The sequence below is a fragment of the Phyllobates terribilis genome, unplaced genomic scaffold (assembly GCF_046119375.1).
Source record: "Phyllobates terribilis strain yellow unplaced genomic scaffold, ASM4611937v1 Scaffold_5__5_contigs__length_657084704, whole genome shotgun sequence".
NCBI lineage: Eukaryota > Metazoa > Chordata > Amphibia > Anura > Dendrobatidae > Phyllobates > Phyllobates terribilis.
Genome location: NW_027362765.1, coordinates 226,133,632 through 226,277,810, shown reverse-complemented (window position 1 = coordinate 226,277,810; position 144,179 = coordinate 226,133,632). Strand labels below are relative to the sequence as shown.

General features: G+C 46.4%; 1 protein-coding gene across 1 annotated transcript; it reads right to left on the bottom strand.

Moving 5' to 3' along the window:
* Positions 1-31,461: 31,461 nt before the first annotated feature.
* Positions 31,462-133,599, bottom strand: LOC141271531 (BPI fold-containing family B member 6-like). Its single transcript, XM_073681586.1, has 14 exons — positions 133,472-133,599; positions 119,748-119,852; positions 116,925-117,071; positions 116,656-116,719; positions 97,311-97,371; positions 97,030-97,121; positions 95,875-96,051; positions 89,221-89,274; positions 85,806-85,967; positions 56,914-56,981; positions 34,876-34,918; positions 33,459-33,522; positions 33,165-33,247; positions 31,462-31,868 (listed from the first exon to the last, which is right to left on the bottom strand). The coding sequence occupies exons 1-14, from the start codon at positions 133,597-133,599 to the stop codon at positions 31,830-31,832; spliced, it is 1,287 nt and encodes a 428-aa protein (XP_073537687.1). The 3' UTR covers positions 31,462-31,829.
* Positions 133,600-144,179: the final 10,580 nt, after the last annotated feature.

The window sequence follows — 144,179 nt, the reverse complement described above, 5'->3', positions numbered from 1 at the left end:
AAAACAGAGGAGCCAGAGGTGTAATTGGAGCAACTTTAAAATCTGTAGTAGTGAGAATGTGGACAGAGCAGGAGAAATTGCCGTCCGCACAGCAGGGGAACAGCTGACGTTACTGAACCCCAATAACACGGCAGCAAGTGTTGACTGTGCAGATGGCACTTCCGAGCACCAACTGGCGGTGTTGGAGCTCAGGGATAATACTGAAAACAGAGGAGCCAGAGGTGTAATTGGAGCAACTTTAAAATCTGTAGTAGTTAGAATGTGGACAGAGCAGGAGAAATTGCCGTCCGCACAGCAGGGGAACAGCTGACGTTACTGAACCCCAATAACACGGCAGCAAGTGTTGACTGTGCAGACGGCACTTCTGAGCGCTAACTGGCGGTGTTGGAGCTCAGGGATAATACTGAAAACAGAGGAGCCAGAGGTGTAATTGGAACAACTTTAAAATCTGTAGTAGTGAGAATGTGAACAGAGCAGGAGAAATTGCCGTCCGCACAGCAGGGGAACAGCTGACGTTACTGAACCCCAATAACACGGCAGCAAGTGTTGACTGTGCAGACGTCACTTCCGAGCGTCAACTGGCGGTGTTGGAGCTCAGGGATAATACTGAAAACAGAGGAGCCAGAGGTGTAATTGGAGCAACTTTAAAATCTGTAGTAGTGAGAATGTGGACAGAGCAGGAGAAATTGCCGTCCGCACAGCAGGGGAACAGCTGACGTTACTGAACCCCAATAACACGGCAGCAAGTGTTGACTGTGTAGACGGCACTTCCGAGCGCCAACTGGCGGTGTTGGAGCTCAGGGATAATACTGAAAACAGAGGAGCCACAGGTGTAATTGGAGCAACTTTAAAATCTGTAGTAGTGAGAATGTGGACAGAGCAGGAGAAATTGCCATCCGCACAGCAGGGGAACAGCTGACGTTACTAAACCCCAATAACACGGCAGCAAGTGTTGACTGTGCAGACGGCACTTCCGAGCACCAACTGGCGGTGTTGGAGCTCAGGGATAATACTGATAACAGAGGAGCCAGAGGTGTAATTGGAGCAACTTTAAAATCTGTAGTAGTGAGAATGTGGACAGAGCAGGAGAAATTGCTGTCCGCACACCAGGGGAACAGCTGACGTTACTGAACCCCAATAACACGGCAGCAAGTGTTGACTGTGCAGACGGCACTTCCGAGCGCCAACTGGCGGTGTTGGAGCTCAGGGATAATACTGAAAACAGAGGAGCCACAGGTGTAATTGGAGCAACTTTAAAATCTGTAGTAGTGAGAATGTGGACAGAGCAGGAGAAATTGCCGTCCGCACAGCAGGGGAACAGCTGACGTTACTGAACCCCAATAACACGGCAGCAAGTGTTGACTGTGCAGACGGCACTTCCGAGCACCAACTGGCGGTGTTGGAGCTCAGGGATAATACTGAAAACAGAGGAGCCAGAGATGTAATTGGAGCAACTTTAAAATCTGTAGTAGTGAGAATGTGGACAGAGCAGGAGAAATTGCCGTCCGCACAGCAGGGGAACAGCTGACGTTACTGAACCCCAATAACACGGCAGCAAGTGTTGACTGTGCAGATGGCACTTCCGAGCACCAACTGGCGGTGTTGGAGCTCAGGGATAATACTGAAAACAGAGGAGGCAGAGGTGTAATTGGAGCAACTTTAAAATCTGTAGTAGTGAGAATGTGGACAGAGCAGGAGAAATTGCCGTCCGCACAGCAGGGGAACAGCTGACGTTACTGAACCCCAATAACACGGCAGCAAGTGTTGACTGTGCAGACGGCACTTCCGAGCGCCAACTGGCGGTGTTGGAGCTCAGGGATAATACTGAAAACAGAGGAGCCAGAGGTGTAATTGGAGCAACTTTAAAATCTGTAGTATTGAGAATGTGGACAGAGCAGGAGAAATTGCCGTCCGCACAGCAGGGGAACAGCTGACGTTACTGAACCCCAGTAACACGGCAGCAAGTGTTGACTGTGCAGACGGCACTTCCGAGCACCAACTGGCGGTGTTGGAGCTCAGGGATAATACTGAAAACAGAGGAGCCAGAGGTGTAATTGGAGCAACTTTAAAATCTGTAGTAGTGAGAATGTGGACAGAGCAGGAGAAATTGCCGTCCGCACAGCAGGGGAACAGCTGACGTTACTGAACCCGAAAAACACGGCAGCAAGTGTTGACTGTGCAGACGGCACTTCTGAGCGCCAACTGGCGGTGTTGGAGCTCAGGGATAATACTGAAAACAGAGGAGCCAGAGGTGTAATTGGAGCAACTTTAAAATCTGTAGTAGTGAGAATGTGGACAGAGCAGGAGAAATTGCCGTCCGTACAGCAGGGGAACAGCTGACGTTACTGAACCCCAATAACACGGCAGCAAGTGTTGACTGTGCAGACGGCACTTCCGAGCGCCAACTGTCGGTGTTGGAGCTCAGGGATAATATTGAAAACAGAGGAGCCAGAGGTGTAATTGGAGCAACTTTAAAATCTGTAGTAGTGAGAATGTGGACAGAGCAGGAGAAATTGCCGTCCGCACAGCAGGGGAACAGCTGACGTTACTGAACCCCAATAACACGGCAGCAAGTGTTGACTGTGTAGACGGCACTTCCGAGCGCCAACTGGCGGTGTTGGAGCTCAGGGATAATACTGAAAACTAAGGAGCCAGAGGTGTAATTGGAGCAACTTTAAAATCTGTAGTAGTGAGAATGTGGACAGAGCAGGAGAAATTGCCGTCCGCACAGCAGGGGAACAGCTGACGTTACTGAACCCCAATAACACGGCAGCAAGTGTTGACTGTGCAGACGGCACTTCCGAGCGCCAACTGGCCGTATTGGAGCTCAGGGATAATACTGAAAACAGAGGAGCCAGAGGTGTAATTGGAGCAACTTTAAAATCTGTAGTAGTGAGAATGTGGACAGAGCAGGAGAAATTGCCGTCCGCACAACAGGGGAACAGCTGACGTTACTGAACCCCAATAACACGGCAGCAAGTGTTGACTGTGCAGACGGCACTTCCGAGCACCAACTGGCGGTGTTGGAGCTCAGGGATAATACTGAAAACAGAGGAGCCAGAGGTGTAATTGGAGCAACTTTAAAATCTGTAGTAGTGAGAATGTGGACAGAGCAGGAGAAATTGCCGTCCGCACAGCAGGGGAACAGCTGACGTTACTGAACCCCAATAACACGGCAGCAAGTGTTGACTGTGCAGAGGGCACTTCCGAGCACCAACTGGCGGTGTTGGAGCTCAGGGATAATACTGAAAACAGAGGAGGCAGAGGTGTAATTGGAGCAACTTTAAAATCTGTAGTAGTGAGAATGTGGACAGAGCAGGAGAAATTGCCGTCTGCACAGCAGGGGAACAGCTGACGTTACTGAACCCCAATAACATGGCAGCAAGTGTTGACTGTGCAGACGGCACTTCCGAGCGCCAACTGGCGGTGTTGGAGCTCAGGGATAATACTGAAAACAGAGGAGCCAGAGGTGTAATTGGAGCAACTTTAAAATCTGTAGTAGTGAGAATGTGGACAGAGCAGGAGAAATTGCCGTCCGCACAGCAGGGGAGCAGCTGACGTTACTGAACCCCAATAACACGGCAGCAAGTGTTGACTGTGCAGACGGCACTTCCGAGCACCAACTGGCGGTGTTGGAGCTCAGGGATAATACTGAAAACAGAGGAGCCAGAGGTGTAATTGGAGCAACTTTAAAATCTGTAGTAGTGAGAATGGGGACAGAGCAGGAGAAATTGCCGTCCGCACAGCAGGGGAACAGCTGACGTTACTGAACCCCAATAACACGGCAGCAAGTGTTGACTGTGCAGACGGCACTTCCGAGCGCCAACTGGCGGTGTTGGAGCTCAGGGATAATACTGAAAACAGAGGAGCCAGAGGTGTAATTGGAGCAACTTTAAAATCTGTAGTAGTGAGAATGTGGACAGAGCAGGAGAAATTGCCGTCCGCACAGCAGGGGAACAGTTGACGCTACTGAACCCCAATAACACGGCAGCAAGTGTTGACTGTGCAGACGGCACTTCCGAGCGCCAACTGGCGGTGTTGGAGCTCAGGGATAATACTGAAAACAGAGGAGCCAGAGGTGTAATTGGAGCAACTTTAAAATCTGTAGTAGTGAGAATGTGGACAGAGCAGGAGAAATTGCAGTCCGCACAGCAGGGGAACAGCTGACGTTACTGAACCCCAATAACACGGCAGCAAGTGTTGACTGTGCAGACGGCACTTCCGAGCGCCAACTGGCGGTCCTGGAGCTCAGGGATAATACTGAAAACAGAGGAGCCAGAGGTGTAATTGGAGCAACTTTAAAATCTGTAGTAGTGAGAATGTGGACAGAGCAGGAGAAATTGCCGTCCGCACAGCAGGGGAACAGCTGACGTTACTGAACCCCAATAACACGGCAGCAAGTGTTGACTGTGCAGACGGCACTTCCGAGCGCCAACTGGCGGTGTTTGAGCTCAGGGATAATACTGAAAACAGAGGAGCCACAGGTGTAATTGGAGCAACTTTAAAATCTGTAGTAGTGAGAATGTGGACAGAGCAGGAGAAATTGCCATCCGCACAGCAGGGGAACAGCTGACATTACTGAACCCCAATAACACGGCAGCAAGTGTTGACTGTGCAGACGGCACTTCCGAGCACCAACTGGCGGTGTTGGAGCTCAGGGATAATACTGAAAACAGAGGAGCCAGAGGTGTAATTGGAGCAACTTTAAAATCTGTAGTAGTGAGAATGTGGACAGAGCAGGAAAAATTGCCGTCCGCACAGCAGGGGAACAGCTGACGTTACTAAACCCCAATAACATGGCAGCAAGTGTTGACTGTGCAGACGGCACTTCCGAGCGCCAACTGGCGGTGTTGGAGCTCAGGGATAATACTGAAAACAGAGGAGCCAGAGGTGTAATTGGAGCAACTTTAAAATCTGTAGTAGTGAGAATGTGGACAGAGCAGGAGAAATTGCCGTCCGCACAGCAGGGGAACAGTTGACGCTGCTGAACCCCAATAACACGGCAGCAAGTGTTGACTGTGCAGACGGCACTTCCGAGCGCCAACTGGCGGTGTTGGAGCTCAGGGATAATACTGAAAACAGAGGAGCCAGAGGTGTAATTGGAGCAACTTTAAAATCTGTAGTAGTGAGAATGTGGACAGAGCAGGAGAAATTGCCGTCCGCACAGCAGGGAAACAGCTGACGTTACTGAAGCCCAATAACACGGCAGCAAGTGTTGACTGTGCAAACGGCACTTCCGAGGACCAACTGGCGGTGTTGGAGCTCAGGGATAATACTGAAAACAGAGGAGCCAGAGGTGTAATTGGAGCAACTTTAAAATCTGTAGTAGTGAGAATGTGGACAGAGCAGGAGAAATTGCCGTCCGCACAGCAGGGGAACAGCTGACGTTACTAAACCCCAATAACACGGCAGCAAGTGTTGACTGTGCAGACGGCACTTCCGAGCGCCAACTGGCGGTGTTGGAGCTCAGGGATAATACTGAAAACAGAGGAGCCACAGGTGTAATTGGAGCAACTTTAAAATCTGTAGTAGTGAGAATGTGGACAGAGCAGGAGAAATTGCCGTCCGCACAGCAGGGGAACAGCTGACGTTACTGAACCCCAATAACACGGCAGCAAGTGTTGACTGTGCAGACGGCACTTTCGAGCGCCATCTGGCGGTGTTGGAGCTCAGGGATAATACTGAAAACAGAGGAGCCAGAGGTGTAATTGGAGCAACTTTAAAATCTGTAGTAGTGAGAATGTGGACAGAGCAGGAGAAATTTCCGTCCGCACAGCAGGGGAACAGCTGACGTTACTGAACCCCAATAACACGGCAGCAAGTGTTGACTGTGCAGACGGCACTTCCGAGCGCCAACTGGCGGTCTTGGAGCTCAGGGATAATACTGAAAACAGAGGAGCCAGAGGTGTAATTGGAGCAACTTTAAAATCTGTAGTAGTGAGAATGTGGACAGAGCAGGAGAAATTGCCGTCCGCACAGCAGGGGAACAGCTGACGTTACTGAACCCCAATAACACGGCAGCAAGTGTTGACTGTGCAGACGGCACTTCCGAGCGCCAACTGGCGGTGTTTGAGCTCAGGGATAATACTGAAAACAGAGGAGCCACAGGTGTAATTGGAGCAACTTTAAAATCTGTAGTAGTGAGAATGTGGACAGAGCAGGAGAAATTGCCATCCGCACAGCAGGGGAACAGCTGACGTTACTGAACCCCAATAACACGGCATCAAGTGTTGACTGTGCAGACGGCATTTCCGAGCACCAACTGGCGGTGTTGGAGCTCAGGGATAATACTGAAAACAGAGGAGCCAGAGGTGTAATTGGAGCAACTTTAAAATCTGTAGTAGTGAGAATGTGGACAGAGCAGGAAAAATTGCCGTCCGCACAGCAGGGGAACAGCTGACGTTACTGAACCCCAATAACATGGCAGCAAGTGTTGACTGTGCAGACGGCACTTCCGAGCGCCAACTGGCGGTGTTGGAGCTCAGGGATAATACTGAAAACAGAGGAGCCAGAGGTGTAATTGGAGCATCTTTAAAATCTGTAGTAGTGAGAATGTGGACAGAGCAGGAGAAATTGCCGTCCGCACAGCAGGGGAACAGCTGACGTTACTGAACCCCAATAACACGGCAGCAAGTGTTGACTGTGCAGACGGCACTTCTGAGCGTCAACTGGCAGTGTTGGAGCTCAGGGATAATACTGAAAACAGAGGAGCCGGAGGTGTATCTGGAGCAACTTTAAAATCTGTAGTAGTGAGAATGTGGACAGAGCAGTAGAAATTGCCGTCCGCACAGCAGGGGAACAGCTGACGTTACTGAACCCCAATAACACGGCAGCAAGTGTTGACTGTGCAGACGGCACTTCCGAGCGCCAACTGGCGGTGTTGGAGCTCAGGGCTTACAATTCAGGTGGTAGAAACATGAACACAACAGGAGACCTGGATACTGTTGCCAACCAATTATTTATTCTGGAATAGGACTGGCAAATTCATGAGAGATCCAGGCCTTGTTCATTTTGAGAAAAGTAAGCTGATCAACGTTATCGGAGGATAGTGGCTTGCGACGGTCTGTTAGTACACCACCTGCGGCACTAAAGACGCGTTCCGATAATACACTAGCAGCAGGGCAAGCTAGCACCTCCAATGCATACTGACTAAGCTCTGGCCATGTATCCAGCTTACAGACCCAAAACTTGAAGGGAGAAGAGCCGTCTGGGAGTACACTAAGAGGGCAAGACATGTAGTCTGTCACCATCTGACGGAAACGTTGCCTCCTGCTGACTGGAGCCGTCTGTGATGGTGTAGACCAGGGGTCCTCAAACTACGGCCCGCGGGCCACATGCGGCCCACCGAGGACTTTTATCCGGCCCGCCGGGCTATGGGCGGAGGAGAGGGGAGCGGTGCCATTGCCCGCTCCCCCCTGCTTGCTCAGGGCCCCGGCAGCTGGATACTTACCTCTCACCGTGCCTCCGCAGATCCGCTGTCTTCCGTGCTCTGATCTTCCTGTGACGTCTCAGGTTAGAGGGTGCGGTGACGTCTTTACACCGCGCCCTCCTGAGTGCCGTCACAGGCAGCGCAGAGCGGGACAACGCCGCCGAGATGCTGGAGTCCAGACCAGAGTAGAGCAGCGGCAGCAGGTGAGGAGGAGTCAGGTGAGTATTGGATTTTATTTTTTTTTTTTTTAATGTATGGAGGCATAGGTCATTATTAGTGTTGAGCGAACATGCTCGACACTGCTCGGTACTCGCCCAAGCATCACGCTACTCGGGATGTTCGGCGAGCACCGAGCATTTCCGGGTTACTCGGGCGGGAGCTCGGGTCTCCGCCCTACATATTTGGCGCTCTTTACAGAGCCAATGAACATGCAGGGATTGCCAGCCAGTCACTGTAATGCTGCAGCCATGTTGGTTGTGGGCATTACAGTGATTGGCTGGCCGCACAGCGTCACCTTGAGTATTTAAAACGGGGCGCCGCCATCTTGAACACAGTCGCTCCGGATTAGACAGTGTAGGGACAGCGCTGCTGATTTAGGGAGAGATATAAACTGCGAAATAGTTAGTGTAGGGTCTGTAAAGGCGGCCAGAACAAACAAACAGTCCTTTTCAGGACTAATATCCATCCCAGATACCAGGCAGGCAGGCTGTATAGGAGACACAGTGGTTATACCAGCAAACGCTGCATTACAGTCCTGTGTGCTCCTGTTGCTGAAATTGCTGGACTTAGCACCAGGTGTCGGGGGCCAGGAAAAATCCTTTTTTTTCCATCTAAATCCTTCTTTTTTTTTTCCTCCTTCACACTGTACAAATACCCGTCTTATTAACCTTTTGGTGTGTCCCCCCTCCCCCCCCCCAAAAAAAAAGCGTGTCTCTGATTTTTCAGACACAAATATAACTGTTGAAAATAGTCTGGTGTAGGCTAGAGAAACAGAAGTGTTGTTTTGCACTTCCATGGTTCAAACCTCTGTATTATCCATTTTGGGCCATTTGTATCTAAAAAAAAAAAACAGTTTGAGTGTGTCGCTCACTGTTCAGCTGCAAATATCTCTATTTAAAAAAGTGTGGTATACCCCAGTAAACAATAACTGTGGTTTTGCCATCCCACGGTAAAAAATCTCTATTATTCAGGTTTTGGTAGTTTTTTCCGTAAAGAAAAACAGTAGTGTCTCCTGACTGTTGTGGCACAAAAATATATCTGTTGAAAATAGTCTTGTGTAGGCCCGACATCCCAGTGTGGTTTCGTAGTTCCACGGATCAAATCTCTGTACTATCCAGTTTTGGGCCTTTGGTATGTAAAAAAAAAGCAGTTTGAGTGTGTCGCTCACTGTTCAGCCGCAAATATCTCTATTTAAAAAAGTGTGGTATACCCCAGTAAACAATAACTGTGGTTTTCCTCTTCCACGGTTCTAATCTACTCTTTATTACCCTTTTTCCATTGATAGTGCAAGTGTAAGCTATTTTACTTGCGCGTGGCAAGGGACGTGGAACTGGACGTTCTGGTGATGGTTCGTGCAGAGGACGGGGCCGTGGCCAAGGTGAAAATGTGCCACAACCAACAGCCACATCTTCTCGCTCCCACTTCTTGACCGAATTACTAGGGAAGCACAGAACAACACCAGTATTGAGAACTGATCAGTGTGAACAGGTTATTAATTGGATAGCAGACAATACTTCCAGTTACCTGGGCACCACCACCTCCGGTCTGTCTTCCACACGGTCAACTCTTAGTAGCCGTGAGTCTCGACCGCATACTCCTCCTCACCCTGATGCTCCTTCCTCCCACCATGCCGAGTGTCGTCAGACAGCAAGTGATCCCACACTTGGACACTCTGAAGAGCTGTTCACTGGTGAATTTCCATATTTGGGCCCCTCGCCTGATACGCTTGAAGTGGTGGAAGAGGAGATCCCATGTTGCGATGCCCAAATATTTGAACAGCCACGGCCACAGGAAGTCGACGTTGGCAATCTGTCACAAGAGGTGGACGATGACGAGACACAATTGCCAGGAAGTAAGGAGGAGGATCGTGGTGCGCAAGTGGAAGAGGAGGAGGTGGTGGATGATCTAGTAACTGACCCAACGTGGAAGGAGGACATGCAGAGTGAGGCCAGCAGCACACAGGGGGAGGGAGGCCGAGTACCCCAACAGGCAGGAAGAAGCAGTGTGGTGGCCTCAGACAGAAGGCAGGCAACCGTTCCCCGTAACACCAACACGAGGAACGTTGCCAGTACAAGCGGTAGGTCTTCCAGAGTCTGGAATTTTTTTAAAGACTCTGCTGATAACCCCAAAAAGGCCATATGTTCCACCTGCCATGCCAGCATCAGTAGGGGTGACAAAACTACCAGCCTGACCACCACCAGCATGATCAGGCACATGGCAGCAAAGCACCCGACTTTGTGGGGCGAAACCCAGGGTCCACGACCAGTGTCAGCGGGTGTCACCACTGCTTCTTCCACTGTTGTGCGTGCAATAGAACCCCCTGTTGTGTGTGCAAGGCAATCCCCTGTCCATACTGCATGTAAACATGCCCCCTCCTCTCAGTCTTCACTTGTTATGGCAGTTTCTCAAGAAACAGCATCAACGTCCACGTCCACGTCCCACCGCAGCGCTTAATTGTCCATATCCCAGACCTTTGAACGAAAGCGGAAATTCGCAGCTAACGCCCCACAGGCCACAGTCCTAAATTCGCACATTTCACGACTGCTTGCATTGGAAGTGCTGCCTTTTAGGCTGGTGGAGACGGAATCCTTCCGAAATCTTATGGCGGTGGCCGTCCCTCGGTACTGGGTCCCCAGCCGACACTATTTTGCCCGGTGTGCCATCCCCGCACTACACAACCACGTGTCCCAAAGCATCTGCCGTGCCCTCAACAACGCAGTTGCTGGGAGAGTCCACATGACAACGGACACGTGGACAAGTGCTTGTGGCCAGGGACGGTACATCTCCCTGACGGCACACTGGGTAAACATAGTGGAAGCCGGGACCCAGTCGGACCTTGGAACGGAACACATCCTCCCCACACCGAGGATTGCGGGCCCTATGTCAGTCAGAGTTACCCCCACAGTGTACAGCTCCTGCGCATCCTCCTCCTCCTCCTTCTCCTCATGTTCAGCCTCCATCTCAGATATCACCACATCAGTTACAAGCTGGAAGCATTGCAGTACTGCGTCCGCCAAGCGGCAACAGGCTGTGCTGAAACTCATAAGCTTAGGTGATAAACCTCACACTGCTTGTGAGTTGTGGACAGCTGTGAAAGAGCAGGCAGATCTGTGGCTGAGACCGCTGAACCTACATCCCGGCATGGTCGTGTGTGACAATGGCCGTAACCTGGTGGCGGCTCTGAGGCGAGGTGAGATCACACACGTACCATGCCTGGCTCATGTGCTTAACCTCGTGGTTCAGCGGTTTCTTAAATCGTACCCCGAGTTGCCAGATCTGCTCGTGAAAGTACACCGCCTGTCAGCTCATTTTCGCAAATCGGCTACAGCTTCCACCGCCCTTGCTGTGATGCAGCAGCGTTTGCAGCTTCCGGCACACCGACTGGTGTGTGATGTCCCCACATGTTGGAACTCTACCCTCCACATGTTACAAAGGATTTGTGAGCAGAAGAGAGCAGTTGTGGAGTACCAGCTGCAACAAGGCCGTCGATATTCAGGTCAGACTCCACACATAAGACCTCAGGAGTGGACCTGGATGTCTGACATATGTACCATCCTGACAAACTTTGAGGAGGCCACCAAGATGGTGAGTGGCGATGACGCCATCATTAGTGTCAGCATCCCACTTGTCTGTCTTTTGCAACGCTCTCTGCAGAGAATTAAAGAGGAGGCATTGCAGCCAGAGTATGATGAGATGGATCAAGAAGCCGTAGTGGGCGATTACACACAGCCCAGCCTCATCTCATCCCAACGTGCATTGGGGGACAATGAGGGAGAGGAGGAGGAGGAGGAAGAACAGGAGCTGCTATCATGCGTTGTAGACGGTAGTACCTGTACAAGTGTCATACCGTCGGTTCAGCGTGGGTGGCCTGAGGACAAGGGGGGAGGAGGAATAGGAGGAGGAGGAGAGCATGGTCAGTCGTCATCTTGGTGAGGACACGGAAATCTTGCCCGTTACCAGTCTGGCACGCATGGCTGACTTTATGTTACGCTGCCTTAACGGTGACCCTCGCGTTGTCAAAATGTTGGGTGACAGTCATTACTGGTTGGTGACACTTGTAGACCCCCGCTACAAGGAGAACTTTCACTCTCTTATTCCTGAGGTGGAGAGGTCTACAAAAATGGGGCAATACCAGAAGGCCCTTGCTGCAGAACTCTTAAAAAAATTCCCATCTGAACACGCTAGCGGCAGAGGTCACAGTTCGATGCCCAACCAAGGCGTACAAGCGAGAGAGATGCAACTCCAATCCAGCAGAGGCAGGGGAACACTGTCAACGTTCTGGGACAGTTTTCTGACACCCGCCCAGCTTACAGGCCCTGAGGCGCGGGGTACTCTCACAAGGAGTGGAAAGTTTCAAAAGATGGTGAGGGAGTACCTTGCCGATCGTACCAGCATCCTCCGTGATTCCTCTGTGCCTTTTAATTATTGGGTATCCAAGCTGGATACTTGGAATGAACTCGCTCTGTACGCCTTGGAGGTCCTGGCCTGCCCTGCCGCTAGCGTGTTATCGGGCGTGTTTTTAGTGCCGCTGGGGGAATTATAACTGATAAGCGCACTCGCCTGTCAACTGACAATGCTGACAAGCTGACCCTTATCAAAATGAACAAGGGCTGGATTGGGCCCTTCTCATCACCACCAAATGACAGCAGAGTAACATAAAGTCAAATCCACTGTGTTATTTCGAGAGGTGTATTCACATGCACCGCTTCACACCCACACATGGGTATACGCTTCCTCGTTTCGGCTGTTTAATCTTCTTCTCCTTATCCTCAGCCTCCACCACCACTATACCACCAGGGTGCCAGCATTGCAAGTTCCTCCGTCCTTATTTTTGGCAGCTTTTGCTTGCAATGCATAAGCAAATACTATGGGACACCCACTCCCCAATAATGGGACTTATGTTTGTAATATGCTGTACTGCATGGCTCTTGTAAGGGGCATTGCAAGTTGCTCCGTCCTAATTTTTGGCAGCTTTTGCTTGGAAAGCATAAGCAAATACTATGGGACACCCACTCCCCAATAATGGGACTTATGTTTGTAATATGCTGTACTGCATGTGACGCGCTCCCTGGGCCGTGTGTACACGTGTGTGGGATACCCGGTGCCGGGTCTCTGGGGTCTGCAGTCTCCGTGGCAGTGACCCGGTCCCGTGGCTCAGGCTGGTCAAACCAGTGGCAGTCTTTCTTAGCTTTTGAGGTTAATTGACCGATTGTGGTCAGGGAGTACCACCGCTGCGAGGCAGACCGCTGAGGCTGGTGTTGTGTGCGCAGCATAGAATGGGATAACTCCCCTCGGGAGGAGTATAGCCTCAGGGCAGTGAGTGTGGATGATGGGGGTGATGGTGCACGAGCGCAGCAGGAATGACTCAGAGTCTTTGCAGTGCAGTTCAGGATCTTTACTGATGATTATAAGGTAGACCCTCCCGGGAGTACTGGCTAGCATAAGAGGCCTGGTCAGTCTTTGAGCAAGCAGGAGTTCCCCTGGCCAGGTGGAGTTGTAGGCCTCCCCGTCTGTCTGCACTCTTCCTGGCTACCTTTCTGTAAGCGGGTAGAAGTAGCCCACGTCCCTGAGTGTACCGTGTAGTGCTCACCCGTATGGCTGGTGACTTGGGGCCTTCTGTTAGCCTCCGCTCCACGACGGCGGTGCTGGTCCCTTGCTTGTGACTGAGCCTCCGGGCTTCTATGGCCAGAGGACCTGAAATCTGCTCAGCTTCCAGCCCCTGGTCTTTAGCTCCTAGCTCCTACAGAGCTCCTTGCTGTTACTTTCCCTTGCTCTCACTCTGACTCTGACTGTTCTCTGACTCACTCAACCCCGCCCCAGATCCAGTTTATAAGGGCAGAATTCTCCTCTCCCAGGATTGGGGCAGGAGGATGTTGCATGTTTAAGGGATCCTGACCAGGAAACCTCCCACTTGCTCTCCGACGTAATATCTCTATTACTGTGGTGACCAGACCCCTGGGGTGCCACACATGGCTCTTGTAAGGGGCATTGCAGTTCCTCATAATTTTTGGAAAGCCTTCCATTCACTGCTTAGGCCAACTGTGCACGGGAGACCCAGTTGCTATAAATGGAAAAAAAGGTTTAGTTAACGCCCTCTGACCTCCATGTCATTTCCAAGGGGCATTGGAGTGGCTCGAAATTTTTGGTAGGCATTGCACTCACTGTATGCCCTATAACTGTGTAGCCGAACCGCTCCTTTTGTTACAGAAACATATCCTACAAGACATATCTGGTTGACTGGCCGGATATTGATGTGAATGGTCCCTGTTCCTCCTGCTCTTTCTCCTTTGCCACTACCTCATCCATCATTTATCACCTGAAGCTTTGTTTTAACGGGAGTCATAGAACTTGGATAGTAGCAGGAAAACATCCAGCAATCCTCGGAGGAGGTAGGATATGCGCCAAAACGCTGACCACCTCAGGCCTAGCCGCTACTACATACATGCGCTTGCATTACAACAAAACAAAGCAGATGCTAACTTCTATCATCCTCATCATGCTCCTCACCTTGGCACTCTCAACTCCCCTGATGGAGAAGCCAGGGCCCACCGGAGGAGTCTGATAGTCCGGTGGGCTTGGCCAATGCTGCACTAAAGCAGGCCAGGCTAAGAAAAGTGTGGGAAAGGTTACCGGGACAAATAGGGGTGGCTGGGGACCGAGTATGGACACCCGGCCACCCCCTGGAGGCTGGGGAGCAAGCGGGGACACCCGGCCACCAGGCGGCTGGGGACTGAGTATGGATACCAGGCCGCCGACACAGCCATGGCGTGGTGGCCAGATTCCGCCTCCACATGCCTAAAAGGCCCAATTTAAAGTGCAAGCAAGCAAGCAGTATGGTATTGCAGCCTGGGAGTGGGTGGGTGGCAGGCTGCATACTTGCGCTTGCATTGCAAGGAATGGGAGAGGTACAATTGAACACTGCCCTGGGACAAGGACTTGAATGGGGATAGTTGCAAGTCTGCAACGACAGGTGCAAGGTGGGAGGCATCTTCGCAAGTACCATGAACAGGGGTTTGGCATGCACACACTACAGCGGAATAGGCTCTCCTTCCCACTAAATGCACTGGGGAGGGCACAGGTAATGTTTTCATATACGCGCTTAATCTTATCTATAAGGCACACATGGACAAATATGGGCGGTTGGAGACTGAGTATGGATACCTCGCTGCCGAAGCAGCCATGAGGTAGTGGCCAGCTTCGGCCTCCTCCAAAATAAAAGGCCCCATTTCAAGTGCAAGCTAGCAGTATGGAATTGCAGTCTGGGGGTGGGTGGGTGGAAGGCTGCACACTTACACTTGCATTAAAAGAAAACATAGCAGATGCTAACTTCTGTCATCATCATCATGCTCCTCACCTTGGCACTCTCAACTCCACCGATGTAGAAGTCAGGGCCCACCGGAGGAGTTTGGTTCTCTTGTGGGCTCGTCCAATGCTGCCTAAAGCAGGCCGGGCTAAGAAAAGTGTGTGGGGGGATGTTCCAAGGAGAAATAGGGGCGGCTGGGGACCGTTTATGGACACCCGGCCGCCGGGCGGCTGGGGACTGAGTATGGATTCCAGGCCGCCAACACAGCCATGACGTGGTGGCCAGATTCCACCTCCACATGCCTAAAAGGCCCAATTTCAAGTTCAAGCAAGCAAGCAGTATGGTATTGCAGCCTGGGGGTGGGTGGGTGGCAGGCTGCATACTTGAGCTTGTATTGCAAGGAATGGGGGAGGTACAATTGAACACTGCCCTGGGACTAGAACTTGCATGGGGATAGTTGCAAGTCTGCATCTTCTGATGCGGTAAGGATCACTTATGATGGGCACACTTTTAGACAGTGACCTGGGAGTCAGAGATGCTACCAGGGGTCTTCCCCATGCTGTTCCCTTGTCTTTTCAGCACTTTATGCATGTGTCACACAGCACATGGCCAGATAAGGTTGTAAAATGTTAAAATGACATTTCACGGTGAATGCATTTGTCATAGTTGAAAGCAATACAAAAGTGAAAAAACGCATAAAAAATGCTACTTGTGAACATAGCCGAAGGTGTGGAGGAGTATTTTTGTTTTTGGTCATTTATTTTAACTTATACACAAGTCTTTACCCTGGAAAGGATGTTCCTTAACATATTTCACAGGAAAAAAGTTTCATTTTCGTTTTTGAACGTTTTATTGTGAGCCTGTAAAAGTGGCTTAATACCTCTAACTATGTTGTGGACAGCAGTGACCTGGGGGTCAGAAATGCTTCCTGGGGCGATCCCCATGCTGTCCCCATGTCATTTGAGCACTGTCACTATCGTTTTGGGCACTTGTTAGGCTTTTAAAAGACTGCCGGGGGTGCCACCGCAAAAATGCTCGAATCTCCCATAGACTAACATTGGGCTCGTTGCTCGTGTCGAGCACCCGAGTATCACGGCGAGCTCGGCCCGAGCTTCGAGCACCCGAGCATTTTAGTGCTCGCTCAACACTAGTCATTATATGTGGGGGTGACATCCTGCAAGGGGTATAATATGGGGGGGTGACATCCTGCAAGGGGTATAATATGGGGGGGGTGACATCCTGCATGGGGCATGATATGGGGGGTGACATCCTGCATGGGGCATTATATGGGGGGGGTGACATGCTGCATGTGGCATTATATGGGGGGGTGATATGCTGCATGTGGCATTATATGGGGGGTGACATGCTGCATGGGGCATTATATGGGGGGTGACATGCTGCATGGGGCATTATATGGGGAGTGACATGCTGCATGGGGCATTATATGGGGGGGTGACATGCTGCATGGGGCATTATATGGGGGGGTGACATGCTGCATGTGGCATTATATGGGGGGGTGACATGCTGCATGTGGCATTATATGGGGGGGTGACATGCTGCATGGGGCATTATATGGGGGTGACATGCTGCATGGGGCATTATATGGGAGGTGACATGCTGCATGGGGCATTATATGGGGGGGTGACATGCTGCATGGGGCATTATATGGGGGGGTGACATGCTGCATGGGGAATTATAAAGACAGGGGAGTGATATCCTGCATGGGACATTATATGGGGGGGTGACATGCTTCATGGGGCATTATATGGGGGTGGCATCCAGCATGGGGCATTATAAGGGGGAACAGCCTGCATGGGGCATCATAAGGGGTGGAACAGCCTGCATATGGCATTATAAGGGGGAAACAGCCTGCCTATTGGGAACATTTAACTGCCCATTGAGGACCTATGCTGCCTATTGGGGATATTTACCTGCCTATTGGGGACATTTACCTGCCTATTGGGGACCTATGCTGCCTATTGGGTACATTTACCTGCCTATTGGGGACATTTACCTGCCTATTGGGGACATTTACCTGCCTATTGGGGATATTTACCTGCCTGTTGAGGACCTATGCTGCCTTTTGGGTACAGTTACCTAACTATTGAAATACCGGTTGATTTAACCTTACTTGTTCTTCATTTTAAATATTGTATTTGTTCCTGTATTGTTTTTTTTACTACAAAATAAGATATGTGCAGTGTGCATAGTAATTTGTTCATAGTTTTTTTAAAAAACTATATTCCGGCCCTCCAATGGTCTGAGGGACCGTGAACTGGCCCCCTGTTTAAAAAGTTTGAGGACCCCTGGTGTAGACATTTGTGGGGGCGGGGACACAAAACTTTGCCACATTTCGGCCATACTGGTCTTGCCTTGTGCTGAGGCGCTGCTTCTGCTCCCTCTTTGTGCAGAGCTTCCTCCACTGCCTCGACGCACTGAGCTGCTTTGTAAAGCACTAGCAGCACTGCTCTCGGTTGGAATGAAGAACATGATGGAATGCACCAGTGCGTCTTGGTACTCCCGCATTTTACGCTCCCGGTTCAACGGTGTTATGAGGCTTTGTAAGTTGTCCCGGTAGCGAGGATCTAGGAGGGTGGACACCCAATAATCAGCCATGTTGAGAATGTGGGCGATGCGGCGGTCGTTTCTCAGGCACTGCAGCATGAAATCAACCATGTGCTGCAGACTGCCAACTGGCCAAGAAACGCTGTCCCCTGCTTGAGGCGTGATCTCTGCCTGCTCTGCATCACCCCACCCTCGCTCTAGATACTGACTACTAGAGCATTGTGTACCTCCCTCCTCTGGACAGATGTCTTCCACATTCATTGACTCTTCCTCATCCTCCTCACAAAGTGTCCCCTGCCTAGGTCTTTGTGAGGAACCACGTTGCGCAGACTGTAGAGAAGCAGATGGCATTTGTGACTCCTCATCCTCCACCTCTTCCAAAAACTCGTCCCTTAGTGCTTGCAGTGTTTTTTCAAGCAGGCAGATAAGGGGGATAGTCATGCTGACTAGTGCATCATCTGCACTCGCCATCCGCGTGGAATAATCGAAGGCACGCAAAACCTGGCAAATGTCCTTCATAGAGGCCCACTCAGTGGTGGTGAAGTGTGAACGGCGTGCACTGCGGCTTGTTTGCGCCTGCTGCAGCTGGTACTCCATTACTGCTGCCTGCTGCTCACACAACCTCTCCAACATATGTAATGTTGAATTCCACCTGGTGGGTAGGTCACATATGACGCGATGTTCCAGAAGACGTAATCGGCCCTGCAGAGCTGCAATGCGAAAGTGGTGCTGTGGGTGGAATTACACTGTGTCTCTGTACAACAGTGCCAGAGATTCTTCCATGGCGATCCTGTGAGGAAGCCGAACCAGCTGTGTGTGAGCTGGAGGAAGAGGCTACAACACGAGCTGAAGAGGTGGTAGGTGGCCTAGGTCTTCAGTGTGTTTTTGTAACTCCACCACGTGCTTGGTCCGCACATGTTTCCACATATTTGTGGTATTGAGGTTGCTGACACTTTTCCCTCTTTTCACCTTCTGATTACACAGCTTGCATTTGACAAAGCAAATGACATCTGCAACTGTGTCAAAAAAGGACCAGGCACTGCAAGTCTTGGGAGCGCCCGCTTTGGATTTTGGAAGAGCCATTCTCCTAATGGGTGCCAAAGTGGAGGCTACAGGCAACCAAGTCTGCCCCCTCCCTCTCCCTCCTTTTTGGGCTGTTCGGGGAATCTCTTCCTCAGAGCTGCTCCCACCACCTTCCTGTCCCTCACGCCATGATGGGTCAAGGACCTCATCATCTACACCACCCTCTTCAAACAACTGCTTCTCCTGGGTAGTCTCGACAGCACAGTACGCACCAGAAAGTGGCACCTGAGTCTCATCATCAGATGCGTACTGAGGTGTGCTGCTGACCATAGGCACTGGCCCACCCGCCTCTTCAGATTCAGAGAGACAAAACGGTTGCGCATCACTGCATACTACCTCTTCTTCAAATTCTCGAATTCTGCTTGGCTGGCCCCCTCTTTCCAAGCCAAGAGATTCAGAGAACAGAAGTAGAGATGGCTCCTGTTCAGGGCTCTCTGACTGCCTGGGCAATTTGGCAGGTGGTGAAGAGACAGATGGGTGCTCTTCAGTGCTCAGGACCTGAGAGGATCTGGAACTAATTGAAGTCGATGCGTTAGCTGCCATCCATCCGACAATGGCTTCAATTTGGTCCTCCCGAAGCAGTGGGGTACGGCTAGCTCCAACAAAGCTGCGCATAAAGGACTGTTCCCTGGTAAAACTGGGGGATGCTGAGTCACTGGTACCCGCAGCAGGCACAGAATCCCCACGTCCTCTCCCTGCAGGCACAGAATCCTCACGTCCTCTCCCTGTAAAAACTCCACGCCCACGACCACATGCCTTACTCCCTGCCTTCTTCATCTTGGTAGACTGATAAAGATAGGCAGAAAAGTACTAAGGGCTTAGTGTGCTTATTCCTGAACAGCTGCTAACAGGTATAAGAAACACTAATTTTATAAAGTGTGGACTAGACTTTAATATGAGCTAATGGGGCCTACACAACTGTAAAGTGGAGTGTTTGGTGAACTTTATTTAGGTTTTTTTGTCACAAAAAGACACTGGATGTGCCCAAAGATGTAATACCAATAGTATCACAAACTTTTTGTAGCTATTACAATGTAGGAAGGTAACCTACAATGCAATAGATGAGGCTACAAAAAATAGGCTAATACTAATCTGGCTGGGGCTGCAGGGCACAATGCTGCAGAAAGGCTCCTCTAACTACTCCTATATAGTGTGTTTGGAACCAATTTAGCTGAATACGGATGGAACCAACACACTAATAGGAGAAATCAGGAAAAATTATGAATTGGCAAAAAAGGACAATGTATGAGGCAGTGACACACACTGAGTGCACTACAACCAGACGTGGCTGAAGCACACACTGCAGGGTGAGCTGCACTCACACACACAGACCTTGCAGACAGCGGTGAACAGTACAGATGCAGAGCACTGTGCACTAGCGCTGCAAGACAAAAAAAAATTCTCTATCTACTCCTGTATAGTGTGTTTGGAACTAATTTAGCTGAATACGGATGGAACCACCACACTAATAGGAGATATCAGGAAAAATTATGAATTGGCAAAAAAGGACAATATATGAGGCAGTGACACACACTGAGTGCACTGCAACAAGACGTGGCTGAAGTACACACTACAGGGTGAGCTGCACTCACACACACAGACCTTGCAGACAGCGGTGAACAGTACAGATGCTGAGCACTGTGCACTAGCGCTGGAAGACAAAAAAAAATTCTCTATCTACTCCTGTATAGTGTGTTTGGAACCAATTTAGCTGAATACGGATGGAACCACCACACTAATAGGAGATATCAGGAAAAATTATGAATTGGCAAAAAAGGACAATGTATGAGGCAGTGACACACACTGAGTGCACTACAACCAGACGTGGTTGAAGCACACACTACAGGGTGAGCTGCACTCACACACACAGACCTTGCAGACAGCCGTGAACAGCACAGAGAACTGTGCACTAGCACTGCAAGGCACAGCGATTTATAAAGTAGCTTGGGTAAAACAGAATAGACCAAATAGGTAGCTAAAACTGTCCCTCAGAACAACAGTGTCCTATCCCTAACTGAATTCACAGCAGAGTGAGCTCAAAATGGCGGCGTCGGCTTTTATAGTGCATCATGACATCATTTCAGCAGCCAATCACAGCCATGCCATTAGTGAAGATGCCTACATGCCTAACAGGATGTGCTCACACTTCTTAGGATCCTCATTGGCTGAATAAAATGAAACTGGCTCATTGCATTATGGGAACTTCCGATTCCGGTATATGATACTGCAAAAGTATCGGAATTAAGTATCGGAATTCTGATACCGCGAATATCGGCCGATACCCGATATTTCAGTATCGGAATGCTCAACACTAATGAATATCTATTAACTGAGTCACCAGTGTGCTCAATAATGCACGCCCTTCCTAAACTGCATAAAGGAACATTTCCACCTCCATTCCGCCCCATTGTGTCTGGAATTGGTTCACTTACTGAAAGATCTGCAGCATGGATTGATCAGCTACTACAGCCTATAGTTTGGCCACTACAGGATATATCAGGGATAGCAAGCATTTTTTATCAGCTTTGAAATTATACTCTAGCATCCCGCACCATCTCTCATTGCAATTTGTCTCCTATCACCTTAACAATACCAATCTCTATACAAAAGAATTAAATGAGTTTATACTAAATTTGATACAATTCTTACTTGAAAACAATTCTTTTCTCTTTCCCCATGACGGCACCACGGAGAGGGGATCCGCCCTTCAAGGACAGGAAACCTACAGATAAAAAGGGCGGCACCTCTCTCCCGCATCAGTTGGTTTCCTGTCCTTGACGGGGACCTACAGATGAGAAGAAAGAAAGAAAGTGGAAGAAATGAAGATAAAGAAAAGATGGACCTACCAGGCCTGGCCAGACCGGTTCAGGCAGCGGGGGTTCCCTGCCTCGGCTGGTGCGGTGTCCTGTAGCGTCACTGCTGGGGTCAGTGGGCCTCTAGGGTGGCAGGGAGATGCGATGCAGGGATTGGACTGCCGCAGTCTCCAGTGGCGTCGGGGCCCAGGCTGGTAAGTATGGCGGGGCTTCCGGGGATCAGGTTAGTGAGTAGGCCTGAGCTCTGGGGCCCAGGTTCCAAGCTTGCCTGGGCTTCTGGGGGAGAGCGCGCGCTGGACGCCTTCCTGGAGCAAAGATTCGGCATGTCTGGGGGCGCGCACGCGGAGCAGGAGGCGGTCCCCTCTGTTGCGGCTGGGGCACGCTCCGGAAGTGACGCGTGACGCGGGTCCCTCGGAGCGGCGTTTGAACGCGCACGCGGGAAACCGAGGGATGGCGCGCACGAGGGGGGAAGGTGCACAGCGGTGGCCTAGCCAGGGGGGGCGCACCTCATTGCTCAGAGGTGGCAGGCCAATGGGGGGGCGGACCCCTATAGAGGTTAAATTGTCAGGGAAGCACAGGGGAAGTGCTTCCTGGCAGGCTCTGGCACTCTTCAGCGATGAGCGAGCAGGAGCTACAGAAGGTGCAGCCCCTGCACCCACACTCACCATCACCATCACCTCAGAGACGCGGGAAGCGTACAAAAGGACCCTCCAGTGACCCTTCACGCCAACACAGCCAAGGTAAGCGGAGCGGACGGTCTGGCAGGTCTTCACAACGTGGCAAGGACTCCAGCGTATTCCCTCTTACAACGGGTCGGTAAGTGATCTTCGTGAAAGCTCACTTGTAACCCGGGACCCCCCCTCTCTTTTCTCCTCAGGGAAGGAAGAGTATGGGCAAGTCCAAGCACAGGGCCTGCGCACTTTGCGCAGAGGATCTGCCCACTACGTGGCAAAAAAGACTGTGCAACTCATGCCTCGAACAGACAATCTGTGAGGGGACCCCTAAGTTCGCTTCAGAACTCAGATCCCTGATTAAGTCTCAAGTTGAGGATACCTTTAAGTCCCTGCAGACGGGGGGGAAGAAACAAGGGAAAACCAGACACCTATCCCCGGTGTCAGAATCTAGTAGTTCAGACGAGGAGGGGGTAGTCTCCGATTCATTCTGCTCATCGTCTTCGTCATCTTCGGGGGATGGGGGTCGTTGCTGTTTCCCTATAGATGGAACTGATAGCTTGATTAAAGCAGTTAGGTCCACTATGGGGTTCGTAGATCCTCGTCTTACAAAAACAGTCCAGGATATAATGTTTAGTGGCCTGGAGCAGAAAAAAAGGAGATCCTTCCCTCTTAATGATAAAGTACACTCTCTGATTAAGAGGGAATGGAAAAAAACGGAAAGGAAAGGGTTGTTATCGCCCAAAAGGAATTACCCCTTCGAGGACCCAGTATGCTCCTTCTGGGGGAAGGCGCCTAAAATTGATGTAGTGATAGCCAAGGCCTCTAAAAAATTTTCACTGCCGTTCGAGGACATAGGGATGCTGAAAGACCCAATGGACAAAAAAGCCGACTCCTTTCTGAAAGGAGCTTGGGAGGCGGCAGGAGGGGAGCTAAAACCCGCAGTGGCAGCCACATGCACAGCCAGACCTTTAATGATCTGGCTGGATCAGCTAGAAATGCAATTAAAAAGTAAAGCATCAAAGGATAACATAATAGGCTCCATCCCAATAATGAAGGGTGCAGTAGCTTTTCTAGCTGACACCTCAGCCGACTCCATCAGACTGGCAGCCAGTGCTGGGAGTTTTTCTAACGCAGCTAGACGGGCCCTCTGGCTCAAATGCTGTCCAGGCAACCCCCAAACAAAGTCTAGGCTGTGCTCCATCCCTTGTGAGGGGGAGTTCCTATTCGGATCTACCCTAGACGATATCCTGGACAAAGCCAGGGATAATAAAAAACGCTTCCCGGTCCTCTCCGGTACTTCATTTAGGAAATCCTTTCGGAGCAGGAAATTCATGCGAAGAAAACCCCCCAAAGACCAGGACAGGTGGGAGGACAGGAGACAAAAAAAGGCCAAGGGGTCTATGTTTAACAGGCCCCCCAGTGACAATAGGAAACCCGCCCAATGAAAGACAGCCCCAGGTGGGGGGGGGACTTCTCCATTTCCTCCCGGCCTGGGAAAAAATATCAGACAGTCGTTGGATTTTAGACCTGATAAAATCAGGACTAAAATTGCAGTTCCGCTCCATTCCCCGTCCAAATTTCGTTATAACCCCCGTGAGGTCTTCAGGGGCAGAACAACTGGCTCTAGAACAGGAGGTTCTAGGTTTAGTAGGCAAAGCAGTCCTTCAGGAAGTCCCAGCTCAGGAGGAAAGCGAAGGATTCTACTCCCCTCTGTTCCTCAGGAAAAAAACGGACGGAAGATTCAGGACTATTGTGAACCTAAAAAAGTTGAACAGATTTCTAAAGGTACAATCGTTCAAGATGGAATCAATAAAAACATCAGTGAAATTGTTGTTCCCGGGCTGTTTTATGGCCGTCCTGGATCTGAAGGACGCCTATTATCATGTCCCCATAAACAGAGACTACCGAAAATTCCTGAGAGTTGCGATACTGCTGAAGGGCATAATCAAACACTACCAATATGCGGCTCTCCCCTTCGGGTTAGCGATAGCCCCAAGGGTCTATACAAAGATAGTGGCAGAGGTTATGGCCCATCTGAGGGAGCAGAACATCCTAATAATCCCGTACCTGGACGATCTGCTTATAATAGGAGACTAGTTCGACCATTGCAAGGACCATCTAGCAAGAGTCATGGGTTCCTTGACAAATTTAGGCTGGCTTCTGAATCTAGAAAAATCCAGGTTGGAGCCAGATCAAGTGCAGGAGTACTTGGGCATCCTAGTAGATTCAAGGAATCAGGAATGCCATCTCCCGGCAGGGAAAATCCAGAGCATGATGGCCCGAGTATCCCACGTAAAAGACGATCCCTACATGACACAGCAATGTCCCTCCTAGGTTCCATGACTGCCTGCATCCCGGGGGTCCGCTGGGCTCAGCTGCACACCAGGGTCTTACAATGGGAAATCTTGTGGGCGGAAAGGTCACTAAGAGGGCACTTAGAAGGTCGGCTGACTTTATCATCAAAAACCTTGCTTTCCCTGACATGGTGGACAGAGGGGGACAATATAGCCAGGGGCGTTCCATGGACAATATCAGTGTCACAGGTCCTAACGACAGATGCAAGCCCCAAGGGGTGGGGGCTCATCTAAACGACCAGGTAGCTCAGGGAGTCTGGTCGAAGGATTCGGAAGGGGTATCTTCCAACATGAGGGAACTCATGGTGGTAAAATATGCCCTCTTAGAATTCTTAAACTCTCTACGGGGGCATCATGTAAGAGTTTTTTCAGACAACAAGGTAGTGGTGGCATACTTAAATCACCAGGGGGGGAGCCGGTCCCATTCTCTTCTACAAGTGTCAAGTTCTATCCTCCAGATAGCAGAGAACAATCTAGAGTCCCTATCGGCACTCCACATAAAAGGGTCAGAGAATATCACGGCAGACTTCCTGAGCAGGACCCAGCTCAAACAGGGCGAGTGGGAGCTGAATCAACTAGTGTTCAACCAAATCGCAAGGGCTTGGAGAAACCCCTCCATAGACCTATTCGCCAACTGGCGGAACAAAAAAGTGGACATGTTCTGTTCAATCAACCCCAAGGGGAACCCAGCAGCACTAGATGCCTTCTCAATCTCATGGAACCACCAGCTAGCATATGCCTTTCCTCCGATTGCTCTCATTCCGGCGATTCTGAGGAAAATCAGGGAAGACGAGGCAAACATAATTCTGATTGCTGCCTTCTGGCCGAAGAGGCCTTGGTTTTCCTGGCTGAGGATAATGTCCACCTCCGACCCCTGGGTCCTTTTGGAAGTTCCGGATCTCCTGTCTCAGGGACCGGTCCTTCACCCTCTGGTAGCAAACCTGCACCTGACAGCCTGGATTTTGAGAGGGCGCTCTTAAGGGATAGGGGTTTTTCCCCCAATTTAATCTCCACCCTACTGCAGAGTAGGAAACTCGTAACCACCAGGCTCTACGGTAAAACCTGGAAACAATTCCTCTCATTCACGGGTTCGAAAGTATTAGGGGAGGCCCCTATTACTGCCATCTTGGAGTTCCTTCAAAAAGGGTTGGAGTGGGGGTTGGCCACAAGCACTCTAAAGGTTCAGGTGGCGGCACTGGGAGCCCTATATAACTGCGACCTGGCCAGGGATAGGTGGATCTCCAGATTCATCAGGGCATCTCATAGGTCCAGGCCCATCCCCTCCCGGAATGCTCCTCCTTGGGACTTAAATTTAGTTCTGTCAGCCGTGACCAAACGTCCCTTTGAGCCTCTAGCGGATGCATCTCTTAGAATCCTATCTCTCAAGACGTCCCTTCTAGTAGCCCTCACATCGGCACGTAGGGTTAGCGACATACAAGCCTTATCAGCGGGGCCCCCCTTTATGCAAATTCTAGAGGACAGGGTGACACTTAGGACTGACCCAGCATACCTTCCTAAGGTGGGATCATTTTTCCACAGGTCGCAGGAGGTCACCCTCCCTTCCTTTTGCTCAAACCCAAAAAACAAGGGGGAAGAAGCCCTTCACACCTTAGATGTCAGGAGGTGCATCATCCAGTACTTAGAGGCCACATGGAGTGTAGGAAGGATAGGGCTCTTTTTGTGTGCTTCCAGGGATCTCGGAAGCGACGGAAGGCCTCCAAGAGCACCCTGGCAAGGTGGATAAGGGACGCCATCTCCCTGGCTTACTCTTCAAGCGGGGAGTCCGCGCCAGAAGATTTAAAGGCTCACTCGACTAGGGCAGTAGCAGCCTCCTGGGCGGAGAAAGCTGGGGCTTCAATCGAGCAGATATGTAGAGCTGCAACGTGGTCTTCCCCTTCTACATTCTTTAAGCACTATCGGCTAGATCTAACCTCTTCCTCAGACCTTACCTTTGGCAGAAGGGTTCTGGAAGCGGTGGTCCCTCCCTAATCAGCACTTCTCTGCAAATCTCTCCGTGGTGCCGTCATGGGGAAAGAGAAAGACGTAGTTACTTACTGGTAACGGGATTTCTCGGAATCCATGACGGCACCCGTACATTCCCTCCCTTCACACATGGGTGTGCACATTAATTTATTACCTATGCTTAGTCACAGGGTGTGTCTGGCAGCTCCTTTTAAGATGTTAAAATTTGTGTTACTAACCTGGCGGTCCTCTCTGTGCTCTGTAAACAACTGATGCAGGAGAGAGGTGCCGCCCTTTTTATCTGTAGGTTTCCTGTCCTTGAAGAGCGGATCCCCTCTCTCCGTGGTGCCGTCATGGGTTCTGAGAAATCCCGTTACCGGTAAGTAACTACGTCTTTTACTTTAATGGAGATTTTTTTCTGCAGACCTGTGGTTGGCCCATGGGTGCGTCTTTTTCCCCATCATTAGCTAATTTATACGTAGCTTGGTGGGAATTATTTCATATTCACACTCTTGACAATCCTTTTTTGCCTTACGTCAGGTGGTACGCCAGATACATTGATGATGTCATCATGATCTGGTGTACCCCTGATGATGAGGCACTTTATATGCTATGCACGTTTCTACAGTTTTTAAATCACAATACATTTAATTTACCATTAACATCTGTCAAAATGAGACCGACTTTTTGGATGTATATTTAACTGGAGACAGCAGCAATAATTGCATCCATACATGTCTGTACAGAAAACCAACCAGTGGCCATGCGACGTTGATGGCAAATGGCTGTCATCCAGCACGTACTATTAAAAACCTACCACTAGGTGAACACATTAGAGCCAGACGTCTATGCTTCAAGGATGAGAGCTATATTCATGAATGTGACACATTGAAGCACAGGTTTAAACATAGAGGTTATTCAAATACACATATGTGCGGAGCCCGTGATATAGCCTTTCACAAAACACAAACATCTTTACTGGAGAATATCACAGTATGTAAGAGAAATAAACAACAAGTTACTTTCTCCACAGCTTATAGTACAGACTATCAGGCTATTACAGATTTAATTCGGAAATATGCTTGTATATTACATCAGGACAAAGCACTTCAGAGCATACTTAAGGAAGGCATTCATTTTGTGGCTAAAAAATCCCCCAATATAGGAAATTTATTATCTCTAAGTTTTTTGTCCACCAAAAGCCCAAGGTCAGACACATGGCTTCATATTAATGGATCCTATAAATGTGGAGGCACCAAGTGTAACATTTGCAAATTTAAGTTTAAGATCCAGACATTTACTGACAGTGCAGGCAAAATATATAATATCAAGCACTTTATTAATTGCTCTAGTACATATGTAATTTATCAAGCACTGTGCACATCTTGCAAAAATTTTATGTGGGTTGCACTAGCCGCATGCTTAAAAGCTGCATCGCAGAGCATGTTGCTGGAGCGACTCCGAAAACTAATGCAGTGAGTCCTCCATGTCAGGGCTCAGCAAACATTTTGCTTATTTTCACTGCAGTGATCTTTCCTCACTTAAGGTTATTGGTATTGATAAGGTGCAAACCCAAATACTTGGAGGAGATAGAGGTAAGCTTCTCTTAGCCAGAGAACAGTCATGGATTCTTAAGCTGTGTGCCCACTATGCATTTTTTAAGTGTTTCCGCAGTGGCAATTCCGCCGCAGAAACGCTTAAAAAATGCTTGTTAGTAGGTCTGCTATGTTCCCCAACGATAATCCGCATGTGCTGTACACATGCTGCGGAAATTTCCGCTGCGGATTATAATTGCGGAAAAATCCGCAGCATACCAATTATTTTGCGGAATCCCTGTGTTTTCGCCGCCATTGACTTGCGTTGAATCGCTTAATATCCGCATGACTACATGTGCACATGCGGATATTAAGCGATTCAATGTGCGGATGGTACCCGGGTCTGGAGAAGAGGAGATTCTCCTCCAGACCCGGGTACCATAGTACCTGTAAAAAAAAAAAGATTTTAAAATAAAAAATAAAAATTATACTTACCTTCTGATGGCCCCTGGTCTCCTGTATGATGCGTCCAGGCTCCCCGGCAGCTCGCGATGGTCTAATAGAACCTTCCATGACGTAATTTAGTTATGTGACAGGTCACACGACTGCTGACGTCGGTGGTCGCGTGACTTGTCACATGACTAAATGACGTCATGGAAAGTCCTTTTACACCACCGTGAGACACCGGAAAGACCGGAGAAGGAGACTGGGGGCCATCGTAAGGTGAGTATAATGGTTTTTTTTATTTTTTTACCATGTTTATTCTTTTTTTTAACTAACTTGGTCACACTATATAAAATCCATGCCAGTTGCATGGATTTATATAGTGTAACCAAGTTGTCAAGCACTTTCCAAGTGATGATAAAATCAGTTGGAAAACGCTTGACAACCCGCATGTAAAATGTCATGCTAAAAACGCGCTTGTCCCTGGCTGAAAAACCGCAAGTAAAATCCGCATGCGTTTTTTCTGCCAGGGAGATGCAGAAACGCTCAGGAAAAATCCGGAGCATTTCTGCATCATGGGTCACATAGCCTTAAACTTAACTCTCGCATTCCCAATGGTCTCAATTTTCGCAATGAGCTAATGTACATTTTTTGATACTTTTTTCTAATGGTGTACATAATTTGCTAGCATACCATGCACATAAGTTTAATTTTTGCATATTACTGAGTAATTATCCTCGAGGTTTTTTATTCAGTAATGAACTTCCTGTTCTTTGTTGGTCTCCATCCTATTTTCTCTTTTGTTTTCAGTCCATACGTATATATATGTCTTTTAACTACAGCAATGTAACCTATGATTAAAAACCCCTGTTTGGTTCGAAGCATGTAAGGTCTGCCTTACATATGGCGCTTTTTTAATGGAACTAATAAAATGGACGTTTTAACTTTACATCTCTTGTGATGGATATGGAGAAGGTGCTGGAGTTTTTCAAATGTACTTCTTATTAATATATAGACTTTTTCAGAAGGTACATATATACATATACATATATATTAGACTCAGTCTTATATCAACTAATTATTATCTCTAAGTGAACATCTGTGAGTTTGTTGTTGAATTCCTTTCTAATTAGCTGATGTCTTCCCTCACTTGTTAAAATGCAATAATTAGAAGTTACAGCCAGATTATCTGACCTTCACATAACAGCTGCATTTTGTCTTCTGTTAATTATATTTTCTTGTACTAGAATCATTATTATGACACGCCTTTATATTTACCTATATAACTGCCATGGAATGAAATTGTTTGAACCCTCCTATTTGTTTTTTCCATCTTGTCTTTTGCGGTCACATGACCACCTGCCTTTATATTCCAGCTCCGCCCTTTTGGCTGTGCTGGACTTTAGTGTTGTTTGACTGTTTCTCTAGCCTGGTGCTTCAGTGCCTATCTCTGTCAGTTCTCTTGGTCCTTCTGGGACCTCTAGTACCTTTTTGTCAGCTTGTCTTTTTGTGTTCTGCAACAACTTCTCAATTTAGGAGGTGTCCCATTTTTGTTCCAGTCCTTAGTTCTTTTAAGGACCTTATGCTATAGGTCTTCGTTCAGACTAGCCGAGGACTAAGGCGGGTCTGTTCGCTAGGAACAGGCAGCCTGCTACATCGTAGGGATTCAGCTTAGTCTTACTGTAGGGAAGCTTTCCCCTTTCTTTCCTTAGTACATGTTGCAAATCATAACAGAAATGAGGGTAGACATTATGATTATGCTAATGATTGTTGGCTTTCATCATTCTGTCTCCATGCTGCATGATCAATAAATAACAGATTATCTTACGAATTCAGGTGTGGACGATTTGTAATTGGTAAGGAAGAAAATTCCACTGACATTTGGCATTACAGACATCTTCGTAGATGAGAGGCTGTCTCTAGGACCAACGGCTACCTTCCTCTGGTAATTAGCTCCCTGGCCTGGGTGTATATATACCTGGTGGGTCTGAGAGGGAGGTGCTGGCTATATTCATTTCTATTTGTGAGGCCTTGGCTGGAGCGGTGCTTCGTCCTCTCTGGAGCTTGAGGCCGTGTGCACATTTGGAGTCGTCTAAAGCTAAGCAATTCCCCCTGCTTGTCTACCCTTGTTGTCTATAGAGTTTAGCGGAGATCGACTAGTGCTCATCTCTTTCCATCCCTAGCCTTAGCCGTATGCCAGGGAAAGTCAGGGCGAGGCATGCGTCGGCGATTGGTGCAGAGCCAATATAAGGATGTTAGTTGAGATAGGGTGACACTAGTCTAGACAAGGAGGTCTCCACTTCCCCCTTTCCCTAGTGTCTGGGCTCCCTTTCCCTCTTCCCTCTTCCCTCTATTGCTAGAGCTCTGTGATACCCATGAAATAAACGTATCACCAAAACATCATATTCACAACAAAGTACATGTTCAGGAGCTAGATGACATGAGTTAGCCTTGGGCTCTTTCGCAACCATGTGGTACATTTTTGAAGGCCTTCCTAGTCCCAACTTTTTTAGACAGATAACAGGGTTGTATTGCATTTAGTAACAGCAAAAACTACACCAATTAAGGATGGCTCATGATGAATTATGACATTCACCAGTATTCATGTGAGAAGCACTGAAGAAGTATCTTGGCTATGCTCACCTCTTACTTCTGCTGCACTTGTATCAAGATCCAGGCTTATGTCATACAAATCAATGCTTTGCAGGGACTGTCCCACATCTCTCAGAGGTTTCTGACGGGCTGTAGTAGGTGTGGATGGGCAAAGCCCACAAGTTTAAAGATGACATCTCTTGCTTTGAGACACTTTCTTGGCCATCACCCTTAAAGCGATTTTCAAAAGTTGCCATTTCTGAATTTATACAGCACTTCTGACAATTCTCTACGCTTCCAGGCTCCACTGATCTCTTACCAAGGAAGTAAAAATTGCGGTATTAAACATTTATTGAAAACATGTCAATTTTCAAACTATGGAAATGTTCTGCAATATCACAAAAAAAGAGGCCGATAGAAAAATTTTTTATTAAAGGAAAATTAACGTGTTACATTACATGTATAACATGTTGAAAAAAAATGGCTAAAGTATTAATGACATTTTTCAATTTGACCTAGTTGCCAATTAAGTGCTGCAATATATTGCATCTGAAATAAAAGGGTGAATTTAGATGCAATTTTTAGGTGGACGTGAGTGACTGAGTTTTCCAATGAAAAAATATTCAGAATCCATGATTTACTTAATTTAAGAATTATTGATTGAACCACCACTACTTTTCAATGCTTTCTAGTAGGTTGGACCCAATGGCCTCCAACCTGTGGCTCTCCGGCTTTTATGAAAGTAGTTTGCAACAGCTGGAGAGGTACAAGTTTAGTATTTCAGGTCTAATGTAACAATGTATATAAAAATGAAGTACGTATTTGATGAATCCTTCTTTAACATGGCAAGGGGATTTCAGGCTTTGCAGACGTTCACTGATATTAAGATAACGTCCTGAAAAAAGATAACAAGTGATAAGAAGATTTAACTTTTTTCAGTAAATAATTAGGTCAGTGCTTAATAATGGAATAAAATTGAAAGACTGTGTTATATTTAGAGAAGGAACCATGAGGCAGGGCATGTGTAAGGAGATGGATATGTTGCCCACATACCCCCTTGAAGAACATGTGAATTGTTATACATTGTAGTGTGAATAGTGATATGTGTTTGATGATGTTTGAATGTGTAATGACTTGCATTGTTAGTGATGGTCCTGGTCCTGGCAAACCAGAGTATTCGGTTACATGCGGCCTGCATGGGTGTAACGCCCTAACAGGACAAGTCCACACACCCAGCAAGGACCTCCTTCATGCAACGTGCCAAGATGTAAGAAATGAGTACCAAGCCCGCGCCTACTGCCCCATGCCATGTTGCACATCACAGAGGAGTTCCCTGAATACCTGTATCAGACACTGTCTCCTGATAACACAGCAGCAATGCCCAAAGTGTTCCAGAACTCAAAAAGTAAGTTAAAGGAGAGAATTGCTATTCAAAGCCGAATTTCCTCTGGCCCAACACTGAGACCTTTTTCTCAAGATACATGCAGGTATCAGCAGTGGGATCTGCTATTATCTGATAATTATGGCATATCTAGAGCGGAAAGATTCTGCTGCAGCTAGTTATCTCTCAGCTAGAAAAAAATAGTAATCAGAAGTAGGAAGGGGGATATGGCTGATCTCCTGGGACATCTTATAGTCACCAGTTTATTATTTACCTGTTTTAATAGCATAAAGAGACAAGATGGAATAAAATAATGAGGAAAAATTGCTGAACCTAATTATTATGATGCATTTTTTTCTTTTAACAGTACATTTAAAAAGAGCATGTCATCAGGTCAAAGTTTTTATATTATATATATTTATATATATATATATTTTTTTTAATCAGTCATGCAGTTCCAGAAATATGGACCTTTTTATTTAGTGCTAATTTTTATGGTTTTTATGAAGAGGCTGTGGTTCACAGGATAATTATGAGAGCCACACTTCACTGGTAAAACCTAAAGACATGCCTACAGAGAATCCTGTGAGCAATGCCCCCTTGATTAATACCATAACATTTTGCACAAAATTAAATATCCATATTTTGGAAACTGTATGACGGATGTTATAAAAACAAATGAAAGAACACTGTTGGGAGCAGAGAGAATAATATAAGAATAAAATCTGGCCACTTTTTGATCAGGTATTAGGTCCTCTTTAAAGATATTCATGAAAGGATTTGTCAGTGACGATTGTTAGATTAGATTACCTTATATATTTCAATTTGACCATTAGCTAAATTGATATCCAGTTTCTGTAACACGTTAGGAATGGGAATTGGTTGAAGTATGCCTGTAATGAAAAGAACATTTATAGTTATTTAGTTGCATATTTCTTGAAGAGGATTTGTAAAATTTTACAAAATTTGACCATGTTGGCATCACCAGTTTGGCTGCTCTGTTCTTGTACGGATCATCTTTGGGGTGATCAATATCTAGTCCAGTAGAATTGCAGGCGGTCTGGATAGAACAGCAGTAATATTAATCATAAAGTAACAACTTACCATTTATAGCGGGGGTGTACAGTGTGTTGATCATAGAATTTATAAACTCATTTAAGTCTTGCACCTGGATTAAACATATAAAGTAACATTGGTGTGGTTCAATATGTGTATTCAACATATATAATTAACGAGTGCTTTTTGCATTTCATACTGTACACCAGTCTTTTATATAATAATTGTATATAATAATTATATATAATATACAATATACAATATATAATTGTACCGTGCTGCTAAAATCATAATAAGAATCAAAATATCTTTAACAATACATGCAAAAAATAGTAATTCAGTATGACAAAGAGATGTATTCACTCTTTTCAAGAATAGCAAAATATCACATGCAAAACAATGTACATATATGAACTGTTTTATATAGGTGCTCTGTTTTTGCGGGTCCCCAATCAAATTCCAAGCAGATGTTTAATGTGGTCATATTTCAACCCATTTGTCATATGAGGAAAATAATGCTTGCAATGGATCAGTCACTCTTCCCAGTAAATGCAAATCTAGATAACAAATTAGTTAAATTTAATCCTTTATTCATGATGTCTTGGCAGGTGATGCATTTCCGGCATAGACGCCCCTTCTTCAGATCTAATTATTTATTTTGCTTTGCTTATGTAGCGCCATTAATTCTACATCGCTTTACAGGCATTATCCGCACTGTCCTCATTGGGGCTCACAATCTAATTTCCTTATCAGTATGTCTTTGGAGTGTGGAAGGAAACCGGAGAACCCAGAGGAAACCCACATAAACACAGGGAGAACATACAAACTCCTTGCAGATATTGTCCTTGGTGGGATTTGAAACCAGGAACCCAATGCTGCAAGACTACAGTGCTAACCACTGAGCCACCATGCTACCCCTATTCAGAGGTATAATTCTGTATATGTCTGACTTTGTCTGAAGAATAGAAGTCTATCCTCAAAATATTTACCCCGTCAAGACATAAGGAATAAAGGATTAATTTAAATAACTTTTTGCCTATCTTTGTATATACTGCATAGAATTGCAGTGATATTACAAGTGTCTTTTCTTCATATGCTAACTTACTCTATAAGTGAACAAAGGTCCGTAATCTCCTAGAGAAAGGAGCCGCACTTAAGTTGCAAGGAATAGCAGTCAATACGGTTCTAAACCATGCAGAAATAGAGTTCAAATGCTTTGCCACCTACATAATGTAAGCAGCCACTTGAGGGGGTCATTAATTTGTTTTCCTTTTATTAAAGCAAACTTCATGAAGAGTTGTCCTCTTTTTGTATTTTCTTTCAAATGCATATTTAAAACCAGGACCCCAAAGCTGATAGATTACGGTGTCAGTCATTGAACCAAATATATTGCATATTCTATTAATTTTACAAATTTAAAAATAATATTTCAGAGGGGTAAGAGGTAAATGATTTACCATCTTACCTCAAATTCTCCAACTGTGGATGACTCCAAAGCAAGGAAGGTCCTAAGAAAATAAAAGAAATATGTTCTAATCGTTCACAATGTAGCTCTCATAGTACACAGACAAGCATGGTAATGAAATAACTCCAAGAAATGATGGAGGCTACTGGGGTACTAAAGTCAAATAGATCAACAGGGCCACATGGTCAGTCAGACAATTCTGAGACAATATATAATACAATTCCGTCTTAGTGCCTCTTTGACAAAAAATAACTCTGTGATTATTAATAAATTGTTTAAAGAAACTTTGCAGGCTTTACTGATGAGGTTACCCAACTTAGGCAATTCTTCATATCAGTCATCAGGTTTAAACCAATTTCATTATTAAAAAAACATATCAGGTGATTCATGCTGCCCAAACTGTGGTCAGCATGAATTAATCCAGATATACTATTCTCTGAAATGCCGGAGCATATATATTTGAAGAAACGGCTGTGGACCATAGGCGGAGACTAGACTTGTGCACCACCACGTCCTCTTCGCTGCACTGTTTGAACTGACTGACTGGTCTCTCCCTCTCCTTATGAACTAGTCTATCACCACTAAAAGTGCTGAGAAGATGGGGTGGCATAAGATCAAGTCGGATTTTCTAATAAATATTTTCTGAAACACCGGAGCATTTCAGGGAATAATATAACTGACTCGATTCATTCTGCACGTTTGGGCATCATGAATTGCCTGACTGGTTCCCTTTAAATACAAACCTTAAAATTTATGCAATAACATTGACACAAAAAATATCTCCTTTGTTGTCAAACTTTTCACCTAATTATTAACATTTATGAGTGCAAGCCAACCTTCAGGCAAAACGTGTCAAGTCTAGTGAGCAGCAGTAAATTTGATTAATTGTGAATGTAACTTTGTATGCTTTGAGGTCTTTCAGATCACCAATAATAATAAATATATGTTTAACCCCTTTCCAACCAAGTCAGTAATAGTACGTAGCTGTGCCCTGGGACTTATGGACCAGCTATGTACTATTACGCATAATGCGATCGCGCCCGCACACAAGCGGTGCGAGGCGATCGCCGCCGGGTGTCAGCTGATTGTCACAGCTTACACCCAGTGCTATGTGCAGGGAGCGGTCCCGCACCGCTGCCAGCACATTAACCCCCACAATGCTGCGATCGAAGTCGATCGCAGCATTGCTCGGGCAATGGGGGAGGTAAGCGCTGGTACTCAACTCCTCTCCGGCCTCCAGCGATATCTGCGACTGCTCCGGGATGTTGTCATGATGACCCGATGTCGTCATGACAACATTTGGGTCACCAGGAGGCAGGAAGTGCATGACCAAAGTAATGTCTTCCAGTGTGTAGCACTGACAGGCAGCATGGAATAGGTAGCTGCTGCTCTATATGCTATTCAGCCGATCAGGCTGCAAAAAGTGAAAGTCCCATACTGGGACAATGTGTAAAAGTAAAAAAAGTGTAGGAAATAGTGATGAGTGAACGTGCTCACCACTACCCGGTACTCGCCCGAGCATCATGGTGCTCGACAAGCTCGGCGCTCGGCGAGTATTTCCGGGTTGCTCGGGCAGGAACTTGAGTCCCCTCCCTGCATGTTTGGCACCTTTTAGAGAGCCAATGAACATGCAGGGATTGCCTGCCATGCACTGTAATGCCGTAGCCATGTTGGTTGTGGGCATTACAGTGATTGGCTGGCCGCACAGCGTCATCAGGTGTATATCAGACCTGGCGCCGCCATGCTCGTCACAGTCACTCCGGATCAGACAGTGTAGGGAGAGCTGCTACTGTGTAAGGGAGAGATTTGCTTGTGTATTAGGTAGCGTAGGGAGAAAAACCGTACATTACACATATCCATCTTAACAAACAGTCCTTTTGAGGACTAACTAATCCATCTGCAGAGATATCAGGCAGGCAGTGTATATAGGCAGACAGGCAGTGTATATAGCAGACTGCAGTGCACATAGCACAAGAGGCTCCATTCCAATTCTGCCTTCTGCTGCTGTTAGATATTTCTATACAAAGGCCCAGGTCTCAGGGGCCAGGAATACTTTTTTTTGCATCTTAATCCTCATTATTTGCTTAAAAAGAAATCCAGAGATCACCGTTTTTCTGCGCCATTTGCTTGTTGGCACTGCAGAATAGAGCTAGGTCCTTTCCATATTACAGCGCTAAAAATCCATCTATTTAAAACTGTGTTTTCTCCATCACACGGATCACATATACGTTTTCAGAAAATACTGTCATTTCTAGCCTCCATTAAAAAAAAAATTTCAGTGTGTCAGTGAAGCAATTGACACCAGATTGCTGTTCAAAATAGTGACCTACAGGCCAGATATTTAAAACTGTGTTTTCTCCGTCACACGGCTCACATATACAGTACATCGTCAGAAAATACTGCCATTTCTGGCCTCCATTAAAAATTTCTTTCAGTGTGTCAGTGAAGCAATTCACAGCAGTTTGCTGGTGAAACTACTTACTTACAGGCCAGGTATTTAAAACTCTGTTTTCTCCGTCACACGGATCACATATAAGTTCGCTCCAAACTCAGTCATTTGTAGTGAGCGTGGAAGATACTGTTCTCCATTTAAAATGGGCAAGGCACATAGCAAGGGACGGGGAACGGGACGTGATGGTAATGCAGAGGCCGAGGACAAGCCCGTGGGCAAGCCGAAATTGTGCCACAACAAACACCCACATCTTCTCGCCTGACCTTCCTGTCCCAATTTCTAGGGAACCGCAGCACATCACTATTGAACCCAGAGCAGTGTCAAAAGGTTGTTGGTTGGATAGCGGACAATGCTTCCAGTCACTTAGCCACCACCAACACCACCCTGTCTTCCACACTGTCAAGTCTCAGTAGCCGTGAGTCTGGACCGCACATTCCTCACCCTGATCCTCCTTCCTCCTACCAAGCCGAGTACCCAGAGACAACTGATCCCACACTTGGACACTCCGAAGAGCTGCTCACATTTCCATTTATAGATTCAGGCCTCTCGCCCGGTCCACTTGAAGCGGGGCAAGAGGAGATCGCGTGTAGTGATGCCCAAATATTTGAGCAGCCACAGTCACACAAAAGCGAGGGTGGGAAAGTGTCACAAGAGGTGGACGATGATGAGACACAATTACCAGAAAGTCAGGAGGAGGACCAGAGTGCGAAAGTGGAAGACGAGGTGGGGGATGATATAGTAACTGACCCAACCTGGCAGGAGGACATGCAGAGCGAGGACAGCAGCACACAGGGGGAGGGAGGTTGAGCACCCCAAAAGGCAGGAAGATGCAGTGTGGTGGCCGGAGACAGAAGGCACGCAACCGTTCCCAGTAACACCAATACGAAGGAAGTTGCCAATACAACTGTTAGGTCTTCCCGAGTCTGGTTGTTTTTTAAAAACTCTGCCAATAACCCCAAAAAGGCCATTTGCAACACCTGCCAGGCCAGCATCAGCAGGGGTGGCAAAACGACCAGCCTGACCACCACCAGCATGATCAGGCACATGGCAGCAAAGCACCCGACTTTGTGGGCCGAACCCCAGGGTCCAGGAACAGTGTCTGTGGGTGGCACCATTGCTTCTTCCGCCATTGTACATGCAAGCCAATCCCCTGTCCATGGTGCATGCAAAGATGCCTCCTGCCCTGGACCTGTCGTTGCACACTCTCAAGTAGCATCATCAGGAAGGAAGCACGTCCATGTCCTTGTCCCAGCACAGTGTTCAGTTGTCCATATCCCAGTCCTTGGAGCGCAAGCGCAAATATGCAGCCAACTCCCCCACAGGCCACACTACTAAATTCTCACATTTCACGACTGCTTGCTCTCGACATGTTGCCTTTTAGGCTCGTAGAGACTGAAGCATTCCGCAACCTGATGGCGGCGGCCGTCCCTCGGTACTCGGTCCCCAGCCACGACTATTTCTCCCGGTGTGCCGTCCCCGCATTACACAAGCACGTGTCCCAAAACATTGGCCGTGCTCTCAACAACGCAGTTAACGGGAAAGTCCACCTAACCACGGACACATGGACAAGTGCTTGTGGACAGGGACGGTACATCTCGCTGATGGCACACTGGGTTAACATAGTGGAAGCCAGGTCCCAGTCGGACCTTGGGACGGAACACGTCCTCCCGACGCCAAGGATTGAGGGCCCTAGGTCAATCAGGGTTTCCCCCATGGTCTACAGCTCCTGCTTCTCATCCCCCTCGGCCTCCTCCTCCTGTTCACCCTCCATCTCCGAAATGACCACATCAATCACAAGCTGGAAGCACTGCAGCACTGCCTGGCCAAGCGGCAACAGGCTGTGCTGAAGCTAATATGCTTAGGTGAAAAACCACACAATGCTGAAGAGTTGTGGACAGCTCTGAAAGAGCAGGCAGATCTGTGGCTCACACCGCTGAACCTATAGCCAGGCATGGTCGTGTGTGACAATGGTCGGAACCTGGTGGCGGCTCTGAGGCGAGGCGAGCTCACACACGTACCATGCTTAACCTCGTGGTTCAGCGGCTTCTCAAATCCTACTCGGAGCTGCCAAATCTGCTTGTTAAAGTGCGCCGCCTGTGTGCCCATTTTAGAAATTCAGCTACAGCTTCCACCGCCCTTGCAGTGTTTCAGCAGCATTTGCAGCTTCTGGCTCACAGACTGGTGTGTGATGTCCCCACGCATTGGAACTCTACACTGCAGATGATGGGAAGGATTCTTGAGGAGAAGAGGGCAGTTGTTAAGTACCAGCATCAATAAGGCCGTCGGTATTCAGTTCAGACTCCACACATAAGACCTCAGGAGTGGACATGGATATCAGACATATGTATCATCCTCCAAAACTTTGAGGACTCCACCAAGATGGTGAGCGGCGATGATGCCATAATTAGTGTCACCATCCCGCTTCTCTGTCTTCTGAAACACTCTCTGCTCACAATCAAAGAGGATGCATTGCAGATGGAGTATGATGAGATGGAGCAAGGAACCATACAGGGTGATTACACACAGCCAAGCCTCATCTCATTCCAACGTGGATTGGGTGACAATGAGGAAGAGGAGGAGGAGGAGAGCTTGGTCAGTCATCCTCTTGGTGAGGACACGGAAGTCTTGCCTGTTAGTAGTCTGGCACGCATGGCCGAGTTTATGTTATGCTGCCTTTTCCATGACCCTTGCGTTCTCAAAATTTTGGGTGACAGTCATTAATGGTTGGTGACACTTCTAGACCCACGCTACAAGGAGAACTTTATATCTCTTATTCCTGAGGTGGACAGGTCTACAAAAATGGGGATGTACCAGAAGGCCCTTGTTGCAGGACTATTAAAAAAATTCCCATCTGAAAGCGCTGGCGGCAGAGGGCACACTTCGTTGGACAACCAAGGAGTACAGGCGAGAGAGACACAACTTCAATCCAGCAGAGGCAGGGGAACACTGTCAAGTTCTGGGAGACTTTTCTCAGACCCTCCCATCGGACAGGCCCTGAGGCGCGGGGTACTCTCACAAGGAGTGCAAAGTTTGTGAAGATGCTGAGGGAGTACCTTGCCGACCGTACCAACGTTCTCCGCTGTGCCTTATAACTATTGGGTATCCAAGCTGGATACGGGGAATGAACTGGCTCTCTATGCCTTTGAGGTCCTGGCCTGTCCTGCCGCCAGCGTTTTATCAGAGCGGGTTTTTAGTGACGCTGGTGGAATTATAACTGATAAGCGCATCCGCCTGTCAACTGAAAATGCTGACAGGCTGACTCTTAGAAAAATGAACAAGGGCTGGATTGGGCCAGACTTCTCAACACCACCGAATGATAGCAGCGTAACATAAACTCCAATCCAGTGACTTTTCTTGGGAGGTGTATTCCCATGCACCTTTTCACACCCACACATGGGTATACGCTTCCTGATTTTGGCTATTTGCTCTTGTCCTCCTCCTTCTCCTCATCCTCCACCACTATATCACCAGGGTGACCGTGGTCCGTGATGCAACACCCACCTAATTTTTTTAAACGGTGTTTATGATGCCCGTAGAAATTTTTTTTATACAGTATGTTCATGTATACCTCAGGGGTAAATGTTTGTCAGCCCATACACTTAGTGCATGTGTAGCACCCTGAGGACTCGGCTGCTACAGGGGTATTACACCTCAAGCCAGAGGTGTGGTATTCCACTCCCGGGTAAGGATGGAGTGTGGAACTGAGCTCAGATAGCTGCATACACTACATACATCCCATTTCCGGGGGACAGACCGACGGTACTCCCACCAATATATGTGCAGGTACGATAGTGTCTGTCCCTGGCTGGAGTGGGAGGGGGGTGGAACATCCCAGTAGTGTAGGGGCAGATAGGGGGAGCAGTCTGGGTAATGCTAGGAGCTCATTGGGTGCTGGTCACCTGAGCTCACACATAGAGGGAGTATATAAGGTGGGCACCATCTTAGGACAGGGTCTTTTGTAGAGAGAGTTCAGTCAGGCAAGAGGAGCAGAGCAGAGAAGCTCAGCCAGAAGGGCTGACAGGGAGTTGTGGTTCCGGCTGGGCCCAGCTCCAAGGCCAAGTCTGAGAGAGAGAGAGGAGTCAGAAGGACCCAGAGAGAAGAAGAAGGAACCCCAAGACCCCAGAATACAAACGGCAGGGTGAAGGGTTGGCACCCAGGGAACCGGATCCCAAGCTGGCAGAGAGAAAAGCACACCTTAGCCAGAGACCGGAGGTTGTGGGCAGGATCTGCCACGACCCTCACTAAATCCACTAGGAAGGCATACCAAGTATAGGGTCAGGGAACCCAGAGGAGGTGTACCCACCAAGAGACCCGAGGGAGCCGGACATAAGTGGATCCCTAGTGAGAACGGCCAGAAGAGAGGGAAAGTCAGACAGGAGCTCAGGACCACGCTCCAGAATTGCTTGGGGGTTGGCCGAGTCCAGGACCTGGTGGACGCAGCACGGCTCGGGTGGTCGCTTCAGGCCAGAGTGACCATAAGAACACCCGTAAGTAAAAAAACCCCTGAACTGCACAGCCCGACTCTGAGTCTTCTTGCTGGATCATCCTGCACCTTCACAACCACCATCGTCTACATCTGACCCCCTGAGGCTATACCCCTCCCGTTGGGGGTTATACTATCACAGCTGCACACACACCACCAGCCTCAGCGGACCCTTCTGCAGCGGCGGCCTTTTGACCGCAAATCAACGGGTGGCGTAGTCGACACTAAAGAACATTTAACAACATCTGTAAAGACTGCCACACACTGAGTTTGACACCCTGGGCACGGACCGGGTCGCCGCCACTCGGAGACTACAACCCCCATCTGATCCGGCTCCGGGTAATCCCCAAACAGCACTGGCCCAGGGGGCGCGTCAACTTTGGCGTAGTCGGCAGGATAACGTGCCCGCAACAACCGGGTACTGCGTGCCTGAAGAAAAGTTCACCGTTACCTCAAAAAGAAGTCTCCCGCCGGTTCCGGAGGGTCCCCGCCAAAGGACCCCATCACAGGTCGTTTCCCGCCGGTTGTCCGCCATTTGCAGCTTTTTCCCGCCATTTCCAAAGATTTCCCGCCTTGGAAGAGCGGACGCCATTATGGGCGTGCCAGAGGGTGGCAAAAGGCCACCTCCCATCGTGGGCCAGGTCGAAGAATGGCGCCAAAAGCGGAAACCGCGCCCACCAACAGAGACTGTGATGCTGGAAGTGTCCATCAGCGTGAGAGAACTGCCCCTGGAACGGACAATCACAAAGTTGCCCCGGGACCACCCTCAATGTGGGCGGAGACGGAACGAGAGAGCGAAGATGGGTGCAGCCTGGAGGAGTCTGGAGAGAGCGCACCCGGAGACAAGGAGTCTGGAGAGAGCGCACCCGGAGACAAGAAGTCTGGAGAGGAGTCCAGAGAAAGCGTACCCGGAGATGGAGGGAGAGACAGGCAGCACCGACCCAGTGGTCAGGAGCCTGCTGCAAGCAACAACCCCACTAGGCTTAGTGGAGATTCTAGCACAGCTCCCCCGAGACCGGGAGTGTGCACAGACCGCGCTGGAGGGCCTCGCACGGAGGATGGCCCAGGTGCAGCAAGACACGCTGACGGAGTGGAGCCGTGAGATGGCCCAGCAGACCGGAACCCGTCAGCGGAGCACGCCACCCGAGACGAGGAGACAGACCGCTTCTGAGGATGGTGCAGGAGGAGTGAAGGCCGGAGACGGCGCCGAGGAGGGAGCTGAACGGACGGAGGCAGGTAAAGGGGACGTCTCTACCCCGAGCCGAGAAACCGTGTACCTGTCCCAGCTCCCCGTCGCAGAGCCCGAAATTCCCCCTGCCGTGCCCGTCGCTGCATCGTCACCGTGCCGGACTAGGCCTCAAGCAGAAGCCGCGGCCGCGACCCCTGTGACGTCACACGCCTCGACCCTGAGCGCGGCGAAACAGGAAATACCATCGGCCTGGTCGCAAGGTCTAGTACCTCCGGGCGCCGCAATTCCAACAGCGCCCCCTACCTCCGCGGAGCCACCGGCCTGGTCGCAGGGCCGAGTACCCCTGGGCGCCGCCGTCCTTACGGTGCCCTTTACCTTTAGGGTGCCCCAAGCCTGGTCGCAAGGCCTGGTCAACCCGGGCGCCGCTACCATCAACACGCCCTCAACATCTCGAGTGCCGCACCTGGGCGAAGATCTATTTGCCCAGCACATGTGCCCGGATGGGCAGCCCTTTGTATGGCCCCAGGAGTACTACCAACTGGAACTCCAAAGAGCAAGGCCCCTGTGCGAGCCCCTGATTCCGGCTCCGAAGCCCGTCAGGAGAACCCCGCTCCCGCTAGAAGAAGCACAATTCGAGTGGGACCCCACCGGAGGAGACCTCATGGGGTTCACTCAAGAAACGCGGGCAGCCGCAGCAGAGCGAGTGGAGTGCTGCCGCCAGCAGTTGGCAGCCTTCGAGCAAGAGCGGAAAGAGAGGCGGATCCTTGAGCAGCGGCTGCAGGAACAGAGCGCAGGGCAGAAGAGCCGGACCAGGAGGAACCCCCGTGCAGCTCATGGTCCCCGTACCACCGGGACTGTGATTAAATTCAACCTGCAGCATGGGTGGGGCTTCATAAGAGACCATCATACCCCCGGCGACGTCTTTGTAACCCGCAGAGACGTAGAAAGCCATCTGCCGGAGGGACACAGAGGTCGTGACCTGTACGTAGGGGACGAGGTCACGTTCACCCGGCACAAGTGTGCCAAAGGACCCTACGCCCTCCATGTGCATCGCCTGACGGAGGAGGAGCTGCGGTGTGAGGAGGAGCAAGAGGACCCGGACGGGTCTGAAGACAAAGAAGGAGCAGGAGTACGCCGTCATTAAAGTACGGTAAAGAGACTGTACATAGTTACCCGTCAGGGTATATGCCATGCTGCTAACTTAAAATATAGTCCCCGTTGGGACCAGCAAATTGAACTGTTCCAGTGTGTCCCATCTCCCCACAGGCTGAGGACTGTGAGCAGCCATCCCTTTTCCCCACTGGTCGAGGACTGAGAGCGGCCACCTTCCCTTGTATATAGTTGCGCTTTCTAAGGCCCCCCCTACCGGTTTTATAGGAAACTGTTGTTTTTACTACAAGAGACTGTCGCACTTTACCCGGTCACAAGTTGCACCGTGGCCGGAGGAACAAAAATGTTATATGAAAAAGTTTTATGCTGATAATATATGATGTTTTATATGTTTATGTTTTATGAAAAAAAAATGTATGTTTATGGATGTTTATTCTCTTACAGCCCGAGGACGTGCTGTGATTTACCAGGGGGGAATGTAGCACCCTGAGGACTCGGCTGCTACAGGGGTATTACACCTCAAGCCAGAGGTGTGGTATTCCACTCCCGGGTAAGGATGGAGTGTGGAACTGAGCTCAGATAGCTGCATACACTACATACATCCCATTTCCGGGGGACAGACCGACGGTACTCCCACCAATATATGTGCAGGTACGATAGTGTCTGTCCCTGGCTGGAGTGGGAGGGGGGTGGAACATCCCAGTAGTGTAGGGGCAGATAGGGGGAGCAGTCTGGGTAATGCTAGGAGCTCATTGGGTGCTGGTCACCTGAGCTCACAAATAGAGGGAGTATATAAGGTGGGCACCATCTTAGGACAGGGTCTTTTGTAGAGAGAGTTCAGTCAGGCAAGAGGAGCAGAGCAGAGAAGCTCAGCCAGAAGGGCTGACAGGGAGTTGTGGTTCCGGCTGGGCCCAGCTCCAAGGCCAAGTCTGAGAGAGAGAGAGGAGTCAGAAGGATCCAGAGAGAAGAAGAAGGAACCCCAAGACCCCAGAATACAAACGGCAGGGTGAAGGGTTGGCACCCAGGGAACCGGATCCCAAGCTGGCAGAGAGAAAAGCACACCTTAGCCAGAGACCGGAGGTTGTGGGCAGGATCTGCCACGACCCTCACTAAATCCACTAGGAAAGCATACCAAGTATAGGGTCAGGGAACCCAGAGGAGGTGTACCCACCAAGAGACCCGAGGGAGCCGGACATAAGTGGATCCCTAGTGAGAACGGCCAGAAGAGAGGGAAAGTCAGACAGGAGCTCAGGACCACGCTCCAGAATTGCTTGGGGGTTGGCCGAGTCCAGGACCTGGTGGACGCAGCACGGCTCGGGTGGTCGCTTCAGGCCAGAGTGACCATAAGAACACCCGTAAGTAAAAAAACCCCTGAACTGCACAGCCCGACTCTGAGTCTTCTTGCTGGATCATCCTGCACCTTCACAACCACCATCCTCTACATCTGACCCCCTGAGGCTATACCCCTCCCGTTGGGGGTTATACTATCACAGCTGCACACACACCACCAGCCTCAGCGGACCCTTCTGCAGCGGCGGCCTTTTGACCGCAAATCAACGGGTGGCGTAGTCGACACTAAAGAACATTTAACAACATCTGTAAAGACTGCCACACACTGAGTTTGACACCCTGGGCACGGACCGGGTCGCCGCCACTCGGAGACTACAACCCCCATCTGATCCGGCTCCGGGTAATCCCCAAACAGCACTGGCCCAGGGGGCGCGTCACATGGGCATTACAAGTATAGGAGACCCGCTCCTTTCTAATGGGAACATTTTTTTATGAGGCCCTCCTCCATGTCTCTTCCAAAAGGCATTGAAGTGCCTCCAAATTTTTGGCAGCCCTTGCATTCACTGCATAGGCCAACAATATGGGAGACTCTCTCCTTTCTAATGGGAATTTGTCGCTACTGTGGCCCTGCTCTGTGTGTCTTTAAATTCTTAGTGGGGTTTTTCCTAAAATTGTCAACCGCTGGACTCACTGCATACCCTATAACTGTTGAGCAGACCCTCTCCGTTCTAAAGGGAACATGTCGTACCTTGTTACTGTGGCCCTGCTCTGTGTATCTTTAAATTTTTAGTGGGGCTTTTCCTAAAATTGTCAGCCGTTGTACTCACTGCATACCTTATAACTGTATAGCAGACCCTCTCCTTTCTAATGGGAACATGTCGTACCTTGTTACTGTGGCCCTGCTCCATGTGTTTTTAAATTCTTAGTGGTGTTTTTGCTAAAATTGGTCAGCTGTTGGACTAACTGCATACCCTATAACTGTATATCAGACCCTCTCCTTTCTAATGGGAACATGTCGTACCTTGTTACTGTGGCCTTGCTCCATGTGTCTTTAAATTCTAAGTGGGGTTTTTCCTAAAATTATCAGCCGTTGGACTCACTGCATACCCTATAACTGTATAGCAGACCCTCTCCTTTCTAATGGGAACATGTCGTACCTTGTTACTGTGGCCCTGCTCCATGGGTCTTTAAATTCTTAGTGGTGTTTTTACTAAAATTGGTCAGCCGTTGGACTCACTGCATACCCTATAACTGTATAGCAGACCCTCACCTTTCTAATGGGAGCATGTCGAACCTTGTTACTGTCGCCCTGCTCTGTGTGTTTTTAAAATTTTAGTGGAGTTTTTCCTAAAATTGTCAGCCGTTAGACTCACTGCATACCCTATAACTGTATAGCAGACCCTCTCGTTTCTAATGGGAACATGCCGTACCTTGTTACTGTGGCCCTGCTCCATGGGTCTTTAAATTCTTAGTGGTGTTTTTACTAAAATTGGTCAGCCGTTGGACTCACTGCATACCCTTTAACTGTATAGCAGACCCTCTCCTTTCTAATGGGAACATGTTGCACTTGTTACTGTGGCTCTGCTCCATGTGTCTTTAAATTCTTAATGGGGTTTTTCCTAAAATAGTCAGCCGTTGGACTCGCTACATACCCCATAACTGTATAGCAGGCCCTCTCCTTTCTAATGGGAACATGTCATACCTTGTTACTTTGGCCCTGCTCTATGTGTCTTTAATTTCTTAGTGGGGTTTTTCCCAAATTTTGGCAGCCCTTGCAGTCACAGCATGGGCATTACCACTATAGGAGACCTGCTGCTTTATAATGGGAACATTTTTTTTACTGAGACCCTCCTCTATGTCTCTTCAAAGGGGTATTGAGTTGCCTCTAAATTTTTGGCAGCCCTTGCAGTTACTGGATACGCAATAACAGTATAGGAGACCCACTTATTAATAATGGGAACAACAAAGCATAGCCGGCTGATGGCTCTCTATCAATAGCTAGGGCCGACTGCTGGCCTTTTAAGAATAGTAAGGGCCGTCTGATGTCCCTATAAAAATAGGCTTTATGACTTTCAGAGTCCCTCCATCATAAATAAAACAGGATGTTTCTGATGATGTGTCACACACCACATTGCCAGATAAGGTTGTAAAATGTTAAAATGACATTTCCCGGTGAATGCATTTGTCTTAAAAAAAAAACGTAAAAAAAACAAAACAATAGGATCTTTCTTTAGTATAAAAACAGTGTTACCAATTTAACAACAATGTAATCACATTGTTCACCTCCTCCTCCATCTCTGAAATGACCACATCAGTCACAAGCTGACAGCACTGCAGCACTGCCTTGGCCAAGCGGCAACAGGCTTTGCTGAAGATAACATGCTTAATGCTTAATTGACAAACCGCCCAGAGCTGCAGAGTTGTTGAAAGCTGTAACACAGCAGCCTGACCTGTGGCTCTCACTGCTGAACATACAGCCAGGCATAGTCGTGTGTGACAATGGGCGGAACCTGGTGACGGAGAAATGACAGCCGGGGTAGATACGGTTTCCCTCTATGCCAGTCCTTTCACCGAGCTAAAGAATATGGCTGTGGTGAAATACAACTCCCACTGAGAAGCTGTTTCAGATTGAAAAACATTGTGCCCACCAGAGGATTTGATTCTGAGGGCTAACCTTTCTCCCCTGCTCAACAGCCCCATAGCAGCTGCAAAGTTAGCGCTATCATGAACTCTCCTGAGGTAGAAGCCAAGGCACACCAGAGGATTCTCTGGTGGGACCGTCCAACCCTGCCAAGAAGCAGTCCTGGCTAAGAAAAGTGTGTGGAAAGGCTCCCGGACACTCTATGGCTGCTTTTTTACTGAGGAGGAAAAACACGCAAACACGGGGAGAACATGCAAAGTCCTTGCAGATGTTGTCCTTGCTGGGATTTGAACCCAGGATCTCAGTGCTGCAAGTCTTCAGTGCTAGCTACTGATCCAATGTGCTGCTGTTCACCCTCTAATATCTAACAGGCTGGAGAAACTTGCACCTACTGCCACTCTATCTTCAGCTCCTTTGTGAGAAAATGTATTTGGGCAGCCACTCAGTCTACGAAATAAAATTCCTGAGAATGAAATTAGTGATGGCTTCGCTACTGGTACTGGGGGCAGTGCTAATACCATGGCGTCATACCATAGTTTGCTGGAAATATTCCAGGCTGGTAGGAGGCAAGCAAATTCCCACAGAAAAGTACCAGCAGTAATGTTCAGGGACCCGTGCTTGTTGAAGACGGAGACAACACCGGGACAAAAAGTGACGGCTGGGGACCGAGTATGGAAACGAGGCATGAGGCATGTGGTTGTGAAAAGCTTCCGCCTCCATGAGCCTAAAAGGCCACATTTCAAGTGAAAGCAGCTTTACAGGACTTCCTGTGAGAAATGACACGCAGGGTAGATAGGGTTTCCCTCTATGCCAGTCCTCTCACCGAGTTAAATACAACTGTCAGCAAAAAAAGTTGTGACCTGGCTCCGTACCATCCCTGGCCACATTCACCTGTCCACGTGTTTGTGGTTAGGCGGTCCTTCCCAGTAAGTGCACTGGGGAGGGCACTGGTAATGTTGTGGGACCCGTGCTTGAGGAAGGTGGAGGCGATACCGGGAAATATAGTGGCGGCTGGGGACCAAGTATGGACACCCGGGCCGCCGCCGGCATGAGGTTGTGAAAAGCTTCCGCCTCCACGAGCTTAAAAGGCCATATTTCAAGTGCAAAAAGCTGCCCAGAAATCTGGCAGTTTAGTGTTTAGGCCTGTGGGTGGGTGGCTGGCTGCATACTTGTACTTGCATTCCAAGTAACAGAAAACTAAGCAGATGGTGGCCTCTATCATCATCATGGCCTCACCTCGGCACTATGAACTCTCCTGAAGGAGAAGCCAGGGCCCGCCAGAGGAGTCTCCGGTTCTCTGGTGGGCACGTCAAACCCTGCCGAAATGCAGCCCTGGCTAAGAAAAGTGTGGGGGAAGGTTCCCGGACATTCTATGGCTGCTTTTTTAATGTGGATCGGCCATGCTTATGCATGTTATTTCTCAAAACGCATTACAGATCAGGCCATTGTCCAACTCTGTATTCAAGAAATTAAATGCGCAAAGAAAGATGTGTCTGTGTCAAAGCACCACCGACAAGGGCGAGTTGATGTTGGACGGGCTGCCATTGCTTCTGCATCAATCTGCATTACAGTACTTGCTGTGAGAAATGACATGCAGTGTAGATAGGGTTTCCCTCTATGCCAGTCCTTTCACCGAGCTAAATAGAACTGTCAGCAAAAAAAGTTGTGGACTGGCTCCGTACTGTCCCGGGCCACATTCACCTGTCCACGTGTTTGTGGTTAGGTGGTCCTTCCCAGTAAGTGCACTGGGGAGGGCACGGGTAATTTTGTGGGACCCATGCTTGTGGAAGGCAGAGGCGATACCGGGAAATATAGTGGCGGCTGGGTCCGAGTGTGGACACCTGGCCGCCGCCGGCATGAGGCTGTGAAAAGCTTCCACCTCCCAAAGCCTAAATGGCCACATTTCAAGTGCAAGCAGCTGTCAAAAATTTGGCAGTATAGTATTGAAGCCTGTGGGTGGGTGGGTGGCTAGCTGCCTGCATACTTGCGCTTGCATTCCAAAGAATGGGGTAAGCACAACTGAACGCGGCAGTGGGACAAGGACGTGGACGATGATTGTTGCAAGTCTGCAACGACAGGTTCATGGCGGGAGGCATCTTCGCATGCGCCAAGGATCACTTATGATGGGCACACTTTTAGGCAGTGACCTGGGAGTCAGAGATGCTTCCAGAGGTCTTCCCCATGCTGTTCCCATGTCTTTTCAGCACTGTATGCATGTGTCTGATGATGTGTCACACACCACATGGCCAGATAAGGTTGTAAAATGTTAAAATGAAATTTCCTGGTGAATGGATTTGTCTTGGTTGAAAGCAATGCAAAAGTGCAAAAAGGCATCAAAAACGCTACGTGTGAACATAGCCAAGGTTTGGAGGAGTATTTTTGTTTTTTGTTATTTATTTTGCTTTATATACATTGTACATGTCATGGAAAGGATGTTCCTTAACATATTTCCCAGGAAAATCCATTTTGGTTTCGTTTTGGTATGTTTTATTGTGAGTCTGTAAAAGTGGCGTAATACCTCTGCCAACGTTGTTGACAGAAGTGACCTGGGAGTCAGAAATGCTTCCAGGGGTTTTCCCCATGCTGTCCCCATGGCATTTAAGCACTGTTCCCATCGATTTGGGCAATTTTTAGGCCCTCAGCAGACCGCCGGGGGGAGCCGCCTGAAAAATGCTCGAGTTTCCCATAGACTCACATTGGGCTCGTTGCTCGGGTCAAGCACCCGAGTATTCCAATTTGCTCGACCCAAGCAACGAGTACCCGAGCATTTTAGTGCTCGCTCATCACTAGTAGGAAAGTGGAAAAAAAAAATTGTAAAAATATAAAAAAAAATGAAAAAAATAATCCCCAAAAAATAAAAATATATTGTACCCATAATATTTATTTATTATGATCAAAAAATAATAAACCAATAAAAGTACACATATTTGGTATCTCCGCATCCGGTACAACCTGACCTATAAAACTGTCCCACCAGTTAACACCTTTAGTGAATACGGTAAAAAGAATAAATTAAAAGCGAAGCAAAAAAACAATACTTTATCACTATACCGCCAAACAAAAAATGGAATAACACGCAATCAAAAAGACGAATGTAAATAAAAATGGTACCGCTGAAAACATCATCTTGTCCTGCAAAAAACAAGCCGCCATACAGCTCCATCATCCAAAAAATAAAAAAGTTATAGCTCTCAGAATAAAGCGATAAAAAAAAACATTTTTTCTAGAAAATAGATTTTATTGTGTAAAAGCGCCAAAACATAAAAAAGCGATATAAATGCGTTATCGCTGTAAACGTACTGACCCGAAAAATAAAGCTACCTCATCAATTTTACCACACGCGGAACGGCATAAAAAAAAACACAATTCCGGAATTGCTGGTTTTTGTTTATTCTGCCTCCCCAAAAATCAGAATAGAAAGCGATCAAAAAATGTCACAAACCCAAAAATGGTACCAATAAAAATGTCAACTTGTCATGCAAAAAACAAGCTGTCACATGACTCTGTCAGACAAAATATAGAAAAATTATAGCTCTCAAAATATGGCGATGCAAAAACTAGTCTTTGCAAAAAAAGCATCTTTTAGTGTGTGACAGCTATCAATCATAAATGAATCTGGTATCGCTGTAATCGCACCAACCCGAAGAATGAAGTCGTCTAATCACTTATACCACACGAGGAATGGGGTAAAAAAATAAACTCTAGGGTTAGGGTTGTGCTAGGGTTGGGGTTAGGGTTGTGCTAGAGTTAGGGTTGGGTTAGGGTTAGGGCTGAGCTAGGGTTAGGGTTGGGCTATGTTTAGGGTTGGGGTTAGGGTTGGGCTAGGGTTAGGGTTGGGGTTAGAATTGGGCTAGGGTTAGGGTTGGGGTTGTATTAGGGTTGGGATTTTTTCAAAAGTAAAGAAAAAAAATGATGACGATATGGCGATCAGTGTTGAGCGCAAGTGCTCGCTACTTGAGTTTGCATTGGGTGCTTGGGTATGCACTGAGTATCACGGGTGTTCGAGTGACATGCTCGAGTCTCTGTTCCATATGCTTTGCGGTCAAAAAAACATTGCTGGGATCGCCTGCCATGCACGAACGATCCCCACATGTTTTTTTTTGGGTGTATAACAACCGTAAAACATGTGGGGCGGGGACTCGAACATGTCACTCGAGCACCCGTGATACATGGTGCATAACCGAGTACCCTATGCAAACTCAAGTAGTGAGCACTTGCTCTCAAGACAAATGACAACTTATTCAATATGATGACCTAATGTTATCAAATTCTGTCATTCCTCTGGGTTCAAAATGTACCCTATACCACTTGATAAAATCCTTGAGGGGTCTAGTTTCCAAAATGGAGTCAATTGTGGGGGGTTTCCACTATTTAGGCACATCAGGGGCTCCAGAAATGTGACATGGCGTCCGCTGTTGATTTCATCCAATTTTGCGTTCAAAAAATCACACAGTGCTCCTTCCCTTCTGAACCCTGACGTGCGCCAAAACAGTGTATTTTACCCACATATGGGGTATTGGCGTACTCAGAAGAAATTGCACAAAAGTTTTTAGGTTCCATTTTCTCCTCTTATCCCTGTGAAAATAAAAAAATTGGGGCTAAAAGATCATTTTTGTGGAAAAAGTTAGATTTTTTTATTTCCACGGCTCCATATTATAAACTTCTGTGAAGCACCTGGGGGTTAAGGGTGCTCAACACACATCTAGATAAGTTTCCTGAGGGGTTTAGTTTCCAACATGGTGTCACTTGAGGGATTTTTCCACACATCAGGGGCACATCTGCTAATGATTCAAGCAAATTTTACATTCAAAAAGTCAAATGGCGCTCCTTCCCTTCCGAACCCTGCCGTACGCCCAAGCAGTGGTTTTCCCCCACGTATAGGGTATCGGCTCATTCAGGAGAGATTGCACAACAAGTTGCATAGTGCAATTTCTCCTGTTACCCTTATGAAAATGCAAAACTGGGGGCTGAAAAACATTTTTGTGGGAAAAATTTGAAAATTTTATTTTCACGGCTCCATGTTATAAACTTCTGTGAAGCACCTGGGGGTTCAAGGTGCTCACCACACATCTAGATAAGTTCCCTGAGGAGTCCAGTTTCTAAAATGGTGTCACTTATGGGGGGTTTCCACTGTTTAGACACATCAGGGGCTCTCCAAACGCAACATGGCGTCCGCTAATTATTCAAGCAAATTTTACATTCAAAAAGTCAAATGGCGCTCCTTTTCTTCTGAGCCCTGCCGTGAGCCCAAACAGTGTTTTTTCCCCACGTATGGGGTATCTGTGTGCTCAGGGGAAATTGCACAACAAATTTTTGGGTCCATTTTTTCCGGTTACCCCTGCAAAAATAAAAAAATTTGGGTCTAAAGTAACATTTTTGTGAAAAAAGTTAAATGTTCATTTTTTTCTTCCCTATTCCAAGAATTCATGTGAAGCACCTGAAGGGTTAATAAACTTCTTGAATGGGGTTTTGAGCACCTTGAGGGGTGCAGTTTTTAGAATGGTATCTGTTAGGGAGGGCGGTTGCAGACAACTTTATTTTAATGGAACGCAACCGACCCCGGGGTCCGCGATGCAGCCTAGTGTACTGCTGCCGAACACTTTCCGGGTGAAAAGGAAAGCAACCAACTTAAATGATAAACCCTTCCATGTTGCTGCACACAGGAACGGGTATAGCGGTTCGCTCTATCTCCGTTAACAGCACGGGAGATGTGCGACCGGGAAACTATCTGTAGCCCTGTTACTGCACAGGGACTACACTGGCGGCGCTAGGATGCGTGTGTGACTACGCTGACGGGTACACGTGCCTCCAGCCGGCATGCTACCGGACTGAAGGGTATTTCTCCACGTGGCTGACAGGCGATAGCCATGGATAGGACGTCGGCAGGCTGTTCGGGGTGTTAGGCGACCCTTTTGGCTGAGCCAGACTGCTAGACGAAACTACCTACCTCTATGGAACTAGGCTGCCTCTATGGAACTAGCCTGCCTGACAGAAACTACTCATGGAACACAGTCGTCCAAACAATCGCATCACTGCTCAATGATCAGAGCGCGCCGCCATGTTTGTGGGTGGGCCTTTTAAAGACTAAGCCCTGCCCACCGACGCGCCATTGGTGATGCCACCCGTGGACCAATCAGGCGGTGCCAGGTCACCGGGTCAGGTGGGTGCCAAACCACCAATCATGATCCGCCAGGTCACGGGCATGCTCAGTGCGGTGAATCCTGGACTTAGACTCCAAGCACCCTGTCTCCCTCTGCAACCTATGCTTAACATTGCTAGGTACCAATACACAGGCAACAATCTGTACATCTCGCGGACCAGCTAGGCGTTGGTGCTGATGATGATGCTGAGCAGCATCAGCCCTGGCTGGACTGAAATGAGAGACCACAGAAGGTCCTGGACCCATTTTGAATCCAGCCACAGACCGATGCCTAATGCCTCTCAAAGTCACTTCAAATGTGACGTGGGCCCTTAAAAATGGTTTTGTAAATTTTTATTGTAAAAATGAGAAATCGCTGGTCAACTTTTAACCCTTATAGCTCCCTAATAAAAAAAAAATTTGGTTCCAAAATTGTGCTGATGTAAAGTAGGCATGTGGGAAATGTTATTTATTAACTATTTTGTGTGATATATCTCTCTGATTTAAGGGTATAAAAATTCAAATTTTGAAAATTGCTAAATTTTTTAAATGTTCGACAAATTCCCGATTTTTTCACAAATAAACGCAAGTGATATTGAAGCAACTTTACCACTATCATGAAGTACAATATGTCATGAAAAAAATCTCAGAATCAGGGGGATCCATTGAAGCGTTCCAGAGTAATTACCACATAAAGTGACAGCGGTCAGATTTGTAAAAATTGGCCTGGTCATTAACGTGCAAACCACCCTCAGGGGTAAAGGGGTTAAAAAAAATATATATTTTCCTTGCTTAGAAGATAATTTAGATTCTCAGGTAAAATGTCCTATTGAGACCGACCAGCTGAAGCGTTCATGTCTGGTGGTATTTCTAAATCTCTCTCTTTTTATCATGAAAACCGAGAGGGTTGGCCTTTTTTCTGCTAATTTTTACATAGGCTTATGAGTTCTCAGCCTAATATATTCAAAATTAACCAGGTATTCAGATCCTAGGAATAGATAAAATTAACCAGTGTATAGAATTATTTGTGCAAAATGTGTTTTTTTGCAGTAGCCTCCCCAGAAAAATCACTCATAGCTATTATTGAAATACTGAATGAACTCAGTATGGTTTCTTTTTATGAGATTTAAAATGTCAAATTAGTAATTTTATATCTTTGATTTTTTTATGTACTTTTTTATAACATTACTCATAAACCTATTCAAAATGTTTAAGTCAGATAGGAGAATCTACTACTTAAAGGGATCCTTTCATGTAAAAAAAAACACTATTTAACCTACAGATATGGGGTTGAGCTGCAGGTTAATTTCATTCTGCCCGGTGACCGCACTGAGAGCCCCGCTGCACAGAGGAATTTAACTTTATTCAACCTCTATGACTGAAAGCACAAGGCTGCCTGAGGAATAAAGTTCATTTCTTCCCGACAGCGGGGCTCTCAGTGTGGGCGCTGGGCAGGTTCAGAGCGCTAGAAGCCTGCAGATTACCCTCATATCTGCAGTTTAATATTGTTTTTTTTTTACATGACAGGTTCCCTTTAAGCATCTGTTTAACTTTTGCCTCCAGAAAACAATTTAAGGAGATAATAATAGATTTGGTAAATCTCTGATTTCTTGGCTAAAAGTATAGCAACATTAAAAATGATAACATATTGTTTTATATTATATTATGTCAGAGCCTTTAAAACTCCATTAGCAAGTTTGCAGTTAATACATTGGATCAAAAAAATTATGAGATTGACACAGAAGCTGAAAAGTACAGTATGTATCATAAAGGCTCATGCACATGCCCAGATCATGGATTTTTAAAGTATAGAACCATAATTGGAGTCCATAGTCAGGTATGGGTCCATCAAATGCAATATTAATTAGGTACTATGGGAGTACCTTGGGAATGAGGTTGAGACCCTTTTATTTTATTAAATAAATTTAAATTAAAGAAGTTGTGCACTACTTTAGCTTACACCCAATGTATCCCCCCAGGGCCCCTAAGACTTTTTGTAATTACCTTCCGTTGCAGATAATGCCTGTGAGCGGCGCTATCACTGGCCACTCACAGGCATCACGTGACTCTCAGCTGCAGCCGGATCTGACATCTGCTGATGTCACGACAAGTGCTGACAGCAGCCGGGGGTCTTTTTCTTCATTGTTCCACGGTGGATGCCAGGCTGTGGGCGGGGTTACCCCCCGCGTCACACCTTGCATCCACTGTGCGCTCTGCCTCTCCCCCTTCATTGGGAAAGCGCGCCACCCACAACCCAGCAGCCACCGCGGGGATCCCAGCGCTGAGTCACGCCTCACTTGGTCACGTGATGCCTGAGAGCGGCCACCGATAGCGCCGCTCGCAGGCATTATCTGCAGCGGAAGGTATTTACAAAAAGTCTTAGGCGCCCCGGGGTGATACATTGGGTGTAAGCTAAAGTAGTGCACAGCTTCTTTAATTTAAATTTATTTAATTAAATTTAGTTTAATTTAAATTAACTAAAATTTAAATTTTCCTGTGATTAAAATTGCAAATTGTAAACATGCTCGGCACAAATGATTCATTCATTTGTTTTTAATTTCTCTATCTTTTAATATTATTTTTACTGGAGGTCGCATTATTTTGTAAATGTGGAAATACTGACTAGAATTTCAGCAGAAGAAATGCAATGAACAATGATATTGTACGTATATGAAATCTAAAATACATAAGGTGAATTTTTTAAACATTCAGACATTCCTTGGTCTTTTCTTACTTGTCAAGGGAAATCATAAAGGTTAGTGTTTTTTTATCGGCTGTAAACTGGAGCTTAAAGTTCATATGCTGTAAAAAGAAAGGAAAATATACTTTTTAATTTCAAGAACATTTTTTAAGTAATTATTTATTCATTAGTCACATTTATTGGAGTGACACAGTTGCATAATGTGAAGCAAGAATCATTCAGTTCATGCAATTTTGTTAATTTGTTTTTTTGAGCCAAGAATAGAAATGGGTAAATGACAGGGGCGCAATGGCCGCGGTCTTCTTCCTCAGGCCCACATTCAGCTGAAGTGTATTGTGGCGCACAATACTCCTCTGGTTCGTGACAGTACACGCTGCAGGCCAATCGGAGGCCAGCACCTGACGTCAGCGTGCACGTGACTGGGGGCAAACGGCAGTGATGTCATGCGCTCCTGTCGCTTGCATGCTGAAGTCAGCTGCCAACTTCAGAAGAGGACGCCACATGGCAGGGGAGCGGAGGGAAGGCGAGTATAATTGTTTACCTTTTTCTGTGTAACAGAAGAGAAGTGAATACATATCCATTATAAAAAAAATATACCGTATTTTTCAGACTATAAGACGCACTTTTTTCCTCCAAAATTTTGGAGGAAAATGGGGGGGGTGCGTCTTATAGTCCGAATGTTGGGGGGGTATATATATATGTGGGGTGTGGGGGGAGCGGTATCGGTGGAGGAGCGGGGCACAGGAGGCAGCAGCCACCTGCTGCAGCCTACACTGTCCCCGCTGCTAAATAAAATGAATATTTACTGCTCCCCACGCCCATGGGGCGTGGGGAGCACTGAATATTCATGCTCCTTAATAGCAGCACACAGTGTAGCCGCGCTGCGGCTCCTGCTGCTGCCGGAATTGCCTGTGCCCGCTGTTAAAGGGCATAAATATTCAACCTCTCTCCACACCCATGGGCGTGGGGAGGGGTGAATATTCATGCCCTTTAATAAGCGGGCACACGAGATAGCCGGCAGCAGCAGGAGCCGCAGCGCGGCTACGCTGTGTGCCGGCTATGAAGGAGAGTGAAGTCACTGCTCCCCGCGCACACAGTCCTGGCGTGGGGAGCAGTGACTTCCGGCAGCTGATCTCTCCTTGTGAGCCGCGCATGGCAGTGACGTCATGCGTGGCTCACATGGAGAGATCAGTGCAGGCAGACAGGATGCAGCACTGCAGGAGAGAAGAAAGGTGTGTAGGAGTGTTTATTTATTTTATGTGCAGCATGATGTGGATTAGGGGGACTATGCATACTAGGCTAAGGATGAGGGGGCCATACATACCAGGGTAAGGATGAGGGGTGCCATGCATACCAGGATAGGGATTAGGGGTGCCATGCATATCAGGATAGGTATTAGGGGTGCCATGCATACCAGGATAGGGATTAGGGGTGCCATGCATACCAGGATAGGGATTAGGGGTGCCATGCATACTAGGATGGGGATTAGGGGTACCATGCATACCAGGATGGGGATTAGAGGTGCCATGCATACCAGGATAGGGATGAGGGGTGCCATGCATACCAGGACAGGGATGAGGGGTGCCATGCATACCAGGACAGGGATGAGGGGGTGCCATGCATAGCAGGACGGGGATTGCTGTGCCATGCATACCAGGATAGGGATGAGGGGTGCCATGCATACCAGGATGGGGATTAGGGGTGCCATGCATACCAGAACAGGGATTAGGGGTGCCATGCATACCAGGACAGGGATGAGGGGTGCCATGCATACCAGGACAGAGATGAGGGGTGCCATGCATGCCACGATGGGGATTGCTGTGCCATGCATACCAGGATGGGGATTGCTGTGTCATGCATACCAGGATAGGGATTAGGGGTGCCATGCATACCAGGATAGGAATAAGGGGCCATGCATACCAAGACAGGGATGAGGGGTGCCATGCATATCAGGATAGGGATGAGGGAGCCATGCATACCAGGATAAGGATAGCTGTGCCATGCATACCAGGATGGGGATTGCTGTGCCGTGCATACCAGGATAGGGATTAGGGGTGCCATGCATACCAGGACAGGGATGAGGGGTGCCATGCATACCAGGATAGGGATTAGGGGTGCCATGCATACCAGGATAGGGATTAGGGATGCCACGCATACCAGGATAGGGATTAGGGGTGCCATGCATACCAGGATGGGGATTAGGGGTGCCATGCATACAGGATGGGGATTACGGGTGCCATGCATACCAGGGTGGGGATTACAGGTGCCATGCATACCAGGACAGGGATTAGGGGTGCCATGCATGCCATGATAGGGATGAGGGGTGCCATGCATACCAGGACAGGGATGATGGGAGCCATGCATACCAGGACGGGGATGAGGTGTGCCATGCATGCCAGGATGGTGATTGCTGTGCCATGCATACCAGGATGGGGATTGCTGTGCCATGCATACCAGGATAGGGATTAGGGGTGCCATGCATACCAGGATAAGAATGAGGGGCCATGCATACCAGGACAGGGATGAGGGGTGCCATGCATACCAGGATAGGGATGAGGGAGCCATGCATGCCAGGATGGGGATTGCTGTGCCGTGCATACCAGGATAGGGATTAGGGGTGCCATGCATACCAGGACAGGGATGAGGGGTGCCATGCATACCAGGATAGGGATTAGGGGTGCCATGCATACCAGGATAGGGATTAGGGATGCCACGCATACCAGGATAGGGATTAGGGGTGCCATGCATACCAGGATGGGGATTAGGGGTGCCATGCATACAGGATGGGGATTACGGGTGCCATGCATACCAGGGTGGGGATTACAGGTGCCATGCATACCAGGACAGGGATGAGGGGTGCCATGCATACCAGGATAGGGATGAGGGAGCCATGCATGCCAGGATGGAGGGGTTCCATGCATACCAGGATGCGGATGGGGACCATGTATAAAAGGAAGGGGGGGGGGCATATATACCAGGATGGGGGATATTGTCAGAATCGGGGGACATTACCCCTATACCAGTGTCAGCAGAATACCCCCTCCCCCTTAAAAGTGCATCATGAACACATCTTTGGCTTAAAAATTTTTTTTTTTTTCCTCCTCTAAAACCTAGGTGCATCTTATGGTCCGGTGCGTCTTATAGTCCGAAAAATACGGTATATTTTACTAAGTAATATATTAAAAAGAAATAATTAAAAACGCAGAAAAAGTATTGAAAATTGAGGGACACGGGAAATGATGCTTTATAATGTAAATACGGTAATAACATCAATTTATAGTACAATACCAGGGCATTTCATATAAATATAAGTTTTTTTGGACCTTGTAGCTAAAACAATGGTAATATGGGAGACATGCATTTATGGTGTTTCAGTATGAGGACAGTGCATCTAGTCATGCTAACTTATAAATCCTGCAGTCAACCGTACTAGGTATGATCCACATGTGTTACACTGTAATCAGGGGCGTACATAGAAGTCATGGGGCCCCATAGCAGAAGCTCTAATTGCCCCCACCCCACAAAAAATAAATAAATATTTGTCTGTGTCACAGAAGAGCAGATCTCATAACTTTCCAGCCTTTACATAGAAATTTTCCTCCTTCTGAAGTCGTAGATTCCTCTTTCATTGCCCCATAAAGTATGATGCCAACAAAAGTGCCCCCCAAACAGTATGATACCCCTATGGTGCATTCCTCCACATGCACAGTATAATGACCCTATTGTACCCCACTTCAACTCCCACGGCAAAATATGGTGACTAGTGTTGAGCATTCCGATACTGAAATATCGGGTATCGGCCGATATTCGCGGTATCGGAATTCCGATACTTAATTCCGATACTTTTACAATATCGAATACCGGAATCAGAAGTTCCCATAATGCCTGCGCTCTGCAGTGTCTCTGAAGTATGACAAGCTGGATGGCAGCGCTCAGCTGAGATCCAGCCTGTCATCAGAATGCCATCCCAGCGTGGGAGAATTCTCCTGATCGTTTAAAAGCCGGCAGGCGGTAAAAAGCCGCCGGCTTTTAAACAATCACACAGCCCCATACTGCTTCCCCGCAGCCTCCCACCCCGATCCTCCGCTCCCCTCGCCACCTCCCATCCCGATCGTAAGTTAGGACCGGGCGGGGAGCGCAGCACCAAGGAGCGGGGAGCGAAGGACTCGGGCGGGGAAGCCGGCAGTGAAAAGACTTCACCGCCGGCTTTCCCGTTCTGTGCTGCGCTTTCCCGCCGGTTATTTCAAATGAACAGCTGAGGTATCAGGTGATGCTGATCAGCTGTTCATTTGAAGTAGCCGCGGTGCCCTCAGAGGGTTCACGTGAGTTCATGCTTGACTGCATTGCATGAACTCACATGAACTTTCCCACGGCCGCACAGGTCAGCCTCACCTCCCAGACGATCAGCCCGTCATGATTGGTGTGTGTGGGTGTCTGTGCGTATGTCTGCGAGTGTGTGCGGGGTGTCTGTGCGTGTGTCTGCGAGTGTGTGCGGGGTGTCTGTGCGATGTCTGAGGGTGTTTGTGGTGTCTGTGCGATGTGTGCGGGTGTGCGCGGTGTCTGTGCGATGTCTGCGGTGTCTGCGAGTGTGTGCGGTGTCTGTGCGATGTCTGCGGGTGTGTGCAGTGTCTGTGCGATGTCTGCGGGTGTGTGCGTGCAGGCAGACATAGGCCGATGTGACACTACTACTCCCATCGGCCTATGTCTGTCCCCCGTCCACTCGTGCCAGCAGTATCAGCTTGATGGGAGCAGTAGTTCCCATCAGCCTGATCCTGCTATTTAAATTGCCCTACTGTGTCCCCAATAAATTTTAAATACATGTCATTGGTGGCCAGTGGTTGCCTACAATAAATTAGTTCATACATTACCTGTCCCCGTCGATCGCCACCTAAAATAAAGTAAAAAATAAAAAACTACACCTATACTCACATAGACACCTAATTCCCCGAAGCCATCGATCTCCTGTAATAAAATATAAAATAATAAACCACAACCTTATCCTTACCCCTCCGTAGTAGTTCACGAGTGTCCCACGATGATCTCCAGTTTAGAGCAGCCACATAGAATGTGACCGCTCTGAACCGCTGCCGCCGCTAGAATAATGGGGCCGTAAAGCAGCCCCGTCATTGCATAAGCGGGTTCGCCGGAGTTCAGGCAGCGCTGCTCCGGTTAGCTCCTTTACGGCCCTGCTGTATCGTGAGAAATTCCCACGGTACAAGTGTGCCGTAAAGGAAGTCTCCGGAGCTGCGCTGCCTGAATGCACTCCGGTGACCTCAGTCAGTGGCTCCCGCTGCCGGGAGCGGACGTGCTCCCGGCAGTGTGAGCTTACAGCAGCCATGCACAGCTGTCACCATCTCCAGATGTGACAGCTGTGCATGGGAGATCAGCGCAGGAACGTGGACAGATAACTATTTTTTTTTAGTAAACTAAGAATTAAATAAAATTGTGTGTTTTATTTCAAATAAATTATTTTTTTCGGGGTGTAGTGTGTTTTTTCTTTTTAACACTTTGTAGGTTAGTAATGGGGGTGTCTTATAGACGCCCATCATTACTAACCTGGGCTTCATGGCAGCTGGCGCTGACATGAACCCCAACCCTATTACCCCCTGCCACCGCACCAGGGCAGCGTGGAAGAGCGAGGCTAAGTGCCAGAGTTGGCACATCCTATGGATGCGCCATTTCTGGGGCGGCTGACGGCTGGTGTTTCTAGCCTGGGAGGGGGCCAATATTCATGGCACCCTTCCTGGGCTATTAATATCAGCCCCCAGCTGTCTGCCTAGCCTTTGCTATCTATTAAATAGGGGGTACCCCACGTCATTTTTTTGGGTGGGGGTCCCCCATTTTAATAGCTAGTAAAGGCTAGGTATTCAGCTGGGGGCTGATATTAGTAGTCTGGGAAGCTCCGTGGGTATTACCCCCTTCCCAGGCTTCAAACATCTGCCCCAGCCGTCTGCTTAACCTCCACTAGAGACTAAAATTATGGGGGATCCCACGCCAATTTTTTTTTAAATAAATCCTTTATTTTAACACTAAATGACATTTGAGGAGTTAATAAAGATGCAGTCCCTAAATTATTATTTATTTTTTAATTAATTTTTCCCAAAAATTTTGACGTGGGCTTTGCCATATTTTTGTATGCCAGCCAGGTACAGCATCCAGCTTCTATGAACGTGCCATTTTCCGGGGTGGCTGCGGACTGCAATTTGCACCGGGGGGGGCAGAAAGCTTGGGCCTCCCTGCGCTGCAGATTCCATCCCCCAGCTGCCTAGTTGTACCTGGCTGGACACACAAATAGGGAGAAGCCCCACGTATTTTTTTTTTAATTATTTCATGAAATTCATGAAATAATAAAGAAAAAAAGGGCTTCCCTATATTGCTGTGTCCGGCCAGGTACAAATAGGCAGCTGGTGGTTGGGGGCAGCCCGTTCCTGCTTGCTGTACCTGGCTGGACACAAATATAGTGCGAAGCCCCACGTCAATTTTTTTTTAATTATTTCAGGAAATTCATGAAATAATAAAAAAAAAATTGATGTGGGGCTTCGCCCTATATTTGTGTCCAGCGAGGTACAGCAGGCAGGAACGGACTGCCCCCAACCACCAGCTGCCTATTTGTACCTGGCCGGACACAACAATATAGGGAAGCCCTTTTTTTAAAAAATAATTTCATGAAATAATTAAAAAAAAATTGACATGGGGCTTCGCACTATATTTGTGTCCAGCCAGGTACAGCAGGCAGGAACGGGCTGCGCCCAACCACCAGCTGCCTATTTGTACCTGGTTGGACACAACAATATAGGGAAGCCCTTTTTTTCTTAATTATTTCATGAATTTCATTAAATAATTAAAAAAAAAAATACGTGGCGCTTCGCCCTATTTTTGTGTCCAGCCAGGTACAACTAGGCAGCTGGGGGCTGGAATCCGCAGCGCAGGGAGGCCCAAGCTTTCTGGGCCCCACCCGCTGCAAATTGCAGTCCGCAGCCACCCCGGAAAATGGCGCGTTCATAGAAGCGCCATCTTCTGGCGCTGTACCCAACTCATCCAGGGCCCTGGTGCGGTGGCTCACTGGGTAATAACGGGGTTAAGGCCAGCTTGGCATTATCAGCTGGCCCTAAGCCCGAAATTCATGGGGTCACGCCAATATTAGACATGACCACCATGAATTTCTAGTAAAGTATTTAAAAAAACACAACACCCAGAAAAAAGTCCTTTAATTGAAATAAACACACAATTCTTTATTGTTCTAAATTAAACTCTACTTACCATCACGCCCATTCCAGCTGAAGCCAACGATCTCCTGTAATAAAAGAAAAATAATAAAGCAACCTCATCCTTACCTTTCCATGGTTCCCACGACAGCTTCAGCTCTGCTACATCGAGATGACAGGCTGGACCGCAGCAGAGCGCTGCCATCCAGCCTGTCATCCCGCAGACACTGAGAAGCGCAGGCATGCTTGCGCTCCTCAGTGTCTGGCTGTGACGGCATCCAGATGAGCCGAGGTCATGTCCAATGAACTCGGCTCACCTCATGCACGTCACTGACAGCGTGGGAAAATTCTCCTGCACTCAGTGCTTCAGCATGAGAATTTTCCCACGCTGTCAGTGACGTGAATGAGGTGAGGTCATGACCAATGAGCTCAGCTCACCTCATGCACGTCACTGACAGCATGGGAAAATTCTCACGCTGAAGCGCTGAGTGCAGGAGAATTCTCCCACGCTGTCAGTGACGTGCATGAGGTGAGCCGAGTTCATTGTCGGCTCATCTGGATGCCGTCACAGAGAGACGCTGATGAGCGGAAGCATTCCTGCGCTTCTCAGTGTCTGCGGGATGACAGGCTGGATGGCAGCGTTCTGCTGCGGTCCAGCCTGTCATCTCAATGTAGCAGAGCTGAAGCTGTCGTGGGAACCATGGAAAGGTAAGGATGAGGTTGCTTTATTATTTTTCTTTTATTGCAGGAGATCGTTGGCTTCAGCTGAAATGGGCGTGATGGTAAGTAGAGTTTAATTTAGAACAATAAAGAATTGTGTGTTTATTTCAATTAAAGGACTTTATTCTGGGTGTTTGTGTTTTTTTTTTTAACTTTCACTATGGGGTTAGTAATGGGGGTGTCTTATAGACGCCTCTCCATTACTAACCTGGGCTTGATGTCAGCTGGCATTATAAGCTGACATCAACCCTAACCCTATTACCCCACTGCCACCGCTACAGGGCAGTGGGAAGAGCGAGGCTAAGTGCCAGAATTGGCGCATCCTGTGGATGCGCCATTTCTGGGGCGGCTGACGGCTGGTGTTTCTAGCCTGGGAGGGGGCCAATATTCATGGCACCCTTCCTGGGCTATTAATATCAGCCCCCAGCTGTCTGCCTTTGCTAGCTATTAAATTAGGGGGGACCCCACGTCATTTTTTTGGGGGGGTCCCCCATTTTAATTGCTAGTAAAGGCTAGGTATTCAGCTGGGGGCTCATATTAGTAGCCTGGGAAGCTCCGTGGGTATTACCCCCTTCCCAGGCTTCAAACATCTACCTCCGCTAGAGACTAAAATTAAGGGGAACCCCACGCCAATTTTTTTTTTAATAATTCCTTTATTTTAACACTAAATGACAAGTACAGTAATCAACACTGTCACTGTACTTCATATATATGTGACTGACATGTTTCTATCTATCTAATCTATGTATGATTCTCTATTCCTTCTATTCTAAATTGTCGGGTACAGATGCTGAATTGCCGGTCGGCTTTTTTAAAGAGACGGTGCATGAAAACACTATTATATTTTTAAATAAATCCTTTACACTAAATGACAAGTACAGTAAGCAACACTGTCACTGTACTTCATATATATGTGACTGACATGTTTCTATCTATCTAATCTATGTGTGAAGCTCTATTCTTTCTGTTGTAAATTGTCGGGTACCGGTGTATGCCGCTGATGAATTGCCGGCTTTTCGCGTAATACATTCTACATTATTCTTAGTTGTTTTACTTCATGTTTTACTTCATGTAGAATTAACCTACAAAGAAAGAAAGGGTTTATTTTCATTCCGATATTTGTTTCCCATTGACTTGCATTGGTTTCCGGTATCGGAATCGACGATATCCGATACTTTTTGGGTATCGGTCCGATCCAATCCGATACGATATTTCCTGATATCGGAAGGTATCGCTCAACACTAATGGTGACCCTAACGCAGTATAATCCCCCAACTGTGAACCCCACAGAGCCCTCAATACACTCTCATGGCCCCCACACAGCCCTCCAAACAGTATAATGGCCCCCACACAGCCCTCCAAACAGTATAATAGACCCCACACAAACCTTCACACTGTATAATTGCTTTCATACAGCATAATGGCCCCCCACATAGCCCTCAAATATTATAATGGCCCAACATATCCTTCCATATAGTATAATACACCATCGATAATCTTCCATATAGCATAATGCGCCTCCATAATCCTCCATATAGTATAATGCTCCCCCCATAATCCTCCATATAGAAAAATGCGCCCCCATAATCCTCCATATAGTATAATGCGCCCCCCCCATAATGCTCCATATAGTATAATGAACTTCCCATGGTCCTCCATAGAATATAATGCACTCCCCATAGTCCTCCATACAGTATATTACACACCCCATAGGGTAAAATGCAGCCCCCATATAGTATAATGCACGCCACAGTCCTGCAGTATTATGGGCACCACATACTCACTGATTTTAAAATACCGTATATTTTAAATAAACTGACCCGAATATAAGCCTAGGCCCCTAATTTTACCACATAAAAATGGGAAAACCTATTGACTTGAGTATAAGCCTAGGGTGGGAAATGCAGCAGCAGCTAAATTTCCCATCCTGGTATGTGTGGCCCCCTCAATACCACAATCCCTGGTATCTGTGACCCCCACAATCCCAGGTATGTGTAGCCTCCACAATCCCCCAATCCCTATTATGTGTGGCCCCCTCAATCCCACAATCCCTGGTATGTGTAGCCTCCTCAATCCCTCAATCCTGGTATGTGTGGCCTCCTCAATCTCCCAATCCTGGTGTGTGTGGCCTCCTCAATCCCCCAATCCTGGTGTGGCCTCCTCAATCCCCAAATCCTGGTATGTGTGGCCTCTGCAATCTCCCAGTCCTGGTATGTGTGGCCTCCTCAATCCCCCAATCCTGGTATGTATGGCCTCCTCAACCCCTCAATCCTGGTATGTGTGGCCTCCTCAACCCCAGTATGTGTGACCTCCTCAACCCCTCAATCCTGGTATGTGTGGCCTCCTCAATCCCCCAGTCCTGGTAAGTGTGGCCTCCTCAATCCCCAAATCCTGGTATGTGTGGCCTTCTCAATCCTCAAATCCTGGTATGTGTGGCCTCCTCAATCCCCCAATCCTGGTAAGTGTGGCCTCCTCAATCCCCCAATCCCTGGTAAGTGTGGCCTCCTCAATCCCCAAATCCTGGTATGTGTGGCCCCCTCATCCCCCAATCACTGCAAACATAAAACAATAAACATTTATACTCACCTTCCTTCCTCCCCTCTGCTCCAGCGCTGAGTCCTGTCTGCAGCAGCTCATGTCAGCATCTGAGCTGCGCGCGCTCTCAGAAGCCGAGGTGAGCTGCTGCTGCTGCCGGCACATTCACTCCTCTCCACGCCGGAACTATGGGCGTGAAGAAGCGTGAATATGCATTCTCTTTAGCAGCGGGCAGTGACAGGACCCGCGGCTCAGCGCTCCTCCGTGCCCACTGCTGAAGAGAATGAATATTCATGCTTTTCCACACCCATGGGAGGGGAGAACAGGGAATATTCATGTCCCTTTAGCAGCGGGCACACGGGGTAGCTGCGGCAGGGGCTACTGCGCGTGCCCCGCTCCTCCACCGCCGCAAGCCGCTCCACTGCCGCCGCAAGCTCCTACTCACCTATCCTCCTCGTTCCCACGCTGCTTGGGGCCCTCCCGGCTCATGGGCCCCCTCCGGCAACGGGCCCCATAGCAGTGGCGTGGTCTGCCGCCATTGGCGGTACGCCACTGACTGTAATCATTTTGTGCTAGCTAAGATCTAACATTTACCTGCCACTGGATGTCAGATTGTGGTGATGATATGAATTATCACCGAGTCCCGCCGCCCTGACACGCGTCTTGCCCAGGTTCTTCGGGGGGGAAGGCAAAGAGGTATTCACTTCTCTTCTGTTGCTAAGCAACACCTGTTCAGGGCTTAGTTATAGTTCATTTCTTAAAGTAATGATGGCCACTCGTTTTTCTTTACTTAGCTGCTTTTTTCTTGCCATAATACAAATTCTAACAGTCTATTCAGTAGGACTATCAGCTGTGTATCCACCTGACTTCTGCACAACACAACTGATGGTCCCAACCCCATTTATAAGGCAAGAAATCCCACTTATTAAACCTGACAGGGCACACCTATGAAGTGAAAACCATTTCTGGTGACTACCTCTTGAAGCTCATCAAGAGAGTGCCAAGAGTGTGCAAAGCAGTCATCAAAGCAAAAGGTGGCTACTTTGAAGAACCTAGAATATAAGACATATTTTCAGTTGTTTCACACTTTTTTGTTAAGTATATAATTCCACATGTGTTAATTCATAGTTTTGATGCCTTCAGTGTGAATGTACAATTTACAAAGTCATGAAAATACAGAAAAATCTTTAAATGAGAAGGTGTGTCCAATCTTTTGGTCTGTACTGTATATATATATATATATATATATATACACAGTTGAAACCAAAAGTTTACATACACTATGTAAAAAGACACATATGCATGTTTTTTCTCAATATCTGACATGAAATCAGAATAAACCTTTCCCGTTTTAGGTCAATTAGGAAAACCATAATTTTTAATATTTGCCAAATGCCAGAATAATGAGAGAAAGAATGTTTTAAGGCATTTTTGTTACTAACTACAAAGTCAAAAGTTTACATACATTTCATTAGTATTTGGTACCATTGCCCTTAAACTGAATGACTTGGGTCAAACGTTTTGGATATCCTTCCACAAGCTTCTCACAATAGTTGGTCGGAATTTGGGCCCATTCCTCCTTACAAAAATGGTGTAACTGATCCAGGTTTGTAGGTCGCCTTGCCCGCACCTGCCTTTTCAGCTTTGCCCATAAATTTTCAATAGCATTGAGATCAGGGCTTTTTGAGTGCCACTCCAAAACATTGACTTTGTTATCCTTAAGCCAATTTGTTACCATTTTGTCAGTATGCTTTGGGTCATTGTCCATTTGGAAGACCCATTTCCGCCCAAGCTTTAACTTCGTGGCTGATGTCTTGAGATGTTGCTTCAGTTTTGCCAAATAATCTTCTTTTCTCATGATGCCATCTATTTTGTGAAGTGCACCCATCCCTCCTGCAGCAAAACAATCCCGCAACATGATGCTGCCACCCCTGTGTTTCACAGTTGGGATGGTGTTCTTAGGCTTCCAAGCTTCTCCCTTTTTTCTCCAAACGTAACGATGGTCTTTATGCCCAAAAAGTTCAATTTTAATTTCATCAGACCACAAGACATGTCTCCAAAAATTAAGGTCTTGTTTCCTGTGTGCATTTGCAAACATTAATCTGGCTTTTTTGTGTTTCTTTTGGTGTAATGGCTTCTTCCTGGCAGAGTGACCTTTCAGCCCATGTTAATACAGAACTCATTTCACTGTGGTTATTGACACAATTTTACTAGCTTCTGCCATCATCTTCGCAAGGTCTTTTGCTATTGTCCCTGGGTTGATATGCACATGGCGGACCAAAGCATGTTCATCTCTGGGACATAGAACCCGTCTCCTTCCTTAGTGGTATGATGGCTGGACATTCCCTTCTTGTTTGTACTTGAGTATAATTGTTTGTACAGATGAACGAGGCACCTTCAGGTATCTTGAAATTGTACTCAAGGATGAGCCAGACTTGTGCAAGTCCACAATTCTCTTCCTGATATCTTGGCTGATTTCTTTAGACTTTCCCATGATGCCACACAAAGAAGCAGTGTGTTTCAGATGTGCATTAAAATACATCCACAGGTGTGTCTCTAACTCAGATGTTGCCAAAAAACCTATGAGAAGCTTCCAAACACATGACATCATCATATGGGCAGTCCAGAATTGTTTAAAGGCTTTGTAATCTTAGTGTATGTAAACTCTTGACTTTGCAGTAAGTAATAAAAATGGCTTAAAATATTCTCTCTCTTATATTATTCTAGCATTTGGCAAATATTCTGGCATTTGGCAAATATTAAAAATTATGGTAATCCTAATTGACTTAAAAAGGGAAAGGTTTATTCTGAATTCACGTCAGGTATTGAGAAAAACATGCATATATGTCTTTTTATATAGTGTATGTAAACTTCCGGTTTCAACTGTATATATATATCTATATATATATAGATATATATACACACACACACACCAGGATGGAGGCTATACATACCAGGATGGGGCCAGGAAAAGGGACATATATACCAGGATGGGGGGCATATTCATATCAGGATGGGCCACATATATACCAGGATGGAGGGCAGTCTTTCCTATGAATTGTCCTCACTTTAAAATCATCTGTGGTCTTTGACTGAACACTGCATCAAAAACTACAGTGATTCCATGTAGTGTAAGAGTCCTTAAATACTTTTTGGCTCATTTTTTCGTTAAACACTTGGCAGATTTGTTTGTGAAATTTCTGTCCCAGTCATTTGAATGAGACATGCAGAAAGCTATGCACATGCTGCAAAGATCACTTTATTAGGACTTTTTGCAATAAAGCTACTTTTAGATGTATTGTCATCTGTGTCAACAGTCTTATTATAAAGAGAACTTGTTATACCACCAAAAACATTTTTTTAAGAAAAATTCTTGGCTAAAGTATCAAATCCCTGATGAATAAAACATTTCTGACAAAAGATGTATAAGTATGGATTCAGCAGGCCACTGTACTTTCACATTGATGTCACACGCTGCCTCTATGGACACATGCAACTGGTTGGTGGGGCCTCTACCAGTCTTAGTGTACTCAGCAAGAAGATTACTTACTACTAGAAGGAATCATTGATGTAAATCAGGCAAAGGTAACAGATACTCACTGTTTGGGTATGTGCACACGATGCAGAAATGCTCAGGATTTTTTCCTGAGCGTTTCTGCATCTCTCTGGCAGGAAAAAACGCATGCGGATTGTACATGCGGATTGTACATGCGGATTGTACATGCGGTTTCCTGCCAGGGACATGCGGAAATGAAGTGGTCTTCACTTTCATTTCCGCTTCCCAAGCGATTTTAGCATCACTTGGAAAGTGCTTGTCAACTTCACACTATATAAATCCATGCAACCGGCAACCGGCATGGATTTATATAGTGTGTGAATGTCAAAAAATTAAAAATAAATATATACTTTACCCTCTGATGGCCCCCGGTGTCCGGCTTCATCGGTCCCGGCTGCCGGCAGTGAAGACTTTAGGACCTTCCGACGTCAGCGTCACGTGACCCGTCACATGACTCTGACGTCAGCGAAGGTCCTTCTTCATTCAACCGCAAAGTGCCCGGGAAGCCAGCAGGACGCAGCGCGGGCCGTCAGAAGGTGAGAATATATGTATTTTTTATTTTATTCTTTTTTTTTTAATGGTACCTGGGTCTGGATGCGAGTCCTCTCATCCACACCCGGGTACCATCCGCACATTAGACCGCATGAAAAGCGCATCAACATATACAGTGATGCGGATTCCATGCGGTCTAATGCAAGTCAATGGCGGCAAAAGAGCAGCGTTTCCGCAAAATTAATTGACATGCTGCGGATTTTTGACCGCAGCGTTTACGCTGCGGAAAAATCCGCATCATGGGCACAGCACATGCGGATTTCAATTGGGGAACATTGCTGCCCTTCTACCATGCGTTTTTCATGCGTTTCCGCGGCGTTTACGCAACTGCAAAAACGCCGCGGAAACGCATGAAAAAGGCATCGTGTGAACTCAGCCTTTTACTACTTTACTTAATGATACGTTCATCAAGTATTACCGGGTTTAAATCAGCGCAATTATTAAATCTTGAATGAGGTTTAGTCAGTGTTGGACTGGAGTGCCAAGGGCCCACCAGTAACATTGACTCTGGGGGCCTCCTGTTCAGCTACATGCAAATATTCCATTACAGTCGATCACAAATTTACCTAAAGTATTCTTCAATATAATAATAAACTGGGTAGATTGATGAATGAATTAATGAATGATGAGATACTGGCTTGCTCTGTACATAGTGAATCATGTGACAACTACAGCTCATTTAGGAGGGTAGGGGCCCACCGTTGGATTCACCTGTTCCCCAGTGCGCCTGTCCAAGCCTTGGCATGTTGATTAATAACATTAGATAGAATGCAACCCAAAGGCATAAACAAATGTAGGGATGAGCGGATCTTTAGAAATTCGAATTCACAACTTCACAGAATTTTACCCCAAAATGTGATTTTCGATGAATAAATTCACACAAATCTCAATACTGGAGAGCTTGTATTTGTTTGTAAAATACATGTGGAGGAGTGTTGAGAGAGGACCCACTGACCATAAGAGCTTACACATTAGAGGCTAGATAGAGAGAGAGAAGATGTCACACACCATAAGAGCTTACACTCTACAAACAAGAGAAAGAGAGGACCCTGCTGACCATAAGAGCTTAGACTCTATAAAAGAGATATAGAGAAGACCCCACAGACCATAAGAGCTTACACTCCACAGTAGAGTGAAATAGAGCACCCCCACAGACCATAAGAGCTAACACTCTACAGGAGAGAGAGCACCCCACAGACAATATGAGCTTACACTTTAAAGGAAGCGAAAGAGAGGACCCTACTGATCATAAGAGCTTACACTCTACAGGTGAGATAGAGAACCCTGCTCATCATAAGGGCTTACATTTTACAGAAAAGGGAGATTTACCCAGTCACTTTGGAGATGAAAATGACTCTATCATTCAACCTGTGCTCCTCTGGGAACTGAAGATCTGTGATGGTCCTGGTACCGACCACCACTTTACAAGGTATGATAATCTATAAGATGTCATAGCTGCAGGGCATTATGGCGAAGCGATTGCTAGATGACGTGAGCCCGCTCTCTGATGCTTCAGCAGTGATGGAAATGGTGATGGGCAAGGTTTCTTTATTTTTGCAAACTGTGAATTAAATCTCCAAGTGTTCAAATGCACGTGTAACCAGAAATTTTAGGAAATTCAACTCAAACTCAATCCTCCGCAGAGTAATCCACTCATGTCTAAACAAATGCTGTAATTGTATTTTTATGATCACTTTCAGTATGCTGAGTTATTGTAGCGCCGGCGTCCCTGCCCTCTGCTAGGCAGGGACGCTGTTCCCCTCACCTCTCTGCTCCGTGCCCGGCGTCCTCCTCCCGCTCTGCTGGCAGCGCGCGCTCCTTCCCGGCCACTGTGCTTAGGGCGCGCGCGCGCGCTCTCCCTCCCTCTTAAAGGGGCCGCGCGCGCCGTCCTAAGGAGTCCCCGGCCAATGGCCGGAGGACTTCACCATATATAAGGCACCTCCTCCAAAATGGAGGTGCCCGAGCAATGTTGTTGCACTGTTCACTACTCTGCTTCAGCCCTCAGGTCCCGTTGCCAGTTACCTGCCAGATACCTGCCAGATTCCTATCAGCTTGCTGTCTTATTCCTGCCTGATATTCTGCTACCTGCCTGCTAGCCTGAGGTCCGACGGTCTGCCTTACAACTCCTGTCAGTCCGTCTAAGGACCAGCTTGCCCGCTCACCTGGGAGCGCACATCAGCTACCTGCCTGCTTGCCTGAGGTCCGACGGTCTGCCTTCCAACTCCTGTCAGTCTGTCTATGGACCAGCTTGCCCGCTCACCTGGGAGCGCACATCTGCTACCTGCCTGCTAGCCTACCTGGAGGCTCCACCGTCACGTGCTGTGACCACCTGCCTGTCCAGTGACTCCTGCCCGCTCACCTGGGAGCGCTCATCTGCTGCCTGTCTCCTAGCCTACCTGGAGGCTCTGCCGTCACGTGCTGTGACCACCCGCCTGTCCAGAGACTTCTGCCCGCTCACCTGGGAGCGCTCATCTGCCGCCTGTCTGTTGGTCTTCCTGGAGGCTCCGCCGTCACATGCCGTGACCACCCGTTTATCCAGAGACTCTCGCCTGCTCACCTGGGAGCTCACGTCTACCATCAGCCGCCACAGGTCGTACCAACCCTTTACCCAGAGACTGCCCCGGTCACTTGCCGTGACCATCTGCCCGTTCATCCAGAGACTGCCCCGGTCACTTGCCGTGACCATCTGCCCGTTCATCCAGAGACTGCCCCGGTCACTTGCCGTGACCATCTGCCCGTTCATCCAGAGACTGCCCCGGTCACTTGCCGTGACCTCCTGCCCGTTCTTCCAGAGACTGTCCCGGTCATCTGCTGTGACTGCCTGCCTGGTCGCCACCCGCTCCCTTACAAGGACCGCCCCCTTATATAGTAGCTCAGAGGTTCCGCCTCCCAGACCCGTTACAGTTATTACTGTTTAGTAAATGGGTCTCATGGTATTCTATACATTATTATAATATGTGATACATTTACTAAATGTTTCTATAGCAATGTGCACTTTCATGGTCCATATTAGTAAATGAGGAAAGGGGGTACCCCCCCCAAAATATCACATCATGTTTGGCTACTATGATTGAATGCACATTTTGAATAAAGAAGGGACGCTGTCCCAAAAAGCTGCCAGATGTGAATAGTCCTTCATTGATTGTGCTGATTAATATCCTTGGGAATACCTGAAAACGTACTGTAGGATTTAATAAGACAAATCCATGATAACTAGAGATGAGCGTTGTTCGACTCGAACTGTTCGCCAATCTCAAATTCGAGCTCTTTTGGGCGGTGTTTGAGCCGTTCGGCGAACACGAACGATTTGAAAAAAATTCGGCTGTTAGAGGTTATGTTCCATAACTGTTCGTGCATCAAAATCATAACTGGATTTTTTCTCAGTATTGATGAAAATTAATGTTAATATGCAGTTTGAGTGTACAGTGGGGCGGGGGAGGGGCAGGGGATGGATCTCTGCAGGAATAATGAAGATCTCCATTTTTTTTTCTCTTTCCCGCATTTACAGTGGGGAGGTGCAATCTGTCAGCCTATCAGCAGCGCACACACGGAGCGAACTGCTTTTTTTCACACAAGCAAGGGCATGTGTCATTGGCAGTGTATGTCACATGTCCTTGCCCTATAAGACCCAGCCATTTTCCCCGTCGCCACCATTTTCTCACTGCTGCAGCTGCGTGTTAGACGGCACCGCTGTTGCTGTGTGCGCTATACCTTGTTAATTTCAAGCCAATTTTCGCACAAATCTACAGATAGCTTGGGAGTAGGGAATAGTTGTGATTGCAGTCCTTTTAAGGACTAGGTTACAGCATTTCCTACGACTTTTATCAGGCAGGTCTGTGCTCTTAAATAGATAGGTTGGGAGTAAAGACTAATTGTAATTGCAGTCCTTTTCAGGACTAAGTTACATCAGTTCCTATCAGTTTTTGCCAGGCAGGTCTGTACCAGTGCTGTGCAAGTTTTTTTCACAGCATTTGGCTAAATCTAGCAAAGCTAATCCTTTTTGGCCTATTGCAGAGTGTGTTAGTCAGTGGAGTAGCCTATCTGTGTTGCCAGCTGCACCACCTGTGTATAGAATACCAATTTTTTTACTGCACCTAGTGAAGTAAAACCTTTTGGGCACAGCATCATTCTATTAGTCCATCTATACTAACCTCCACCATGTTGCAAATTGAATATAATTTTTTTCTGCATCTAGCTCTGAAAAAATATTTGGGCTTCTAGCAGTGTGTGGGACTTGTTCTATTAGTCCATCTATACTGACCTCCATCAGGTTGCAAATTAAAAATAATTTTTATCTGCATCTAGCTCTGAAAAAATATTTGGGCTTCTAGCAGTGTGTGGTACTTGTTCTATTAGTCCATCTATACTGACCTCCATCAGGTTGCAAATTGAATATAATTTTTTTCCGCATCTAGCTCTGAAAAAATATTTGGGCTTCTAGCAGTGTGTGGGACTTGGTCTATTAGTCTATCTATACTGACCTCCATCAGGTTGCAAATTGAATATAATTTTTTTCTGCATCTAGCTCTGAAAAAATATTTGGGCTTCTAGCAGTGTGTGGGACTTGTTCTATTAGTCTATCTATACTGACCTCCATCAGGTTGCAAATTGAATATAATTTTTTTCTGCATCTAGCTCTGAAAAAATATTTGGGCTTCTAGCAGTGTGTGGGACTTGTTCTATTAGTCTATCTATACTGACCTCCATCAGGTTGCAAATTGAATATAATTTTTTTCTGCATCTAGCTCCGAAAAAATATTTGGGCTTCTAGCAGTGTGTGGGACTTGTTCTATTAGTCCATCTATACTGACCTCCATCAGGTTGCAAATTGAATATAATTTTTTTCTGCATCTAGCTCTGAAAAAATATTTGGGCTTCTAGCAGTGTGTGGGACTTGGTCTATTAGTCCATCTATACTGACCTCCATCAGGTTGCAAATTCAATATAATTTTTTTCTGCATCTAGCTCTGAAAAAATATTTGGGCTTGTAGCAGTGTGTGGGACTTGTTATATTAGTCCATCTATACTGACCTCCATCAGGTTGTAAATTGAATATAATTTTTTTCTGCATCTAACCCAGCCAATAGTTTTGGCCTAATACCACAGTTTGGCCACTCAGCTCTGCTCAGTTCCCATCCATTGTTTTTTGTGCAAACAACTCCAGAGTTGTGAATTATACTGTATAACCACCAAAATGAGTGGAAAAAGGCCTGCTGGTGGTGGAAAGGGGAATAGGCGTGTTGGGAAGGGGAAAAAAGGTTGTGTCCATGGGGTAGGTGTTAAAGAAACAGTAACATCTGCAGAAGAAAGAGCATCTTCCAGCCAATCTAAAATGTCTACTTCTTTTAGCGGACAATGTGATAAGATCTCTTTCTTATGGCCACGCCAATCGCTACAAATTCTAGATGAGGCACAAAAACAGCAGGTGCTTCAACGGATATCAAGGGCTCCTTTAAGTGGGCTCTCCTCCACATCAACTTCAACATCACAAATACTCCAGTCCTCAGAGGTGTCACCCCAATCGCACTTGCTTCCTCACAGCTCCCAAATCTCCAGCTGCCCGTCTGAGTATGAGGTAGAACAGATGGTTGAGTCAGCAGAGCTGTTTACTCATACTATAGCCTGGGAATCAGAGGTCGGCTCCAGCGCTTCTGTGAATCCAGACGAGGAAATGATCTGCACTGATGCCCAGAATCTTTATGAGTCGGATCCAGGACCAGACGCAGAAGGTTCTGACCATAATGTAGACCCTCATTCCCAAACTTTAACTCCTGTTGGTGGAGACAATGAGGAAGACGATGATGAGACTCAAATACCTGATTGGAGCGACAACTTTAGTTTTTTGTCAGGGCAGGAACAGGTTGGCTCTGAGGACGACGGGTGTGATAACACACAGGGTGATGATGATGAGGTTGGAGATCCCACTTACTGTCAACCCACAGTCAGCCAAGAGATGAGGTCAGCAGAGGAGGTGGAGGAGGATGCTAGTGACGACGAGGTCAGGTTGCGCCTTCCTGGACAGAGACATAGTACTGGAAGCACGTCAACAACTGCATCCTCAAACACAACTCTGCCTCTGACCACAAGTCGTGGTGGCTCTTCATGTCGCATGGGTGCTAAGCCTTGCATAGCCTGGGCATTTTTTCAGATCGATAAAGATGACCCAACTCGTGTTATCTGTAACATTTGTCAGCAAAAGCTAAGTAGAGTCCAAAAAACACATAGTTTGAGCACTTCATGCATGAACCGGCACATGGACATGAAGCATATGTTGCAGTGGGAAGCTCACTGTGCTACAATGCGGCATAGCCGGCCGGGCCAACCACCGTCTGCCCCATCTTGTGCATCTGCGGCCTCTTCATCCTCTGAGACTGGGGGGACAGCAGTCACACCTGTTTTGGGACGCAGAGCTGCCACCTCTTTACCAGCAACAGCCAGCGTGATTGGCAGGTCATCATTTTCTTTGGAGGTGGTAACACCAGCTGGTGTTGAGCGCTGTCCGACATCGATAGCACCACCTTTGGATCAAGGCAACCTAACATGTCCGCCTGCATCTTCCTCACAGACCGGCAGTTTGCCGGGGACACCCTTATCAACCCCTTCTAAGCACAACAGCCAGCCCTCGGTCCCTCAGATGTGGACAAGTAAAATACCATTTCCTCCTATCCATGAGAAAGCTAAGAGGTTGAATTTCACCATCTGCAAGCTCTTGGCTACAGAAATGCTGCCTTTCCGCCTGGTGGAAACAGAGGATTTTCGAGACCTTATGTCCGTCACAGTGCCCCAGTACCAGATGCCCAGTCGGCACTACTTCTCAAAGAAAGGTGTGCCTGCGCTCCACCAGCATGTCGCACACAACATCACCGCTTCTTTGAGAAACTCTGTGTGTGACAGGGTGCATTTCACCACAGACACTTGGACGAGTAGGCATGGACAGGGGCGTTACATGTCGCTGACTGGGCACTGGGTAACTATGGTGACAGCAGGACAAGGGGCTGCGGTCCAAGTCTTGCCGTCCCCACGAGTTGTGCGTCAATTCTCTTTATGTCAAAGTTCCTCCACTGCTTCTGCCTCCTCAACCTCCTCTCGGTCCTCCACCTACACCCAAAGCCTGTCTGGTCATGCCACAAGCTTTCTAACTGCGCAGAAGGGATCCTGCACACCTCCTTACTATTCTGGCAGTAGGGCTCAACGTCATCAGGCGGTTTTTAATTTGAAATGTCTGGGAAATGTGAGTCACACAGCTGAGGAGTTGTAGTCAGCTCTGGAAAACCAATTTCATGAATGGTTGGCTCCACTGGACCTGAAACCAGGGAAGGCTGTGTGCGACAATGCTGCAAACCTGGGTGCGGCCCTTCGCCGGGGCAATGTCACACACGTGCCTTGTATGGCTCACGTGTTGAACCTGGTTGTCCAGCAATTTTTAGCCCACTATCCCGGACTAGATGGCCTTCTGCAGAGGGCACGGTCGCTGTGTGCTCACTTCCGCCATTCGCATGCCACAGCTCAGCGACTTACATCTCTACAGAAGTCGTTGGGCCTGCCACTTCACCGGCTAAAATGCGATGTGCCTACCCGGTGGAATTCAACTCTGCACATGTTGCAGCGACTGTGGCAGCACCGACAAGCCCTGGTGCAATACGTTCTGACGTATAGCCTGGGCCAACGAGATCCAGAGGTGGGGCAAATCACGCTGGAGGAGTGGTCTCAGATCAGGGACCTATGCACCCTTCTGCACATTTTTGAAATGGCGACGAAGATGTTTAGTGCTAACGATGCCATTATCAGCATGACTATTCCAGTGATTTACATGCTGGAGCACATGTTAAACAGAATTCGGAGTCAGGTGGTGGCACAAGAGGAGGTGGAGGAAGTAGAGGAGGAGGAGTTGTATGCGGAAGGGCTAACATCTGCAAGGTTCAGACGGTTGGCAGCACCAAGGCGGCAGGCATGTGAGGGTGGGGGAGATGGATTTACCAGGGCGCATGGTAGCAGCCAAACTAGTGAGGAAGGTGCAGGAGGCCAGGAAGAAGTGGAGGACGAACTGATGGAAGACTCATCAGATGAGGGAGACCTTGATCACATTTCTGTTGTGCGAGGTTGGGGGGAGAGGACAGAGGAAGGAAGCATGATTGTTACCTCGCCACCAACACAACAGGGACTCGGTGCTCCTGGATGCGCAAGACACATGAGTGCCTTCTTGCTGCACTACCTGCAACATGACCCTCGAATTGTGAGAATTAGAAATAATCCTGACTACTGGGTTGCCACACTGTTAGATCCCTGGTACAAAAGTAAATTTGCAGAAATTATTCCTGCCATAGAAAGGGATGCACGCATGCAGGAGTATCAGCAGAGACTGTTGCAGAATCTTACATGTGCTTTTCCACAAAACACTAGTGGTGCACGTAGTGAATCTCACAGTTCCAACTTGCCAACCGTGGGACCGTCGAGTGTTCAGCACTCAAACCGTAACAGAAACACAGTATCTGCTGGTAACATCAATTTTGCGGAATCATTTCAACACTTTTTTAGCCCATCCTTTGCAAGGTCACAGGAGACAAGAAGTCTGACACATAGTCAACGCCTAGAGACGATGGTACAGGAGTATCTCCAAGTGAACATTGACGCCATGACTGTGTCACTGGACCCTTGCTCTTTTTGGGCTTCCAATCTGGAAAAATCGCCGGAGCTCGCCACTTACGCCTTGGAGATCTTGTCATGCCCCGCAGCCAGCGTTCTGTCTGAACGTGTGTTTAGCGCTGCTGGTGGTGTGCTGACAGATAAGCGCACGCGGCTCTCCACTGATAATGTAGACAGACTCACGTTCATAAAGATGAACAAATCATAGATCCGAAACGACTTTTCTACCCCTGTGTCATCCTGGGGAGAGTAAAAGCTTGATGATTGGTTAAAATCACCTCACTAACCGTTTTAAGCTTTCAAATTACTAATCATGTTTATCTGTATCTTGGCTGGAAAATAATTTGGGCTTTGTAGCAGTGTGCAGTACTGATTCTATTAGGCCATCTATACTAAGCTCCACCAGATTTAAAATTAATAATAATTTTTAGCTGCATCTAGCCCGGAAAATAATTTTGGGGCTCTGAGATGCGCAAGACACATAAGTGCCTTCTTGCTGCACTACTGGCAACATGACCCTCAGATTGTCAGAATTCGAAGTAATCCTGACTACTGGGTTGCTACACTCTTAGATCCCCCACACTCTTCGATCAACCTTTTAATTTTAATAAAGACCAAAAAAATGGTCATTTTTGAAATTATAAGCATTAGCAGGTTATTAGAAACTGAAATCAAACAGTTTTCAACTCAAAACTTTATTCTAGTTGATGTTACATTTGCACATAGGACCCCTTGTTCGAAAGGAGCTTCTGAACTCTCTCGTCCATTGAATTTGTCAGGTTTTGGATCGTTTCTGCTTCAATTGTTTTGCATGAGGACAGAATACCCTCCCAGAGCTGTTGCTTAGATGTGAACTGCCTCCTGCCATCATAGACACTCCTTTTGATGATGCTCCAGAGGTTCTGAATGGGGTAGAGGTCAGGGGAGCATGGGGGTCACACCATAAGTTTGTCCCCTTTTATGCCCATATCAACCAGAGATGCAGATGTGTTATGTGCAGCATGAGACGGTGCATTATCATGCATGAAAATGATCTTGCTGTGGAATACACGGTTCTTCTTCTTGAACCATGGCAGGAAGTGCTGTTTGAAAAACTCCACATACATTATGGAGTTCATCTTTACCCCTTCAGGGATCCTAAAGGGGCCGACAATCTCTCTCCCCATGATTCCAGCCCAAAACATTACTCCACCTCCTCCTTGTTGGCGCTGTAGCCGTGTTTGCGTGGGGTGTCCATCAACCAGCCATCCTCCACTCCATCCATCTGGACCATCGAGCGTTGCACGTCACTCATCCTTGAACAAAACAGGTTTGTATTCAGTCTTCATGTATTGTTTGGCCCACTGGAGCCGTTTCTGCTTGTGTGAAGTGGATAGAGGAGGTCGACAGGATGGCGTACGCACAGCTGCAAACCTCTGAAGGACCCTGCATCTTGTTGTTCGGGGGACGTTGGAGGCACCAGCAGCTTCAAAAACTTGTCTGCTGCTCTTTTAACCTGACGTAATTGCCTGTAGGAAAGAGTCCTCAATTTGCCCTTTTCAGCACGCACACGTGTGTACTGTGAATCAGCTACATACGTCTTGATTGCCAAGACACTTCATCCTGATCATCGCACAATGTTGATTGTAGTCATGCCTTGACCTAAACACTCCACAATTTGTTGCTTCTCAGCAGCCGACACATCCCTTTTCTTTCCCGTTTTGGCAGAAAATGTAGGCTGCTTAATAATGTGGGACAGCCTTCTTAAGTAGTCTTGCCTTTCATTGGACACACCTGCCAAACTAATTAGCACAGGTGTCTGCAATTGCTTACAGTGATATAAAGAGCCCTGACATACATCACCATCAATGAGTTTAACTGACAAACAAACAAATTCTTCCCTTATCACTCCTAAACATAATAATTTGGAACACAGTGTACATGTGCTTTTCCACAAAACACCAGTGGTTCACGTAGTGAATCTTACAGTTCTAACTTGCCAACCGTGGTCTGTATGGAGTTGTTCAATAAAGGGCCCAAAATTAAGATAACATAGACGGGAGAGGTCTCTATGAATAGGAATTCCTAAGTATTTGATACCCTGTGAGGGTCAGGCAAAGAGAAAGTTGGACTGGATGGAATCCTGTATGGATTTGGGGAGGGAGACATCGAGGGCCTCAGACTTCGCTGCATTGATTTTAAAATTTGACCATGTAACAAAGTGATCTATTTCAGCCATAACAGCAGGGATGGATATATGTGATTGAGTGATATATACTAGGACATCATCAGCAAATAGAGAGCACTTGTACTCGGTGCCTCCCACCTCAATCCACCTAATATTGGGGTTATGGTGAATTGATGAGAGCAGGTGCTCCGTCACTAGGATGTATAAGAGAGGGGACAGAGGACATCCCTGCCTTGTCCCATTGGTGATTATGAAAGGTGATGAAAATGTTCTGACGCGCCCCCTGGGCCTTGGGACACCCGAAGCCTGACCCTTTTTGGTGGATGCTGGTGGTTGTAGTCTTCATGGCGGCGACCCGTTTCCATGGCTCAGGGCGGTCAAACCAGTGGCGGAACTATTTATGTGGTTTTGATGTTTAAATGTCCGACTACGCCACCCGTGGATTGCGGTCAGCGTGAACCGCCGCTGCAGGGCAGACCGCTGAGGCTGGTGTTGTGGGTGCAGCAGAGCGTAGCATAACTCCCCACGGGAGGAGTATAGCCTCAGGGCAGTGTATGCGGAGGATGGGGGTGATAGTGCAGGGCAGCAGCAGTAATGACACGGAGTCAGTGATGCAGTCCAGGGCCTTTACTCACAGTTCTTATTATCGAGACCACTTCTGCAGGTAACGGCTGCCCACGTCGTACTGTGCTCACCAGGTGAGGGGCTCAGACAACTCTCAGATAACTTTGGAGCGCTTCACAGGACCCCCTTTGTGTGTCCTTTGTCTGGCCTTTCTTACCAACCCTTCTGTCCGGCTGCCTCGGGCCTCCTCTTGGTAAACTTGGCGCGAGTTTCCCTGACCCTATGTGGTGCCTTCCTAGCGGGTGTAGCGAGGGGCTGCGCCACATAAAATGTCACAGCCTCCGGTTTCTAGCTGAGGGTCGTTTCCCGCCTCCACTAGTTTCGGGGACCGGTCTCCCCCTTTGGCCTGACCCCTCCACGCAGGTGGATTCGGGCATGCGGTGGCGACTCGCCCATCCGCACCCCTGGGATCCCTTCGTTCCTCATTCATGGAGCCTTCTCCGCTCCTCTTCCTTCCTTCTCCCTCTTCCAGGCCTGGGCCTCTGTTACTAGGCCCGCCTCCGGAGCAGAGCTCATGCAGAGCCCCTGCTCCCTGTCACTTCTGCTCAGACTTCTCTGCACTGAACTAAGATGGTGCCCACCTTTTATACTCCCTTCTCAATGCACCCAGGAACTGCTTCCTCCCTGCTCCTGCACTACAGGGTTCCACTTCCTCAATGTTCCCTCCCCCCACTCCAGCCAGGGACAGGGACTGTCGTGCCCATCTCAGGGGCATATTGGTCGCCCTGCTTCACGGCAATGTGGTGTAATGCATGCAGGTGTCGGGTCCTGATCCACACTCCATCCTTACCTGAGAGTGAGATATCACACCTCTGGGTGAGGTGCAATACCTCTGTAGCAACCGAGCCCTCAGGGTGCTACAGTTCCATTTATCTTCAGCCTAGGTGACGTATTGCGATACAGGGCCATGATTTTGGCTATAAAAGGGTCCCCTAGACCCATACCCCAAGCTTTTTAAGAGAATAATATATGGCGTGCCAGGAGACTCTATGGAATGCTTTCTCAGCATCCAACGAGAGTATCTAATTACAAATTTTTAACTGCATGTAGCCCAGGAAATACTTTGTGCCTAGTAGCAGTGTCTGCTAGTCAGCGGATTATCCCGGCTGTTAAGCAAGCTACACCACCTGTAGTTTGGACACTTAATTTTTTCAAAGGAATTGCTTTGGGACCACGGGATACTCAGTGAAGAGCATTAGGAGGCACCCCAAGGCTTAGGGGCTGGGACTGGCGGTAGGACGCCTTGCGGTGGACAGCCGAGCTTGATCCTTATAAAAGCTTTTTAACTGCAGCAGCTTTAGTGGACGCTACTGGAGCTGGAATTACGCGGCTGCTAGCATGAGACTTGCCCTCCAATAGATCCTTGTAAAAGGATTTAAAGTGTATTCATTCAAATTAGAGAGACAATTTAAATTAAAAAGCTTAGAGCTACCTCCACCACAGGGGGCTCGCTCGACCCACCAGCGGACAGGCACCAGTATTGGGAGAGGGGGGCTGGCCGTCAGGGTCCACCGCGGCTCTGGCACAAACCCGGCGACACGGAGGTGGCACGGGCAGGAACGGACTGGCCGTGTCGGCTTCTCACTTTTTGGATTTTGGAAGGGCATGACATGCCTATATCTGTGTCTCCCCCTCCTTTTACTCCTCCACCTCTTTTCTTTTCGCATGACTATATGTACTTGTCACTTTTCCATGTGTTAGTTATGTCTTCTGAGCAGTTTGTCAGCTTTTGGACACCTTTGAAGGTGTTTTCTATGTGTTTCTATGTGTTTTTGTTTGCCTGCCATTGGTTTTAACGGTGTTCGACGGTGTTCAACGGTGTTCTAAGGTGTTCCACGAACAGTTCGACGAACAGTTCGGCGAACACACGGGTGTTCGACGAACCGAACCGAACTCGAACACTACGGGGGTGGCTCAACACTAATGATAACTTTGCAATAGCTGCGGGTTAGAGGACAAACAGATTTCTGAACTGTACATGCATACAGTCACGCTGACAGACTGGACCAGCCTGCGAGCGATAAAGCATCAGTATTTAAAAGATTGAAAAACACTTTATTTTATATCCTCCATCTCACTGCTCTTCCTGTCATTTGCTGGGCTTTATGACACTAGCTGGGCATGATGTGATGCAGTAAGAGTAATGCTGAATACACACATCCATGTGTCACAGTCCACGATTCCGGGCCTGAGCCCCCCAGACTCTGAGGCATATAGAGTATGAGGCAGTTAAGATCGGATCAGGAGATCCGTGGCTGGTACATGTATTTCGGTCCGTACTCAGACCCCGACACACAGGTGTGTTCCACTATAGGTTATACTATTATCGTTAACCAGCAATTCTAGGAACACTCTCCATAATCGGGCAGTGTAAACAGGTTGCCAATCACCTGATGAAAAAGCAAAGCACTCGATAGTAAGGTGAATTGATTTTTAAGCATGCTAACCTGGACACACACTGCCAAGAACAACGGCAGCTTTTTTGCAAAGAACAATCTACTAACTATAGGTTTGTGTGCATCAGAAGCCCAGTTGGCCTGTCTAACCAGGCTGTTAAAAAGCCACCGATGTAAAGTAGCCCTAGATCAGAGGAAATGGTGGTAGGGCTGCTTTTTCTCTAACCGGGAGGCAGTATAGTACAGTAACTGAGCACTTGCCCTTTTTAACATTATATCTAACAAAGCAAGTTGGTAGGTGAAGAACCCCTGTTTTCCTAGTCAGATTTCTATAAAATCTCATGCACATAGTCATATTATGGCTCCATTTTGCATGGAGCTGTACCAGGTCTGCCATTAGGGTATTTACTTTATCTCCCTGTATTTCTGACTTCATATAGAGGTATAAAGGGTTTACATGGACTTCATTACTTCTTTTTTAATAATCTGATGGCTAAATTAAATTGCTTAAATTGTTCAATTCTTACCAAGTTCACTTCAAATAATGTCCGGGAGTATGAGTCTGGGGATGATGCAATGACTTCCATAGTTGAATAAAGATGGAGAATCGCTTTCTTGCTAGTTGCTGTTACTAAAGCGGATTTATTCACAAAGATATTTATTTTGTAATCTTGCAGTCTTGGGGGAAGCTGGAAGAAAAGAATGCATTATTATAAAACTGAATTAGCGAAACATGTGACTGATTAAAGAGGTTGTCCAGTTCAAAATAATAAGTCTGCAGTCACTGTGTGTGACTGCAGACTTATGAATCCCCCACAGTACGCAGTGTGCTCTGCAAGGATTCGCCGGTTTCTGAGCCGGGATCAGCGGGTACGTTTGCATTCTACATACCCCAGACAGAGGCCAACTAGTGGGAACGGCCTCACTCCATACACTTGGATAGAGCGAGGCAGCGCCCCGCTTAGTGATGCATCTATCCAATGGGCGTGGCCGATTAGTAGACACAGACAACCCCTTTAACTGTAGAAGTGGGTATGCTCCTAGTGAGCAACATTGATTTAAGCTTTTAATTATTTTTATATACATTGTGTGTGTGTGTATTTTAAACATGTATGTACGTTTTTTTAAATTATATATATTATATATGCATATATAAGTATATATAAAAAATTATATATTATATATATATTTATATAAATAATATCTATTTATATATATATATATTTATTTATATAAATTGTACAGTGTAACATACCTAGTGGCGGGCTTGCATGGTGCACCATCTCTCACCATGCAAGATCGCAAACTTGATCATCAGTCCAGTCTGCTAGCCTGGCTTCTTTCCATGCTGTCTGTTTTTCTCTGTTCTGACTGCTTAGGGCGGTGGCTCGGTTACTTCCTGTTTCTTGTAGCTGCTGTGGGCACACCCCTAATGCATCCTCAGCCTATTGCTGTCAGTCGCTGAATATTTAAACCAGCTTCACCTGGCTGATGCCTGAGCAACGCTATCATTCAGTGTGCTGCCCTACTCTGAATTTGCCAGGTCCTGTTCTGCTCTTGTCTTGTTTCCACCACTCTGGGGACTGTATTCCCAGACTGGCTCCTGTATCTCCTTCAGTAGCAGTTCCTGTCTGAACTGTATCCTAGCCTGTTCGTCCCGCCTTCTAGGGGCCGCATACCTAGACCTGTTGTCTGTGTTTTCTTGCCTGTCTGTCCGCCTTCCTGAAGGCTGTATTTCCAGGCCAGTCTGAACACCCTCCTAGCCTGTTCGTTCCGCCTTTTCTGGGGGCCGCATACCCAGACCCGCTCCTGTATCTCGCTGCAGTGTCAGTTTCTGTCTGAACACTCAGTTCCTGTCTGATCACTCTCCTAGCCTGTTTCCTGTTTTTCTCTATGTCCGTACCTTCCCTTTTTCTGCAGAGTCTGAACCTGCACCTAACTCCTACTCGTTGTCGCTGTACTTCCGTTTGTGAGTTTAGAGTCCACTCGCTACTTCATTGCAAGTATCTTGTGTGTATCTGGTTCTGCCTTTCCCTTCCAGTCTGTTCCGTGTGAACACAGCCCTGTCCCCTCTGCTCTGCCTTGCTCACCGCTCCGGCGGTTCTTACCTGCTCTGCCTTGCTCACCACTCCGGCGTTTTCTGCCCGCTCTGCCTTGCTCACCGCTCCGGCAGTTTCTCTCTGCCCTGCCTTACTCACCGCTCCGGCGGTTTCTGCCCGCTCTGCCTTGTTCACCGCTCTGGCGGTTTCTCTCTGCTCTGCCTTGCTCACTGCTCCGGCGGTTCTTGCCTGCTCTGCCTTGCTCACCGCTCCGGCGGTTCTTGCCTGCTCTGCCTTGCTCACCGCTCCGGTGGTTCTTGCCTGCTCTGCCTTGCTCACCGCTCCGGCGGTTTCTCTCTGCCCTGCCTTGCTCACCGCTCCGGCGGTTTCTGCCCTCTCTGCCTTGCTCACCGCTTTGGCGGTTCCTGCCTGCTCTGCCTTGCTCACCGCTCCGGCGGTTCTTGCCTGCTCTGCCTTTGCTCACCGCTCCGGCGGTTCTTGCTTGCTCTTCCTTTGCTCACCGCTCCAGGCGGTCTCGCTCTGCTCTGCCTTTGCTCACCACTCCAGGTGGTCTCGCTCTGCTCTGCCTTTGCTCACCGCTCCAGGCGGTCTCGCTCTGCTCTGCCTTTGCTCACTGCTCCAGGCGGTGTCGCTCTGCTCTGCCTTTGCTCACCGCTCCAGGCGGTCTCGCTCTGCTCTGCCTTTGCTCACCGCTCCAGGCGGTCTCGCTCTGCCCTGTCTTTGCTCACCGCTCCAGGCGGCCTCGCCCTGCTCTGCTCTTGTTCACCGCTCCAGCGGTCTCGCTATGCTCTGCTTGTCTACCGCATCTGCGGTTCTGTTCCTGAGTCTCAGTCTGTGCTGGACCTTATCCAGTCTGTGCTCCAACCTGCTAGTGCCTCCCTGTCGGCACTCCAGACGTGCTTGCCAGTACCCCCTGCCTGCATACCAGTCGTGCTTACCAGTGCCCGCCTGTCTGCATACCAGCCGTGCCTGCCTATACCCACCAGTCAGTGTGCCAGCCTAACCAGCCTGTTCCTGTATTCCCCAGTGTGGGTCAACAGCCGTGTCCAGGGTCTGACCTGGAGTCGCACCTGGTCCCTCTGCTCGGTTCCTCCCTGGTGCACAGGCATCGTATGCCGTCGTGCGACCTTGGTCGGATCAGGTAGATACTTAGTTACGCCCCTCCAGGCACTCTCCGGTTCATGGTCCAGTGGAATCACTAAACACTCACACGCCAGTCAGTCCGGGCGTATGCATAACACAAAGCATATGTAATTTACAGCAATATGTCCCACAAAAAACAAAGCATCATTCAGCCGTGTGAAAAAAGGCTCAGTCATTAGGGCCCTCTCAGACATGGTCTTTAAGGGATTAAACCCAAAAATTCATTAACTCCAGTCCTCACGAATCTCCAACGCATCATGTTTTCAGGATCTCCTTAGTACTGCACAGGTTAGAGAACCTATGTCAATTTCTGATGCTTTAATAATAATTCCATCACCTGTGCAATACTAGGAAGTCCTGAAAACATGATCTGTTGGGGGCCGTGAGGACTGGAGTTTGGGAAACACTGCTATAAGGGAAGCTTCCCATGAATAAGCTTTGTTAAAGAAATACAGTATCTGTAATTACTGTAAATCACTTCTATATACACGAGTAGGATTGTTTCTGCATGAAGTGCATAGATATTAACAAACTTCATTCAGATATATGGAAAAGTTCCAGACATTTCAACAACAAATCTGCTATTTGAAATATAGTCTAAGGATGAAACACAACTCTTCCCGATTATGTGAATGCACTCCATAAATTCTGCATCTTAAAGTGTGGTGTGACCAGTACGGGTGGGGGTTGGATTGTTACTGAAACATCTGGCTAATCTAATTTATGTGTACATTCTTACCTCTGGAATGATGTCACTTAAAATTGATGTAGACATAGCCCCTCCATTTACCAGCTGGAAAAAAAATAGCAAAATATCATAAGTACAGTTATACTGTTGTTAGTAGCTATTGAAAATTGAAGTCATAGGATTATAATTTAAAATAAACTCTATGACGTCACTATATTCCATCCACAGACCTGTTCTATTCATGTTATCATATAGAAAATGTGTGAAGTTTTGGTTTACTAATAAAGGGGTGGTCCTTTAATCCTAAATATGTGTCTATTTAATGTCATGATCTAATCTTTTTTTTACTACTTTCTGATGTTCTCTTCATACAATGCTCACTGTCAGTGCGCTCTCTTGCTGGCTCATAACTTCTCATCAGAGGTGGCAAGAGAGCGCACTGTCACTGTTCATATTGCACAGTGACAAGATTCTACTGAGAATTCATCCCAATTGACAACTGACTCATGCTCTGTACAGCAGCGACTAGCCCAGCCCCATAAACAGCTGTCACTGATGATGCTTCGTTTCAGGGTATGGGCAGAGTCTGCGCCAGTGACCTCAGCCTCTGCCACCTGATGGCTACTCGTCTGAGTATCCCAGCATGCCCTGGAATTCTCAAATGAAGCGTCAAACAGGAATTAGTACACAAAAAAAATAAAGCAGTTAGCGTGAGGGAACGATAGATACTTTGTAATTAAGGTACATTAGAAGAGAGATTAGATTGTGCCATTACAAAGACAGACATTTTGGGATTAAAATACATTTTTAGTTTTAGTCCACTCCTTTAAGCTTTTATCAATTTTTGAGGATTTTTTTTGCAACAACATTTTAAACTTTTATCAAATTGATAAAGGCTTAATTGTAAGCCAAAATATCACAACTAGTGTTGAGCGATACCTTCCGATATCAGGAAATATCGTATCGGATTGGATCGGGCCGATACCCAAAAAGTATCGGATATCGCCGATTCCGATACCGGAAACCAATGCAAGTCAATGGGACATAAATATCGGAATGAAAATAAACCCTTTCTTTCCTTGTAGGTTAATTCTACATGAAGTAAAACAACTAAGAATAATGTAGAATGACATGAAAAGCCGGCAATTCATCAGCGGCATTCACCGGTACCCGACAATTTACAACAGAAAGAATAGAGCTTCACACATAGATTAGGTAGATAGAACCATGTCAGTCACATATATATGAAGTACAGTGACAGTGTTGCTTACTGTACTTGTCATTTAGTGTAAAGGATTTATTTTAAAAAATATTAGTGTTTTCGTGCACCGGCTCTTTAAAAGAGCCGGCCGGCAATTCAGCAGCGGTACCCGACAATTTATAACAGACAGAATAGAGCTTCACACATAGATTAGATAGATAGAAACATGTCAGTCACATATCTATGAAGTACAGTGACAGTGTTGCTTACTGTACTTGTCATTTAGTGTAAAGGATTTATTTAAAAAAATATTAGTGTTTTCGTGCACCGTCTCTTTAAGAAAGCCGGCCGGCAATTCAGCATCTGTACCCGACAATTTAGAATAGAAAGAATAGAGAATCACACATAGATTAGATAGATAGAAACATGTCAGTCACATATATATGAAGTACAGTGACAGTGTTGATTACTGTACTTGTCATTTAGTGTTAAAATAAAGGATTTATTTAAAAAAAAATTGGCGTGGGGTTCCCCTTAATTTTAGGCTCTAGCGGAGGTTAAGCAGACAGCTGGGGCAAATGTTTGAAGCCTGGGAAGGGGGTAATACCCACGGAGCTTCCCAGGAAACTAATATCAGCCCCCAGCTGAATACCTAGCCTTTACTAGCTATTAAAATGGGGGAACCCCCCAAAAAAAATAACGTGGGGTCCCCCCTAATTTAATAGCTAGCAAAGGCTAGGCAGACAGCTGGGGGCTGATTTTAATAGCCCAGGAAGGGTGCCATGAATATTGGCCCCCTCCCAGGCTAGAAACACCAGCCGTCAGCCGCCCCAGAAATGGCGCATCCATAGGATGCGCCAATTCTGGCACTTAGCCTCGCTCTTCCCACTGCCCTGTAGCGGTGGCAGTGGGGTAATAGGGCTGGGGTTGATGTCAGCTTATAATGCCAGCTGACATCAAGCCCAGGTTAGTAATGGAGAGGCGTCTATAAGACACCCCCATTACTAACCCCATAGTCAAAGTTAAAGAAAAACACAAACACCCAGAATAAAGTCCTTTAATTGAAATAAACACACAATTCTTTATTGTTCTAAATTAAACCATACTTACCATCACGCCCATTCCAGCTGAAGCCAACGATCTCCTGCAATAAAAGAAAAATAATAAAGCAACCTCATCCTTACCTTTCCATGGTTCCCACAACAGCTTCAGCTCTGCTCCATCGAGATGACAGGCTGGACCGCAGCAGAACGCTGCCATCTAGCCTGTCATCCCAAAGACACTGAGAAGCGCAGGCATGCTTGCGCTCCTCAGTGTCTCTCTGTGATGTCATCCAGATGAGCCGAGTTCATGTCCAATGAACTCAGCTCACCTCATGCACGTCACTGACAGCGTGGGAAAATTCTCACGCTGAAGCGCTGAGTGCAGGAGAATTTTCCCACGCTGTCAGGGACGTGCATGAGGTGAGCTGAGTTCATTGGACATGACCTCACCTCATGTATGTCATTGACAGCGTGGGAGAAGTCTCACGCTGAAGCGCTGAGTGCAGGAGAATTTTCCCACGCTGTCAGTGACGTGCATGAGGTGAGCTGAGTTCATTGGACATGACCTCACCTCATGTATGTCACTGACAGCGTGGGAGAAGTCTCACGCTGAAGCGCTGAGTGCAGGAGAATTTTCCCACGCTGTCAGTGACGTGCATGAGGTGAGCTGAGTTCATTGGACATGACCTCGGCTCATCTGGATGTCGTCACAGCCAGACACTGAGGAGCGCAAGCATGCCTGCGCTTCTCAGTGTCTGCGGGATGACAGCCTGGATGGCGGCGTTCTGCTGCGGTCCAGCCTGTCATCTCGATGTAGCAGAGCTGAAGCTGTCGTGGGAACCATGGAAAGGTAAGGATGAGGTTGCTTTATTATTTTTCTTTTATTGAAGGAGATCGTTGGCTTCAGCTGGAATGGGCGTGACTGTAAGTATGGTTTAATTTAGAACAATAAAGAATTGTGTCTTTATTTCAATTAAAGGACTTTTTTCTGGGTGTTTGTGTTTTTTTTAAATACTTTACTAGAAATTCATGGCGGTCATGTCTAATATTGGCGTGACCCCATGAATTTCGGGCTTAGGGCCAGCTGATAATGCCAAGCTGGCCTTAACCCCTTTATTACCCAGTGAGCCACCGCACCAGGGCCCTGGATGAGTTGGGTACAGCGCCAGAAGATGGCGCTTCTATGAACGCGCCATTTTCCGGGGGGGCTGCGGACTGCAATTTGCAGCGGGTGGGGCCCAGAAAGCTTGGGCCTCCCTGCGCTGCGGATTCCAGCCCCCAGCTGCCTTGTTGTACCTGGCTGGACACAAAAATAGGGCGAAGCCCCACGTATTTTTTTTTTTAATTATTTCATGAAATTCATGGAATAATTAAGAAAAAAAGGGCTTCCCTATATTGTTGTGTCCGGCTAGGTACAAATAGGCAGCTGGTGGTTGGGGGCAGCCCGTTCCTGCCTGCTGTACCTGACTGGACACAAATATAGGGCGAAGCCCCACATAATTTTTTTTTAATTACTTCATGAATTTCCTGAAATAATTAAAAAAAAATTGACGTGGGGCTTTGCACTATATTTGTGTCCAGCCAGGTACAGCAGGCAGGAACGGGCTGCCCCCAACCACCAGCTGCCTATTTGTACCTGGTTGGACACAACAATATAGGGAAGCCCTTTTTTTCTTAATTATTCCATGAATTTCATGAAATAATTTAAAAAAAAAAAAAACGTGGAGCTTCTCCCTATTTTTGTGTCCAGCTAGGTACAACTAGGCAGCTGGGGGATGGAATCTGCAGCGCAGGGAGGCCCAAGCTTTCTGCCCCTCCCCCGCTGAAAATTGCAGTCTGCAGCCGCCCCGGAAAATGGCGCGTTCATAGAAGCTGGATGCTGTACCTGGCTGGCATACAAAAATATGGCGAAGCCCACGTCAAAAGTTTTGGGAAAAATTAATTAAAAAATAAATAATAATTTAGGGACTGCATCTTTATTAACTCCTCAAATGTCATTTAGTGTTAAAATAAAGGATTTATTTAAAAAAAAAATGGCGTGGGATCCCCCATAATTTTAGTCTCTAGCGGAGGTTAAGCAGACGGCTGGGGCAGATGTTTGAAGCCTGGGAAGGGGGTAAAACCCACGGAGCTTCCCAGGCTACTAATATCAGCCCCCAGCTGAATACCTAGCCTTTACTAGCTATTAAAATGGGGGACCCCCCCAAAAAAAATGACGTGGGGTCCCCCCTATTTTAATAGCTAGCAAAGGCTAGGCAGACAGCTGGGGGCTGATATTAATAGCCCAGGAAGGGTGCCATGAATAATGGCCCCCTCCCAGGCTAGAAACACCAGCCGTCAGCCGCCCCAGAAATGGCGCATCCATAGGATGCGCCAATTCTGGCACTTAGCCTCGCTCTTCCACGCTGCCCTGGTGCGGTGGCAGGGGGTAATAGTGGTGGGGTTCATGTCAGCGCCAGCTGCCATGAAGCCCAGGTTAGTAATGATGGGCGTCTATAAGACACCCCCATTACTAACCTACAAAGTGTTAAAAAGAAAAAACACACTACACCCAGAAAAAAATAATTTATTTGAAATAAAACACACCATTTTATTTAATTCTTAGTTTACTAAAAATAATAGTTACCTGTCCACGTTCCTGCGCTGATCTCCCATGCACAGCTGTCACATCTGGAGATGGTGACAGCTGTGCATGGCTGCTGTAAGCTCACGCTGCCGGGAACACGTCCGCTCCCGGCAGCGGGAGCCCCTGACTGAGGTCACCGGAGTGCATTCAGGCCGCGCAGCTCCGGAGACCTCCTTTACGGCACTGCTGTACCGTGGGAATTTCTCACGATACAGCAGGGCCGTAAAGCAGCTAACCGGAGCAGCACTGCCTGAACTCCGGTGAACCCTTACGGCCCCGTCATTCTAGCGGCGGCAGCGGTTCAGAGCGGTCACATTCTATGTGGCTGCTCTGAACTGGAGATCATCGTGGGACACTGGTGGACTACTACAGAGGGGTAAGGATAAGGTTGTGGTTTATTATTTTATATTTTATTACAGGAGATCGATGGCTTCGGGGAATTAGGTGTCTAGGTGAGTATAGGTGTAGTTTTTTATTTTTTACTTTATTTTAGGTGGCGATCGGCGGGGACAGGTAATGTATGAACTAATTTATTGTAGGTAACCACTGGCCACCAATGACATGTATTTAACATTTATTGGGGACACAGTAGGGCAATTTAAATAGCAGGATCAGGCTGATGGGAACTACTGCTCCCATCAAGCTGATCCTGCTGGCACGAGTGGACGGGGGACAGACATAGGCCGATGGGAGTAGTAGTGTCACATCGGCCTATGTCTGCCTGCATGCACAGACACCGCGCACACCCGCACAAACATCGCACAGACACCCCGCACACACACCCCGCACACACCCGCACACACACTAATCATGACCGGTCTGATGGTCTGGGAGGTGAGGCTGACCTGTGCGGCCGTGGGAAAGTTCATGTGAGTTCATGCAGTCAAGCATGAACTCACATGAACCCTCTGAGGGCACCGCGGCTACTTCAAATGAACAGCTGATCGGCATCACCTGATACCTCATCTGTTCATTTGAAGTAACCGGCGGGAAAGCGCAGCACAGAACGGGAAAGCCGGCGGTGAAGTCTTTTCACTGCCGGCTTCCCCGCCCGGGTCCTTCGCTCCTTGGTGCTGCGCTCCCCGCCCGGTCCTAATTTACGATTGGGATTGGAGGTGGTGAGGGGAGCGGAGGATCGGGGTGGGAGGCTGCGGGGAAGCAGTATGGGGCTGTGTGATTGTTTAAAAGCCGGCGGCTTTTTACCGCGCGCCGGCCTTTAAACAATCAGGAGAATTCTCCCACGCTGGGATGGCATTCTGATGACAGGCTGGATCTCAGCTGAGCGCTGCCATCCAACTTGTCATCCTTCACAGACACTGCAGAGCGCAGGCATTATGGGAACTTCCGATTCCGGTATTCGATATTGTAAAAGTATCGGAATTAAGTATCGGAATTCCGATACCGCGAATATCGGCCGATACCCGATATTACAGTATCGGAATGCTCAACACTAATCACAACCTTTTTTTTATGATGATTTGGAAAATAAAAAAGCCTGTGGATGGAATATGCTGACGTCCTGGAGTATTTGGAGAATTTTGATAACTAACTAGTAGCAAGTGCTACTTGTATACTGTGTTATTGATTTGGGATTTATAGATTTAGTCCATCTGAGTGCTCCCTTCATGATAATGATGTTAGTGGAGCTATTTGCAGCAACATTTTGGGAACTTTTGACCAAAAGTCAAAGCCCAAGTGCATTAATTATGGAAGTCACATCATCAAGACATTTCCTTAGAAACACTAGATATTTTGCTTGAAAATATAGAAAATGTGCCATCCAGTGAATTTTTGATCTCTGTAACCTAAACTAAAGATTCAATTATTTTTCATACATCATCTTCACTGGCTTTGAAGTTAAAAGCTCCTTCTTCTTGAAATACAGTGAAGACATGTCCAAGAAAGTCAGCTGTCAGAAGAAACATAGTTTCAGAGGAATATGGCATGACAAGTGAACTTTTATTGATGTCATCTGGTGGGTTAATGAGATTCTCTCCTTTGAATACTTGGACCTTTGGGAGAATAAAGAATATGATATGATTAAGATTTAGAGTAAAGTTTGGCATTTAAAGTTAATCTGTCAGTAAGTTTTTGCTGTGTAATTTGAAGACCGCATGAGGTAGGGGTTAAAACACAGATTTCAGCAATGCCTCTCTTATCAAGCTCAGTGGTTTTATTTGCTTGCACTGATTGTTTTAGAACCAGAAGCTTATAATTTCTAGGACTTAGCAGGGCATGCCCTCTGTTCTGACTACGCCCCCTTCTGTGATAAGCACCTCACTGTCTCACTGTGTGGGCGGGGTTAGCTTTCTTAGCTCTGTTTTATTGCTAAATCTAAAACTCTGATTGAGTCACAACTGCTGCACCCAGTAGACTAAGTGATACATCATTGGATTTTACTTCTCTTTGCCTACATCAGGCTGCTTTCAGATAAGGTAGCAAAACCAGCTGACAGGGTCCCTTTAAACTTGGTATATTTACAAATTCACCTTACTGCTCTGTTGCTCCATGATCATTTAAAGAGGTTTTCCACTTAAACATGCCTTAAAATTGTGGTCAGATCTTTGCCTTCACCCACCACTTCTGTTTGCGTCAGTTGGCATTTATTGGCATTTATTCTTCCTAAAACATAGGATATACAGTAGATTTCTTTTCAGATTTCTTGCACCTACCCTTTGGAGATACATTGAATTGGCCTAATAAGAGTCCAGAAGACAGAACCTTTGCGAGTCCCACTTTTATGGCTTGGTTTACTGACTTTCTAAAAGTTATTTTTAAGAAAACTGCATTAAAGGAATTTTTCCCATGTTTGTAGGACAATCTATTTGCAGACATTCCCATCAATCCAAAGAATAAGCAAATTTGTGAAGACCCCCTACAATTTTTGTCTAACGCTAGCATCCAATATGTTTAAAACTGGAGTCATTGGATGATGTTGTTGCATGAATATATCAAAAGGTCTGCCAAAGTGACAGGTAAAATAGACTCACATTTAATTCAATATCAATATGTTCTTCTGAAACTGGTGGTATTGGAGATGTCGTATAGTGGAGACTTCCTGACTGTCCAAAAGGCAAGCTCGCTGGAAAAATACACTCAATTATTGCAATGTTACGTGACTCTATTTAGTGGACAGAACATAACAACATGAGATAAAGCACTTGCATATAGACACAGATGTAAAGAAGGGGATGACTTGTAGTAAAAATTAAAATGGTGTAATGAAACTGGGAGAGGTGCTGAGGCTTTGTTTCCAAGTATAATACTTAACTGTTTTTCATGCACAACCTCCTATTCATTTCAGAAATGACAAATTCCACTGCTGGGCAAACCTAAAATATATAGCCATTTAAAATGTTATTGTCTTAAAGAAAAATATTTAGATTTGAGAGTTCTCAGTGGTTGATACCTTTTAATGGCTAATTGAAAAGATGGTAACAAACTGCAAGCTTTCGAGGCTACTTAGGTCTCTTCATCAGGCATAGTATAAACACAAAATCTGAAGAGGCACATATTTATACACAGCAAGACACAGAAATAATGCAATAGATGAGACAACTGATGTAAAGTAGTACTATTAGTATGGGAGAGGGATAAACAGTTGTGGCCGTAAATATTGAAATAGTTAATAGATAAGGAGTGTGAACGTTTTATTGTCCTGTAATCAAAGTTTGGTCCGGGGCTTTGATGTCTTGACAGGTCTGAGGAGCACATTCCTTAGTTGATATAGAAAGACATAAATCCATGAGATACATTCATTCCTGCACTGAGTGTTGCAAAGTTTGTCATGAGTTTGTATTCCCAGACTTTTCTGTTTTTCTGGGATTTGAAGTTACCTTTTAAAACCAGTAATTTCATGTCCATGATGCTGTGATTAGGGATATAAAAATGTTTTTCCACAGGTAGATCTGTTCTTTTTTTCCTTTATTGTGTGACGATGAGAATTCATCCTTGTTCTAAGTTCTTGTCCTGTCTCCCGTACAAACAGACCCCCAGCTGGACATTTGGTGCATATAATTAAGTACACCTCATTAGATGTAATGCAGCTGAAAGTACCTGGGATCTTGTAGTCCTGATGTGACACCCCAGGGGTCTGGTTGCCACAGTGATAGAGATATTACGTCTGAGAGCAGGTGGGAGGTCCTTTGGTCAGGGATCCTGTGCATGCCACACCTCCTGCCCAGTCTTGGGAGGGGAAGGACTTCCCCTATATAAACCCGGGGCTGAGGCAGAGTTAGTGAGAAAGAAGACAGAACAAGAGTAGAGAAGAGAAGCAGCATAGCAAGAAACATCAGGAGCTCTGTGGGGAGCAGTGTTACAACGAGTCAGGGGCTGGCAGCTGCAGAGCTCGCCCTGACTGAGAAGATTTCTTACCGGACCCGGAGTCCGAGGCTGTGGGGACTAACTCCTACCCAGCAGCAGAAACCGTCCGGCAGAGGATTTCAGGTCCTCTGGCCCAGAAGCCCGAAGGCACGGTCACACGCGTGGGACCAGCACCGCCATCGTGGAGCGGAAGCCATTAGAAGGCCCCGAGTCACCGGCCATACGGGTGAGCACCACACGGTACACTCAGGGACGTGGGCTACTTATTCCCGCCTCTAGCAAGGTAGCCAGAAGAGTACAGTTAGTTGGGAAGGCCTACAACTCCGCCTGGCCAGGGGAGATCCCATCTGCTCAAGGACTGACCAGGCCCCTATCACTAGCAAGTACTCCGGGAGGGTCTATCTTTGTCACCAGTAAAGACCCTGAACTACACCGCACCGTCTCTGAGTGGTTCCTGCTACCCCCATCATCCACGTCGGCTGCCCTGAGGCCATACCCCTCCCATTGGGGGTTATACCATCCACGCTGCACCATCCTTCCACCGGCCTCAGCGGTCTGCCCTGCAGCGGCAGCTCCATAGCTGCATTCAACGGGTGGCGTAGTCACCAACCATCTACTGCTAGTACATCGCCGCTCAGTTTGACTCCCTGGGCACGGACCGGGTCGCCGCCACGAGACTACAACCCTCAAGAGATCCGGCTCCGGGTAAGCTCCCGCGTGCGCAACGCAGCGCGACACAGGCCCAGGGGCGCGTCAACTTTGGCGTAGTCGGCAGGATTTCGTGCCCGCAACCACCGGGTACTGCGTGCCTGAAAAGCAAAGACTGTTCAAACTTACCAGTGGTGAAGATTCCCGCTATCCGTGGAGGTTTCCCGCCATCCGGCGCCATCTTCTACCTTCTTCCCGCCATCCGCGAAGTTTTCCCGCCATCCGTGGAGTTTTCCCGCCATTGGACGCCATCTTGAGGACGCCGCGCGGGAAGAAGAGGGGCGTGGACTCCGAAAGCGCGCGAGAACTGAAGCCCCGCCTCACGTCCGGACGTTGCGTAAGGTCCTGGAAGGAGCCCAGCAGACGCCGACGTCACAGGAGCGCGACGGAAGGTCCTCAACCCTGACGATCCACTGCGGAGCCGCGGCCTACGGAACAGGATCATCGCAAGGTAGGCCACGGTCCACTAGGGGGGAGGAAGATGTCGGATACGGAGGAGAGCTTCACTGCCTCAACCCCCGCCAGCGCCACCGCTGCTGCAGTTATGCCCTTCACCATGCCCTATATCCCGGGAGCAGCTTGGCTACCCCAGTACTCAGGGGAGTCACATACCCTGCATGACTTTAGAGAAAAGCTGGATAGCCTCTTCCAGGTGTACCCCCTCACAGAAGAGCAAAAAGTGAGCATCCTGGTGGCCCAACTAACTGGGGCAGCCAAAAGGGAAGTAAAATCCTGGCCACCTGGGAGGAAGACTGTCGCAGGGATACTAACCCGGCTGAAGGACACCTTCGATACCCGCACCTCAGCCGAGATTAAGCTTAGATTCTACGGGTGCAAGCAGCGAGCGCATGAGAGTATAAGGGACTATGCACTAAACCTACAAGAGGCCCTGAGGGCCATAAAGCAGACCGACCCTGATGGGGTGGGAAACGAGGACAGGCTGTTGACTGAACAATTTATAGAGGGTTTATATTGCAATGCCCACCGAACCCAGTTGCGGGCAATGGCCTTACAGGATCCCCATCTGGACTTTGCACAGTTCAAGGACAGAGCCATCCGGGTGCTCCGAGAACCGGCACCGGGTGGCGTTGTGACCCACAGGCGCCCAGCTATCACTTACCACCAGGAGGCGGCGCCCTTGTCCGCAGGGCCTGTGGGAGCTGATGCGCAGGCTTTGGACAATGACCCGGCTCCAGACCTACGCCATCAGGTCCAAGAGCTAGCTAAGAGCGTTGCTGCGCTAACCCGAACTGTGCAGTCTTTACAGGTTTCCACCCCAGGGAAGATCCAGCTAGCATCCGGACCGGAGGACATCCCGTGGCGTCGACCAAGGAGGACCCCACCGGCCAGAGGAAGACCCAGTGACCGATACAGCGAGGACGGACGACCCATCTGCCGCCGCTGCAATCAACCCGGACATATGGAAAGGTACTGTTCTTTAAACGGGCACAACCTGGGGTAGAGGGCCAACCCCCAGGAAAAAGATCACCAGGCCCATCGAACTGGCGCGACAGATATGTGGGAGGACGTCCAGTCTTGCCTGTGGTACTGGATGGCATTCCCATGAGTGCCCTACTGGACACCGGGTCACAGGTCACCACCATCCCGTACGTGCTCTTTAAGCAGTACTGGAATGACTCGAATATTACCCGCTACCCTGACGACGACTTGAGTATCATCGCCAGCAATGGCCAGCCCGTGCCACAGATCGGATTTAAAGAGGTGACCATCAAAATCGGTAGAGTCGAACTGGCAGCACAGGGACTGATCATTGTAGACATTGACAAACATGAGAGCCACCCAAAAATAACTCTAGGAACTAATGTAATTGAAAATTGTCTTGCAGAGGTGATTTTCCTTCTACAGCAGGTTGCCAAGAACGCCAGCTTCGGTGAGCAGCGAGTGCTCCAGAAAGAGATCCGGGCACTGATGCGACGGCAACAGGTGGAACTCTCCGGCGGTGAGATTGGTAGCGTAAGAATGTGTGACCCTTTCCCTATTGCCATGCCCCCAAAAAGTGAAATGATGATTTGGTGCCGGGCAGCTATTGGTCTGAGAGGTAGAGATTACCAGGCAATGGTAGAACCAGTTTACTCAGACAGTAGGCCCACCATTTTGACAGCACGGGGGGTGGTCAATGTACGCCATGGGAGGGTGCCCGTTCGCATAATCAATATCGGGGAGAGGGAAGTGTACCTGCCCCGGTATGCCACGCTAGCAAAATTATATACCATCAACCAAAACTCTATACAGTCTGTGGAACCCTTGCCTCCATCTCACCCGGAGGAAGGTAACGGCTCTAAGAAAGTAATGGAGGATTGGTGTCAGCAACTACACTTGGGAACTGACTCCACTCCCTCCCACCAGAAACAGGGAGTCTACCGGGTGGTTCAAGAGTATGAGAGAGTGTTTAGTAAACACCCGTTAGACTTCGGGCGAGTCAAGGGGGTAGAACACCGCATTCCCACGGGAGATCATCCTCCCATAAAAGAGAGGTATCGACCCGTACCCCCTGCACATTACCAACACGCCAAGGGGATGCTTAGAGACATGAAGGAGGCTGGGGTAATCCGGGATAGCTGTAGCCCCTGGGCAGCCCCGCTAGTTTTAGTCAAAAAGAAAGACAACACCATGAGGATGTGTGTAGATTACCGGAAAATCAACCGTATCACACACAAGGATGCGTACCCCTTACCAAGGATAGAGGAGTCATTGGCTGCTTTAAGGTCTGCTAACTTCTTCTCTACCTTGGATCTCACTAGCGGGTACTGGCAGGTTCCTGTAGCAGAGGCGGACCGGGAGAAGACCGCATTCACCACCCCGATGGGACTTAGCGAGTTCACCTGCATGCCGTTCGGACTCTGCAACGCCCCAGGAACCTTCCAACGATTAATGGAGTGCTGTCTGGGCCACAGAAACTTCGAGACGGTCCTGTTGTACCTGGACGATGTCATCGTATACTCCAAAACTTATGAGGACCACCTGAAACACCTGGCGGAGGTGTTCGAAGCTCTGGCGAGTTACGGCCTAAAGGTGAAACCCTCCAAGTGTCACCTCCTGAAACCAAAGGTGCAGTACCTGGGACACGTGGTGAGCGCTGACGGAGTGGCTCCCGACCCCGATAAGATCACCGCAATTAAGGGATGGCCAAGCCCCTCCAGCGTAAAAGAAGTGCGGCAGTTCCTCGGGTTGGTAGGCTACTACCGAAGGTTTATTCCCGGTTTCACCAAAAAGGCAGCGCCTATGCAGGACCTCCTGATAGGCCAGTCCCGGAAGGCCAAGAACCAGAAGCCGCCCTTCAAATGGGAAGAGCTAGAAGAAGAGTCCTTCCGCCAGCTGAAGATGGCCCTCACGGGGGATGAAATCTTGGCGTACCCGGATTATAGCCAGCCCTTCATCCTCTACACCGACGCCAGTAACATCGGGCTAGGAGCCGTACTGTCCCAGATCCAGCAGGGGAAAGAACGAGTAATCGCCTACGCCAGCCGAAAACTGCGACCCACCGAAAGGAACCCCGAGAATTATAGCTCATTTAAGCTAGAGTTCCTGGCCGTGGTATGGGCAGTCACTGAGCGCTTTAAGCATTACCTTGCTTCTTCCCGGTTCACCGTGTACACGGATAACAACCCGTTGACACACCTGGACACGGCAAGACTCGGTGCCCTGGAGCAGAGGTGGATGGCCCGTCTGTCCAACTACGAGTTCATAATCAAATACCGGGCAGGGCGCTCCAATACTAACGCGGACGCCCTGTCCAGGATGCCCAACCTGCCGGACGAAGGAGAAGATCCGGAGGGACTGGAAGAGATTGAACTCCCTGCGTTCCACCGTCATGGGACTATCCAGTATTCCCACCGGGTAAGGAGTAAGCAGGCTGTTACGTTGAACCCCTTACCTCACTACAACTGGGCGGAAACGCAAGACAGCGACCCTGCCGTCCGACTGGTGAAGGAGATGCTGACTCGGCCGGAGGCTCGCCTTGAACCAGACGCTCCGGAGGAAGCCAAACAACTATGGGCAGAGAAGAGTCGACTGTTCCTTTACAAAGGGAAGTTGTGCCGCAGAATGGTTAACTCCCGGACGCATGAATTACTCTGGCAAGTAGTGGTGCCACGAAGAGACGCAGCCATGGTGATGGAGGCATACCACGACGGAGCTGGACACTTCGGGTGGAAGAAGCTGGAGTTCCTGCTGCGCGAGCGATTCCACTGGGTAGGCATGAGGGGAACCATTGAGAAGTGGTGCAGAGACTGTGGCCCGTGCAACCTGAGAAGGAAGGACCGCGCCAGCCAGAAGACTCCCCTGCAGTCCATCGTCACCCGGCAACCGTTGGAACTGGTAGCCTTGGATCATGTAAAACTGACCCCAAGCAGAAGTGGCTACGTCTACGCGTTAACCATCGTGGATCATTACTCCCGGTTTCTGGTTGTCGTCCCCGTCAAGGACTTAACGGCTCAAACAGCAGCTAGAGCCTTCCAGCAGCACTTTTGCCGTCCACACGGGTACCCGGACCAAGTGCTGACGGACCAGGGACCTGCCTTTGAAGCGGAGGTCTTCCAGGAATTCTGCAATCTGTATGGCTGCCGGAAGATAAGGACGACACCCTACCATCCGCAGACTAATGGACTTTGTGAAAAAATGAACCAGGTGGTAATGGATCTTCTAAAAACGTTGCCCCTGGAAGAACGCAGTCTGTGGCCTGAAAAGTTGCCCGATCTGGTGGACCTATACAACCACATCCCGGTAGGTTCCACCAACTGTACCCCGGCTTACCTAATGAGGGCAAGACCTGGTAAGTTACCTGTTGACCTGGAAATGGGAGTCCTGACACCCGAGGACACTTCACCAGAAACAGACTGGGACACAGAGAGGCAGCAGCAGTACCGGAGAGTACAGGAGAGCGTGGAGCGAAGTCTCTGTCAGGCTAGGGAAAGACAAGAGAAAACTTACAACCAGTATGCTCCCGCTGTTCCCCTGGTACCCGGAGAGCAGGTCTTGAAGAGGAAGAGACGGCTCCACAAGTTGGACGACCAGTGGGAGAAGGACCCGTACACCGTACTGCCCTCCAGCCACGAAAACCCGAAGGTCTGTACCATCAGTAAAGACGGAGGGGAAACCACAGCCATTGTATCCCGGGACCACCTGAAGAAGTGTCCCGAACAACTGAGGAACCCTGAAGAGGAACAAGAAGACCATCGACCCGTAGAGGAAAGGGAAGATATGGTTAGTACCATGCTCGGGGACTTCCCTCGGTCTTGGACTCAAGTCAATGGTGCAGTTGTGGTACCCGTACTCACCTTCCTCCAACCATCATCCCAAGAACCTACGGAGCAACCGGTAGAGCTGGAAGAACAGCCGGTCCAGGAGGCAGAAGACTCTACACAAGCAGACCCGGAAAATCAACCCTCTGCTTATAGTGAGCCTGCCATACCCCTAGTGAGCCAGAGGGCCCATAGACAGCTGCCCAGTTTACCCTTGACAGCTCCTACACCCTGTAGTTCAGGGCCAGACAGTCAGCTCCGTAGGTCCACTAGGGCCACTAGAGGCCAGCTACCCGCACGTTGGAGGATCTAAATGTTTAAGCTATCTTATAATGTTTACTTGTTTATAGTTGCTTGTGTATAATTTTGTGTTTCTAGTTCTTTTTAGGAGTCCTTGGTGGATTTACCGGGAATCCTTGTACATAGTTGGAGCGTAACCCAGGATGGACTAAAGACTGTTAAGGACTCGGGGCAGGACAGGCCCCTACCTGGTTACGTCTCCCTGTTTTGGTGAAATGGACACCTTGCTTTTCAAAACTGCACCCGGTTGCGGACACGCCGTAACCATCTTATGTGTTTTTCTTATTGTATTGTTATTATTATACCTTGTTATGTTTTTCTAAAAAAATATGTTTAGTCCCGGAGTACTAAATTTCACTAGGGGGGAATGTGACACCCCAGGGGTCTGGTTGCCACAGTGATAGAGATATTACGTCTGAGAGCAGGTGGGAGGTCCTTTGGTCAGGGATCCTGTGCATGCCACACCTCCTGCCCAGTCTTGGGAGGGGAAGGACTTCCCCTATATAAACCCGGGGCTGAGGCAGAGTTAGTGAGAAAGAAGACAGAACAAGAGTAGAGAAGAGAAGCAGCATAGCAAGAAACATCAGGAGCTCTGTGGGGAGCAGTGTTACAACGAGTCAGGGGCTGGCAGCTGCAGAGCTCGCCCTGACTGAGAAGATTTCTTACCGGACCCGGAGTCCGAGGCTGTGGGGACTAACTCCTACCCAGCAGCAGAAACCGTCCGGCAGAGGATTTCAGGTCCTCTGGCCCAGAAGCCCGAAGGCACGGTCACACGCGTGGGACCAGCACCGCCATCGTGGAGCGGAAGCCATTAGAAGGCCCCGAGTCACCGGCCATACGGGTGAGCACCACACGGTACACTCAGGGACGTGGGCTACTTATTCCCGCCTCTAGCAAGGTAGCCAGAAGAGTACAGTTAGTTGGGAAGGCCTACAACTCCGCCTGGCCAGGGGAGATCCCATCTGCTCAAGGACTGACCAGGCCCCTATCACTAGCAAGTACTCCGGGAGGGTCTATCTTTGTCACCAGTAAAGACCCTGAACTACACCGCACCGTCTCTGAGTGGTTCCTGCTACCCCCATCATCCACGTCGGCTGCCCTGAGGCCATACCCCTCCCGTTGGGGGTTATACCATCCACGCTGCACCATCCTTCCACCGGCCTCAGCGGTCTGCCCTGCAGCGGCAGCTCCATAGCTGCATTCAACGGGTGGCGTAGTCACCAACCATCTACTGCTAGTACATCGCCGCTCAGTTTGACTCCCTGGGCACGGACCGGGTCGCCGCCACGAGACTACAACCCTCAAGAGATCCGGCTCCGGGTAAGCTCCCGCGTGCGCAACGCAGCGCGACACAGGCCCAGGGGCGCGTCACTGATGTGAGTTGTGTGACTCTTCAGATTTTGTGTTATACTATGCCTGTTGAAAAGACTTGAGTAGTCTCGAAAATTTGCAATTTGTTACAATCTTTTCAGTTAGCCATCAAAAGATATCAACCACTGAGGACTCTCAAATCTAAATATTTTTCTATCTGCTGGCTAACACGGTACAAAGATGTATAATTTTCCTGTATAGTCTTAAAAAGAACCAATATTACAAGAAAGGTTAAAATGTCTTCTCATAACATGAACAAGACACATTTTATGAAATGGAAGTAAAGAATGAAGGTTTCTATTGAATGTTATGGCCCCATACTGCCTGAGATTATATATGCAAGTGGGAAAGGGGAAAATTGAAAAGTCAGCTCACAGTTGTGTTCAAAAACTCTTTTGAAGAGGAATCACTACACGGATTTGCCCTGGTCCGGGACATTTTCAAATGAAACGAAGAAGAGGAAAAGTATTCAATGAAATCAATGCTGATTTCAGAATAAAACTTCACCTTTATTTTAATTTTTTTTATAAAAATAGATAGACGGGCATACCACCGATAACCTTGAAAATAAACCTACGCATTTTGACTAAAACATCTTATTCATGGTCTATTACAGAGAGAGATTTGTGGCACCTATATAAATATAGACCTACATAAACCTGTGTGCTTGTTAATTAGATGGTGTCAGTCTGTGAATTAACCTCATCCTGTTTAACCTCATTAAATATATTTAACAACACAAAGGAACTTGCTAAATTAAACCAGAAAATTAAAAAAAAATCTTAAGAGCTTCGAGGATAATATTTCAGACATGAAAAATATCTAAGTTTGGAAGAGATAGTAAGGACTATGAGTCTAATCAAGTATATACATGTAAGCAAAATAGACAGAGGACTCCAATTCTGAAACACAGAATTTATAATACATTTCAAGAATATAGAGGAGGACGTTGAGTTAGCTTCACAAACCTAGATATGTCAAAAGGTTTCTCCATCTACAATTCATCAGAGGACCTCTCAGATCTATCAATGGGCTCCACAAACGAAAAATATAACCGAGCAGAATATTTCAATACACAGTATAAACAAGCAAAAAATAAAGCAGACGGGTGGGCAGAAAACATAAACGGACGAAGGTACAACCTGCGGAACAGGAACAAATACTAACCTTCCCTATATGGAACTTATCAAGCTTTGTTCTTTCTACAGCCCAAATTTCTTTGTTATCCAAAGGCCTGGGATTTTCTCCTACCAAAAAATTTTATATTTTCAAAACACTGCTTGACGTTAATACATTAGCAAGGAATTAAACATTAAAATGTCACTTTTCAGAAATGGAAAGGTCAATGAACATTTAGCCACCTTCAACTATGACGAACTTAAACGAACAAGGTCACAGCTCGACACGTTCATTGAGAGATTTAGAATCCGAGTTGGCAAAGGCTATGAATACATTAAATGGAACTTTTTCTATGTCTAACTCCATTTCTTATCCTACACAATCGAGGCCACAAGTATTGGACCTGTTTCAAGAACTTCTAGAATAAGACCTTATTCTATTGGATGAAAAATCAAAGAAATATATGGACAATCTCACTGTAGAAGAAAGATTAGCTATGGATGAACTAAACAATAATGATGATCTATTAATAAGAGTTGAGGATTATGTGGGAGGAATTTTGGTTGCTATACTGTACCTTAAAGAAAATATTAACGCATTGAACGATAATACAATTTATATAAAAATCCCTATGGATCCAATAACAAAATTCTAAAAATAACTATCTAAATTGTTAGGAGAGGGGATTATGTCAGGAGCTATAGATAAAAAATTGGCAGATTATATATTTGTAGAATATCCAATAGTGTCTATTTACCTCGCACCACTAAAAATCCACAAGCAGATATTCACCCCCTCGCCCTTTAGACCTATCTCAGGAATAGGATCATTAGGAGAGAAACTTGGAGAATGGTTAGACCAGTCACTGGTAATTAAGTTACCAAGGTATATAAGAGACACCAAAATGTTAATATCGAATTTACATCGATACCAGTGGCACCCTGCATGCAGTTGACTGGTCTGTGATCTGGTCAATTTGTACCCATCAATTCCATATAATATTGCACTCTCGAGCTAAGAATATTTCCTCAAAAAATGTTGGTACATACACACCCAGAAATACAATCTTATTATTTCAGTGGTTTCCTCTTTGTTAAGCCATAATTGTTTTTCTTTTGATAAACAGAATTACCTACAAAGACAGGGAGTCAGTATGGGGGAAATTCTCACCTTCACTGCCGAATATTGTATTATTGGAGCAGTGTGGGAAGAAAAATACGTGTTAGGGGATAAAAACAGATATATGAATAAAATAGAATTTTATGGACATTACAAAGATGATCACATATGTATTAGGAAAGGTACACAAAAAGAAGCAGAAGATTTCATTGGTTACATCAATAAAACTGAGTGAAAGTTAGATTAAATTCAAGTCCTAACTCAACATAAAACTAATAATTTAGATATTTCATTAATGGGGAATGTAACTACTGGACTAATAGAAATTGCCCCTTATAGAAAGTCCATTGATTGCAACTCTATATTAGAAGCAGATTCATGCCATTCCCGGAACGTGATAAATAACATCCCTATGGGAGAACTAATTAGAACGAAAAGAAATAGCTCCATACAGGAAATTTACTATGAACAATCTAAAATTGTCCTGAACAGACTCCAACAAAGGGGATACAAACATCGGTGCCTACTAGTGAAGATCAAGCATGCTCGTTGCTCGAGATTTACGAGTATGCTCGGGCGAACACCTATTATCTTCAGCGTGCTCGGGCATTAAGTTTTCGCCGCTCCGTGAACATGATTTGCGACTGTTTGATAGCTTTAATACATATGAGGAATGCTGGAAAAACAGGCATTCCTCACATGTATTAAAGATGTCAAACAGTCGCAAATCATGTTCACGGAGCGCCGAAAACTTAACCCCAGAGCACGCTGAAGATAATAGGTGCTCGCCCCGAGCATGCTCGTTAATCTCAAGCAACGAGCATGTTCGCTCATCACTAGTGTTGAGCGATACCTTCCGATATCAGGAAATATCGTATCGGATTGGATCGGACCGATACCCAAAAAGTATCGGATATCGCCAATTCCGATACCGGAAACCAATGCAAGTCAATGGGACACAAATATCGGAATGAAAATAAACCCATTCTTTCCTTGTAGGTTAATTCTACATGAAGTAAAACAACTAAGAATAATGTAGAATGTATTACGCGAAAAGCCGACAATTCAGTAGCGGCATACACCGGTACCCGACAATTTACAACAGAAATAATAGAACTTCACACATATGTTAGATAGATAGAAACATGTCAGTCACATATATATGAAGTACAGTGACAGTGTTGCTTACTGTACTTGTCATTTAGTGTAAAGGATTTATTTAAAAAAATAATAGTGTTTTCATGCACTGTCTCTTTAAAAAAGCCGGCCGGCAATTCAGCAGCGGTACCCGACAATTTATAACAGACAGAATAGAGCTTCACACATAGATTAGATAGATAGAAACATGTCAGTCACATATATATGAAGTACAGTGACAGTGTTGCTTACTGTACTTGTCATTTAGTGTAAAGGATTTATTTAAAAATATAATAGTGTTTTCATGCACCGTCTCTTTAAAAAAGCCGGCTGGCATTTCAGCATCTGTACCCGACAATTTAGAATAGAAGGAATAGAGAATCATACATAGATTAGATAGATAGAAACATGTCAGTCACATATATATGAAGTACAGTGACAGTGTTGATTACTGTACTTGTCATTTAGTGTTAAAATAAAGGATTTATTTAAAAAAAAATTGGCGTGGGGTTCCCCTTAATTTTAGGCTCTAGCGGAGGTTAAGCAGACAGCTGGGGCAGATGTTTGAAGCCTGGGAAGGGGGGTAATACCCACGGAGCTTCCCAGGCTACTAATATCAGCCCCCAGATGAATACCTAGCCTTTACTAGCTATTAAAATGGGGGACCCCCTCAAAAAAATGACGTGGGGTCCCCCCTAATTTAATAGCTAGCAAAGGCTAGACAGACAGCTGGGGGCTGATATTAATAGCCCAGGAAGGGTGCCATGAATATTGGCCCCCTCCCAGGCTAGAAACACCAGCCGTCATCCGCCCCTGATATGGCGCATCCATAGGATGCGCCAATTCTGGCACTTAGCCTCGCTCTTCCCACTGCCCTGTAGCGGTGGCAGTGGGGTAATAGGGCTGGGGTTGATGTCAGCTTATAATGCCATCTGACATCAAGCCCAGATTAGTAATGGAGAGGCGTCTATAATACACCCCCATTACTAACCCCATAGTCAAAGTTAGAAAAAACACAAACACCCAGAATAAAGTCCTTTAATTGAAATAAACACACAATTCTTTATTGTTCTAAATTAAACCATACTTACCAGTGCGCCCATTCCAGTTGAAGCCAACGATCTCCTGCAATAAAAGAAAAATAATAAAGCAACCTCATCCTTACCTTTCCATGGTTCCCAGGACAGCTCCAGCTCTGCTACATCGAGATGACAGGCTGGACCGCAGCAGAAAGCTGTCATCCAGCCTGTCATCCCGCAGACACTGAGAAGCGTAGGCATGCTTTCGCTCCTCAGTGTCTCTCTGTGACGGCATAAAGATGAGCCGAGTTCATGTCCAATGAACTCAGCTCACCTCATGCACGTCACTGACAGCGTGGGAGAATTCTCCTGCACTCAGTGCTTCAGCGTGAGAATTTTCCCACGCTGTCAGTGACGTGCATGAGGTGAGCTGAGTTCATTGGACATGACCTCACCTCATGTACGTCACTGACAGCGTGGGAAAATTCTCACGCTGAAGCGCTGAGTGCAGGAGAATTTTCCCACGCTGTCAGTGATGTGCATGAGGTGAGTTCATGTCCAATGATCTCAGCTCACCTCATGCACGTCACTGACAGCGTGGGAGAATTCTCACACTGAAGCGCTGAGTGCAGGAGAATTTTCCCACGCTGTCAGTGACGTGCATGAGGTGAGCTGAGCTCATTGGACATGACCTCGGCTCATCTGGATGCCGTCACAGCCAGACACTGAGGAGTGCAAGCATGCCTGCGCTTCTCAGTGTCTACGGGATGATAGGCTGGATGGCAGCTTTCTGCTGCAGTCCAGCCTGTCATCTCGATGTAGCAGAGCTGAAGCTGTCATGGGAACCATGGAAAGGTAAGGATGAGGTTGCTTTATTATTTTTCTTTTATTGCAGGAGATCGTTGGCTTCAACTGGAATGGGCGAACTGGTAAGTATGGTTTAATTTAGAACAATAAAGAATTGTGTGTTTATTTCAATTAAAGGACTTTTTTCTGGGTGTTGTGTTTTTTTTAAATACTTTACTAGAAATTCATGGTGGTCATGTCTAATATTGGCGTGACCCCATGAATTTCGGGCTTAGGGCCAGATGATAATGCCAAGCTGGCCTTAACCCCTTTATTACCCAGTGAGCCACCGCACCAGGGCCCTGGATGAGTTGGGTACAGCGCCAGAAGATGGCGCTTCTATGAACGCGCCATTTTCCGGGGCGGCTGCGCACTGCAATTTGCAGCGGGGGTGGCCCAGAAAGCTTGGGCCTCCCTGCGCTGCGGATTCCAGCTCCCAGCTGCCTAGTTGTACCTGGCTGGACACAAAAATAGGGCGAAGCCCCACGTATTTTTTTTTTTAATTATTTCATGAAATTCATGAAATAATTAAGAAAAAAAGGGCTTCCCTATATTGTTGTGTCCAACCAAGTACAAATAGGCAGCTAGTGGTTGGGGGCAGCCCGTTCCTGCCTGCTGTACCTGGCTGGACACAAATATAGTGCGAAGCCCCACGTCAATTTTTTTAAATTATTTCATGAAATAATTTTTTAAAAAAAGGGCTTCCCTATATTGTTGTGTCCGGCCAGGTACAAATAGGCAGCTAGTGGTTGGGGGCAGCCTGTTCCTGCCTGCTGTACCTGGCTGGACACAAATATAGGGCGAAGCCCCACATCAATTTTTTTTTAATTATTTCATGAATTTCCTGAAATAATTTAAAAAAAATTGACGTGGGGCTTCGCACTGTATTTGTGTCCAGTCAGGTACAGCAGGCAGGAACGGGCTGCCCCCAACCACCAGCTGCCTATTTGTACCTGGCCGGACACAACAATATAGGGAAGCCCTTTTTTTCCTTATTATTTCATGAATTTCATGAAATAATTAAAAAAAAAAATACGTGGGGCTTCTCCCTATTTGTGTGTCCAGTCAGGTACAACTAGGCAGCTGTGGGATGGAATCTGCAGCGCAGGGAGGCCCAAGCTTTCTGCCCCCCCACTCGGTGCAAATTGCAGTCCGCAGCCACCCCGGAAAATGGCGTGTTCATAGAAGCTGGATGCTGTACCTGGCTGGCATGCAAAAATATGGCAAAGCCCACGTCAAAATTTTTGGGAAAACTTAATTAAAAAATAAATAATAATTTAGGGACTGCATCTTTATTAACTCCTCAAATGTCATTTAGTGTTAAAATAAAGGATTTATTTAAAAAAAAATTGGCGTGGGATCCCCCATAATTTTAGGCTCTAGCGGAGGTTAAGCAGACGGCTGGGGCAGATGTTTGAAGCCTGGGAAGTGGATAATACCCACATAGCTTCCCAGACTACTAATATCAGCCCCCAGCTGAATACCTAGCCTTTACTAGCTATTAAAATGGGGGACCCCCCCAAAAAAATGACGTGGGGTCCCCCCTATTTTAATACCTAGCAAAGGCTCGGCAGACAGCTGGGTGCTGATATTAATAGCCCAGGAAGGGTGCCATGTATATTGGCCCCCTCCCAGGCTATAAACACCAGCCGTCAGCCGCCCCAGAAATGGCGCATCCATAGGATGCGCCAATTCTGGCACTTAGCCTCGCTCTTCCACGCTGCCCTGGTGCGGTGGCAGGGGGTAATAGTGCTGGGGTTCATGTCAGCGCCAGCTGCCATGAAGCCCAGGTTAGTAATGATGGGCGTCTATAAGACACCCCCATTACTAACCTACAAAGTGTTAAAAAGAAAAAACACACTACACCCAGAAAAAAATAATTTATTTGAAATAAAACACACAATTTTATTTAATTCTTAGTTTACTAAAAAAAAATAGTTACCTGTCCACGTTCCTGCGCTGATATCCCATGTACAGCTGTCACATCTGGAGATGGTGACAGCTGTGCATGGCTGCTGTAAGCTCACGCTGCCGGGAACACGTCCGCTCCCGGCAGCGTGAGCCCTGACTGAGGTCACCAGAGTGCATTCAGGCAGCGCAGCTCTGGAGACCTCCTTTACGGCACTGCTGTACCGTGGGAATTTCTCACGGTACAGCGGGGCCGTAAAGCAGCTAACCAGAGCAGCGCTGCCTGAGCTCCGGCGAACCCGCTTATGCAATGACGGGGCTGCTTTACGGCCCCATCATTCTAGCGGCGGCAGCGGTTCAGAGCAGTCACATTCTATGTGGCTGCTCTAAACTGGAGATCATCGTGGGACACTCGTGGACTACTACGGAGGGGTAAGGATAAGGTTGTGGTTTATTATTTTATATTTTATTACAGGAGATCGATGGCTTCGGGGAATTAGGTGTCTAGGTGAGTATAGGTGTAGTTTTTTATTTTTTACTTTATTTTAGGTGGCGATCGGCGGGGACAGGTAATGTATGAACTAATTTATTGTAGGCAACCACTGGCCACCAATGACATGTATTTAAAATTTATTGGGGACACAGTAGGGCAATTTATATAGCAGGATCAGGCTGATGGGAACTACTGCTCCCATCGAGCTGATCCTGCTGGCACGAGTGGACGGGGGACAGACATACGCCGATGGGAGTAGTAGTGTCACATCGGCCTATGTCTGCCTGCACGCACACACCAGCAGACATCGCACAGACACAGCACACACTCGCAGACATCGCACAGACACCGCACACACCCGCAGACATCGCACAGACACCGCACACACTCGCAGACATCGCACAGACACCCGCACACCCGCACACACCCGCACACATCGCACATACACCGCACACACCCGCAGACATCGCACAGACACCGCACACACCCGCAGACATCGCACAGACACCACACACACTCGCAGACATCGCACAGACACCACACACACTCGCAGACATCGCACAGACACCGCGCACACCCGCAGACATCGCACAGACACCGCACACACCCGCAGACATCGCACAGACACCGCGCACACCCGCAGACATCGCACAGACACCGCACACACCCGCAGACATCGCACAGACACCCCGCACACACTTGCAGACACACGCACAGACACCCCGCACACACCAATCATGACGGGCTGATGGTCTGGGAGGTGAGGCTGACCTGTGCGGCCGTGGGAAAGTTCATGTGAGTTCATGCAATGCAGTCAAGCATGAACTCACATAAACCCTCTGAGGGCACCGCGGCTACTTCAAATGAACAGCTGATCAGCATCACCTGATACCTCAGCTGTTCATTTGAAATAACCGGCGGGAAAGCGCAGCACAGAACGGGAAAGCCGGCGGTGAAGTCTTTTCACTGCTGGCTTCCCCGCCCGGGTCCTTCGCTCCCCGCTCCTTGTTGCTGCGCTCCCCACCCGGTCCTAACTTACGATCGGGATGGGAGGTGGCGAGGGGAGCGGAGGATCGGGGTGGGAGGCTGCGGGGAAGCAGTATGGGGCTGTGTGATTGTTTAAAAGCCGGCGGCTTTTTACCGCCCGCCGGCTTTTAAACGATCAGGAGAATTCTCCCACGCTGGGATGGCATTCTGATGACTGGCTGGATCGCAGCTGAGCGCTGCCATCCAGCTTGTCATACTTCAGAGACACTGCAGAGCGTAGGCATTATGGGAACTTCCGATTCCGGTATTCGATATTGTAAAAGTATCGGAATTAAGTATCGGAATTCCGATTCCGCGAATATCGGCCGATACCCGATATTTCAGTATCGGAATGCTCAACACTACTCATCACTAGTGCCTACAAAAAGCTGAGTCAATAGTGGAAAGTATGAGAGAGGATTTATTAAGAGACAAAAATAGCAAATACAGATAATAAATAAATACAAAATTTACAGATTACTTTTTCAACCCATTATAGTCCACAATATGAAGAATTCTCCCCGTGTTTGTGTGGGTTTCCTCCAGGTTCTCGGGTTTCCTCCCACATTCCAAAAACATACTGATAGGGAATCTAGATTGTGATCCCCAATGGGGACAGTGCTGATAATGCATGTAAAGCACTGTGGTATTAATGGTGCTTTATAAGTGAGTAAAATAAATAAATAAAAATAAATAGTGACAATTATAAAAAAAAGTACCTTCCTATTCTTAACCAAAATAACACACTGGAAAATGTGCTTAAACAATTAGGAGTCCGAGTTGCGGTCAAAAAGGCTCCAAAAAAAGAAGCATTGGCACCTAGCGTGTTTTACAGAAAAAAGACAACAATAAAAATACATGCTCGCTTGCACATAAAGGTTTTTTAAGTGTGCACACACACCTTGCAAAGCATGCCAATTTGCAAAACATACAGTTTTATTTCTAACATCACGGAACAAAATACAAACTTTTAGCAACTGCAATACTACAGGAGTTACCGTATATATCTATCTAGTGGAAAGCATAGAATGTAAAATTCAATATGTAGGCTGCACTTCGGGTCCTCTTAAAAAAAGAATTAGAAGACATTTGTCTGATACAACAAGCACAATTAATATATCAGTGATCTCAAGGCATTTCTCCCACGTCCACAAAGGAGATACTAAATCATTCAGATTTATAGGAGTAAAAAAGGTTTGTAGACCACATAGAGGTGGAGACATAAAAAAAAGATATTAAAAAGAGAATCCTACTGGATCTCTAAACTCCAAACAAGAACACCACAGGGTCTCAATAAAAGACAAGACTTAATCTTACAGTATAATTAATCTCACTTATTTTTTTATTAATTCTACTTTATATGTTTTCAGTCTTAACTCATTTTTCCACAGGATTTTATTCCATCATACATTGTTTATTTAATTTTTTCCTCCCCACAGAATGGGGTTAATTCACAGACTGACATCTAATTAACACAGGTGTATGGAGGTCTATATGTATATAGGTACCACAAATGTCCCTCTGCAATAGACCATCCATGAATAAGATGTTTTAGTCGTAACGCGTCGGTTTATTTCTTAGGTTAATGGTGGTATGCCCGTCTATCTGATTTTATAAAAAAGACTTATAATAAAGGTGAAGTTTTATTCTGAAATCAACACTGGAGAATACTTTTCCTATACTGCCTGAGGCTGACAAATAAGTGCTGAAAGTTCTCAAAGGGCATGGTAACACCTGGATAATACCCAAATAATACCTATAAAAAGAGACAGTAAAGCTAACAGGTCCTCTAAATATGTCTAAAAGGTTGTGAGTTTGTATTAGAGTGTGACCTCAGTTCATATTTAATTAATATTCTGTACAATAAACACTAATAGTTTAAAAAATGTGAAAATGTAATTTTACATTTTTTTAAAATATTTTATTTTACTGATAATATACAATATATTTGTTAAATATATATTATCCATCTATGGAATAACTTACTGTAGTAGGCAAAAGACTTTTAAGGTTTTTATCCAAAAAATTATTCATCACATTTGGCAAAATGCTGCAAAATGAAAATGAAAATGATTTAAAAGAAAGTCATAATAAATTGATCAAAAATTTTTAATTTCTGATATGTACACATTTACATGGGTCTATTCGGCTACGTATGAAGATTATTCAGAGCCGTCATCGAGGTGGGCATCATAATTTTAGTGCCATCTAATTCTCAGAGTGGCATTAGAAGAACCTTTCCGTAGCTTACTCACCCTCTTGGAAGATTGGCTTCAACATTAACGATATTGGTTTTACATTCCGTTTTGACGAACGTCGGACAATCTACATTCTCTTTCTTCAAACTTGAATTTGTAATAATGTCCACTTCAATTTTCATGACTGTTTTTCCACCCAAGAAACTGTTAATTTATAAAAATACACTGGGAAGTTGTGTGCGGAAATATCACATTTAGTCCTTTCTTTAGGAGTATGAATCTGTTTTATATGAATAAGACTTAGAAATTTAGCCTGCCAAAGGGAGTGCATGCCTTCAATTATCAGTCATTGGCAGTGTATAGTATAATTATCTTTATATGATAACGATTTTCATTTTTGCGCTTTAATTTTTTTCTCCCCTTCTTCCATGAGCCCCAATTATTTAATTTTTTTCATTTATAGTTTTATAAGGGATTGTTTTTTTATGAAATTAGTTGTCGTTTTGAATAGCACCATTCACTTCACTATTTAATGAGAAAAGCATATAAAAAATCCAATTTGCTTTATTGATACTAAAAAAAAATTTTTTTTCCTTTATTTTTGTATTTAGAAAGGGGAGTGATTTAGACATTTGTTTTTTAAACATATTTTAATTACCTTTTAACTACTTTTTAGTGTTCTGTATACTCAATGCTTTAGGATTACAATAAATCATAAAAATAAACTATTTACATGTAGGCCCTTAGCTGCCATGATATCTAGAGATGAGCAGATCGCTTCACGCCCCTTGGTCCACAGTCCAGGTCAGTGCGCTCTACCCGTGGACAGAAGATGCATGCATTTCCATACCCGCTACAATCCCAGGTTCGGCTTATGATTAACTAGGCTGGAGAGACATCACTTGTGCAAAGGGATCCACTCATCTCTAGTGACAACCCATCGGCACCCCACGATTGACCGAACAGATGTCCTCCCTGCTTCAAACCAGTTAAATGCTGCCGTCAGAGATTGACAGTGTTATCTAAATAGTTAAACAGCAGCAATCAGAGCTAGCTCCAGTAGCTGCGGCTAGAAGAAGGTATGGCCTGGTATGGTGCAGACTCGGCTCCTAAGCCCGCTGTATACACTAATACACCTGCACCCAATCCTTGACGTAAATATATAGGTGCTTCTCACAAAATTAGAATATCATCAAAAAGTTAATTTATTTCAGTTCTTCAATACAAAAAGTGAAACTCATATTATATAGAGTCATTACAAACAGAGTGATCTATTTCAAGTGTTTATTTCTGTTAATGTTGATGCTTATGGCTTATGCCAATGAAGACATAAAAGTCATTATCTCAGTAAATTAGAATACTTTATAACAACAGCTTGAAAAATGATTTTAAAATCTGAAATGTTGGCCTACTGAAATGTATATTCAGTAAATGCACTCAATACTTGGTCAGGGCTACTTTTGCATCAATTACTGCATTAATACGGTGTGGCATAGAGGCGATCAGCCTGTGGCACTGCTGAGGTGTTATGGAAGCCCAGGTTGGTTTGATAGCAGCCTTCAATCCTCTTCATTGATGGGTCTGGTGTCTCTCATCTTATTCCTGACAATACCCCATAGATTCTCTATGGGGTTAAGGTCAGGTGAGTTTGCTGGCCAATCAAGTACAGAGATACTGTTGTTTTTAAACCAGGTATTGGTACTTTTGGCAGTGTGGACAGGTGCCAAGTCCTGCTTTAGAATGAAATTTCCATCTCCAAAAAGCTTGTCGGCAGAGGGAAGCATGAAGTGCTCTAAAATTTCCTGGTAGACGGCTGCGCTAACTTTGGTCTTGATAAAACACAGTGGACCTACACCAGCAGATGACATGGCTCCCCAAACCATTACTGATTGTGGAAACTTCACAATAGACCTCAAGCAGCTTGGATTGTCTGCCTCTCGACTCTTCCTCCAGACTCCCGGTTGCTTGTGCACCTTTTTCTACCACACTTTTTCCCTCCACTCAAGTTTTCATTAATATGCATGGATACAGCACTCTGTGAACAGCAGCCAGCTTCTTTAGCAATGACCTTTTGTGGCTTACCCTCCTTATGGAGTGTGTCAATGACTGCCTTCTGGACATCTGTCAAATCAGCAGTCTTCCCCATGATTGTGGAGCCTACTGAAACAGACTAAGTAACCTTTTAAAAGGCGTAGGAAGTAGTGTTGAGCGAGTATGTTCTATTAACCCTTTCGCCGAGTATGCTCGGGCCGAGCTCTGAGTATTTATAGCTGCTCGGTGATGTGTTTGAATCGCTCCCGTGTGCATGATTTGCGACAGTTTGACAGTTTTATTACATGTGAGGAATGTCTATTTCTTACACATTCCTCACATGTAATAAAGCTGTCAAACAGTTGCAAATCATACACGCGGGAGCGATTCAACCATATCACCGAGCAGCTGTAAATACTCGAAGCTTGGCCCGAGCATACTCGGACAGAACATACTCACTCAACCCTAGTAGGAAGCCTTTTCAGATGTTTTTTTTAATTATTCTAATTTACTGATATGATTTTTGTGTTTTCATTAGCTGTAAGCCATAATCATCAACATTTACAGAAATAAACACTTGACATAGATCGTTGTTTGTAATGACTCTATGTAATATGAGTTTCAGTTTTTGTATCGAAGAACTGAAATAAATTAACTTTTTGATGATATTCTAATTTTGTGAGAAGCACCTGTATATATATCTATACATCTCATTAAGGAGTTAGGCAGTACAGTATACGGCACACTATATAAGGAAGTACCAAAAGTAAGTGACACGTGGAGAATCTTTGAGCCTAAGGCTAATTTTGATTATAACTTCGCATGTGAATCATATTAAAGAAATTTTACCTTTTCCCGCTGATTTCTATATTGTTTGTTACAAACATCTGAATACCAGTGTCTGGTATTATGTTCATTGAAATCTTGGAGAATTCAATCTTATCCACCTTTACACTGTGAATAATTATAAATAGTTAGTCTCCAGATCGTAACCAGCTGTAACATATGAAAAAGCATTTAATGATAAAGATACAAATATAGTAAAGATCTCATTGAGATGATCTTTCAAGGTTCGGTTATGATCGGCGATATTCTCGATGATTCCCAAACAGTTCGTCGAACATATCCGAACCCCACTGAATTCAATGGGAGGCAAAACCAAATGCATAGGCAACACCTTAGGGGTGGGGGGAAGCTGCCAAAACAGCTCAAATTAGGGGCAGACACCAAGAATAGTGGCATCAATTGATCCACAGTAGAAATTTCATAATAGCACAGCAGTAGGCCATGCATGAGGTATCAGGGTCTGGACCAGAATTTAACTTCAAATTAAGATGACGTGGGTGAGGGATCGATGTAGGCCTGCTGTGCTGGGGCCCCTGATACCACATGCAACAGCTCAAGCAGCTTTTCTACTCTGCCACACTCAGGTGGCACAAATATCAGTTTTGTAAGCTACTATTGCTAGAAAAAATTAAGGATAGTAACACAGGTATTTGACTGAAAGTAAGCGCAAGCCTGCCGGTCGGAGCCCTACTGCTACAGGCAACAGACATGAAGGAGATCCAAATTGGAGTGCAAACATTTCAAAACATTAGGGGCAGACACCACTAAAGTGGCGTCAATTTCACCAGAGTACAAATTGTATAATGGGGCACTAACACCCCTTCCACTACAGGCAACCCATCAGATGGAGACCCAACTAGGAGTCTCCACATTTCAAAAAATTATTGATAACATAAGCAGCAGTTTCAACAGCAGGCACAGAAGCCATGACAAAGATGTCACAGACTGCAATAACGCAAGATAAATACAGCACACTACTAACTACACCATTGCCTAGTCTGTACAGTCTGCGATTGGGGTGCAAAAGTCCTTGGAGATCTACGACTTATTCTTCTTGATGAGAGTTAGGCTGGTCTACACTTTCAGGGGACAGCCGGATGTGCTTATCCGTCAGGATACCATCAGAAGCACTGAAGACACATTCTGAGAGAACGCTGACTGCCAGGCATGACAAAAACTCCAAGGCATGACAGGCGAGCTCAGGACACTTCCATTTTTGAAGGCCAAAATGTTAAAGGGTTCAAACCCTCCCTGATGGAGTGGCTATTGAGCTTGAGATACTCCTGCACCATCCTCTCTAGTTGTTCACTACGTGCCAGACTAGTACAACAGAGTCCTATGGATGTGCCATTTCTGGGGCGGCTGACGGCTGGTGTTTCTAGCCTGGGAGGGGGCCAATATTCATGGCACCCTTCCTGGGCTATTAATATCAGCCCCCAGCTGTCTGCCTAGCCTTTGCTAGCTATTAAAATAGGGGGGACCCCACGTCATTTTTTTGGGGTCCCCCATTTTAATAGCTAGTAAAGGCTAGGTATTCAGCTGGGGGCTGATATTAGTAGCCTGGGAAGCTCCGTGGGTATTACCTCCTTCACAGGCTTCAAACATCTGCCCCAGCCATCTGCTTAACCTCCGCTAGAGACTAAAATTAAGGGGAACCCCACGCCAATTTTTTTTTTTTATAAATCCTCTATTTTAACACTAAATGTCAAGTACAGTAATCAACACTATCACAGTACTTCTTATATATGTGACTGACATGTTTCTATCTATCTAATCTATGTGTGATGCTCTTTGCTTTCTGTTATAAATTGTCGGGTACCGATGCTGAATTGCCGGCCGGCTTTTTTAAAGAGACGGTGCATGAAAACACTATTATTTTTTTTAATAAATCCTTTAACACTAAATGACAAGTACAGTAAGCAACACTGTCACTGTACTTCTTATATATGTGACTGACATGTTTCTATCTATCTAATCTATGTGTGATGCTCTATTCTTTCTTGTCTAAATTGTCGGGTACCGGTGTATGCCGCTGCTGAATTGCCGGCCGGCTTTTTTAAAGAGAGTGTCTTCTGAACAGTTTGTCAGCTTTTGGACACCTTTGAAGGTGTTTTCTATGTGTTTATATGTGTTTTTGTTTGCCTGCCATTGGTTTTAACGGTGTTCGACGGTGTTCTAAGGTGTTCGACGAACAGTTCCACGAACATCCCGGTGTTCGACAAACCGAACCCGAACACTACGGGGGTGGCTCAACACTAACTGTGAGTGAGGTGCAGTCAGAGATATTATGGTGGAGTGAGAAAGCTGTGGTGTGCTCAGTAAAACAAAACCAGCAGGTATGCCCATTTCCGTAACAGATGACAGGCTCTCATGCACACCAACTATAGCATGTAAACAAGTTTAGGTTCTGTGGCCGGAGACCTGTGTGAGAACATTTTCCATGGTGACTGAGGAGGAAGAAGCAGTAGATTCGGTTGATGGGGTGGCCGGTGGTTGGTGATGGCCCGCTAGTCTGCATTTTAGCACAGTGAAATTCTCAAACTAATGCATGTTAATTTCGCATGTGCTGGTTCATGCATGTAGTAGTCAAATTATTGCAATTTTTGCCTCTACTGAGTAGTTTTTTTTACAAACTTGGCAGATAACGTGAGTTGGCTTATCCTTTCCAATCTCAAAAAAGGCCCAGGCTAGGCAACCTTTGCTGCCCCAGCGAACTGCAGACTGGCGACTGCTGCTGACCACAGCCACAGTTGTGGCTGAGCATGCAGTGCTTGTCGTGGTTGTATCATTCCGTGTCTGTGCAGGAGGCCGCAACGTAACCTCCTTGTCTTCCTTCTCCTCCACCTCCTCTGCTGAGCTACTCAGTTGCGTGCCTCTGGGTTCACACCAAGTGAGATCTACAACCTCATCGTCATCCTCTCTGTTCTTTTACTCCTCGCCCTGAGCATCATCCTCCTCCTCTTCCTGCCCTGACAGCACAGTACAGTCCGCATGCGCCTCAGGTATTTGAGTCTCATCAGAATCACCTCCATCCCCGGGGGTTAAGGTCTAGTAATGAGGGTCTGGATTCTGCTCGGACCCTACTTCGTCTAGCCCTAGATTCAACAGAAAACTATTTTGGGCATCGGTGCAGATGCTTTCCTCTTCTTGAGTCTGTGAATCTTTTGAGCAGACCTCTGATGCCCATGGAATAGAATGTGTGAACATCTCTGCAGACTCGTCCCTCTGACTCGTCCAGTCAGTTGGGCGGTTGGACAGTAGGGACATGGGAGGAAACAAGGGTAATTGGGATGCCACCTCTGAGGACTATACTGTGTGTGAGATTGAGATGGAGGAAGAGAGGCCACTTGATGCAACGCTAGCCATCCACTGGAGCACATGCTCTTTCTGGCCCTCATCTACAAGGCGTACCGCTGTGTGGCTGCCAAAGAAAGGGAGTAGAATAGCCCATCCAGTAACAGAAGTTGTCAGTTGTCTTTGCGGTGTTTGTTCAGTAGAGCTTTCACTAACATTACCACCTACCCAATGTACACCTTGAACACCAAGCCTATTGCCCCTTCCACAACAACCTTGCTTTTTCCCCACCTATGTTGGATGTACTCTTTCCTTCTTTTAACCAGCTGTTTCACAAACCTAGGCCCAGACCTGTCAGTCACCTGTCAGTAAATTACCAATCAATATTTATTTGCTGAGAGAGTGTGTCTGAAGGACATTATTAGCACCACAAATGTAGATTCAGACAAGTAGACTCCTGGCTGAAACAAAACTTGTTGCAAAAAATATTTATATGCAGGAATGTGGCCTGCTTTTAGGACCATACTATCAGCCCAAACATTTTAGATTCTGTAATGTTTACTCCTGGGTGGAGCACAAAAGAATTAAAAGCTGAAATGTGGCATACTTTCTGTAGCACGCTATTAGCACAAAGAATTTAGATTCAGAAATATGAACTCCTGGCTGAAGAAAAAATTAGTAGAACTAAATATTTATATAATGAAATGTGGCCTACTTTCTGTAGCACGCTATTAGCACAAAAATAATTTAGATTCAGAAATGTGGACTCTTGGCTGAAACAAAACTAGTAGCACAAAATATTTATATTCAGGAATGTGGTCTGCTTTCTGTAGCATGCTAGTAGCACAAACAATTTAGATTCAGAAATGTGGACTACTGGATGGAGCACAATATTAGCACAAAGCAATTAAAAGATGAAATATGGCATGCTTTCAGGATCACGCTATTAGCACAAACAATTTAGATTCTGAAATGTGGACTCCTGGCTGAAGCAAAACTTGTAGCACAAAAGACTTATATGCAGGAATGTGGCCTGCTTTCTGTAGCACGCTATTAGCACAAAACAAGGGCAGCACTGTGGCTTAGTGGTTAGCACTGCAGCCTTGCAGCACTGGGGTCCTGGGTTCAAATCCCACCAAGAACAACATCTGCAAGGAGTTTGTATGTTCTCCCTGTGTTTGCGTGGGTTCTCCTGTTTCCTCCCACACTCCAAAGACATACTGATAGGGAATTTAGATTGTGAGCCCCGATGGTGACAGCGATGATAATATATGTAAAGGGCTGCGAAATATGGTAGCACTATATAAAAATAAAGATTATTATTATTAAGAATTTAGATTTTCAAATGTGGACTCCTGGCTGAAACAAAACTAGTAGTACAAAAATGTATATGCAAGAATGTGGCCTGTTTTCTTAAGCAGAGAATTTAGATTTTTAAATGTGGACTCCTGCCTGGCCAAAAATATTACCAGCACAAAATATTTCTATGCACAAATGTGGCCTTATTTCAGGACCACAAGGCACAAAAGAATTTAGATCCTGACACGTGGATTATTGGCTGCAGCAAAAATATAATCACAAAATATTTATATGCAGGAATGTGGCCTACTTTCTGTAGCACGCTAGTAGCACATGTTACAACCCTCCTGTGTGTTTTTTCCATCTTGTGTTTTGCGGTCACGTGACCATCTGCCTTTATATTACAGCTCCGCCCTTTTGGCTTTGCTGGACTTCAGTGTTGTTTGACTGTTTTGCTATCCAGGTGCTTTGGTGCCTATCTCTGTCAGTTCGCTTGGTCCTTCTGGGACCTCTAGTACCTATTTGTCAGTTTGCCTTTTTGTGTTCTGCAACAACTTTCTCTGTTCAGGAGGTATCCCATTTTTGTTCAAGTCTTTTAGCGACTCATTCCTTTATTCTATAGGTCTTTGTTCGGACTAGCCGAAGACTAAGGTGGGTCCATTCGCAAGGAACAGGCAGCCCGCTACATCGTAGGGATTCAGCTTAGTCTTACTGTAGGGACAGCTTTCCCCTTTCTTTCCTTAGTACATGTTGCAGATCATAACAGCACAGAGAATTTAGATTTTGAAATGTGGACTATTAGATGGAGCACAATATTACCACAAAAGAATTGGAAGCTGAAATGTGGCCTACTTTCTGTAACACGCTATTAGCACAAAGAATTTAGATTCAGACATGTGGACTTCTTGCTGAAGAAAAGCTAGTAGCACAAAATATTTATATACTGAAATGTGGCCTGCTTTCAGTACCACGCTATTAGCCCAAACAATTTAGATTTTGAAATGTGGACTCCTGGATAGAGAACAATATTACCTCAAAAGAATTGAAAGCTGAAATGTGGCCTACTTTCTGTAGCACGCTACTAGCACTAAGAATTTAGATTTTGAAATGTGGATTCCTGGTTGAAGCAAACTATGAGCACAAAAGATTTATATGCAGAAATGTGGCCTGCTTTCAGGAGCACGCTATTGGCACAAATAATTTAGATTTTGAAATGTGGACTCCAGGATGGAGCACAATATAGTAACATAGTAACATAGTTTGTAAAGCCGAATAAAGACTTGCGTCCATCAAGTTCGACCTGTTAGTTCTGTAATTGCTAAAGTTGATCCAGAGGAGGGCAAAAACCCCAAATTATTTAGCCAATCTTCACCTGAGGAAAAATTCCCTCCCGACTCTGAAACCAGCAGTCAGAATAAATCCCTGTATCAACCTACTATTTTATTTTATTTTTAAGTATACGCTGAAATCTGCCTGGTATCTAGAAATGCATCCAGTCCCCGCTTGAACTGGTGTAGTGAATCCGACATTACCGTCTCCTCACTCAGTGAATTCCATATTTTCACTGCTCTTACCGTAAAGAACCCCTTCCTATGCTGGTGCTGAAACCTTTTCTTTTCCAGTCTTAGTGAATGCCCTCTTGTTACCGTAATATCCCTCCTTTTGAACAAATCCCTGGCAAGATCTCTATACTGTCCCCTAACATATTTGTACACATTTATTATGTCCCCCCTCAACCTTCTCTTTTCCAGGCTGAATAGTCCTAGTTTTGACAACCTCTCTGGGTATTGCAGTCCCTCCATTCCCTTTATTAATTTTGTTGCCCTCCTTTGTACCTTTTCAAGCTCATTTATATCCTTTCTATATATTGGGGCCCATAACTGAGCACAGTATTCCAAGTGTGGTCTGACCAGTGCTTTGTACAGTGGAAGAACAATGTTCTCCTCCTTTGCAGCTATACCTCTTCTGATACATCCCATTACCCTGTTTGCCCTTACAGCAGCGGCCTGACTTTGTGCACTCCAATTTAGTTTGCTATCAATCAAGATGCCCAAGTCCTTCTCCATCCCTGAATTCCCCAATGATTTCCCATTCAGTGAGTACTGGTGACTTCCATTTTTCCTTCCCATATGTATGACCTTACATTTCTCCTCATTAAACCTCATTTGCCATTTAATGCTCCACCTACCCAGCTTATCCAAATCCCTCTGTAGGTCTGCACTGTCCTCTTTTGTATTAATTGTTTTACATAACTTTGTGTCATCTGCAAATATTGATATTTTACTATTTATCCTATTGACTATGTCGTTAATAAAGATATTAAATAACATTGGGCCTAGTACAGACCCCTGTGGTACCCCACTAGTGACGCTTACCCAATCTGAGTATATTCCATTTATAACTACCCTCTGCCTTCTATCCTTTAGCCAGTTAGCTACCCACTTGCAGACATTTTCCCCCAGCCCCATCATTCTCATTTTGTATACTAACCTATTATGTGGCACGCTATCGAACGCTTTTGAGAAGTCGAGATACACGACATCCACTGGTTCCCCCTGATCTACTCGAGAGCTAACCTCCTCGTAGAAGTCAATCAGGTTTGTTTGGCAGGAGCGATTCCTCATGAATCCATGTTGGTTCGGGATTAAAAGATTATTAGCATCAAGATACTCCGTAATTGCCTCTTTAATGAAGCTTTCAAAAATTTAGCCCACAACGGACGTCAGACTCACCGGTCAATAGTTTCCGGCGTCACTTTTTGCTCCCTTTTTGAATATTGGCACTACATTCGCCTGTCGCCAATCAAGTGGTACAGACCCAGTCTCAACAGAGTCCTTAAATATAAGATATAACGGTCTGTCTATCACATTACTTAGTTCTCTTAGTACCCGTGGGTGTATGCCATCAGGTCCTGGTGATTTGTTTATTTTAATGTTACTGAGGCGTTTCTGTACCTCAGCTTGGGTTAGATTTGTCATACTTAGTGGAGGATTAAGCTTGTCACTTCTCATTTCTCCTGTTAGTTCTATTTCCTTTGTGAAAGTTGTCGAAAAAAAATTATTTAATAGATTAGCTTTATCCTCATCTTTCTCTATAATTTTGCCTTCCTCACTTTTTATCGGTCCAATATTATCCGATTTAATCCTTTTCCTATTTATATACAGTACAGACCAAAAGTTTGGACACACCTTCTCATTTAAAGATTTTTCTGTATTTTCATGACTATGAAAATTGTACATTCACACTGAAGGCTTCAAAACTATGAATTAACACATGTGGAATTATATACTTAACAAAAAAGTGTGAAACAACTGAAAATATGTCTTATATTCTAGGTTCTTCAAAGTAGCCACCTTTTGCTTTGATGACTGCTTTGCACATTCTTGGCATTCTCTTGATGAGCTTCAAGAGGTAGTCACCGGAAATGGTTTTCACTTCACAGGTGTGCCTTGTCAGGTTTAATAAGTGGGATTTCTTGCCCTATAAATGGGGTTGGGACCATCAGTTGTGTTGTGCAGAAGTCAGGTTGATACACAGCTGATAGTCCTACTGAATAGACTGTTAGAATTTGCATTATGGCAAGAATAAAGCAGCTAAGTAAAGAAAAACGAGTGGCCATCATTACTTTAAAAAATGAAGATCAGTCAGTGCGAAAAATTGGGAAAACTTTGAAAGTGTCCCCAAGTGCAGTTGCAAAAACCATCAAGCACTACAAAGAAACTGGCTCACATGAGGACCTCCCCAGGAAAGGAAGACCAAGAGTCACCTCTGCTTCTGAGGATAAGTTTATCCGAGTCACCAGCCTCAGAAATCACAGGTTAACAGCAGCTCAGATTAAAGACCAGGTCAATGCCACACAGAGTTCTAGCTGCAAACACATCTCTACAACAACTGTTAAGGGGAGACTTTGTGCAGCAGGAATTCATGGTAAAATAGCAGCTAGGAAACCACTGCTAAGGACAGGCAGCAAGCAGAAGAGACTTGTTTGGGCTAAAGAACACAAGGAATGGACATTAGACCAGTGGAAATCTGTGCTTTGGTCTGATGAGAACAAATTTGAGATCTTTGGTTCCAACCACCGTGTCTTTGTGCGACGCAGAAAAGGTGAACGGATGGACTCTACATGCCTGGTTCCCACCGTGAAGCATGGAGAAGGAGGTGTGATGGTGTGGGGGTGCTTTGCTGGTGACACTGTTGGGGATTTATTCAAAATTGAAGGCATACTGAACCAGCATGGCTACCACAGCATCTTGCAGCGGCATGCTATTCCATCCGGTTTGCGTTTAGTTGGACCATCATTTATTTTTCAACAGGACAATGACCCCAAACACACCTCCAGGCTGTGTAAGGGCTATTTGACCAAGAAGAAGAGTGATGGGGTGCTACGGCAGATGACCTGGCCTCCACAGTCACCAGACCTCAACCCAATCGAGATGGATTGGGGTGAGCTTGACCACAGAGTGAAGGCAAAAGGGCCAACAAGTGCTAAGCATCTCTGGGAACTCCTTCAAGATTGTTGGAAGACCATTTCCGATGACTACCTCTTGAAGCTCATCAAGAGAATGCCAAGAGTGTGCAAAGCAGTCATCAAAGCAAAAGGTGGCTACTTTGAAGAACCTAGAATATAAGACATATTTCAGTTGTTTCACACTTTTTTGTTAAGTATATAATTTCACATGTGTTATTTCATAGTTTTGATGCCTTCAATGTGAATATACAATTTTCATAGTCATGAAAATACAGAAAAATCTTTAAATGAGAAGGTGTGTCCAAACTTTTGGTCTGTACTGTACGTAAAGAACAGTTTGGGATTTGATCTACTTTCCCTAGCAATACGTTTCTCTGTTTCCTCCTTCGCTATTTTTATTTGATTTTTACAGGTTCTCGTTTTTTCCTTGTAACACATTAGTGCCTCCTTACTGTTTTCCTGTTTTAATCTCTTGAATGCCTCTTTTTTGCTATTTAACGCCCCTTTTACGTTCTTGTTCAACCATATTGGTTTCCTCTTATTTCTGGCCCTTTTATTCCCATACGGTATATACCTCTAGCACTGAGTATTCAGAATTCTTTTGAAGGTTTCCCATTTACTATTCGTATTCCATTGATTAAGTACTTTGTGCCAGTCAATAAGTTGAAGGTTTTCTATCAGCTGATCAAACTTCGCCCTCCTAAAGTTTAATGTTTTTGTTGTTCCCTTATTGATAACCCTACTGAAGGGCATTTTGAAGTCGATAATATTATGATCGCTATTACCTAGGTGCCCCCCTATCTGTACCTCAGTTATTCTGTCAGGCCTATTAGTCTAATATTAAGTCCAACACGGCCTTCCCTCTCGTTGGTTCCTGCACTAGTTGGGAGAGATAATTATCCTTAATATTTGTCAAGAACCTTTTTCCTTTCTGAGATCTACAGGTTTCTGTTTCCCAGTCAATATCCGGGTAGTTGAAATCCCCCATTACAATCACTTCATTATGTTTTGCTACTTTGTCTATTTGTCCTAATAGCAGATTCTCATTCTCCTCTGTTATATTTGGTGGCTTATAGCAGACCCCCAGTAATATTTTATTATTATTTTTTGCCCCCTCTATCTCTACCCACATGGACTCGACCCCCTCTTCTCCCTCTCCTATATCTTCCCTTAGTCTGGGTTTTAGACATGACTTTACATATAAGCAGACTCCTCCGCCTTTCCCCTGTTTCCGGTCCCTTCTAAATAAACTATATTCTAATAAATTTACCGCCCAGTCGTAGCTATCGTCTAACCAAGTCTCTGTTATACCTACGATGTCATACCTCTCCTCCGATATAAGCGCCCGCAGCTCATCCGCCTTATTGGTCAGGCTTCTTGCGTTGGTCAGCATGCAAGATAAAACTTTGGGGTTATTTAGCATCCTATTCTTCTCTAACGATCTAACTGTACTATCCCCACCCCCCTCTCCACCCTCATTATATTCACTTCTCCCCTTCCCCCTTGCTTGCCTCACATCCCACCTATTTCCTTGGTTTCCCCCCCCCGTCTCTAGTTTAAAAACTCTTCCAACCTATTAGCCATCTTCTTCCCCAGCACCGCTGCACCCTCCCCATTGAGGTGCAGCCCGTCCCTACGGTAGAGACTGTAGCCGACCGCAAAGTCGGCCCAGTTCTCCATGAACCCAAACCCTTCTGCCTTGCACCAACTTTTTAGCCACTTATTCACCTCCCTAACTTCTCCTGTGTGGCTCGCGGGATTGGTAGTATTTCTGAGAAAACTACCTTGGAGGTCCTTGCCCTAAGCTTCCTACCTAGGTCCCTGAAATCATTTTTAAGGACCCTCCATCTACCACTCACTTTGTCATTGGTGCCGATGTGGACCATGACCGCTGGGTCTTCGCCAGCCCCACCCAGTAACCTGTCAACCCGATCCGCGATGTGCCGGACTCGAGGGCCAGGGAGGCAGCACACCGTTCGGCGATCCCGGTCTTTGTGACAGATTGCCCTGTCTGTCCCCCTAATAATAGAGTCAATATTGCCACAAACAATTAAAAGCTGAAATATGGCCAGCTTCCAGGACCATGCTAGTCACCCAATTTAGATTCAGAAATGTGGACTCCAGGATGGAGCACAATATTAGCACAAAACAATTAAAGACTGAAATGTGACATGCTTTCAGGACTATGCTATTAGCACAAACAATTCAGATTTTGAAAATGCAGACTCATTGCTGAAGCAAAACTAGTAGCACAAAAGATTTATATGCAGGAATGTGGCCTGCTTTTTGTAGCACGCTATTAGCAGAAAGAATTTAGTTTTTCAAATGTGGACTCCTGCCTGGCCAAAAAATATTACCAGCACAAAATATTTCTATGCACAAATATGGCCTTGTTTCAGCACCAAGCTAGTAGCACAAAGAATTTAGATTTTGAAATGTGGACTCCTGGCTGCAGCAAAAATATGAGCACAAAATAATTATTTGCTAAAATGTGGCCTGGTTTTTCTTGACCACACAATTAGCATTAAGGATTGATCTGCTGGATGATTGATTTCACTGCCACACAGGATCCTATCTATTTTAACTAGCTTACTGAAGATCAACCACCTAGCTAACCTTCTCGCTATCCAGTAGCTGCAGCAGGAGCAGCCTCTCTGCTCTGTTACACTGACAAAATGCCACCAAAACAACATGTCTGCTCTTTATATGGAGAGAGACATATGACTTCAGCAACCAATGACACAAGCCCTTGTGTCTGGCCTTTGTGGATGGTTTCTGCGCCCTGATTGGCTTCCGGAATTTCCACACATTAAAGAAAAAAAAAATAAGAATAACAGTCCGTCACTCCTCTGACCTCTCCCCACATCAAACATGCCCCTCTGCTCATCATACTATCCTAGCCAATGTCCTAAAAAAGCATTAGTGGATCAAATGATCATTTACCGCACTTTGGCTGAACTTTGCCAATCTGGAGTAAAAAACGCTCGGAGGTGCGAACACGAATTTGAAAGTGCAGTGTTCGTGCCGAATTTGAGAATGATGAACGTTTTCTGAACAAGTTCGCTCATCTCTAGAAATGACCTCCCTAAATATCATGACATCCTCTTAGAACAGAGGTGAGAAATATTCAGCCATTTTTTCTGGGCCCCCAGGCAGATTCTCATTGAACACAGTGCTTGGACTGCCCGACCCGTTTTGCCGGCCGACCCTTTAACTCTTCCGTGAACCGTGAGTGTGCACAGACAACATTCACTGCAATGCACGCATTGAATGATTACATCTTGACATTGGACGTTCTTTGTGGGGGGAGTTAGCACCCTGTTCTCTTGCCCCGACGATTATGGAAGCAATCTTAGTGTCTCCGATGTAATGAATATAGCAGCGTATGAATCCTTTGTGATGTATGTACACCAGTCCAGTCTCTCCTATGTAATAGGGACTGCTGTACATAAAGCACATAGGAGACACAGGGACGGATATATATAAGTGTCTCCTATGTGATCTAGACATACCAGTCACAGCGTCGCCCATTTGATGTATACACAAAAGCTCCAGTGTCTCCTATGTGATGTATATATACCAGCTCCAGTATCTCCTTTGTACTTTTATACAATGCCTTGAAAAATTAATCATACCCCTTGAATGATCACGTCCTGATGTTGGACGTTCTTTGTGTGAGGAGTTAGCACCCTGGGTTCTTGTCCTGACAATGATGAAAGCAGTCTTGGTATCTCTTATGTAATGAATATAACACCTATGAATCCTTTGTGATGTATATACACCAGCCCCAGTACCTCCTTTGTGATTTATACAATGCGTTGAAATATTAATCATACCCCTTGAACTTTTTCACATTATTTAATGTTACATCCAAAAACTTAAATGTATTTTATTGTGATTTTATATGATATATCAACACAAAGTAGTAAGTATTTGTAAAGTGTAAAGAAAATGATACATGTTTTTTCTAATTGTTAAAGGAAAATAAATCTGAAAATTGTGACGTGCATTTGTTTGCAGCCCCTTATAGTCTGATACCCCTAAATAAAATCCTGAGTGACCAATTGCCTCCAGAAGTCACATAATGAGTAAATTGAGTCCACCTGCGTGTAATTTATTCTCAGTATAACTACAGCTGTTCTGTGAAGGCCTCAGAGGTTTGTTTTAGAACATTAGGGACCAAACAGCATCATGAAAACCAAGGAACAAACCAGACAGGTCAGGGATAAAGTAGTGATGAAGAGTAAGGCACTATAATATGGCAGTCAGGTTTTGCTGGAGTGAGATCATCCCTGTACAAGTAATTTGTGTAAGTTTTTTTGCTGCCATGTTGGCAATGATGTTGTCTATTTAAGTATTTGCACTGATAGCCATACTGTGATCTGCACTTGTGTGAAAAGGTTCTTTTGAATGCTGCCATTTCCTGTCCTGCATCAGGGGCAAGGCATACTTGGAGTTAACTGCTGGCATATGGGAATTGTGCATAAGTGTGGTATGGTTGTAGTAAGTGGCTTAAAAGTTATTGTGGTTGTGTTCATAGGGCACAAGTGATGGGGGGGAATAATAATACTAATAATACAATACCAATAGCTGTTATCCAGGCTTAGTTACTACTTTTAGATACATAAGATTAGCTTCAATTTCACAAACTTTAATATTTACTTACTTTGTTATACCTTTCACTGGGCTTTTACCCTTTTTACCCAGGGCTTTCTTAGTTTCTGGTGATTCTGTAATTTTCTTTAATGTGCTTTCATCTGTTAGAATATCTGTCACAGCTGTAAGAGTGAACATTTCCTAATATTATATATACAAGTCATACATGGTTCAGCCATAAACAGCAGAAATGAATATTGTCTCACAGGATGGGAACATTTAGGATCTCAAATACCAAATAGGTTATACACTGGGGAGAGAAGATGATTAGCTTCCAAACGCAACTACTCCACCTTTCATTTGATCCAGTTTGGACAAATCTCCTCCAAAGTAGCAATAGGTCATCTGTTAGGCGTCGGTCTGTGGCTGGATTTGAAATGGGTCCAGGACCTTCTGTGGTCTCACATTTTGGTCCAGCTGGGGCTGATGCTGCTCAGCATCATCATCAGCCCCAAAGCGTAGCTGGTCCACGAGACGTACAGATTGTCTCCTGTGTTTTGGTACCTAGCAATGTTAAGCACGGGTTGCAGAGGGAGACAGGGCGTTTGGAGTCTAAGTCCAGGATTCGCCGCACTGAGCATGCCCGTGATCTGGCTGATCGTGATTGGTGGTTTGGCACCCACCTGACTCGGTGACCTAGCACCGCCTGATTGGTCCACGGGTGGCGTCACCAATGGCGCGTCGGTGGGCAGGGCTTAGTCTTTAAAAGGCCCGCCCACAAACATGGCGGCGCGCTCTGATCATTGAGCAAGTGTTGCTGTGTGTGGATTACTGTGATCCACATAGTTTCTGTCAGGCAGACTAGTTCCATAGAGGCAGGTAGTTTCGTCTAGCAGTCTGGCTCAGCCAAAGGGGTCGCCTAACAACCCGAGCAGCCTGCTGACGTCCTATCCACGGCTATCGCCTGTCAGCCACGTGGAGAAATACCCTTCAGTCCGGTAGCACGCCGGATGGAAGCACGTGTACCCGTCAGCGTAGTCACACACGCATCCTAGCGCCGCCACTGTAGTCCCTGTGTAGTTAGCAGGGCTACAGCTACTTCCCCGGTCGCGCATCTCCCATGCAGTCAACGAAGATAGAGCGAACCGCTATACCCGTTCCTGTGTGCAGTAACACAGAAGGGTTTACCATTTAAGTTGGTCGCTTTACTTTCCACCCGGAAAGTGTTCGGCAGCAGTCCTCCAGGCTGCATCGTGGACCCCGGGGTCGGTTGCGCTCCATTATAATAAAGTTGTCTGCAACCGCCCTCCTAACATCATCCAAACAAATATACAACAGTCAGCTACATCATTTTATACTTTGCATTTTAATATAATGGGTTATATCTGTGAAAGGTAGGGGTTGGTCGATAGGTCAAAGTTGTTTTTTGGCTTTTGCACTTACATTTTTTACATAAAAATGATGCCTAAATGCTGAAAAAGTAATAGAAAATACAAAATTGCAGCCATGTTTAAACGCTGAAGAATGAGAAATTTAGCTGTGGATATAGATATGTTTGTTACCACAACACTTGGGTTCCCACAAGTAGAGCTACACTCATGCTAACGTTCAACCCTTCTAATGCGGTTTCAAGCAAGATTATGGTTCATTCTGATGGCAAAAAAAATTGTACAACATAAAATTGGGCAGCAGGCTATTACTTTCTATCAAAACATACGTCAATTGGGCTTCATCAGAATCCACAGATCTAGTTAATTCCCTTGGCTTTAGTTATTAATAGAAACCATGATTAAGTGTGAATCATTAACGATTTGCTTATGCTAAGCGTTATCTGACTGATTTTTCATTATTTGATACCTATACGGTAGCGAAAGCAATCAGTTCCAACTTCTGCAAATCTCCATTTTTAGGAACATTGGTTTATTAATATTTCCTGCTCTTCAATGTTTCTTGGTGTGTGGTAGTAAGTGCTACAATTGTTTGCCTTAGTCTAAGAAAAATACCAGTGGGGGAACGCAATTAGACAATGTTTTCCATGAGTTTTTCTCCAAGGAGAAATTCAATTTATGAAGCTTGTTGTGTCATGGTCAAATGTTGAAATACGTGACCACTTAGCCAGCCTTAGTTTGGGATTCTTTAAAATCATGTTTACCCTATTATTAATAAAGAAGTTTCCTTATAAACCTTGAATATTGCAAAGAAAAAGAAAAAAGAAAACAGTTTAAGTATATACTGAGATTCTATTTTCACACAGTTGAATAATCTGCTGTAGAGTAATTTTACTCTACATTGTAGATGGTTTTTTTTTTAAATCATGTACTGACCCCATAAAATATGTTAGTAAAAAGTTTACAGTATGTGCTATAACAACTGATGAGGGGGCAGGACGCCCAGTATTTAGGTCACCTATACACAGTATAAGATAAGTGATATCAAAATCTCCTGTCAAGAATTAAGTAGACTTCAAAATATGTTTCTTTTTAATACATATTAGATAATATATATAGAGACATATGGTTAGATCTGAGAGATAGATAGATCAGATGTCACGTCTTACCATTCTGTAGAGCACAACTGTCCAGCTGCAGATATGCCCCAGGTCCAATTGACTCACACAGAGTTACAAGCCCTAAGAAGACCCCAATGTAGGAGAACATGGCCATGCTTCACCCTTAACGCAACAAAAAACAAACCTGGCAAATTACAAAAAAACTGAAAGCCATTCCGTGTTGCTTCATATCAGCATCTAATGCAGCTTGGGATATCACTTTACTCATGCTTCCTTACACACTGGAAATCCTTTTTTTAAAGGCGAACTACATTACACCATTAGAACAAAATATTTCAAGTAAGAAAAAAAGTCACAAACATACATATAATCTGTCATTAAAAATATCAGTTTGCCACTGTAAAGTATTCTTATATATACTGTATATCTATATATATATCTATATATATATATATAAATATAAGTATATATATATATATATATATATATATATATACACTGCATACATATATATATATATATATTATATATTTATATATACATATTATATATATGATGAGGATTAATGCAGCGTGTCCCACATGGTTCTTTAGCTACTGTAACAATTTCACCATTATGCATGAACATCCAAACCCAACAATATGAGCATCCCAAGATTTCTACCCCTGTTGTAGGGCATTACTATTAGATGCAAACTGATTACATTTATAATGGGTTTCTCACATCATTTTTACATCTGAACACTTGTTCCACAAAAGGTATGAAAGATGTAAATGCATACCAGTCAAAGTATTAGCTCCCACAATCACAAAACCTCTGGAAATCCAAAAAACCTCTTCTGACAGCTGTGTTCTGCGGCCTCTGGAAAGGTACATTGATTCAGTAGTTCATGAATAAGACTAGTGTAGTGGGTGGAAAGGTTGGATTTCAATTTGCAGAACAGCTGCAGTGCTGACACCAAAAAAAAGACTGAGTGGACACAGAAATTTATCACAGATATTCACTTTACAGCGCATTATGTATATTTATCCATGGTAAACAATAATTTTGCAATGTATTATCCTATGCTGTAACAAGGTGTCATCAATCCTTGACATATATCTGTAAAGAGTGATTGTGGATGATGTAACTATGTCCCTTACATATAATGTAAGATTCAGTGGCAACAAGTGATAGAAGTTTTGCACATAACAATACCTCAGTAGTAAGAACTTTGCTCACTGTGAGGCAATGAACTTGATAGTTACAGTGTGGCACCCCAGGGGTCTGGTCTCCACAGTAATAGCAATGTTATGTCTGAGAGCAGGTGGGAGGTCTCTTGGTCAGGAATCCTATGCATGCCACACCTCCTGCCCAGTCCTGGGAGGGGAAGAACTTCCCCTATATAAACTGGGGCTGAGGCAGGGTTAGGGGGAAGAAGAGTAGAGAAGAAGAGGAGCAGCTTAGGAAAGAAAGATCAGGAGCTCAGTGGGAGCAGTGCTAAAAGGAATCAGGGGCTGGCAGCTGAAGAGCTCGCCCTGATTGAAGAGTTACCACCGGACCCGGAGTCCGAGGCTGTGGGGATTAACCTTGACCCAGCAGCAGAAACCGACCGGCAGGGGATTTCAGGTCCTCTGGCCAAGAAACCCGAAGGCACGGTCACACGCGTGGGACCAGCACCGCTGTCGTGGAGCGGAAGACACTAGAAGGCCCCGAGTCACCGGCCATACGGGTGAGCACCACACGGTACACTCAGGGACGTGGGCTACCTTTACCCGCCTCTAGCAAGGTAGCCAGAAGAGTACAATTAGTTGGGGAGGCCTACAACTCCGCCTGGCCAAGGGGGATCCCATCTGCTCAAGGACTGACCAGGCCCCGACCGCTAGCCAGTACTCCGGGAGGGTCTATCTTTGTCACCAGTAAAGACCCTGAACTACACCGCATCGTCTCTGAGTGGTTCCTGCTACCCCCATCATCCACGTCGGCTGCCCTGAGGCCATACCTCTCCCGTTGGGGGTTATACCATCCACGCTGCACCATCCTACCACCGGCCTCAGCGGTCTGCCCTGCAGCGGCAGCTCCATAGCTGCATTCAACGGGTGGCGTAGTCGTCCTACATCTACTGCTAATACACCGCCACTTAGTCTGACACCCTGGGCACGGACCGGGTCACCGCCACAAGGACTACTACCCCTATCCAGATCCGGCTCCGGGTATCCCTTGAACATGGCCCAGGGGGCGCTTCAACAGTGTCACAGAAAGAAACATGCTTACAGGGGTGGTCCGAACCTAAAGTAGATTTTAATTCTAAATGTCTATCAAATATACGCTTATTAAAAAGTTCCTACCATTCCCTATCTATCTAACTGCTTTATTTTTATTTTCTTTACTTCTGTTATGATTAAGTTTAATTTGAGAACCCCAAGTGCATGCTGGGATAATCAAAGGGGACATCATCAGGGCACCGGAACTGTGGTCACTCCCGCAGCTACTTTCGTGACACTGAAACGAAGCATCATTAGTGACTTTCATTTTGGGGGCTGGGCAAGTTCCTGCTCTACTGAGCATGTGTCAGATATCAATTCTGACACATGCTCAGTATGAACACCCTGTTCACTCTGCAATATTTCTTTTCAATGATCAGTGATGGTGGGCTCCCTTGTTGGTTCTATTTTGAAGTGATGAATGGGCAAGAGAAAGCATGCATTAGAATTGACAACTGACACATGCTCAGTAAAGCAGGGACTAGCCCAGCCCCTAAAACAAACATCACTGATGACACTTTGTTTCAGGGCGGGGAAAACAGCTGCTGCAGTGATCGCCGCCTCTGCCCCTTGATGATGTCCATCCCATTTCAATATCCCACTATACACTGGGCACTCTCAAACAAAAAGTCATCAAATTGAAAGTAAAAAAAAATAAAGCAGTTAGGTTCTGCTGCGTTTTTAGTGAAATTAAGCAAGTACAACAGTATGTGAAACATTTATTTTTGTGATTTTACCATCTTGCCTTGGTCACTGAGATTGTATGTTTGTATTAGTACAGTGTAATTAAATTAGTAATGAGTAAACTGTAAACATTGGCTGAGCTACATGTGAGATTGAACAATACCTGTGGCCCAGGCAAGTATGAAATTAAACAATGCCCTGAGCAAGGGCAGACCCCATAGTGTGAAACTAAATAGTGTCATACAAACTCAATGCATTGCCAGTGTCTAAACTATTCCTGAACAATTCAATTCTCCCCACTGTACATGTGAAATTCTGGTTAATATGGTTTCTCATATGTCTTACATTGGTGAACTCTGTTCATGCTCCTGTGGTGGAAGCAAAACTTAAAAAGAGACAGAAGGACAGTGAAAAAAAAGCTGAAAAAACGCATAAAAAATCACCAAAACTGCAAGAAAAATCCTGAACAAACCTTCCTTGACAGATCAGGTTTTGCTCCAGAAAATTGACGCCAAAAAAAAACCATGATGTGTGAACATAGCCTTAGAGTATAGAGGGAATGATAGGGACTTTGTAATTAAGTACATTAGAAAATTGATGAGATTATTATATTAAATAGAAAGAAACTCATGATTAAAAGCAACTTTAGTTGATTCGCATGGACTTGATGAGCTCATCTCTAGTTATTTGTAATGCATTCTGATTCTGGCTGCATTCACCCAGGTACAGTATGGGCCCCCAGCAGCCTAGTGTTCCTATAGTACAGATGCACTCAACACACATGAATAATGTGACAGTCTACTTGAGGACTCCGTATGCCATTATTTTAAAAACTATTCTAAATAGTTCTTCTAAAGATGGATAAAGAGGTCTCTTGTGCAACCGAGGCATATTCAGATCTTATAATGCTAATATATTGCTATCAATTGCCATACTATTTTGATATTCAGATACAATCTCTAAAACAAAAAAAAAAGGATTGAAATTTCGTTGTGGCTTTTGCATTCGGACTGTGTGCTGACCACCTGAGGTGCAGGGAATTACTCAACAAGTCTCTGCACAGGTTAAACTGTGGATTAATGAGGGTCCTGACACTCAAACCCCTGCTTAGAAAGTGATGCCATATCATTTCAATGATAGTAATTCTTCTTTGAATACCATGAACAAACTGGACTTTTTAAATGAAAATATCCAGGCCAATTATTGACTCATCAAAAATAATATGATATGTCTCATAACAAGCTAAACCCATTAGGTCTCCAAGTGTGTGCCAGGTGCAGATCGTCCCATAACCTACCTTAGCTAAACATAAAATCCTTAAATTGAAATAAAAGCATCAGCTGAGATTTTCTTATCTCATTTCCGATGATAAGATTAAATGCATTAACTCGGTTAATGCATTGTGAAATTTCTATGGAAAAATAACTATAAACCTGATCCACTTCTTCCACTTGCTTAAGGATATAAAGGACAACAGAATATTGTGCATTGAGGTAATTTTAGGTCGCTCAGTAGCCATTGTGTTCAATTGTCCTATATAGAAGCTCCTACTGCTGGGATCCTTCACTGGTCTGACTGCCAAAGTCTACAGTAATCCATTGATCCTGATTAATATGAACAAGTGTCACCGGTCATCCTTACAGACACATTATCTAAATCCTCAGCTTTGGAGGAAAGTTGATTTTCACTGTGATATCCATACAGGGAGCATATGAATATTTCACATCTGCTTACTTCATTCAGAATGGTTTCAAATATTCTGATTTTGTCTCATCTGTTTCAAAAGGATGGTGGCATTTTACTTTATATCGAGTTCTTGTCTATCTTGACCAGTGGTGATCAACATGCCATACTCCATCCAGGGGTCAGCACATTACATTCAGCATTCAGAATTTCCATATACAGCATCTTGTTCAGTATGTAGAGTAGCTACACGTAGGATGTCACTTCTTTGAAGACAACCACCTGAGCATGACTCCTCCATACTCCGTTATGATCTGTTGTCTTATGTTGTGCGTTCTTACAAATTTTCAAAAAATGGATATTTGATGCGGAGTGCTTTAAAAACCAGCCATCATGAATAAGATGCCTTATTCACAGCTCTATAGTGAGTGACCCAGGCAGTGGGCATTATATTTATTGCACCACTTAACCATTTTATATTGCAGGCCATATATGAAAAATGAGCAATAAATACGTTTGAGTTTGAGAAGTGGGAGGTCTAATTGACAAGTGTAGCAGACCACTTCCTAGAGTATGAGACCTGATACATGCTAGGGATTGCTCTATGTGTTGGGCTTTATTGGGAGAGTGCTCCTGAATAGAAGTGGCCGTGATTATGCTAGTGGTTATGATCCTTTCCCTGATGATTGACTATTAATATACTGACAACTATGGTACATTAGGAATGCTCGGACACATATGCGCCCCTAAGACAAGTGCACAAAAGTATGCCCTGAAGTGACCAGCATTTATAGACTGTGCCAGCCTGCCTGCCTCGCAACTGCATGTAGCAATCAAATTGTGGCCTGGGACAGTGAGGAAAACTTAAAGGGAATCTGTCATTTTCAGACCGCTAATCTGGGCATACAGGTGATAGAAATGTGAATCTATACTTACCTGTATGGCCCATATTAATGGTCTGGTTGTTGTTTAATAGCAGAAATAATTGAACAAAAAAGCTAAGCTTTGCGTCCCCTGGACGCCAAGAAATGCCCGACTACTAGCCCTATTTCCATACTCATCTCACCATGCACGTCACAGAGCCCTGTGACGTGCAGCTCCTGGCCGAATCCCGCGCCTGCGCTGTTTCCTCTGTACGGACGGCACTGTTCTCCCTGATGTCAGTGTAGTGTTGTGCAGCAGGGAACCTGTGCGCAGGCGTTGGGAAGGCAGAACGACTCACTGGCGCCTGCGCACAAGTTCCCTGCTGCACAATGCTATACAGACGGTAGGGAGACGAGCGCCATCCGTACAGAGGAAACAGCGCAGGTGCAGGATCTGGCTGGGAATTGCACATCACAGGGCCCTGTGACATGCAGAGGAGGTGGGATGAGTATTGAAATAGGGCTAGTAGGCGGGCATTTCTTGGCGTCCAGGGGATGCAAAGCTTACCTTTTTTATTCAATTATTTCTGATTATACACAACAAGCAGACCGCTAATATGGGCCATACAGGTAAGTATAGATTCGCATTTCTATCACCTGTATGCCCATTTTAGCGGTCTGAAAAGTCCCAGGGGGTGACAGATTCCCTACTTAAAGAATAATCATCATTTTTATTTTCATAAGTAATTAGTCCATGTTAAAATAAGAACTTTGTGATGCCAGCTTCATTGTCCTTCATTCATTCTCAAAATTCTCAATTTATGGATAAAATTTGTCTTGAGTCTTGAGTTGATAAGCTAACCTCGTTCTAAAGACTGTTGCTGTTAATGGTAACTTACAAGCTTTGTGCCTTTGTTAGAGTTGTCACTGTCAAGCTCTGCATCTTAGTTTTGATGTGAAACTGCCATTATGCAGTGTATAACTTAAAAGCTTGCTTGTACCTTGTTTGAGAGACTGTATTTTGCCTCCGTTGAGTAAATTTGCTTTAAGTTAGAACTTGATGTGCCTAAGTCCTCCTGTATGCCATCCTTGTATGGGGAGCAGTGTTTGGGGACAAGAGCCACACACAAAAGACTGACACACTGTACAGTACACATATGAAAGAAGGAAGCCAAGGGCTGCAGTGCAGGGTGAGCTGCTAAGGGCCACTGGTTGACCAAAGCTTTTTAAAGAGAACCTATCAGCATGATTTTGTAATGAAAAGTAAAAACATGGCTGTAATGGCGCTGTAATACTGATTAAGCTGATACCTTTGGTGAAGAAATCTGCTTTGTGGTTCATGTGAAATTTTATGTTGATTAGATTTCAAAGCACACTGGGTCTTCTCCTACCTGTTGGTGATTCCCTGGACCCTCCGCAGGCCTCAGATCTTTGAATGACAGGTCACTGCTTTTTCAGTTCTGGCGCCCCTGAGGGTTCGGTCACCACAGAGGTATTGCATCTCAACCAGAGGTGTGGTATCTCACTCTCAGGTAAGGAAGGAGTATGGCTCAGGACCCTAACACTACATCCACTACACCACATTTCCGGGGAACAGGGCGAGAATGCTCCTATGGGAGAGCACAAGTGTCCCTGATTCCTGGCTGGAGTGGGGAGGAACCACTTAGAGAGGGGGAACTAAGTAGTGGATGGGTGGAGGACGTAGATCCTGGGCGCACTGAGTAGGAGCATATAAAAGAGAGTAGCCATCTTAGATCAGTGTTCAGTCAGATGAGGAGAGTGAGAGGAGCAGAGCCTCTGCAGGGGCTCTGCTCCGGAGGCGGGCCTAGCCATTGAGGCCCAAGTCTGAGAGGAGAAGAGGAGAGGGAGCAGGAAAGGCTCCAGGAATGAGGAGTGAAGGGACCCTAGGGGTACGGGCCGTGCAGAAGGCCACCCGTATGCCCACTGCTACCAGGAGGTAGAGGGGTCAGGCCAGAACAGGGAACCGGGTCCCTCAACTAGTAGAGAAACAGCAAATGCTCAACTAGGAACCGGAGGCTGCAGTGTTTCAAGTGCTGTAGCCACAAGTCCACACCAGACACACTAAGAAGGTAGCCACATAGGATCCAGGGGACGGAACATACGTCGCCCGCCAAGGCCCGAGGGTACCGGATAGAAGTGTCGCTGGGTGTGAGGTGCAGGAAGAGGCCAGTGGAAGGTACACAGAACGGGGTCCTGATAAGTGCTCTGGAAATACCTGAGGGTGGACTGATCCCCTCACTGAGTACGCACAGCACGACGGGGGAAGATTGCTTGGTACCTGTAATCTGAGCTACAACAACAGTGAGTAAAGACCCTGGGACTGCACTATCTTGTCTCTGTGTTCCTTGCGGCGCCAGCGCTCACAGCACTAGAAAGCCCTGCACAATCACCACCATCATCCAGTCACGCTGTCTTGAAGCTACACTCCTCCTGTGGGGAGTCACATCACCTTGCTGCACATACCACCAGCTTCAGCGGACTGCTCCGCAGCGGCGGTTACCAATAACCGCATTCCACAGGTCGCGTAGTCGGACATTAACATTTGTACACATAGACTACTACCCTGGTTTGACCGCCCTGGGTCACGGACCGGGTCACCGCCACGGTGACTACAGCCCCCAGCATCTACAGGTCCGGCTCCGGGTATCCCCACGGGCCAGGGGGGTCACAGTGACCTACTACTTTTGTTTTAAATCTCATCAGTGACCTGTCATTCACAGAACAGAGGCTGGCAGAGGGGCCGGAGATCACAGACAGGGAGGAGAAGATCCAGTG

What these genes read in the sequence shown, in the direction of transcription:
- LOC141271531 (XM_073681586.1), bottom strand. Translation starts at nt 133,599, where the DNA reads ATGTTCACTCTTACAGCTGTGACAGATATTCTAACAGATGAAAGCACA. An exon ending in TCAAAGCCAGTGAAGATGAT is followed by an intron (nt 89,275 to 95,874) that starts GTATGAAAAATA and finishes TTTTTTTTCCAG; the next exon opens with CTGGTAAATGGAGGGGCTAT. An exon ending in CCACAGTTGGAGAATTTGAG is followed by an intron (nt 33,523 to 34,875) that starts GTAAGATGGTAA and finishes TGTTTAATCCAG; the next exon opens with GTGCAAGACTTAAATGAGTT.